Source organism: Gymnogyps californianus, chromosome 10, assembly GCF_018139145.2.
Source record: "Gymnogyps californianus isolate 813 chromosome 10, ASM1813914v2, whole genome shotgun sequence".
Taxonomy (NCBI): domain Eukaryota; kingdom Metazoa; phylum Chordata; class Aves; order Accipitriformes; family Cathartidae; genus Gymnogyps; species Gymnogyps californianus.
Window position 1 is genome coordinate 30,018,636 of NC_059480.1, and position 142,019 is coordinate 30,160,654.

The 142,019-nt window shown below is 41.0% G+C and overlaps 6 protein-coding genes across 11 annotated transcripts; 3 read left to right on the forward strand and 3 right to left on the reverse strand.

Annotated features, from left to right (window-relative positions):
- The first annotated feature begins 3,073 nt into the window (after window positions 1–3,073).
- TM4SF18 (transmembrane 4 L six family member 18) lies at window positions 3,074–9,357 on the forward strand. The gene is made up of 5 exons (XM_050902395.1): window positions 3,074–3,506; window positions 5,129–5,218; window positions 5,883–6,025; window positions 7,568–7,748; window positions 9,005–9,357. Exons 1-5 carry the CDS (start codon window positions 3,330–3,332, stop codon window positions 9,017–9,019), a joined length of 606 nt encoding a protein of 201 aa, XP_050758352.1. The 5' UTR covers window positions 3,074–3,329; the 3' UTR covers window positions 9,020–9,357.
- A 5,097-nt stretch (window positions 9,358–14,454) lies between these two features.
- CP (ceruloplasmin) lies at window positions 14,455–35,467 on the forward strand. Its single transcript, XM_050902691.1, has 21 exons — window positions 14,455–14,459; window positions 15,476–15,534; window positions 15,689–15,794; window positions 18,665–18,909; window positions 20,142–20,354; window positions 20,874–21,047; window positions 21,629–21,883; window positions 23,160–23,325; window positions 24,317–24,456; window positions 25,062–25,202; window positions 25,328–25,539; window positions 26,104–26,254; window positions 28,153–28,365; window positions 28,745–28,952; window positions 30,226–30,365; window positions 30,841–30,969; window positions 31,555–31,661; window positions 32,425–32,641; window positions 33,260–33,399; window positions 33,885–34,047; window positions 35,077–35,467. Exons 1-21 carry the CDS (start codon window positions 14,455–14,457, stop codon window positions 35,145–35,147), a joined length of 3,255 nt encoding a protein of 1,084 aa, XP_050758648.1. The 3' UTR covers window positions 35,148–35,467.
- A 995-nt stretch (window positions 35,468–36,462) lies between these two features.
- On the reverse strand, window positions 36,463–58,419 carry HPS3 (HPS3 biogenesis of lysosomal organelles complex 2 subunit 1). 3 transcript variants are annotated; one of them, XM_050902146.1, is made up of 17 exons: window positions 58,197–58,419; window positions 56,888–57,382; window positions 55,199–55,376; window positions 52,068–52,153; window positions 50,685–50,877; window positions 50,344–50,425; window positions 47,965–48,119; window positions 46,415–46,523; window positions 46,023–46,204; window positions 45,495–45,672; window positions 44,640–44,870; window positions 42,693–42,878; window positions 41,328–41,516; window positions 40,680–40,787; window positions 40,112–40,318; window positions 38,705–38,795; window positions 36,463–37,538 (listed from the first exon to the last, which is right to left on the reverse strand). In XM_050902146.1, exons 1-17 carry the CDS (start codon window positions 58,417–58,419, stop codon window positions 37,411–37,413), a joined length of 3,021 nt encoding a protein of 1,006 aa, XP_050758103.1. In that variant the 3' UTR covers window positions 36,463–37,410. The 3 variants fall into 3 exon arrangements, with proteins under 3 accessions (XP_050758103.1, XP_050758102.1, XP_050758104.1); XM_050902145.1 differs by having other exon boundaries at window positions 55,199–55,385; XM_050902147.1 differs by lacking the exon at window positions 56,888–57,382 and having other exon boundaries at window positions 55,199–55,370.
- A 1,202-nt stretch (window positions 58,420–59,621) lies between these two features.
- LOC127019912 (tubulin alpha-3 chain) lies at window positions 59,622–72,816 on the reverse strand. 3 transcript variants are annotated; one of them, XM_050902212.1, is made up of 5 exons: window positions 72,766–72,816; window positions 62,488–62,710; window positions 61,821–61,969; window positions 60,242–60,922; window positions 59,622–60,013 (listed from the first exon to the last, which is right to left on the reverse strand). In XM_050902212.1, the coding sequence occupies exons 1-5, from the start codon at window positions 72,793–72,795 to the stop codon at window positions 59,708–59,710; spliced, it is 1,389 nt and encodes a 462-aa protein (XP_050758169.1). In that variant the 5' UTR covers window positions 72,796–72,816; the 3' UTR covers window positions 59,622–59,707. The 3 variants fall into 3 exon arrangements, with proteins under 3 accessions (XP_050758169.1, XP_050758171.1, XP_050758172.1); XM_050902214.1 differs by lacking the exon at window positions 72,766–72,816 and adding an exon at window positions 64,201–64,256; XM_050902215.1 differs by lacking the exon at window positions 72,766–72,816 and adding an exon at window positions 63,529–63,543.
- A 417-nt stretch (window positions 72,817–73,233) lies between these two features.
- HLTF (helicase like transcription factor) lies at window positions 73,234–99,680 on the forward strand. 2 transcript variants are annotated; one of them, XR_007766997.1, is made up of 24 exons: window positions 73,234–73,286; window positions 74,654–74,864; window positions 75,460–75,626; window positions 76,057–76,190; window positions 77,195–77,295; window positions 78,036–78,110; window positions 78,313–78,504; window positions 78,628–78,723; window positions 79,757–79,805; window positions 81,545–81,632; window positions 82,348–82,427; window positions 83,315–83,404; window positions 83,627–83,724; window positions 85,071–85,214; window positions 86,017–86,155; window positions 86,909–87,044; window positions 87,331–87,510; window positions 87,970–88,094; window positions 89,413–89,591; window positions 92,598–92,726; window positions 94,154–94,266; window positions 94,565–94,745; window positions 95,857–95,928; window positions 97,683–97,729. XR_007766997.1 is itself a non-coding variant. In XM_050902207.1 (24 exons), exons 1-24 carry the CDS (start codon window positions 73,267–73,269, stop codon window positions 98,624–98,626), a joined length of 2,952 nt encoding a protein of 983 aa, XP_050758164.1. In that variant the 5' UTR covers window positions 73,234–73,266; the 3' UTR covers window positions 98,627–99,680. The 2 variants fall into 2 exon arrangements, 1 of the variants encoding a protein (XP_050758164.1); XM_050902207.1 differs by lacking the exon at window positions 95,857–95,928 and adding an exon at window positions 98,474–99,680 and having other exon boundaries at window positions 77,204–77,295; window positions 97,683–97,763.
- Window positions 99,681–102,362: 2,682 nt separating this feature from the next.
- Window positions 102,363–120,464, reverse strand: GYG1 (glycogenin 1). The gene is made up of 8 exons (XM_050902692.1): window positions 120,339–120,464; window positions 119,494–119,636; window positions 115,709–115,858; window positions 113,639–113,813; window positions 112,496–112,658; window positions 107,525–107,651; window positions 104,105–104,324; window positions 102,363–103,165 (listed from the first exon to the last, which is right to left on the reverse strand). The coding sequence occupies exons 1-8, from the start codon at window positions 120,462–120,464 to the stop codon at window positions 102,995–102,997; spliced, it is 1,275 nt and encodes a 424-aa protein (XP_050758649.1). The 3' UTR covers window positions 102,363–102,994.
- Window positions 120,465–142,019: the final 21,555 nt, after the last annotated feature.

Here is a 142,019-nt window from a genome sequence, read left to right on the forward strand (position 1 = left end):
CAATACGTGGGTCTGGGTCCTGTTTTTTGCCTCACTCAGCAGACCCCCAGGCATAGCAGTGTTCAGAAAACATAGTGCAAATTCAAGTCAGCAGTTACAGACTAATCTGAAATGTTTGACTGCACCAGTTAGCAGACTGCAGGCAGTATTCTCAGTTCCTGTGCAAGAACCCCTGAAGCGTAACTTGTAGCATATTACAGTGAATGTTTTCTCACAAGGTAAAGTAAATCTGAATGATATGCTGCCAACAACGGTGCTGGCAAGGTCAGTATGCTACTGGCAATGGCATTTTTCAAGTGAAAAACAAAATGTGATATGCCATTTATTTCAAAGAAATGCTTTGAAATTGCTCAGTTATTGCTCAGTTTTGGAACCTAGCAGTTAATGTCGTCTTTGGAAACAGGCAAGTCAGTTTCTGGCTTCTGGAGAAAAAGTACTTCCCAGGGGTGTCAGTGCATACTTAGTACTATGTGTAACTAGGATGGTGGTCTTTAAAGGTAGCCAGAAACTTGAGGTATATCTCAGGCTGTCCTCAGAGCCAAGTCGCCCAGTACAAATACATATCTGGAAAAAAAGAAACTAACTGTGAAAATGAAATTGTACACACACATCCACAGCAGCAAAAGAGCTCACAGATGGGAAGAGTTTGTGTTTAGAATCTCAGGAGATCTGCTTCTTGCAATACCATTTATTCATACATAAAAACATAGAAGTAGTTGAGGGCAGTCTTTAATGTCGTTTCTGCTTGTTGTGTTTATCCCTGTCTTGCCCTGCTATGGGAGGGAGGAGAATATATGCGTACACGTGTACACACACAAAATTCCTTGCAGCTGTGCAGTACAGTGTCTTTGTATGTGAAGAAGCACTGTTTGAAAAAGGATCTGCAAGTTTAAGTGTGGAGTGAGAGGAGGAGGAGAAAAAGAGGGTCTCGATGGAATAGGGTATAATTCCCATGCAACTTGCAGATTTTTGCTTTTATGTTTGGATAATTGTTACTTGTCTTTCTGGTACACACAACTAATTAGAGAACTGAAACACTTTTAGAAATTCCAATGGACAGAATGATTAGGCTAGAGTTTAGAATTCAAACTTTAGCTCAGATCCCTGTAGCACTAACGCACAGCATTACTACTCACTGTTTATGTTGTCATTTAAAAAAAGGCCAATTGAATTCCTTTGTTGCCTGATGCATAAGACTGTTTTGGGAGTTTTATCAGTTACATCATGGAGAAGCGGTTGTTTTAGGTTATATTCATTTCAGTTAGCAGAGAAGTCACTCATCCAGAGTAAACATGGCTTTTTCGTAATGTGCTCGGCATCAGCTCATGGATATTGACAGGAACAGGAAAGCAGTTCTTGCAACACTTGGTAAGATATTTGAGAAACTAGTTGCCAGGTTTGCTTAATACTTAGTATAAAATGGTTGTTTCCTGTTCTAGCAGTATAGTGTGCCAGCAAAAAAAACCACCTTGATTTGGTATTTGCAGAGCTCAGTTTAAATACAAAATAAGTCATGATGCGGGCTGCTGTACTGCAGAATGAATGCTGTTTCAGTTGTCATTTTCCAAGTAAGTTTCTTCTAATCAGAACAGATTACTATGGGAAGTAGCAACAAATTTGACCATAAACTAAGTTTCTTGCTAGGAATTTTGGCCTTTGCCTTTAGAAAAAAAGATTTCAACCTATTACATGATCTCTGAGTTTTGTAATAAAAAATCAGTCCTAGGGATGTGATGTGCCTGCCTTTAATTCAGCTGTTTTCTCTGATCTGTAAGGCGCGGTGTTGATGATATGAATTCTGTCCATGCCTGTGAGCCTGCACAGGGAGGTTTGCCACTAATTTCCCTTAGAGGGAGGCCTGAAAAAAGTGTCCATAGTGATTAGGGAGTAAAACAGGAAATATGGGAAGATCCTCAGAGTAAAGTCTAATGACTTCAAAACAAAACCTCCTAGACAAAGAAGAGGAGAGGGAAACAGGAGAGTCACAGCAGAGAATGGGCAGAAAAATGGTGTAATTGCATGAGTACCACCAGTACCACCACCACCCATTCCTTGGGTGATCTCATTCAAAGCAATAGGAAGGAATTAGTTACAACATGCAACCCAAACAGCTTTTATGAGATCATTGAGAAGCCTTATGTGTGCAAAGCCTAAAACAGCTCATGAGGAAACAGAAGGAAAATATGCCATGACATCATTGCTTCTAAAATCAGCCTTCTTGTTTTTGATAGAGCCCCATTTTTTTTGTTCTCTGACTACAACTTTCCTATTGAGTAAACCCTAAGCTCATTCTTGAGTTACTTTTCTGATGACTCACAGGGGCATAGAAAGAAGGCTTGGGTTGTGCTGTGAGCATTCAAACAGCTCTGGCTCTGTGTCACTGGGATGCATGTTTAGTTGCTTAGGGCTTAGGAAATGATGACACATGAAAACAGGGAAATTGTCTGGCTTTAGCTTTGCACAGTGCAAAACAGCCAAAAAACAGCCAAACATTTTGTCCTGTACAAGAAGTCACATGTACTTAGGTCAGATCTGTAGCTATGCATACTCAGCTGTAAGCACAGAATAAACAACTGGAGAAACAGCAGGATTTAATTCGTAAAACAGATGAGCTGCATAATGCTGCGGAAAAGAGTAATTGATTAAAGTGTGACAATAAGTCTGCCTGGCAGCTTCTAACCAGTGTTATTTGGGCTTCTGTACTCTCTGCAAAGTGGCTGAGACTCAGCTTGGCGTTTTTGTGAGGCTGCCCCAAGTTAGCAGCAAGTGTTGGCTCACCCTTAGGGCCGCGGCTGCCAAGCTCTGGTGTTAATTCTCTGTAGTGTGAGGCAATGTGTGGCCTTCTGTACAGAGACTGGACATATTTATCATGTGACAGCCCCCTTCCCCATGTAAGATGACAGAAAAAAATTGAGCTGCAGTAAGGCTGAGCAACCTGCCTCATGTCACAGAATATCTGCATCGTAATCCATGTTCTCGGGAGGAGTGCATTTCTAAGCAGTCACTAGGAAATGAGATTTTTGAAGTTCCTTCCTGAGTCTGAGTTCTAGACATATTTCATTTGGAAGATCACAAAGGAGGATCTTTTAGAAGGGAAACTGCTACTTAAAGACATATGCTTAGAAAGGACAATGAGTTTAGACAGCGATATTCATCTATTGTCCTGCTAACTGTTAAGCACTTTATCTCTGGAATCATACCCCAGTCACCCGGTTCCTGTGAATATGAAATGACTGAATCAAGCTGAGGAGGTCAAAACGCTTTTCATATTTAAAACCTTGTAATCTTTTGTTATCTTAGAAGAGCAAAACTTCTAAAGTTCTTGAGAGATGGCTTTAGAGACCTGTGGAAGCTGTTTGAGTTGTCTGCTGATACCTCTTGCACTTTGGAGTATTGTTGTTAACATCCTACTATACTTCCCTAATGGGAAAGCTTCACATGCTGCCAGTTACCAGGTTCCCAACTACGTGTGGTATTTTGAAGGGATCTGTTTCTCAGGTGTGATGGTAAGTGTTGATTCTATGGATTTTTAACAAATTGCATTCTTCTGCAAGTAATATTGGGTTACTGTGCAGCAACATAATTGTGCTTTTAAAGAGAATATGGATTACTTTGGCAAAAACACTGCAGGCAGAAAAACTTGATGAAACTGAAAAAATGTGAACATACTGAATGACATGCTATGTATACTATTTAATTTCATGTAAGTGATTTTGCAGGGTTGATGATTGTTTTTTTTCTGCTGGCTTTTTGTTTATGTGTAATTTACGCTTGTATTATGGAGGCAGGCACTATGTTGATTTAATCCTCTATGGATGTTGAATTAGAGCTCTTTTACCAAAACAAAAGGAAACAAAAACTAAAAATAACTTCTCATAACTGTTCAGATGTTTTTAAAAGCTGTATGCAGTCCAGTATTTAGAGGACTGGATACAGTTCACAATGCATCAAGTGCCACTGTTGTTAGCCTAAATACAGAAGGTATTGTCTCACTGTGATTGGCGTAGTAGGATTTTCTCCATTACATTTGTAATATGCTCATCTGCAGTAATAAACTAACACAGAGTTGCCCACTGCTCATACTGTTCACAATGTTCATAAAGAACTGTAGCCGCAGGGGCAGAAAGCAGTTAGTTATGTAATGAAAGTGCATGCACACAATCAGTACTTAAAAAGGTCTCATCTGCATAAGTAAGGTGTCTTTATGAAGGTGCGGAACTGGGAGAGTTATTAAAACATGAGACATTCTTCTGAAATTGTGTATTCTTCCTAAGCAGAAGAAAAACCTTGTCTTTTCTAGCGGAGGAAAAAACTGTCAGGCAGAGAGTTTGAACAGAAAAGCATAGCTGAAAATCTGGGAAGTTAACTGCAACAGTGACATTTGTATTTTGAAGCATTTTTAACCTTAGGATTATTACCAATTTATTAAAAATGTATATATTATCCTGTTACAAACAGGGCAGCAGCATGTGAGAGGACAGTGCTGTGATTCAGAAACATTCCCTTTTCATATTTCCCCTTTCAAACCAGTGCCTCTCTGAGTGGCCGTTTGTGGTTCTGGAGTCCAAATCTTATTTATTGAAATGATTCTAGTATCAGGTTTAAATAATCCAATAGTCTGAGAAAAACAGTATGGTTACTTGACAGAGAAAGTAAATGAAAGTCCAGGTGAATTTAACAAAAGCTTGTACTACCGACTTTTTCTAGCATAACTGTGTTGGTAAGGAAGGTGATACCCTGATCCATGTAACTGTGTCAGCCAGAAGCTGTTGAACTGATGTGGTTGTATCAATAAAATATCCTTCTTTTCATTGGTATTGATTCTTTTACTTGTGAGCTTGGTTTTATTCTTTCAGCTTCACTGGTATAGCTGCGCCCACGCTAGTAACGCTTTGCTGTGATAGGAGACACTGAACTCTTGTCTTTCAGGTACATGAAATGAGCACAGTCACAGCCTAATAAAAACAGTGCAGTTCCGTGATGCACCTTGAGTAATTGTGCCTTCCTACGGAGCAGCTTTAAAATCTCAACAGAGCATAACAGATGCAGTCCCTACCTTCCACAGGCGAAGGAGACTTTGGTTTAATATCTGCAGTCATTTCACTGACTTTATAATGTCCCCTTATAGGTCCTTGTGCTGGCAGTAATTCTAATAACACTGGAGTGTAGCGTGTTCTATCGGTGCTGCCAGAGTGAGAGCTGTAACAAAACCTACAGGGTGAGTCTATCTTTTATTTTTGTGCATCTCTCTGGCATTTGTTCTGAGTGCCTTCCTGCTCCCGTGCTTCCAGCACATCCTTCTGCCCTCTCCGCTGCTCTGTTTCCACTTCCTTGCACAGAGAAGGATTCTATGTCGGGTTGAGAGGTCACAGAAAGTGTAGTTCCTTCCTTCTGATGCATAAGCAGGATGAACAAAAAAAAACTCAAAAAAAAGCCTTGTAAAATAAAATAAAATAAAATAAGACTGTAGAAGGCCTGAGAGTTTCAATGAAGTGCCCCAACTAAATAGCTTCATCCCCTTGCTTGTAGTATTCGGAAGTTATCTTTTCCAGTAATGACTCAATATACACTATCTGGAATGCAAACATGTTTAATGCGTCGTCGTGTTCCTCTAGCATTTTGGGAAACAATTTTGCAAAAATGCAAGTTTAAAAAAAAAAAAAATACCCAAACAATATTTAACTGAGAGTTGTGAAACTGTCTTAAACTCTGTCTTAATCTTTATTTTGTATGCGTATGCTTACTATTCTTCTTTCTGAATTTTGAAGATTGGGACAATCAAAAGTGAAATTCAACCCCAAGGAAGTAGCTAGGCAGGCTGAATGACTGTATTTGCTGTGGACACTGTCCCCACACAGTAATACTTTTCTCTCTTACTTCAGAGTTTTATTTCAATTGTGCTAGCCCTGCTTGGAGTTGCTTTCTCTGGATACAGTTGCATCATTTTTACCTTGGGGTTAATCCAAGGCCCCTTCTGCAATTCGTCAGGTGGATGGGATTATATCTTCAAAGACACTGCTGGAGGGTAAGAAACATCAATGTAACTCTTCTGGAAGAAACTGTTCATCAAAACAATAGTCAGACAAATTCTCTCAGAGTTTTACACAAAATGGCACCGTCTCTTGAACACAAGACCTATATTGGCAAGTGAGGTTTTCCACTTCTTGAACGAGCACCAGAATCCTCAAAGAACGGTATTTGCCTCCTTGTAAGGAAAGATTAAATGTAAGAATCTTTGTACTGATCAGACCTGAGGTCCATCTAGCTAAGTGTCCTTTACCTGGTGGTGGTCACAATCATGTGTAGTAAAGAATATAGGACTAGAGTGAGTGTAGATGGATACTTTCTCAGAATGTTCTCTCGAATTCCTCAAGTTTTTGGTTCAAAGATTATAGATGGCATTTTTATATTTAATAACTCAGTACGTTTCTCTAACTCCTAAAGCTCAATGAAGTCTGTGGTTTGATCACTGGTAGTTTTTGCATATAGCTGCTGTATCTCATAAAACACCTAAGTGAGGCAGACAAAGTGTTGTCCATGTCCCGGTCTCCTAGAGGCATGAAAGGTTTGATTCAGATCCGTAACCTGAGGCTGCTTTCACAAGATTTTACATTCTCCCTTTGAAAGATCAAAGTTTTATAAGACTTGAAAATTTCAAGTCGCATAATGCCAAGCTCTTCCAGCTGCATTTGAATGTACTGAGGATTAAATTCATCAGAGGATCACAAACAAGTTCCTTCAGCATTCAACAGCAGTAGTTCCTAAACTATGGCCTTCTCTGACTTAAGTCAGCTTTATTTTAAAACACTGAAGTGCATCCTGCAATCTCTGCTACCTATCACCAGCATTACCATCCCATTTGGAAATACAAAAATGAAAGTTTGAGTTCAACGTAAAGGGCCAAATGCTGAATAATGCACTCCAGATTTGGCTCAAAGCATTTCAGTTATGAATGTTTAGAAAAAAAGCAACTGACACTGAGCAAGTGAGTCTAACAGGTTCTTGCAATTAACCTCCAGGCTATAGCATGTCTCACATTTAAAAGGGCACAAGTCAGTTGTGCACATTATGATCCTCAAGGATGCAAAGCATGGCTCTAGAACAACTGGAAATTGCACACGATGATGCTTACCTCAGCTTTGCCATTTAGGCTGCATGCACTGGTTAGAATTATGGCGTTTGGATGTTCCTGCTCTCTGCACGGTACTGATATCGGCTGGACTTAACCTAAAGCTGAAATTAAATCAATAGAAGGAAAATTCCCATTTTAAACTTGGCTTCTGCCATTTGAAAAAATGGCAGTGTCTTTCTAGCACTTGCATGTCTTAACAGGGAAACTAATGAAGCAGAGGTATTTGAGGAGAATAAGTCTCTTCACTCAGCTGAGTTTGACAAACCTATGCAGGAGTTATGCTGGTGTAGTGGAAGACTAGAGTCTTGGTCCTAAACTTGAAGCATATAAAAGCCCAATAAGGTTTTTCTATATATTATAGGTAAAATAATGTGTATTCAAATTGAATTGCACCCACCACATTTAATTTACTTCACATTGCTGTTTCTCTAATAGGTACCTCACAGATTACCCTGCTTGGTCTCGGTGCACCGAACCTGCTAACATAGTGGAGTGGAACGTCATTTTACTCTCCATTCTGATAGCTCTTAGTGGACTGCAGTTGATCATCTGTTTTCTCAAAGTGGCTGCTGAGTTGAAACGGACACTCTGTGGGACCTATTCTGTTTTTGTCCAGGTAACAAAATATCTGAGGTAATTTCTTCAGCATTTCCAAGTCAGTTTAGCTTCAGCAATTTCTGTCAGCTGAGGACCTACCCTTTTGGTTTATGCATTCTCTATGCTGCTGCATTTTTATTACCAGAGGATACGTACTGATAATAAATCTACTGTGTTTGATTCATCCACTATTTCCTTGTGGTATACAGGGATTGGTGACTGCTCACTCTGACCTTTAAGGTTAGGACTGAGAAGAAAAAAATGTGGCTGGGAATTCGGCACCAATGCTGAGTCCATTACTCCTATGTCAGCAGAGGTTTCTGAGCACCTTTCTTCTAGCATTTGATTTAAAGTCATTCTTATCAATGTGTGGGTTTCACAGCACACAGAAGAAGATGGAAGAGGTAATATGTAGCAGTCGTGACCTAGGCATCAGTTTTTACTATGTTTTCAGTAGGTTATTGAAACAATGACTGAGAGGGCTCTGCCTTGGGCAGAAGAATTAGTTGGAACCCCAGAGCTCAAGTGACTGATGCTGCTAACCTGCGTGCTGGTATGAAGCGGTGTGGTTCAGTGTGGCATTCAGTTTCCCCAGCTTTGGAGGTAGGGTGAAATTAGACATGCTTACCCCTCCCTGTCCTTCTGCACCGGGATCAAGGAGCCCTCACGGGTTTTATGTAGCCAACTATCTCAGTGATGACAGCACGTTTGAGAAAGATTTCTAATTAGGAAAAGCAGCAGCCGCCAAAAGCATGCATGCACACACCCCCCCACATATACACATATGTATATGTACACCTGCACACAGACACACAGAGCAGGGTTAGTTCTGTCATGTAAGTGGGAAAGGTTGAACAGGGAGAGCAGGTAGGATGGCAGTGCCTCTGCAGCATGAAGTCTCCTGACCAGTGCAGGTCGGCCAGGGGAGGGGAACTGCAGGTGCCACGAGGGCCTCGGGCAAGCAGGCGAGGAAGCCCTCCTTGTAGGAATTTACTGTAACAGCAACCTGTGATAAGGTACGGGCCTGAGGGAATTTCTCTCAAAACATTCTGCTCGCCAGTGAAAGAGCCTCATCAGCCTGGGACCCAGCCCAGCTTCCAGTGAAGACAAAAGCAATACTGTCAGCTTGTCCCTGGGCGCAGAGCAGGGTCACCCCTGGAGCTCTGAGTGTGTGTCGGATTTAGATTGGATGTGGATGTTGAACAGTCGAACACCTTCGTATTAACTTGCGTTGAAAAAAAGAGGGCAACTACTTCCTTCCTTTTTTATTTGCAGGCTGGGATTCTCTGAAAATGGCAAGGAAATCTTCACTGCTTCTCCCCCAGCCCCCAGAAAAAGAGAGAAATGGCTTCTCCAGCATTTACGATGGTAGATTTGGGTGCTGCAAAGAAAAATGAAACCCTTGTCTTAAATCTTTGTCTCTCGTGTCTCTCTGTTTTGGATGAAGTTATTTGAACTGTTTGACATCTACATTTTTCTAGTTGTTTTCTAACCTGTCCGGTTGTTCCTGGCAGTGACTCTTCATTTTTTTACTCTCCAGCTTGTTCTGACAATAGGGAGGTTTGAATACCATGGAACTGCTTTTGTATTGAAATAACTTTTTTTAAAATAAACTGCTGTAAAACTGCTATAGAACTGCTTTTACACTCTCCTCTCTTTGTTTAGAACATAGGAATATTTGTCATTCCGAAAGGACCTCATTCAAAGCCCAGTATGTCAGGAGGCGTTGTTCCCTTGAGAATTAGTGCGCTGGATGAAGCCATGATTTCTAAATGAATAAATTTTAGTTACAGACAGACCATGATGGTCACAAAAGGCAGCAGCCTATCCTGCTCGTTCTATCTTGGAAGTTCTTAACTGCACAAAGCAATTACTGAAAAAAGTCTATCAAGCCTTCCTGCGGTAAGGCTTTTAGAAAGGTTTCCAGGCCTGATTGAAAGATTAGATACGCAGCTCTGAAGTCAGCTGTGCTAATTAGTACACGTTAATAGCTGCACTGGCTTTCTTTTTGTTTTATACTCCGAGGCAAACTTTTTTTTTTCATCAAATATTGTGTGACTTGAGGGAATATATGAGGGAACCTTGTGAGCACCCAGTGCTAGCTTATTAATACTCTTCTAAATACCCTGACCTTGCTGCAATGGAAGGCTAACGTTCTTGACAATAATAATCAGATGAAAAAGAATAATCTGCTTTAAATTAGCAACTAAAAATTTTTTGTTATTTCTCAAGGAATTATTATTTCATTCCCAGTGGAAATTCAGGGATTCACAACAAGGTGGACATACGGCTCATTTGCAGCTGCATGGGCAACATTTGGCTGTATTCAGCACTGTGGTTTTGAGAGAATGAACACGCAGAGGAAAGTGAAACTTCAGACTTGCAGTAATGCACGTATCCCTATTACATCAGAACTAGCGCGATTCAGCTGTATCAACATCTAATATTAAACACTGTTAGAACTGCAAACCATACAGTAAGTGGCAGCTGTGGGCAAGATATTTAGAAAAAATAGAGTATATCAGTCATTTAATTCTGTTTCAAGACAATATTGAGATTTTGCCTTGGTATTGCTTTATCAGATTGTTTTGAAAAGCTGATTTCTTCCTGTAGGATTTGAAGAATGCATCTAAAGTTTTAATTGCTTAGTTTCTATTAAGTTGCAAAAAGTAATAAAGAAACTAATGATGTTTAAGAATGGGGGGGGTAGTCTTTTGGCAGATGGTTCAAGGTGGCATGGATGTTCAGAGATGCATGACAAAAAGGCATGATTATAAAATGGGGACTGTTTGCAACTGCACACTTATTTTTCCCTAGGCTTGAATATACATCATATCGTATATCTACTTAAATCATATTCCCACATTCTTACGGATTTGTGGATATTGTTTGCAGACAGAAGAAAAAGAAAGAAAACTTAACAATCAACCCGTACTCCTACCAAACATCTTAGAGAATCTTGCTGATTTCGTGCCTGCAAACCATGGAGCTCTTTATTTTGAAAATGTTAGAAATATTTGAAAAAAAGTCTTGGTTATTTGGATGAAAAATAGTATGTGCGGGGTAGACATTCAAAGCAGAAAACCCCTAGAACTGCTAAATATTCCTGAAGTGAACGGCGCCATTTCACTAAGGAAAGCAAACAACAGGGTATTCTATTCAGACTCCAGCTCAGCCATGGGGAAAATACAGGCTTATCTTTAGGCAAACAGGGTCTATTGAGATAGATTTTGCTATGCTGGATGAGAGCAATGAAATACCTTAAAGTTACACCTGGAAACTCTTAACCCTTTATCTTGCTCCTGTATGTGTCCTTTCCACTTTTCAATAACTTCTGTCTCTGATCATGGGAAGTCTTGAGCTTGGCAGACAGGAGACACAAAGAACAGTATCTAGTTTGACAGCTTTTGCCATGGTGGTATCATCAGTGGCTGTACCTAACCACTGGCAAGGTTTGGATGTCTTTAACTCATCCTTTTTTTTGTGATTGTGTCTTGTGAATCTACATTTTCACTCTACCACAGGCTGGTATCTCCTATTTCAGTGGCTTAAATCAAAGAAAGAGATGTGTAATTTAGTTCTTCTTGAACATATTGATTCTGCAACCCTCTTTATCCATAATCTAAATATTGGCATCTCCATTGCCATAGCCAGACTCAGCTGTGACTTGACAGCTCAGCTTTTAAATGGTGTCCTGGTTTCGGCTGGGATAGAGTTCATTTTCTTCCTAGTAGCTGGCACAGTGCTGGGTTTTGGATTTAGTGTGAGAATGATGTTGATAACAAGCTGATGTTTTAGTTGTTGCTAAGTAGCACTTAAGCCAAGGACTTTTCAGTTTCCCATGCTCTGCCAGCAAGCAGGTGTGCAAGGAGCTGGGAGGGAGCACGGCCGGGGCAGCCGACCCAAACTAGCCAAAGGGCTATTCCATACCATGGAACGTCACACCCAGTATATAAACAGGGGGAAGTTGGCCAGGAGGGGCGGATCGCTGCTGGGGCATCGCTCAGCGGGTGGTGGGCTATGGCATTGTGCATCACTTGTCTTCTCTTGGGTGTTATTTCTCTCTTTTTTTTGTTATATTCCTTTTCATTACTATTATTATTATTGTTATTATATTTTTGTTATTACTATTGTTAGTAGTATATTTTATTTCACTTAGTTATTAAACTGTTCTTATCTCAACCCACGAGTTTTACTTTTTTCCCTGATCCTCCTCCCCATCCCACTGGGAGGGGGAAGGGGCAGCGGCTGCGTGGTGCTGAGTTGCTGGCTGGGGTTAAACCATGACAATTGGTCAGTTTATTAATTTGAAATTGCGGGTAAGAATACTAAAGTCTAAGAGTGGGTTGCATTTACAAATTTAACTTGTTTCACACAGGGCTTTTGGATGTAAGGCAAAGTTAAACTTGATCTAATCAATTTAAGTCCTGATTCGATCCTAAATATGGTGTCTCTAACAAGGTGCTATGAACTGTGCCTGGTAGCAAACCCAAGATTCCTGTAAGGAATATTAACTGACTTGAAATTTAGACATAACCAGTGGCTCTGATGGTGGTGTTTGAGGCAACGTGACCATCTGGCTCTCCAGCCGCAGAATACAGACCTCACCCCGACAACAGCAGAGAGAAGTGGGCCACAGAGCCAGGACAAAGCTCACAGCGTGCTGGCACACAAGAAACCCTTTTTTGAAGAAGTGTTCCTGAACCTGAAGTGCGTGTGCTGCCTGCTGAAACCCAAACATAAAATACCCCGGGGCACACCTGGAAGAAAGTTGCAGATTTGAGTTTATAAACTTCCGTAAGTGAGGAGTTAATGCTGAAATCTAGAAGTAAGAGTTCCAGCATTATTTGTTCCTCACAGCCAATGCATTTTGCCAGAGTATTATGACGCTGTCTGGAACAGGAATGTCATTCATTTAAAACAGTGCAACTGGGAATAGCTGTAGAGACTTGCTTTTGACCACAAATAATTGTAGGCAGAGATTTGTAGTAAAATACTGTGGAGCCCCATCCACTTTTGCATTGTGGGGCATATTATTCCTTGTGTAGGTAAAAGTGAGTCTCACTGAAGTACGATTTTCTGATTGCTAATTCTTCACATGTCGGATGGAGGTCTTTTTCCACACTGAAAAAGAATAGGGTGGCAGAGGACAAATGAAGCCCCCCAGAATTTTAAAGGGTGTTTGCCTGCAAAGGTTTGCCGGAGGTCAGAGCAGCAGCATGGGCAGCAGACTATAAACACATCATTCAGATTTGGGAACTATGAAATTGTGGGGTTTCAATTCAATCTCACTGGGAGCTTTTGTTGAGACTTTTTTTGTCAGAATATTCCATTTTTGGTTTTTTTTTTTTCCTCAAGGAAAATTTTTGAAGTAAAAGATCAGCTCTATATTGTCAACGCAATTTTGAGGACTTGCAGAACAGTCATAGCATTTCAGCATCCTCAGTATGAGAAATGAGGTATTGTGGTTTAAAACTATAAGGGGATATTCATGACACCAAACTGCAGACTCATAATTTAACCCATCAAATTAGGTGCTCAGTCTTTTTAGGCCCTGTCTACCAGAGGAGAGATGTTCCTGCTCTTCAAACACACTCTGAAGATAATAATACAGGTTTGGGAAGCTCAGTCACCTCTGTCAGTTTTTTGAGTTCCTTAAGAGAAAGATAATAGGAGTGTGCTCAGGCACACACATATCTTAAAGTTTGGGTAAGGAGTGATTAAAAGCAGTAATGGAAAAATCTTGCCTGTCAGAAGTTTTTGTTTTATCTTTAAATAAAAACAACATGCAGTTCTTTTGCAAATCAAGAAAGAGTAATTTAGAGGAATCAAGGGACTAAGGCAAAGAAATGCTCATGTTTTTACCCTCAAATAAATGTGGAGATTTCAAGGATACTGCTTGTGTGGTTTTTTCTCTTCCTCAGTCCGATGGAAATTTGAACAAAAATAAACCAAATAGCCCACATATACGTGAACAACTCTGTTACCTGAGTATTAAGGAACAACTTTGAATTTAAGTAGTATAAGAGGAGGCAAACATTTTCTCATTTTTACCTCATTTACAGACGGGCCATATGCAACCTGTTCAAGCTGGTCTTTCCACTGAACCACTGACCTTCATCCATGGCAAAGAAAAAAACCCAAATGCCTACGGGAATCATTTTGAGCATGTGAGGCCAACCTGGGAAACTCCAGAATTTCATCATAGATTCGGTCAGATTTCGAAAACTTGGCTTTGGCCACAGTCATTTAGACAGAAGCAGAATCCTCCATTTAATGCAGATGTGTAGAAGGCTCCAAAAGGAGAGATTATGAACATCAGTATTCTGACAGTGCCTGAAATTTTTTATATGAATAGTGATTAAAATTGGTAATTTATCTGTATGCCACAGTCCTGGTAAATAAGGTTTAGATTTGTATGTCATTCAAGGAAACCTGTCGTACTTTAGTTATGTTCTGAATCCTAGGCTTCTATGCAAAATAATCATAATTTTTCTGACTATTAAGAAAATAGCTTCAAAGAAGACGGTGGTTATTACAGATATTTTTAAGTTGCCATACAATGAAAAATGTCATTTAGAATGAGTGTGACTGTGTCAGTGCTCAGAGTGCAGAAGAGATTTTTTAAGAATTCCCAAGTGGCTGAAGATATATATTTTTTAATAGAAGTCTTTACAATTTGCAAGTTTACAAGTGGCTTTGTATGTCTAAAGCTTCAAACAACCATGACGTAATGGATGTACGCTTGAAAAAAAATGCAATTGCGAACTTTAGTTAGGTGTTTTTTAAATGTCCCATGTTTAAGGTCCAATTTTGTTCTTATTTTTCAATGAGACTAACAGATACAAAATGTTTACGGAACTTGAATAAAGCAAAAGTATAGCCTTTTGCACTGGGTAGTACATTTAGATAATGGTAACAGTTAAGATTATCTGGAGCTTTATACATCTATTATGTTTTTAATCATTGAAGAATGTGGCTTATCCTGTCTGGTGATAGACTAGGAGGAAGATAACATAGGGAGTTCATTTTGTGGAATTTCTGAGCCTCATTTCCATTTGGGCTATACTGAAACTGCTTGGAAATGAGATGCAAACATCCCCCGCCTCCGTCCGTGAACAGCCGGTCCTTTTCATCTCTAGCTATATATGCAACACTGTGCTAAAATTACATTTCCAAGGGAACTGTGGTGGATTAGCAGAGCTTATCCATATATACATCAGTGTGTTAGCTCTGCTTTGATACCAGTGACCTCAGTCCTCCCTTATCTGTCTCTGTCGCACCAGTTTAGTGATTGCTGTGCAGAGGGGAAGAGGCAGCGATCTGTAGATTCAGAACGAGCAAGGGAAATATAGGCAGCAGAAAGTCTGCAGCTGCGGGGCCTGCCTTGTGTTCAGTTATGTCAGTGCAGAAGCAGACACACCAGGGAAAATGGGTGTCATTTAGAGCTTTTCACAGTGCGCTTAAAAAGCTGTGTTCTTGTGCCACATGGCACAGAAATTATCCGCTCAGTAATATACAAGCTATAGAGACAGTCATAAAGAGAGTGAAGAATGTAATTGAGCTTAAGTCTGTAAATCCATTTAAGTCTGCAGTACTTTCAATTCAGCTACAAGATTTACAATCCGATAACAGTCTAAATGGTAATTTGCGTGATAGTAGGTTGGCAGAAACTGAAAAAATTTCTTTGAAGATTATCTGAACTGACGAGTTTACCAGAATTTTTTGTTTACTCTTGACACACAGAGACATTGTGCAACATTTTATTGTGTTCACCAAAGCAAACAAGAACGGGGAGGGGGGAGGTAAGGAGGGTAGGGGGTGGGAGAGACAAGAACATATAAAGGCAAATTGCATGTGCCCGTCCTGTGTTTTTATTTCACATTTTCCACAAGGTTCATGAATGCAAAATGAAGCTATTCTTCCTAAGTTGCTTGCTGGTTTCTTGCTGTTGCCAAGTTGGAGCAGTGAACAGGGAGTACTACATCGGCATTATAGAGACAACGTGGAACTATGCACCTGGCAATACCAATATCGTATCTGGACAGCTTTTTGCAGAAGAAGAGTAAGTAAAACAGTTTACACTGGCTGAGTTTGATTTTACAGCGTTGTCGGCTTTAGACACTAGGGCCAGACTGAAAACCTGGTGAAGGCAGTGGAATGAATCATGTTGGTGTCACTGGATTTTCTGTCAGACATATAAGGGAATTTTGATTTTTTTCTTGGCCTGCTTGAGAATTGCATTCCAATGCTCTGCTAATTAAAAGTGTTGGCATACGTAGGGTTTTTGTGAATTTGTTGCAATGAAATGTTTACTAAGTAGAGACTAGAAAAAGACCCTGAATGTCTAATGATGTTTGATTTTGAATCGCTAAGGTGCCAGTGCTGAACAGAAGACTTTTTCTGTTATGTTTTTAAATGCAGAAGTTTGACAAATTTAAAACTTTCCTATGGGGCACAGGTTTCCGTTTTAGATATTCATTGTTGGCAGTGGTCGTTTTCACTGGTGCAGCAGCGCAGCTGGGTCCTTCCATCCACAGTGGAGGAGCTGGGTTGCTTGTTACAAGGCAAGGAGGATCCTGTGCCGAGTGAGAGCGATAAGTAGGGTGAGGATAAGTATGGTGAGGAGGAGGGGAGCACCCTGAAGATATGAATAATCAATAAAGAAAACTCAGATATAAAAGGCATCAGAGAAATATTTGAGAGAGAAAAAATGTTCCTTCTTTCTATTTTTTTCAGTGTCTTTAAAATGAAATAGGACTATACTAAAATAAAAACAATGAAGAGAGAAATCAGAAATTAGAAAAATCTTGAAAATACAGTTCTCATTTAGTCTGTAGATGAGGGATTCGAAGATTTCCTCTATTGTTTTCTCTAGTGAGAGCCAACAATATCTCAGCCACAATCTGCCACTTCCTCAGGCGTGAGACGAAGCAGTCAACTTTTTCTATTTTTACTCATAAACTGAGTGACGTGTAAGACACTGCCAGTGATTCAGCAGGCTAGTAATTCTGACAAATGTTGGAAGCAGGGCATCTTGTCTGAAAGTTGCAGAGCAGTGTTGTAATACAAGCCACCACTTTCACTCTGTGACAACCTGCAGCATGCTAAATTAATTCCAGTTTTTTGGTGGTTGTATGCCTGCAATGGAGCCGGTCCCTTTTATTGTACTTTTCGTTTTCAGCTTCTCCAATTCTTCTTCTCCTCCTGAACCCTTCAACTATGAGGCTGTGCTTGTACAGAGATTGATATTTATAGAGGCAGGGAAAAGCAGGAGAAAGGAAGAGTGCGGTGTACCTGCTAGAAGGAATACTCTACAATTAAATGGTAGCTGTTTAAACAGTCCAAGAAGAGCCATAACGTATTTGTTTGATTTAATTTGTGGCTAAAAAGCTTCATGCACTCAGACTTCCAGTAACTGAGCCTTTGCAACTAAGTTTATGCTCTCCAAGTTTCACGGAGCTCTGAACTGGCATTTTAATTACACTTCAGATCTGTGGTTGCCAAGGTATAAACAATTCCTTCCCCACATGCTCAAACAATGCTCAGCCTTGTGGGAAATACTTTGCATTTTTGTGCAGTATTATCTTGCTTCACAACATGGCCTGCTGGGAATACGAAACCAAGTTGCCTTGGTTTCTCATCATGTAAGATGAAAAATCAGGAGGCTGCTGAACTTCAGGCAGCATTGCCCTGTCTCCCGGGATTGCCTCCTCCTGGAGTAGGTTTACTTCCACAGCTAGACCTCCTGAAACGGGCAGGGAAATGTGCCGGAGGATTTGTTGTTAAAGAGACTCTAGAGTTGGGGCTAACAGCATCAGCCGATAGTAGCACTACTGGTTTGAACAGCCAGTGCTGGCAGTTTCTCTCGCCATTGTAGTTAGCAAATATAAGCACTTTTTCCACAAAGATAACTCTTCTCAGAGACCAAAATATTTAATGAAAGGTACCTGACCCTCAGCACAGGCAAAGGTTGGCTCCAAAGCTGTTCTCAGCTGATAGCTGTCAGAGACACGTGGTGACCCTCGCCTGCGGCTGGCGGTGCTTGGGCAGCACGTCCACAATAGCTACACGGTTCAGAGGTATGGATACCACGTGTAGGAAATACCATCTCCATCAGTCTCATTTTAGCTCATGGGTTAGCCTGTTGCCTCGCTAACCAAGCTCTCATTTTTAATAGAAGTGTTTCATTAATTGAGAGGAGCAACTGTCCAGTAGTTAAGGCACTTAGTGATTGAGGAGGTCATTGCTAATTCCCTGCTCTCATGTAACCTGTTTGTATATTCTTGGGCTGAATCTGTAAATAGTAGACTTTATTAGGGTAAATCCTCCAAACTCTGAGGCCGTGATTATTCTTCATCTATGACTGGTGAGCAAGCTGAGGGCTTGGTCTCAGCCATTTCAGCACTCCACATGCCCGCCTCCCCCCCCATGCACACACTGGACATTAGCAGCACCTTGTAGTTTCGCTCATGTTCAGACATCTTAAATGTATTTTACAGCTGAAAAGTCTGCTCCTCATTGCAATGGAGCAAGGACTATGCAGTCAACATAATAGCGTGATGATGGAAATTATTATTTTTAACAGGCCATGGAAAATTATACAGCAATTTAAGCACGCAAGTACAAAAGTTTCGAGCAATAAGAACTCTTATTTGCCTTGTCCACATGGTCTCAAATTTGCCCGAAATTGTATCAAATACCCTTATCTTCAGTCTACAAAATAGGTAGAAAAAAATTTTGGTTGGTGCATAATATTTAATCTGTATATGGGTGCCTAACTCTTTATGATGAGACATATTTGCTCCTAAACACAGACACAGTTGTGCACAGCGCTAGAGAGGCCTGGTCTTTATTTGAGACCCTACTATAACACCATTCAAATATGAAATGAGTATCTGACACTACAGATGTGTTTGTGTATTTTCTTTACAGGCAGGCTGGAGTCTTTCTCAAAAGAGGACCACATAGGATAGGAAGCACTTACAAGAAGGCTGTCTACACTCAGTACACCAATAATTTATATGATGTGATAGTTGACAAACCTTCCTGGCTGGGTTTTTTAGGCCCTATCATTAAGGGAGAAGTTGGAGATTCCATTATTATTCACTTGAAAAACTTTGCTTCCAGAAGCTACACACTGCATCCACATGGTGTAAGCTACACAAAGGAAAATGAAGGTAAGCTTGAGTCTGTTCTGTGCCAGAATTTATCAAAAGTTAATCTTTCCTCTGAGTGTAAGTGATATTCTCTCATCAAAGAGAAGACTGGTCAAGTAAATAAAGCTTTAAACCCAGACACAATCAGTTTAAAATAGGAGCTAAGAAGTTTGATAATTTTTTCAAGAGTGAAATACAAAGCCAAAAGTGGAATTCATAAAGAATGCGATTTTAGATCAACATTTCACCTGAAATAAGAGTATTTATGTTTCACGTGAAATAAGGGTATAAAGGCATATAAGAGATGCAGGTATTGAGGATATCTAAAGGAAAAATTGATGCTGTTGTGAAGAAGATATAGTTAACAGTGATAACTTACATTTCCAAATTCTTAACACTAGATTTGTATATAAGATACACAAGAACTTCTTAAAATGGAGAAACAGCTACTGCTTAGTAATAAATAAATGAGATATAAAAGTCTGACACGCTTTAAGATGTATTGTAGGGATGCTATTGGGATTAGTAATGATTTGCCCTTGCAATAGCTGGTCTTGCCACACTCAGGCGCTGGGGGATTTTCTGCACCAGACGGTACCAGAATACGGCTGTTGAAAGTTTTATTCGTGGGCCTTAAAAACAGTGTGTGATTTGTTGAGAATATGATGTTGTCTCAAAAGCAGTCTTTAAAAATTTTTCATTAGAAGAATTTATGAAGTATCAGCCTAACTTCTAATATTTCATGAAGTTTTTCATTGCAACTAATATGTAGCTTGATATGGACACATTCTGTGGGAGCTGAACAGTGTGTTATGTAGCAGTGCATGCACTTTTTGGAACAATGTTTAAATTTCTTTTTTCTGTTGCTCTCATTCCAGCGGCACCTATATTCCTTGACGACGTATGCAATATTTTAGAACAGTTTCCAAGATTAATATTTAACAAATGTTTTACAAATATTTGAATTGTTAACTTTTTAGCAGAAGTACATAGTGCCCTCCTAATAAATTAAGGACTAAACTTAATGTGCCATTAATTGAAGCACTCCCATGGAATTCAAAGGCAAATGAAGAGACTCCTAAAGAGAAGGAAAAGATCTACTCACCTGATTTTAAAGATTTTTTTTTTAGCTGTATTCAGACGTTCAGTCTATGTTACTGCAACATGTAGTCAACTTCAAAGCATGGCAGGTGCTATCTTGACACCATATTGTGAATATGTTGTGTTAATGGTGGCTGTGTGGCATTCTTCAGGTGCTTTTTATCCTGACAACACCAAAGATTTGCAAAAGAGAGATGACGTTGTGGAGCCTGGAGGCCAGTACACTTATACATGGGATGTGACAGAAGATCAAGGTCCAGCTAAGGGAGATGCAGACTGCATAACCCGGGTTTACCACTCCCACATAGATGCTCCAAGAGATGTTGCCTCAGGGCTTGTTGGGCCTTTAATAATTTGCAGGAAAGGTAAGCCATAAATAAATTAATACATATGCAAGGTGATTGATAATGGTTATTGATAAATATCAGTGAAATAATTTACTGGGAGAGGAGAAGATTACAGTTAATCTTGAAATAGCAGCTTTTTGTCTTCTCAATTAGTTGCCTTTCAATAGCATAGGAAGTAGTTTGATTTTTTGTGTGACAGTGAATATAATTTGCAGAATACTTTGTCCACAAATCCATATGAGTGAGATGTGTCCATGCTAGTAATGCAAAAGGATGTGCAAATACTGATATGAGAAACAGATTTACTGTAATCTTATCACATGCAATATTTATTCTTAGTGAAGTTATTTTATAGTATCTATCAAAACCGATTTTTGTTTTCTGAGCATGTCTGTAAGTTTATGTGTACACTCACACTCATGAAAAGTGGCAACATATGAAGTAAAGTGACCAGCCCTACTGGTACTACACTTAAAACTGATGAAAAGATAATATGTCAGTTGCCAGAGACTTTGAATATACCGCTTTCTTTTTCAGATACAATGAATAAGGGCAGTGATAAACAATTTGATGCTGAATTTATCCTCATGTTTTCTGTGATGGATGAAAATCTCAGTTGGTATCTAGAGGATAATATCAGGACATACTGTTCTGAGCCTTCCAAAGTTGACAAAGACGACGAGGACTTCCAGGAAAGCAATAAAATGCACTGTGAGAGAATGTTATATTAATGTTGCAGGTCATTGATATGGCGAAGTAATATTTTTATGTGTTGTCTCTTTTAAAGATGAACTGTAGATAATTCTTTTTTAAGCAGGACTTTTTCTTGGAGGATTAAGAAAGATCCTTTAAAAGAAAAAAAAATTAAAAAGTGATGGCAAGTATTGTACAATCAAACCTCTGGAGTTGTGATATAAAATTTTTAGGGGCCAAGAACCTCTTTGCCAGTATAATTTCCCAGGTGCTCTAAACAAAGTTGTGTTACTTTGTTCTGTTTCTTAGTCCTGAACTCTGTACTATAATGTCGCAGTTTAGAAATACAGTTTTTACTGTTAGTGTCAACAAAGAAGATACCTTTCGCTCTGACATGGATTCCAGAATCATAGCAAGTCATGCAGGCAGTTGTGCAGATGAAATGTGTGTCTGATATTGGCTCACTTTCAAAGGTGCAGATTTATGTTTTGAGCCTCTTTCTATTTTGAAGAATAGAGCAACAGTTGTATGACACCTGCTTTTGAAGAAAAGATCCTAAGTTCTGTGAAGGTAACTGTAATAAATAACGTTTCTTTTAGCAATCAACGGGTACATGTATGGATACCTCCCAAACCTCACAATGTGTGTGGAAGATAAGGTAAAATGGCATCTTTTTGGCATGGGTAATGAAGCTGATATCCATTCAGCCTACTTTCATGGACAGACCTTAATAGAAAGGCATCATCGAGTTGACACCATCAACCTCTTCCCAGCCACATTTATTGATGCTGTCATGATACCGAGGAGTCCTGGGGAATGGCTGCTCAGCTGCCAAGTGAACGACCATATCGAAGGTACAGAATAAGTTCCAGTGATCAGAATTTTTTTTAGCTTGAGCTAACAGTTTACTGAGTCACTTTAGCAGTACTCCTCACCTGGTTATATGCCAGACAATATTCTCCTCTAGGCAACAAAACTCTCATAGTAACCGAAATGCCTAGAAGTGTATTAGATGGGCTTGAGCATGTAGCCATGGAAATCAAGGAAATTCTTGTCTGTAACGGGAATTGTTATCAGTTGGCAGCAATTGGCACAGCTGCACTTTTGCAAGCCTCAGCTTTAGACAAAAAATAGCATGATGTTTGCCTCTCACTGAAGGTAATTAATCACAATTTTCTGTTTGCCAACAAAAAAGTTGGGGCTCATTCCATGTTTGGGCAAGGGGCACAGGACAGGCAGGCTAACTTGCCTAATGACAAAGACATGTTCTGCAAAGTGCATTGGCTAATAAGCAGAGATGATCTGCATTTCTCTTCCCTGTATCTTCCTGTATTTCCAGTGTTTGATAACCATATGAAATACTTAGAAGCTAATTCCACACTTTTCCATGATCTATATCCCACTTCTCCATGATCTATATCCCTATAAGTGAGTTAGAGAAGTAATTTGTCACAAAAGTGGGAAGGAACACAGAACTCAAAATCATTCTCCAAGATTTGAAAATTCTGATATAAAAAGGAGTATGTCTAACCTACAGGTTCAGCTACACAGAGGTTATAAGTTTTGAAATAGCGATCACGTCAAGCAGCATCCTGATGTGGCTGAAGCATCCTGGGCAAGACTTAAATCCTACAAATCAGCCTAATGCATAGCTGTGAAAGGGCTCTCTTTATTATATTATTTGTATCTATCTCCAGCAAGCAGATTTGCTAACAGACCTTTCTCCTAGGGCGCAGAGACCCAGGAGTTTCACAAGTGAGCTGTTGATTAGGTTTAGAGGGAAGATGGTGGGTCTGGTAGCACCGGGCCTTGATGGAAGTGCTGACGGACGGTACTGTTCCCCCCTCCCTCAGCCTCCCCGTAACTGCCATGTCAGCTGCAGCTTTACAGGCGGAACGCACTCCACCACACCTGTCTGCCCACTGTAAATCCATGGTTGTGTTTCTACAGCCTAGCTCAGCTGGTGTGCATTCTTTTACATCGTTCATCTTCCTTTTCAGTTGTGATTTGCATATCCATCAATGGTATGGGAATTCTCCGGGGAAGAGAAGAGCTCTTGGAAGCAGGGAAAGAGAAAACAAAGTGCAGTTCCTTCTCCCTAGTTTCCTCTACCTCCTCATTTTTTTCCAGGTGGTATGCAAGCCCTTTTTAAAGTAGAAGATTGTAGGAAATCCACAACAGATCACAATGAGAGTAAAAAGATAAGACAGTACTTCATTGCTGCTGAAGAGATCATCTGGAATTACGGCCCATCTGCAATGAACCATTTTACAGGACAAGAATTAATCACTGACAGGTAAATGCTTCTATTTAAAGAAGTTTTACTTTCCAAGCAGCATTGATATAAACATGCTGAATAAGGTAAGCCATATGGTAGAACTGACTTCTAAGCAGAATTTCTCATTGTCCTCACCTCTGCTTAAATATTAATGCTAGGATAAGTATCAGACCAAATTAGGTCTATTGTTTTCCTTGTAATCTTACCATAAATTTTGCTGTAATGTTAGTAATTCCACTGGGATGAAGATAAATTGCAATGTCATATGTAGGCAGTGACCTCTGATGATTCGAGATGGTTGATCATTCCGAGTTAGAGAACAAAGCTAGGAATTCATGACCATCTCTCTAGCTGATGAAAATCACGCTGATGGCATCTCAGCTAGCAAACAACTTGCACGAGGTAGCTTTGCCCTTTGCTCTGTGTTTACATATTTAAGACCTGGATCAATTCACTGAATACATTGATTCCTCAGATTTTTCATCTGTGAGTTAAAGAATACTTACCTGCTCTACAAGGGATGAGGCACAGTTCATTGTTTGAATAGTGCTTGTAAAACATTGAAAGGTCCTTTTTTTGAAGAGTAAAAGTGTAGACTAAAAAGTGTAGACTAAATCTTCTCACTTTCTATTTAGATGTTACATATTCTTGGTGTTTGTATCTACTGCTGTTGAATTATTTGTAACTTTTTATTAAAAGAAGAGTAAAATTCAGGTTACAAAATGTTGACTAGAAATCATTGTTGATGAGTCTCTAAGCATGCTGGCTTTATAAGAGCAACACAGCACAGTGTCTTTTTCTTAAAGACAAGTTAGGGAAGGATAATGGATTCCTGCACATCCTTATATGGGACTGCATATAAGTGTGTGGCCAGATCACTGAAGGGAGACCCAAAAGACGAACTCAGCACATCATACCTCAGAAAATAGGGTTGAGGTCCTGACTGCCTTTGTAAAGCTGAGCATTATGACTTGAACTGTTTGCATCTATTGCAATTTCTTTTACACAGTGAATCTCGCATATTTTTTGAACAAAGTGAGACAAGAATTGGTGGCTCTTATAAAAAAGCCATTTACAAAGAATACACAGACGGTTCTTTCACGGAACATAAAAAAAGACTCACAGAGGAAGCACATCTTGGACTGTTAGGTAAGATATCTAAAATTATTTCATGTCAAAGATTCATGAGAGTAAACTGTCACTTCCACGGGCTAGCCAGCAGTGCCCCCCCCACCTCCAAGGGAGGGGCCCTCGGCTCTCCCTGTCTCCTGCAGATGCTGGTGCGTGTGGCTTTCTCCAAGAGACACCCCAGGGTGTAAGAAAGCTCTTGAAGGCAATGCTGTGGTGGTCCCCAACTTGCCTGTGGGAATAGCCACGGTCTCCAAAGGTCAGGCTCTGAATTACAAGGCCAGGCTAGGCAGGTCTAGCCCTATTTATAACCTGCCTGCTTCTGGCATGTCTCTGGGCTGAGTTTGAGGCTGGTGCTAATGCCTGTACGTCCCTTTCCAAAGGGAGGAACTGTCCTGCATGTCACTGGGCCTCCATGGGGAACTGGGAATGCAACAGTCCAGTTGCTGCTGGGCCGCCATGTGATCCAGGCCATGTGCCAGGGACCCGGTCCGTGGCCACACAGGCCCGGGGCAGTTCCCCATGCGATGGGAAAAGCAGCCAGCCATTGATTGCTATAAGCTCGTGGTGATCTGTACATCACCTGATAGGAACATGTTGTGATAAGACCATATGCTCTTTTCTAGGACCTGTTATCAAGGCTGAAGTGGGTGAGAGCATCAGGGTAACCTTCCGAAACAACGCCAGCCGCCCGTTTAGCATTCAGCCCCATGGTGTGAGTTACCGCAAGAGCGACGAGGGGGCATTGTACGGTGCTGCCTCCAGAGGTGCGCATATAGACGGGGATCCTGCGAGCACCGGAGAACAAGCTGTCATACGTGTTGATGTATTAAAGGTGACAAAATAAACAATGTACGTTAGGCATAATTCCTAATGTTGATTTCTATAATAGGTACTGAATCTCCAGCCTCTCATGTGAGTCCTGGTGCTATGTTTACATATGAGTGGAATGTGCCAGAAGATGTGGGCCCCACAGACGAAGATCCAGACTGTTTAACCTGGCTTTATTACTCAGCTGTGGATGCAGTCCGAGACACCAGTTCTGGCCTTGTGGGTCCTCTCCTGGTATGCAGGAAAGGAGCTCTGCTTCCTTCTGGGAAACAGGTCAGTCAAAGAAAAAAAATGGAAGCATTTGCGTCATTGTAGCTGAATCTGCTTTCTCCTCCTGAATTGTGCCCTCAGGGCCTGCCACATTAACGACCATTCAGCACCACCTCCTCTCCACATCACAGTCTCACCCATGTGCTGAGGGGAATACATAACATGAAGAAAGTGAGTTTGTTTTTTGTTTTTTAAAAAAAAAGCAAAATCAGTCTGGCTCCAGATAGACAGACACTGTATTGTGAAACCACCATCGCAGTGAGCAACCACTAGCACGCAAGCCTCAGCTAGGATGAGAATGACTAGAAAGATGTAGAGACTTTAAAGACCAAAACACACATTCATTTCCAGAGGTGGTTCCTGCTGGTAGAAAGGGCGTTAACAGGAGGTATCTAGTCACCAGATACAGCAATTAGAGAGCTTTGAGATTATCAGAAGGAAGTATCAATGTATGCATCTCTCCTACTTTGTGAACTATACTCATATATTTTTATGCACATAGAATTTTTTCCTGACATTTTCTGTTCACTCATTTCTATTTTCCTTTGTGCTATTTCTTCTCAACAGAAAAACGTGAACATGGAATTTTTTCTACTTGCCACAGTATTTGATGAGAATCTGAGCTGGTACTTGGATGACAATGTTTTGATGTTTACACTGAATCCTAATAAAATTGACAAAGATGATGAGGACTTCCAAGAGTCTAACAAAATGCACTGTAAGAAAATTATTAGTTAACCAAATATTCATTTCTACAATAAGGTTTTTACTTCTGTGATCTCTTGTTGGAGACTGGGAAACTGTATAGTGGCAGAGACATTTCATTCCTTTCCATCGAAAGCAAAACCATGTTTGAATGCAATTCAATTATTTCAGCTAAGTGTGGTAGTTCAAAACATAATGCCAGCTGTTCAGTGTCTTGCATGGAGTTGAGCATTTAGCACTGTTATGTACCGCTTTGAGCAGACAGAAGGAGGAATTAGGTCTGTAGCCCATGTGCAACCCCTATGAATGCAACCAGGCAGCAAGAGAAAACTGACCTCTACAGACGATATAGCTGAAAGGAGGATTTTCACAGAATCGCAGGCTGGTTGAGGTTGGAAGGGACCTGTGGAGGTCATCGTCTCCAGCCCCCCTGTTCAAGCAGGGTCACCCACAGCCGGTTGCCCAGGACCATGTCCGGACGGCTTCTGAGTACCTCCGAGGACGGAGACTCCACCACCTCCCTGGGCAGCCTGTGCCCGTGCTCGGTCACCCTCACAGTGACAGCGTGTTTCCTGGTGTTCAGAGGGAACCTCCTGTGTGTCAGCTTGTGCCCATCGCCTCTGGTCCTGTCACTGGGCACCGCTGGAAAGAGCCTGGCTCCGTCCTCTTCGCCCCCTCCCTGCAGGTGTACATATACTTGGGTGAGATCCCCCTGAGCCTTCTCTTGCCCAGGCTGAACCGTCCCAGCTCTCTCAGCCTTTCCTCGTAGGAGAGATGCTTTCTTGTCCCTTCACCATCCTTGTGGCCCTTTGTTGGACTCTCTCCAGTATGTCCATGTCTCTCTTGTACTGGGGAGCCCAGCACTGGACACAGTCCAGGCGTGGCCTCACCAGTGCTGAGCAGAGGGGAAGGATCCCCTCCCTCGACCTGCTGGCAATACTTTGCCTCATGCAGCCCAGGATACCATTCACCTTCTCTGCAGCAAGGGCACGTTGCTGGCTCACGTTCAACTTGGTGTCCACCAGGACCCCCAGGTCCTTTTCTGTCAAGCTGCTTTCCAGCTCGATTTGTCTGAAGCCTTTCTACAACAGCAGCTGCAATCTGACCTTCATAATCTGACCTGCTGGCAACACTCCTCCTAATGCAGCCCAGGATACCGTTTGCCTTCTTTGCGGCAAGGGCACCTTGCTGGCTCATTTTGTCTCTGTGGCTGAGTCTGGATTCCTTTACCAGCACTGTGGCCCCCTTAGAATGAAAATCTTTGCTTCTTTAGTAGGGCAGAGCTGAATTTCACACTGGTAATATTTTGGTACTGTAGAAACGTCTTTCAAGTTTCATGTGAAAGAACATTTTTGTCTTTGGTACCTAGTCCTGCAAATAAGTCCTGATCTTTAAACATATTTGCTTGTGCTTTTTCTTAAATTTTGCCCTCAGGGCCATTCCTACTATTTACGGAGCCTTGCTGTTGAGCATTCGGTGGTACCTGTGAGGCTCAGGCTTTAAAAGTTTTGCACAGGAGTAGCTAGAAAGGATTAGTAACTCAAACTAAAAACACTTCAGATTGTCTCCACTGTGTGGCTGGAGGGTCTTGCAGGGTATCAAGCAGGATGCTTTATGCATCCTGCATACTTGATGGGTATAAAGCAGTGGAAGTTCTAATTGGTCAAGTCAGCTACCTGTGCTTTAGACATTGAAAAGGAGAACAGTTAGAAATTGTTTTTAAACACTGGGTTTTAAAAGTTGTTTTGCTTGAATTGATTCTCTAGTTTCACTGATGTGATATTTTATTATTGATATTTCTGTCAGTCTAAAGCATCACATTACATCCAAGGTGTGTATTATTTGATCTGTATTGCAGAATTAAGTAATGTGTTAATCAAGGTGGGTTTTGCTTCCTCAAATCTTCTACAGCCATTAATGGTTATATGTATGGAAATCAACCTGGTCTTGAGATGTGTAAAGGAAGTGTGGTTTCCTGGCATTTGATGGGCTTGGGGTCAGAAGTCGATGTCCATGGGATATACTTTTCAGAAAACACATTCATAACTAAAGGAACAAGAAGGGATACAGCAAGTCTGTTTCCACATACATTTCTTACAGCTATTATGAAGCCTGATTCTGAAGGTAAATGTCTTGTTTAAAAATCCTGTTACTAGTTTAGAAACTGCTTACCTATGAACATTTTATGCTTAGAGACAAGCTTTAAATAGCTCATGTTTTGATCCTTTGGGTGCTAAAGCTGTGTAAGGCTGTGTCTGAAGGGCAACAAGCTTGTGTTCATAAGACATAAGTTCTTAATGCTAAAGCCTTGATTTTTCTAGCTTCTATGTATGCTGAATTTTATTACTACAAGCAGCCATACTACACAAAGAATTTGGATCTTATATGAGCAATAGCCTGTCTCTCAGTCTCTAAACACTAAATCAACATAGGTGATACAATCTTAAGATCTACTAGTGACAGATTTTTGTCCTCAAGTCTTTGTTTCTTGTACGACCTCTAGGAGTTTTTGAAGTGTCGTGTGTGACAACAGATCACTACACAGGGGGCATGAAACAGAACTACAAAGTGAAACAATGCCATCAGCAGAATGTGGATCTATCGATGTATTTGCATGAAAAGACTTACTATATTGCTGCAGTGGAAGTTGAATGGGACTATTCTCCTAACAGGACATGGGAATTTGAGCGGCATCAATACCATGAGGAAAGGTACTTTGGAATATATGCAAGGGAAAAAATGCAAAAAAGCAAAGGAGCAACTCACTTCTCTGAACCTTTTCCTCGTCCAGGCATTTCTAGACACACTTTCTCTGCATATGTATTTTTAGGGCTCACTTGAATTTGTGGTCCTTTTCCAGTAATGTTGCCATGTAACTGTGAGCCAGACGGCATGATGTTCGTGAAACGGTCCAGCACAAATCTTCTGTGGGGCAGCTGCAGATTTTCATGAATCCTGGATAGTGCATGTGCATTTATTATTTGCTGATGTTGGTACAGTCCTTGATGTGGAATGCTTAAAATGTTCATTAAGTTGTAGATACGATGACTACTTGGTCCTGATATTTGATTACTTACAATATGTAACGTGTCTCTGTCTCATGTTTGTCTATATTCTGAGTAAGGTTCTTTTTTACTCCTCTCAATTTCATTAGTTTACACAAGATAAGTCCATGACCGAATCCATTCACTATGAAGCTTGTTGCCTTGGTGTTTTATTCCCAGTATTTGAATCTCAATGACAGGGAACTGATTGCATCAAATAATTCATGCCAATTAGCAGAAGAGGCTAAACAATGAACTGATGAACTTCTATGTGTTCCACCTGTATAATTTTGTTTGAGGTTAAAGTAGTAGATTGTAACTGCCTATATTTTTTTATTGACTTAATTGTATTTTCTTCTTTTTCCTCAGCTTGATAGCACATTTCCTTGCCCTGCACACCACAGTGGACTCTGTCATAGTTCTAAGCACAAGTCATATGGACTATATATATATATATATATATATGCTGTTATCAGACTTTTTTTCCCCGCTGCCTCCAGCCCCCATGATCTCAGCAGAGAATCAGTCCCTCATGTTTCATTTCAGCAAGGCACTTAAGCTTTACAAGTTTTAGGCTTCATTTCAGATCTACAGAAGTCACTGAGGGCTCTGTTTTTTGGTATGCAAGTTGCTGGATGACTTCTTGCAATTTGAAATATCTGCCAGGCTGAGCACTCAGCATTCTCTCAAATACAATATAGACTTGGTCTATTTATACTGGCTTTTTAACCTCCGAGGTTAAGAGAAACCTCCCAGCTTAACAAGAGTGTTTTCATGCTGAAGATACCAGTGGTCTATGAGATTACTGTTTCACTGAGCTGGATTTTTGTTTGATGGTTAATTGACATACCTGCAAAAGATGTTTTAAAACACATGAAGAAATGTACAACATACTCTTATCTCTGTTTTTCTTCTTTTTTTTTTTTTTTTTTGTTTGCAGCCCTGGCAATCCATTTTTAAATAAAGATGACAAATTCCTTGGCTCAAAATACAGAAAGGTAGTATATCGTGAGTACACTGATGAGACATTCAGTACTCCCAAAAACAGAGCAGAGGAGCAGCAGCACCTGGAAATTCAAGGTATAGTCATCATGAAGTTCAGTTTTGAAACTGGGAAAAATGCAGTGAAACAAAACAAGAAGATACTATTTGAATAATACTGAGTATAGTCCTACCCACACAAAATGCCTAAACTTATATGGAATTGCTACTTTTATTATAGTGCTTTCCTTGCAAGATTACATTGCTTGCTTTACAAGAAAAAAACCCTTCTGGTTTGCTGCCTGATCACAGCTCAGTATTTTCAAAGTCAGCATCCAAACTGCCTTCGAATACACAGTGGGTGCTCGGAACTTTTGAGATTTAGGCCTCTACTTAGATGCCTAACTTCAGCTACTCAAGTTGGCATATCATAGTGAATGACATTACCCATGTATAATTTTTCGTTTAATTATAAGCCGATGTTGTTGTGTATTTGAACACAACAAACCATGTCTCTCTCTCTCTGCTCTGATCTTTTGTAAAACCAAGTTAATCTTTCTTTTCCATCTAACAGGGCCACTGCTTATGTCAAATTGTGGAGATAAAATTATAATAGTTTTTAAGAACTTGGCATCAAGACCTTATTCTATACATGCCCATGGAGTGAAAACAGACAGTTCTGTTGTTGCTGTAACTAACCCAGGTATCAATGCATCCTTGTTTATTTCTAGCAGGTAACATCAAGCCTTCTAGTAAGGTTTAGCAAGCTTTCATTTTAGGATAGCAGGAAAGACTTCATTTTTGTATGTTTGTTTGTTTGTTTTTACCTCAGGTTCTTAAATTTTTGATGCTGATTATGACAAATATTTCTACAATTAAAATGGCCCTGCTAACTATTGCTATGTATCCTAGCCCTTGACAGATCAGTAATTTTTTGACGCAGCGTGCTGCACCTTTCATGAAAGCAAACAGATTTGGCTACATAGGGAGAGCATAGCTTATGCTAGCTATTATTTCAGAAGTTCCTCTGTGATCTTTACAAAAGATACAATTGGTTTTATTAAGTATGGTAAACTGGACAGTGCAGCCACACACAAAAAAAAAACATTGGCAAGAAGAGTTAGGGACCTGCAGAAGGGAAATAACAATAAGCTCGCCAGTGCAGTAACTGGGAAGAGGAAGTTCAAGACAAATGCAAGCTGTAAATGGAGGTAGCACCTGTTTCAGGATGACCTCTTATAGGTCAGCACACAGAGAACCTCTAAAATTCATTATTTATTTAATTCAGGTGAAACAAAAACGTATGTCTGGAAAATCCCAGAGAGATCTAGTTCTGAGAGAGGAGATCCACATTGTATTGCATGGGCATACCATTCAACGGTGGACGTCATTAAGGTATATTATTAATATCAATCTGAAGGGTTTTGTTCATGACTTCAACACGGATATACTTATATCGAAAGGGAGATGAGTTTGAAATTCTTTCTGCTTTCTCTGTCAAGCTGTTCCCCCCATTACCATACCTTTGAATTTAAATGTCCCTTGAATAATGCAAGGAAGTCAGGGCAGAATTTGAGTCACAGCCCTCCATGTTCTTGCTCCCTGGTTCTTCTGCTGTTGGTATAGATCACCTCACTCAGATTTCATTCTTAAAGCTAACACTTTATAGCTTGCTCAATGTGTAATCAGTCATGTGTGGGAAAACTAACATGCAACTGTGGAACGTAAATCCGTCATTTTTGTACAAGCACCCATTAACTTAACATGACTAATAATTTTTAATGGAAATTAATGTATTCTTTCCTTCATGTCTCAGCAAACACAAATAAAAAAGTGTCAAGAAGTATATTTGGAGTGGAAATCAAGCTCAAAACCCTAAAACCTAAAAAGAATTTGGAAAAAAAAGATGAGCAAGAAATTAAAATGGAATAAAAGTTTATTTCTAGCAAGAGATGAAAAAGAGGCAGTTACTCTTCGTATCTTCATTGATCCACGGGTAGCATGTAACAGTGAAGAAACCTTGTTTGTCTGACACTGGCTACCTTTATTCCCAGATACTGACAGCTGTAAAAATAGTAAGAGGATTCATGTCTGGCATTAAATGTGCTTCTGCTTAGTCACATCTTGTAATTATATGATTTTTCATCTGTAATTTCAGGACCTTTACAGTGGATTAATAGGCACACTTGTTGTGTGTCATAGACATTATTTGCTATCATTTCATACTGAAAAGAAAGTTCAGTTTGCTCTTCTTTTTATGGTTTTTGATGAAAATGAGTCGTGGTACTTGGATGAAAACATTAAAACCTATTCTACCAACCCGCACCTTGTTGACAAAGAGGATGAGGAATTCCTTGAAAGTAATAAAATGCATGGTATGTTTCCCAATTTAGTTAATGTAACTTTGGAAACTTTATAAAGTTATGGATTTGAAAGTACTGCATATAAATTTGACTTTCTCATCCCCTCTGAACTTCCAGTTCCAGGGCAGAATGCCTGAAAAATTTCACTCAAACAATCTGAAAACACTGTTAATGCCACTGAATGACTTTTTTTTTTTTAACCTATGAAAAAACGGTCCTACGTTGAAATTTTGAGGAGAAAGAGTAAAAATGAAATACCAAATTTGAAATTTTGATGTCAGCAAACAACTGTTCTGGATAAGTTGGAAAGGCAATGTGCATCCTGAAAGCATGTCCTGGTAAAGCTTACCCCTTACAAAGAGCTGCAGGAAATGCAGATCTTTAAGAACTGCAACATTAGCAATGGTGTACAGCAAAGAACTTTTAACTTTGTCTTACTTTCTAGTTAAATATGGAATATAATCAGGCCCATTCATAATATGCTGTCCAATTGTTTTGATTTTATGTATCATTCAAAGCTGTTACTTGTGCCTGGCATTGACTTTCAAATCTTGTATTCTATTAAAGTTTAGAGAATAACAATACACAAAATCTTATTTGTTTTCTGTCTTGCTCTTTCCCTCTTTTTAGCCATTAACGGAAAGGTGTTTGGAAATCTACATGGTCTGACTATGCATGTGGGAGACAGAGTAAGCTGGTATTTGATGGGAATGGGCAACGAAATAGACATTCACACAGCACACTTCCATGGCCACAGCTTTGAGTATAAGGTAACGGGTCCTTTCCACTCATTTCTTGATGTGTTAAGAATGAGAGGTAGCTCAAATACCAAGGACTGTAATCTCTGGTGAAAAGTCACATTATAATATTAAGCAGGACTTGCAATTTGACCGTAAAGTTTTTATGCCCTAAACCTGTATTTGATCAACATACAAGAGACAGAGAATATCTGCCAGTAGCATTTGCTGACCAGTAACCTCACAAGTTGCTTCAACAAGGTAGCTGCGAATTTTCATGGCTGTGGTAAGACAACAGCTGTAGTTCTCCTTCATTTCCACTTAACTGCTAGTTTATTAATCTTTTAAGCATGAAGTGGATGTCCAAAGTGATGCTTCTGTAGAAATGACATACAGTAGATGTCTTTTCACTCAAATGTGATTAAAGAGTTTGGTGGGAATACGCATAAAAGCTACCTTAAATTACTGACATCTGGTAATGCCACACAGTTTAACCACTGTTTCTTTCTGTTGTGAAGCAAACAGGGGTTTACCGGGCAGATGTCTTTGATCTGTTCCCTGGGACATTTCAAACTGTGGAAATGACGGTGCAGAACCCTGGAACCTGGCTATTACACTGTCACGTTACTGACCACATCCATGCGGGCATGGAAGCAACCTACACAGTGCTCCCAAAGGAAGGTAGGAGCTTATCTATCATGTCAATAATGTTCAGTATGTTTAAAGATGCAGAATGGGGCTCACAGACAGGACAGCGTACTCCAAACCAGTTCAGGCATCCAGCAATATTTTGTGGCTTAATGTTGATGTCTGGAGGCCAGAATGTTGCAAGCCACCTGATCGTGCTTGCCTCAGTGCTGCTGCTCAGAGAACAGAAGTAGCTGAAGGACTGGATGTTAACTGACTATTGCTTCAGCTTCCCATCAATGAAATTAAAATGACAGATTTTTATTTAAAAAGAATTCTTCACAAGACAAGAGTATTTCTGTACCCAAGAAGTGCCAGTAGTGTCAGACTCCCTCTCAATCTTCATTTAAAACAAGAAGAACGGTTGGTAAATAAAGCTGAAGTCATTATCCCTAACAGTTAAAGTACTGAAAAACTAAAATAGTGTTTTCTTTCTAAAGGACATGTTTTAGCTTTACAGACACTATTACCTTGCTTTAGCAATATCACCTGTGAAAAAACTTGTATCTTGAAAAATTTTGAAAGTTCTTGTTTCTACAAATACCATTTTAAAAGCAACGTTTTCCTGTACTCAAAAGACAGAGCATAATAGGTATGCATTAATCGACAGAAAGAGAACAGTAGGATATATAGATATACAAATATATAATGTACATGTGTATCTATACTAAAAACACAGACTGGAATGTTAGACACAATCTAGTTCTATTTTATAAACCATTCTCATTTACAGAATACACTGTGCCAAACTTGCACAGACAATAAAAAGGTTGACTTAAGAGTACACAGAAAGAGATGCAGAAACAGACTTTAACTTGTAGAAGCAGTATGTTGGATTTTTCATAATCAGCCATCTGAAGTGCACTAAAATGTACCCTTCAGTGCATTTTAAAGCTGTTTTTAAATCTAACTCACAATGTCTAGAAGGTACTGGGATCCATTGCTCTCATTTTGGAATCTGTTGTCCATATGCATATTGTTTTGATGAAATGCATGTAACAGAAGTTATTTTCCCCCTTACAGACAAGCAGTCTTTGTTATCAAGATTATTCAATCAGTTCCAGTGTAAAGGTACACCAGGCACACTAGAATGACTAAAACATTTCACCACAGCGATTCTCCAAAGTCTACCTTCAGCAAAGCATTTCTTGAGAAATACTATCTCCTGGACAATTCATCTCCACGTGTGTTTTGGAAGATTTGGTGGCTCATGGCTAACAAAAGGGCCATAGACTAAGACAGCTGAATGGATATGACAACTTATAAGTATCTTTTTCTCTACATAAAAATAGTATCTTGCAAGCTAAACAGACTCTAGGCGATACCTAATGCATGTTATTTAACTGCTGAGGAACATGGAAGAGCCAAATGAAATGTACTTTCCTTTTTTTTTTTTTTAAAGTTTGTAAATGACCCTGTGTAACAGCAAAATTTGTTTTACATATCTGCTGTCACATTTTAGTAGTCAGATATGTTAGTAGTTATTGCTTGGAAAATAGGAATTTGGTTACCACTTTATCCATAGGTTCACACTTAAAATATACATACTATCGTATAATTGAACAGCTAACAAAATAGTTCTATTATTTCCGTTGAATTATTTTGTAATTTTATCCAGTAACATCTTTCAAGATAGTGAATTCAAAAGATGGAATGGCTGAGGGATCATGGTTGCACAATATGTTTTTGGTTTTCTGTTATGAAAATCATTACAAGACAGACAAAGTTATGCTGAAATAAGCCTGATGAAATTCAGACAGTGAAGGGCAAAATTCAGTGACCACTATACCTAAGAGCTTTGCTCTGATGAATCGTAAACAACTCCTGCAGTGCAATCATTTTGCTGTTAGCTATGTGGCGCAGACCTAGGCAAATTAAGCATTTCTTGACAGATGGAAGCAGCAGTATTAGTGCACGACTGATGCTGGTCAAAAATGAAAGCAGTAAGAGCAGGTATCGTCATGCCATCCAGTTGTGTTTTAATACCCAACTCCACGTATGTTAGACCTGTGTCAAACGAGAGGAAAGGATGTATGGGACAGGCAGGCGAAGTAAAACATTTGGGCTTCACAGCTACCAGAACAAAGGAAATTGCTTCTCCATAACAAGCCTAAATCGATTTGGCCTTTTTTAAGGTAGAATTAGTAAATTAGATCATTGATTTCAGCTGTAGCAGGAATGCTACACAGATAAGTTAAACTATTTTTTCTTCTTTTTTTTCCAAATATATTTTATTTGCAATGTAGATGATCTCTTCTGACTGACTTCTACAGGTTTAAGTAATATTACTGCTTCAGTGAAAATGGATTTGATAGTCAATGTCAGCTAATTAGGCCTTTAGATGGTTATGGGATCATGGAGTCATTGTTTTATTTGTGGTAGATTCTCAAAAAAACAAACTGCATTCATAAGAAGGTCATAAACATTGTGCCAGTTTATTATGACTGAATTCCAGCTGAAGGAACAGAAGGATGTTTTCTGCCCAAAAGAAAGACAAACATCAGTACATACATGTGCAAATACCTGAGACACTTACCAAAAAAACTAGAAGAAATAAGAGTTTTCAGCTACATTTGTGGCCTAGCGATAGTTCAAATGCTTGTCTACTACCTGAGTACAACAGGAAAAGAAAGAAAACAAAAACCAGCAAGCAAGCGGTAGTCTGTATCTTCCACTCCCCTTGGGAACACTTCGTTTCTCTTTATGGCCTTTTTTTGTGAATTGCTAAATGAAAACATTTTCAGTGTAACATTTGCATGGGTACGTAATTAAGATGACAGAGCAGCTGACTGGTGTTGCCAGCTGGAATTCAAGGGAATGTCTATGTTGCAAAATGAAGTAAGTGGGGCCCAATTCCACTTGGAAGAGTAAGGCACGCGCTTACACAGACACATGCCTGAGCTTAAACTCCTCCCTAGGTCAGTGATCCAACTAACTAACATAGAATTAAGACTGACTCCCTGCTTTATTTTCAGTGAACATTGTATGTCCAATTGTACGGTACAGTCTGTATTTTCTAGCTGCTCTGGCCATAAGTTCACCCGCATTGAGAAGATGAGTGATCCAGCCTAACAGTTGAATAGCTATGTTTTTACCAGTCAACCACCGTTCAGTTCTACCTTGCAGGAATTCTGGTTTGCTGACCTTTGTCAGAGTGTAATAGTATTACCTTCAAAACAAATGCTTTGCCTCAGACAATAGCTGTCATTCAACAGTTGTCATAAGGTTTCAACTGAGAAACAAAGTGATTTATGTGAGGGGAGTCCCACGGTACCTTATATGTAGTTCTACTGTTTGTTTCATTTACTTTTTTATTCCAGCACGTTCTTTGTATTTGAGGACATAGTAGACTTTGGTTTAGGTCAGCGGCTTCCTCTGGCTGCAGTGAAGAAGATGTGGAAGGAAAAATGCTGCAGTTCCATCCTCTGGTAGAAGACTGAGGAAATCCCTTAGTTCAAGTTCCATTGCAACAACTGATAAAGTTTCTGCTCAGAACATGGGAGAAAATCTTGTTTAGGTATTTTGGTTTTAGAACAAAGAAATGAAAAACATTAACAATGTAATTACTAATTGAAGTAGTCAAATTATCTAAATACTGCAACTGGAATGAAATTTGAGACACACCCATTTCAGAACAAATACAACTATAGGAAATCTCAAAAGTAAACGGAAATTATGTCTCAGATTAAAACCATACCTCTATCTTCACTCGTCAGGTCCACATGTGGCACTAATGCTTATGGAAGTCTGATCTCGTACTTCACATGTTTTGTATCAAATGCAAAGGAAGCTCTAGAAATCTATACTAGTAGCCTAGCTCAGCACTGCATCTGTAAAATGTGATGTTCTGCAAGCAGCTTCTCAGACCAAGCTGTTTAACATTATGTTCTTAACCGATTACAGCACAGCTACTCCATGAGAACGTTTCAAAAGAAAAACTGCTAGCACTAGAAACTAGAACTTTATGATAGAGCATGACAACCTGTGCGGCACAATGCAACCCCATGACGCCGTTCTTCTGCCCTCAGGCATTACATTGGCATTTAAAAAAAAAAAAAATGTGCTTTATTCAATCTTCTTATTCTGTCAAAACAAACACACTGGCCCCTCAGCTATACACAGTATTACTGACTTCCTACGAACATACAGCAATAGGACTAACTACATCAACTACCAGGGTTCGTTTCTCTATGTCTAGTAGTAACACATAGTAGTTTTTTCAGTCTATGACCTAATCATCAATACACACTTAAACACCCACTGGGTTATCAACAGTAGCTTGTTAGCTGTCATTGCTTAGAACCATAGAGTCATTCAACCTAGAAAAAAAAAAAACAATTACTAACTATTAATTCTATTTAGTAATTTTAACGGTGTCTATTCTTTCTATAGAAACAATACAATTCCAACAATTTAACTGTTTTCAACACAAAATGAATGCCATGATTTTTATGTGAGGCAACACACTGTACACTGCAGAATCCTGTGCTAATGACTAGAAAGCCTGCTGAGCTGCATTAGCTTTAACCGTAGAAAAAGGTCCCCTTTTTTTTCCAAATTATCACATCACTAGTCCTTAGCCTCAACAGTATTTAGAATGTTAGATGACGTACAAAGACTTCTGGAGTTAAGCTGCAATCAATTGATTTACCTTTCAGTGATGAAATAAGAACAGGGCAGTCATTTCCAGTAAGTCTGGTTCTCTTGCAAAGTTCAGGAAGCAGCTTGTTCCACCACACAGCCTAATCCACAAAAACCCACAGCAAAAGTGTAAATTAACAAGGACTGCAATTAAGAATATGAAAGACCTGCTAAAATACACTGATCTAAGCTTGGATGTGTACGAATACAGGTAGGTTACGATGAACTCAATAATTAATTTATATAATGCTTTGAAATGCAGTGGTTTTGCACATGTATTTTTCAATTTTCAGTGCAATCTTTTTCTACTGGAACATTTTTACACAATGCCCCCTAGTGCCCCATAGATAAACGTTTACAAGAGAAAAAAATCACATAATTAGCAAGTCAGAAAAGGAAGGTTTTTCCCTCCGAACAGCTCCATGCAAAGTGGATATAGCATTACTATAAGAACACTGCTCTGTCTCCTGACCTAATCTGTCTACTTCCAACAGCTGTAGCAGTGAATTATGTTTTGCATATAATTTTGTTGATAAGAATGGCGAGAAGGGAAGGGATTTCTTTCCTTCTTTTTTAAACGTGGGAACTCTTTTCTTCCACCTGTGTTCAGATTCTGTACTGCAACCTCACATTCAACTCTATAACTAACGTGGAAACAATCAAACTTATTTTCAGATCTGAATAAAAAGCACAAATCTGATTTTGAACAGAGTTCTAGTACATCCATCTGGTAGCGGATCACCTTTGCTGACTCTGGCCAGCAAAACTCTGCACAATTAATTGAGCAGCTGTGATGGGCAATGGAAATAAACTCCTGTACTCCTGGAACACTGGAATAAAATCAGTTGCAAAATTAAAACTGTATAAAGGCCTAAGGGGAAAATGGGACATAAAGAACATAATCTTTCCACTAGTGCACCAGTACCATTCTGATGTCATAAGGTCAGAAAATGTCACTAGAACACAGGAAGAACATATTTAAGTGTGATTTTTATTTGAAGGACCATGTTATCTATTAGTTAGCTTATCACTAAAATTTCACTTTACAAAACACTGTCAAACAATTTAGAACACTGATTAGTGAGAAACTAGCTAGTTTTTAATTTACAGTGGAAAAAGAACATACTACTCTCCCTTTTCTGAGGCACTCTGCCATCTGAAAAGACTATGCTTTAAATTTACTAGAATGAATACAAGAAGTCACAGAAGAAATTGAGGAAAAAAATATTCCATTAAAATTAGTGGGGACTGAGTTATGGAATTTAAATGCCAAGTAAGAGGTTCAACGCAAGCTAAGCTATTTGTCTGAAAGCTGGGCTATTTGATCCATCCAGAGTCATTTCCGTACACAATAGCATTTTAGTTAGGAAAAAAACAAAACAAAAAATACTGAACAACTTCAACGAAAGTAGCTCACCCGACTGTCATCTTTCAGCTCGTGCTGAGCGTATAATACAGCTGCATCAGGACACCTTTTCAGAAGCTGGTCAATGGCTTCCTCGTACTTGCCCAGACGGGTATTGCAGAGAACATGGATGGTGAGGCCGACGTTGCCAGCCTCTGTCAGAGGCTCCAAGACAGGCAGAGCTGAAGCTATATTGATTGACTGACCACACAAAAGAGACTGAAGACAAGAAGAAAAAGTATTGTTTGGCTTTACGACAAACTTTGCAAAAGAATGCTAACCATAACCTAGAACAGAAGCCCTTACTTATCGGAATGATTTTGAAATACTACGTCCTTTAATAAATGTTACTGGAAACTGAGAAAGCAAGTTTAGAGTGGACTGCAAATGTAAATATAATTGTTATCGACATATCTCTTCAGTACTTTTTTCTTCCATCATTTCAATGGGCCTTTTAGTTCAACGTGGATAACCTGGGGGGCAAGGGGGAGGGTAGTCCGCTAGAGAAAGTTATTCATACATACGTGAACATTTGCAGAATGGTCTAAGCTGTAAACAGTAAGATTTAAGGGTTTCATACCTGTAGTTTTGAGATATCTTCATGGTAATCTTTATCAGATGGAGATCCCACTGACATTATGGCAGTTACCCATGGGAAAATCAACCCAAAATGATTACAGGAGTTTATCTATACAAGACAGAATCAAGTTGCAACAAAAGAAATATTTCTGTTAGTGACAATTCCATGTGAAACCTGCCACAAGTGAAGAAAATTTTACTCCCAAATAGCATAATTTAGAATAGCAGCTACTTTTTCTTCTGGTTCATACCGTTTAGTAACAAATAAACTGGAAACTTCTATTTAATTCTGTATTTCAGATTTCCCATTCAGAATCCTTTAAAACCAACCATTCACTCATTTTTCTCATTTAGTCAGCTTTGTAAAATTGCAAACACTCCACCTGACAAACTCTCATTGTTTCGTTTTAGCCCTTATTTCTATCCAGAGCTGAGATTCCTGTTGGAAGTATATGTGCAAACATCCCCAAAGAGCAGGACTCCCCAGAGCCAGCAATACCTATTTGGTAACTGCACACTACCTTATTTGCTTTCAGTCTTGCTTCTTTTAAGAGAGAAGCTGTCCAGAATTAAAATACTAAGGATAGTATTTGGATAGATTTTGGAGGGACAATGCAGTCATAAAACTTCCTCTGAGCGGTATACTTACCAGATCCTCTGTAGTTTTCAATGGCTTTGTCTCAGGAAGGTGGTGCTTTGATATTCTCCAAACATACTGAGAAGTAACCCTCAATAAAAGCTCCTGAAGTATTTCTTCCTGAGAGCACACTACAAGAAGAGCTTCCCAGAAATCCACTAAGAGCTGAGGAATAGTGTTTTCACTGTTACTACACAACATCTAAGAACAAAAATGTTAGAAGACAGCAAGTTAGCACAGACTATGGTACTTATTAGTAGCAGAAGTTAGAAGAGACAGGAGGAACAGTTTTTCACTTTTACTAGAAGCAGAATTTTGGTTCCTTTTTTGTCTTGATGTATTTCTAATGGATGTGATTCTACATAATACAGTGCTAGGCAAAGTAAAAAGTTCATGGAATGATTTTAAGGTAATCAATTCTAAATGACAGGTTTGATTTCTTCTTCAAGATTTACTCCACTGACAGAAATGTCAGCAAGTATTTACAGACTGCTAACTTGGAGGATTCTATATATGCCAATAGCCAAGCAGGTGTCTTCGAAAGAAGAATCTAAAGGCCACGATAAGAGATGCTGTGTAGCTCAGTTCAGTATAACGGTAGGACCCACAAGGGAGATGCTTTAAGGTCTGGTGTGTCAGCAAAAAGGACTTTTACTTGGTTTCCAACTGGCTTTAAACAACAACACTTGCTCTAATCTGAGTTTCATGACTTGGTATTTCTAATACAGGTCTTTCACGTAACGGATAATAGACTGCAACATACCTACACTGAAGAATACATCATTTTAATTCAAACAATGTTATTCATTGTAGAGAAAAGAAAAGAGGTTTGTTTATTCCCAATCTAAATAAAGAAAACTCCAGTGACACCAGAAAAACTATTCTATTTAGCTTTCTTCTCATAAACTGCAGTGACTCACCCTTCTTTCAGACATTTATACAGAACATCAGAATATTATATACCTTCATATTTAAGTCTGATTCTTTAGAACTATGTTTCAATCCTAATGATTTCTTCAAAAGGAGCTTATGGAAGTGATTTATCTAAATTCCATTAAATTTCAGCAGCCTTAGGAAGCCCAATTACTAGGAAGCCACTGAAAGATCTCCGAGATCAGAGTATTCTCCATTCAAATGACAGGGTCAAAACAAAGAACTTAATGGAATTTTTTTTTTTTCTTGATTTAACCAGTATTTCTTTCCAGAAGGTCCAGTTTCTGACTCTGTAGTCATCATGACTGGAATATATCCAACCCTCATCTCCCTCTTTCTGAAGAAATGCTGAAATGTGAGTGAAGGAGTAACCGAGGCTGCTTTGCTTACCCATGACAATACCACTATGAGAAAACTAGAAGCAAAAAATGATCACATGCCAACCTTGAAAAAGGTATCTGCTTCTTCCAGTTCAATTTTATTGTTCTCATGTAAAGCCACAGCGGCAGCCACCAGTAAACCAGGCTGCATCTCCTTCAGGTGAAAAGCAAACTCAGTTGGCATAACAATTCCTTCCTTATGCTGTCGCAAGAGTTTTGGTTGCCCAATGAAGCCACAAGCCAGTATTGTCTACAAACACAGTCAGATATAAATCAGGTAAAGAATTCAATCCACATATGATTCAACTCAGCAAACTCAGTATTTCCTCAGGCAGTGAAGTTTAGACAGATGAAATGAAGGAAAGACAGTCAGGGGAAGGAAATAAATCCTTTCTACAATTTATAGAATAGCTCTCTAGAGACCAAGCTCCAAACCACGTGCCAGAGCAGTGACTCCTGAGCAACAGGCCGTTTGCCTGAACACTGAAACATGCTGTTGAAATCTGGAGTTACTGTGCACATAAGAAAGATAGATTTCACTACAAAATCCAAGACATTCAATACACATGGTGTTCTGACAAATCACTGGCTGAAATTTCAAGACTACTTTGCTAAATTTCAGTAGACTACTTTGCTAAAGTACGATTTTTATTCTGAAAATACCCCTGAAACAATGACCAAAATGTGCTGCACTATGTGCAACAGTAAGTTGCTTCTGGATATCTGAGTGCTTTTGAAGGTAAGCATGACAAGATACTATTTCCACTTTAAAGACAGTGGGGAAATGATGCCTAAGCAGATTAAATGAATTACACAGGAAATATAAGGCAGACCTAGGAGGAAAATTCAGACTTCACCCCGCTATGCATACAAACTATCTTTCCTTTCTTTATCTTTCTGAAAGTGTTATTTTTTTTTCTACTTTGCAACAAAATGCTTTTTAAAGGTGAGGTGCAATAGAATATTTTTTTAATAGGTCAGATTAAAAAGAAAAAAAAAACAACCCAAACCCAACCCCCAGCCACCTCATTCTCTAAATAACATCCATGCAGTAGAATGTGTATGTTTGCTCACAACATGGCAATTTCACTTGACTGTGCTGCAAACGGTTAGAAAGCAGGCAGTGCTGAATATCATTGTTGAAACAGCTCTCCACACTTCCCACCTTGCAATTCAAAAACTGCTAACTTTGAAAGCTCTCCAGGACTTCTCCTACTAAAGCATGATCTCTAACTTTGGAACAGCTATCACTTTATTTTAAAAGTTTTTAGACCTCCAATATCTCACTCTTAGAAAGAGTCTGTATTTCAAGCTCTGTCATCTTTGAATAGTCAACAGTCCTGATCAACCTTAACAAGACGTAATCTACAGACTGGTCTCAGTCTAAAACCACATGTGAACATCTATGGCAGAGACGGCTTCACTAACATTTTTCCCTCATTGATGTGGAATCCTTACTTTGATAGCACTGAATTAGGTTCTGATCTGATCTTAATAAGGGTTAAGTGCTTTGATTCCCCATAAGAAAGATGGGAAATTGTATACAGAAACTTTGTGTGCACCATGGACATTCTGCTTCAAGAGCAATTTTGTAAGGGCTGTTTGCATACAGATGGTGTTTTCATGGGCATATCACATTTTAATTACAGGGAGGGGTGTAAAAATGCTACTATACAACACTGCCATACTGCTGAAGAGCACTGGCTCTGCAGAGCTTGTTACACCCCGGGAAACAGCATTTAATTTATCAAGAATTAACAGCTTCAAAACTTTTGCTTATTTGGTAAGGCTTTGCCAAGACTACTCTACCTGCAGAGTAAACAGTACAGTCCCAGTGTATGCCAGCCCTCGGTTCTACTGTTGCTGCAGACATTCAGTGGAGCCTATACAGCATATCAGGAGGAAGAGGAGTGACTGAAAGTTCCTTTTACTGTAAAATACAACTACAAGCTAAACCTACTCACTTGGGCTTTGTAAAGCATTGATAGCTCATGCTTTCAGCATACTTTACCTCCTTGTAGGACCCCATCTCATGCTCATACATCATCAGGTCTCCCATTTTCAGAGCCATGAAAGCCTTAGTAAGTGTCAGGACCACTGATGGCATAATCTTTTCTACTTTCTGAAGATACTTCACAGCTGTCAAAGGACATACATTTCTCATGCACGGGCTGCAGAGGATATGAGGCAGCTGCACAGGGTCAGCCAGACAGAATATTCTGAGAACTTTATTTGCTGATTCCTATTGAAATAAAAGCCATTTGACAGTTTAGACCTTTCCAGATACACAATCTTCTATGGCATATGAAAGTATTGCGGTTTTGTTTTGTCTTTTTATAAAACAGACAAGTACAGCTTAGCTCTCAAATCACAGTGCCTTTCCTGCGTCTTTCCTCCCTACTGGTAAAAGTAAAGGATCTCTAACCAGCAGTGATTCAGCTTGTATTCTGGGGTGCTAGGAGAATATCCACCACCACAGTGAATTGGTTTTACCAACCTGTACAATTTGGCAATGTTCAAAGAAACAGTTTGTTTTGTTACAGAAATGGGAGATGAAAGACATTTGAGGCAGACCTTTCCTAAAACAGAAGTGTCTCTGTGTGCAAGTGGGAACCAGATCATTAGCAACATGCATCATGATAGCCAAACCCATAATATGTTGCTTGAAAGCAGCCCAAAGCATCATAGCTACTGCTTGCTATTTTGTCAACAAAAACGGGAAAATAAAAACCACGTGAAAAAGAACAACTGTAAAACTAAATAAGCAGCTCAGCATTTTCAAAGGGAATTTAATTAAAATTTGATACACAGTTCTTGAAATCAGAATTAAATCAATAGATTAAGAAAAAAACCACCTTGTTTCTACCTTACTTAATTCTTCATTTAAATCTTCATTAAGAGAGTGAGTTAAGTAAAATATAAATCCTCTCTCATATGTCTGTATTTCATCATCTTCTGAAACTAGCCTCTTTAAAACTTCAGTCATGGATAAACCTGACATTCTGTAGTATGGCAAAGCAAGGTGGTAATCCTTTGTGTCAAACCTGAAGGCAACAGAGAGGAACAAAAAAAAAGAACAAAACAGCTAAGGGCAACATTTTTGCCATCACTGTTTGTAAGAACTAAAATAATACATCAAACAAAGTTGCAGACACGCCAATATCTGCAAATACATAGCTCATATGCAACATAATGTTGTATTCTGTGTTCAATGACAATAAAGACAACCAGATACCGAAGAGATGACTAGATTAAGCTGTTTTCATAGAACGTAAAGATTTATATTATATATGCAATACTAACGTAGAACAGCAAAGAATGATGGATTTTTGTTTTAAGGTTACATTATTGGGAACAAAAGCTCACCTACATCACTCTGACATCTGAAACATACCTGCTATAGCAGTCTCCTAAGAAGGCACAACTTTCTCTGAATGCTCTTAGAAGTTCTTCTTTCTCATCTGATTTAAGGAAACGAGGGTCCATTATAGCTGCTCTGACCAGTAAGTGAGCCTCACTTAGAAGATGGATGCAGCTCTCAGTTTTCACATTTTCGTAAGTTCTGCTATAATCTACCTAGAACAGACACAGGATATCCTCAAGCTGCTGGCAAAAATTAAGAACATACAGCAATAATTCTAATGAGGGCAGCAGCCATTTGAAATAGGATTATGGGCTATTCATGAGAAATACATTACATTATATTCAGTAATGACATGCATCAGAGATTAATTAATAGCACTTATTTTTAGTCACCAAACAACAAAAGCAGGAGTTGGGCAATACCATTTCTCTGTAAAGCTGAATGGTTGAAACAGTGTTTATAATATATAAATTCCAACCAGGCTCTGACTCAGAATTTGTTCTGGATTTGATGCTGTCAGCCTTTCTGGAACTAGAGAGAAGGAAAAGAGTTGAGTTGTCAGTGCCCAAATAAACACTATGCAGCCAAAAAAACCCCCCTCACTTGATAATTTAAATGCATAAATAGGTATGTTTGCAGGCTAGTAAACGCTTGAGAGTTGAGCTGTGAATTTAAGTCATAATGGCTAATAACAGAATGAGGATAGGCACATTCATACACCAGGAACATCATCAAAACTATCTACTACATCTTCTCCCGGGCTTAACACCAGGTAGTATCAGATACTTACAGGAAGCTAAGTAATTCAAATTGGCTAAGATGTTTACTTACTTTCTGTAAGGACTTACTGCATGTTTGCTCCTGCAGCTCTATTAAAGCATTTGCCAAGACATGGCGTAAAAAAATACTTGAATGCTTTTACTCTAACACAATGGCTAGGTCTGTAATGCCCCAAGGATAAAACACTGTAAGAAAACACAGACTCTTTTTGTTCTGGTTTTTTTTTGGTTTTGGTTTTGTTTTAACTGTTCTGGGATATTTACATCTTTATTTTCAAATTATAAGTAGACTAGTATTTGTTCAACTTACGTTCTTTACAGAAGGCAAAAAGCGTATATTCCTCAAATGCCAACTATAATATTTGAAACAACACAACTGGCAGAAGAAACTGTGCTTTATACACAGAAAACTACAGTACTTTGAATTACCATTCTCCTTGATGTGCTTATCCTCATATTCTCCTGAATAACGTCTGTTCTAGGCTTTAAGACATACTGGTTCAAATAACTCTTCAATCAACTACAGCTGTCCCACTTTTGTTAATGAACTTGAACTGACTTTAATAAATGTGATTTCTGAAGAGCTGTTTTAGAATAGCTGTTTAGCTGTTTTATGACAAGCCCTCAAAAAAGAATGGGAATAGCAGTTCTCACGGAAACAGATAAAAAGTCACAAATGCCTCTGGCTACATACATGCTACAAGAGTATCTTGGGCCAAAGTCCGATCTTTCTTTTGTCATGGATTACCGCAGTGATGTTCATAACTTTTCTTGGAAAGAACCCTTAGTCAAATGTAAGACATTTTCATTTTGTGCTACAACACATTTTGTTAGCTTGTAGCTTTGGTACTCCTACATATTTTTGTTTCTCAAGATAAATATTTTTTCTTCTCAGTAGGAGATACGTTCTTAGTAATGTTATTTTAACATTACTTACGAAAGTTAAGTTTTTTACAATCTTGAGTAACTTATTTTGTTGATTCCAAGCATTTGTGAACCTACCCTCATTTCTTCTATGTCAGTTAATACAGCAGAATTGAAAAAAATAAATGCTTGATTTCTGTTCTCATGCACTAACTAGGGAATTATTTCCAAACAGTTTTTCCACAGAAGAACCTCTCTTCAACACCCACAAATTCAGCACTGTACACAGAGCTATAAATACCATCTCCCCAAAAGACACAAATCCTCACAGCATCCTTCTCGTAGGCTTTCTTCTTTCAGTAATATCTTCCGTGTCTGCCTTAGTCAAAAGAATTATATGGTTTTTGAAATGACAGATAGCTCTTGGTCCTATAAAAAGCTGCATTCTTAATGTGCAGACATCCAGTGCAACAGGTGGACAAGCCTATAAAGGAAAGTGATTGTTTTGTAATTTTAGTTAATATGTACTTTGAGTCTAAAAAAAAAAAAAAAAGTAACTTTTGTCCAACAGTCTGACACTAAAAACATTCACTCTCTTTCCTAACTCTGAGTGCTTCACTTAAGCAAGAATAAAAATACTCATAAAACTATGACATAAATCATTTAACAATGGGTTAAAAAAAAAAAATCATTTCACTCTTCAAAGCAACTACACAGTTTTAGCTGTGTGTCTCAAAATAACTGAGCCTGAGGGAGATGCCTGACATGGAAAACTTAATCCCAAGTAGTTTGAATTTGGCCAAGTTTTAAAAGATTGCCTGCCATGGTTACAAAAGTCTTGATTTCAGTTGCTTATAAAAAGCAATCATAGATAGAAGTATTATATTTGCTTGCCTACTGGTACATTACATACCCAGTACTACATCCCTGATTTGTTCAATATGCACCTTTCAGGTAAAACTTACCATATTGTCTATACTGGACTAAAAATGGAAAAATGCCACCTCATTTGCCCAGAAATATTCTAAATTTGCAGCTTTAAGAAGATAAAATACCGTATTTACAAATGAACATACACAGTGAAGCCAGGCAACACAGCATCATATGTGTACCCTGCTTTTTGAAGAAACCTCAAAATTTCTCGTAAAGAGGCAGAGGGCTGCAGCGGAGACCAGGAGGCTCTAAACTGCCCTGGGCTAGTCAGAACCAGAACCAGCCAGCTCTGAAACTGATGTAAAAAAACAGCAGGAAAAATAGTAACAACAAATAATAACCATCATCATCACATTTCAAACTCCACACTGGGGCAGGAACACCCCTGAAGGAATTTAGCCTGTAGGCAACCCACGCCAGTGCAGGAGCACCCCAGAGGGACTGCAGCCCACAGACGACCCGTACCAGGGTCCCTCAGGGACTTCCCTGAGGGACTGCAGCCCACGGACGACCCGTACCAGGGTCCCTCAGGGACTTCCCTGAGGGACTGCAGCCCACGGACGACCCGTACCAGGGTCCCTCAGGGACTTCCCTGAGGGACTGCAGCCCATGGAGGACCCGTACCAGGGTCCCTCAGGGACTTCCCTGAGGGACTGCAGCCCATGGAGGACCCGTACCAGGGTCCCTCAGGGACTTCCCTGAGGGACTGCAGCCCATGGAGGACCCGTACCAGGGTCCCTCAGGGACTTCCCTGAGGGACTGCAGCCCACGGACGACCCGTACCAGGGTCCCTCAGGGACTTCCCTGAGGGACTGCAGCCCATGGAGGACCCATGCCAGCGTGGGTCTGCACCCTGTGGAGGGCAAGCTGCAGTATGGACATCCACGAGGGACTGCAGCCTGCAGACTACCACTATATGCACACCTCCTCAAACCTCCTGTTGAGGCAGGAGGCAGCCTGTTCCCTGACTGGAGGAATTGTGAAGGACTGAATGTAACCCACAGGGAAAACACAGAAAGCCGAGACTGGAGAAGGGACAGGACAGATTGTGTCACGTGTCTGTACTCTTTATCTCAGTACCTCTACGGAGAGCAGAGAATACATGTTTGGCTCTTGAAAATTTTATAATACTTCTACGGTCCTGTGGTTTCTTTATGTCTGCTGCCTACATGCTCAAAAGAATTTTTAAATGCTAACTTAAAATATACTTCAGTCTATCTTTCCTGATATTTTTATTAAGGTATATCCCAATCTTCACAATTCAATAGATTTTTACTGATAAGCAATTTAAGGAAGGGGAAAAGTCTAGACCTCCAAGGATCAAAAGTCCTCCTCCTAAAAAACACGCACTAAGTATCTGGTAGCAGACTTGTTCAAGTGTCTACACTCCTCTTACAAAAACTGTTTTTTCAAGGACATCTGAGAGAGAGAAACATCATCAGCTGCAATAAGGGAAAACTCTGCACCCTTCATTCAGATTTATACAGGAAAGCATGGAATTTAGCTTAAAATATAAGTGATTTTATAGCTTTTGATGTTTTTGAAAACTTTCTACTAATGATCTAGAATCTTAAACGGCAATAATAGGTTGTTTCATTGAGACATTTGTAGACCTTTAAAATACAATATGTCATAGATTGAAGTAAAATATTACTTTTGATTGTTATTTTATTGGTTCAGCCAATAGAAACTAACAGGATTTCAGAATGAAACATAAGGAAACTAAGTGCCATACTACTACCCCCATTCTTTTAGCAAGATAAAGAGAGGTGCACCTTCACTGTCGTATCAATATATGGATCCTCATCACGAGCTGCTGCTGCACTGCATCGCACTGTGAAACACTGCAGGTTCTCACTAGAGGGAAAGTAGAAACCACAACGATGAAGAAAAAAACCGAAGACTTGCAAAAATCCAGTAGCCAAGACTACAGAGAATCAGATCTTTTTCCTTTTTAGAAATGGGTCTTGAAGTCTAAGCAGGAGGGCATGCTGCACTATCACACGAGCCTACCCAGAGAATTCCAGGAGGCTATGAAGGACATATCGGGGTGGGGGGGTGGGAAGCAGCACAGAGAAACGTAGTAATACTATCAGCAAAATCATAAACGTAGTACCTTGTAATGACGTGCAGGAACTGTGGAGTGAGAACTGCCTGCTCTGATTTCTCTGAATATTGGTAAGTAGAAATCAGTTCTACTAACTTCCCAACAGAGTAGAGATATCCAACATGAGGTAAAGAGAAAAAGCAAAAGAGACTCAGTAGTTCTCTCTTGTTCTCAGTTTCCTCATGGGCTGTCACAGAACTTCCTAGATGTAACAATAAGAAAGGCATTTTATATACCTCATAAATCAAAATCTGGCAATTCTTTTGCAAGCCTGATGCCTAAAAGATACTATCAAACCTGCCCAGGTTGCAGACTGGTTTTGTTAGTAGCTAGTGAAGAGAAAAAGAACTACATGAATATCAGTGTGCAGCTCGGATCAGTGCACAGGTCAAAAATTTGTATGTCATGTTATCTCATTTGGAGGCATTTTTAACACAAGTGTGAATGTACCACCGAGTGAAGAAATTCTATAGATGTAACAGCATCTGAGAGTCCTGGCAGATTCATCACAACTAAGCATCCATGGATTGAATGATCAGCCTGATCCTAGACAACTACTTGTGAGCTGGGATGAATGCCCATCCAGAGCTGCAGCTGCAGTGCACCAAAATACAGGTCCTCACTTCAGGGAAAGAAAGGCTGGGAATGGCAGAATTTATCTATCAAACTACTTCAGCAGGTAAAGGCTGATTCTACAGACCCTCTTGTCAAAGACTGTAAATCACAAGAGAACATAAGATAGCTGGACTTAAATGGCAAGTAGCTCATTCTCTTGAGTCAGCTGCAACTTAAATAACGCTTTGCTACTTAGCAGACAGACAACAACCACAAACTGGGTGAGCAGTCAGTAAAGATGATGGATAACATACAGCATTAAATTTTTCCATAGGTCTGTTGGGGCTTGAGCCAGTGTGTATTAGTGAACCCCTAAAATCTGCATTCATCCCTTGCAGTTTTAATTAAAGCCTGGCAGAAAGGTAACCTGTATCTTAATGATTATTAAGGTTTACTACTTTGATTTCCACTGTTGACTAATGAGAGGCAGTCTAGTACCTTATAACACTGAGGATAATTTTATTAATGCAATGTAAAGAGTGACTGTTTTGTGATGTAAAATTAATCAGTAGAGAACTGATAAAAGCTGATTTAGTCTTCCTCTTTTGGTGTGGTAAATTGATATTTTAGTTCAAGGTTTATGCAGAACTTGGAGAAACTTAAAGACTTTTTTTGTTAGTAGAAGCTTAGTTTAAATCATTGAAAAGGGAGGAAAGACCTTAATTTAAAAACAAATCATACAGAAACAGTGTACAAAACAGAATATACAGAGAAGCTCCTTCCTTCCCCAGGTCTCCTGTGACACAGGACATAATGCATCCATGCATATCCATATACCTGTCTGGTATACAGGAAGCAGTTGAACTGAGTGCAACTTGGTCTCTTCACAAAACCCAAAAGGCGACTGTTCAGGTGTAAAACGTCTAGAGAAAAAAATCCAAAAGAATAACATAGGATCTCAGTGAGAAGTTATTACGAGCGACTTTGGACAAGTAAACAGGACTAGCTATAACAGGCATAGCTGATGTTTTAATACTCAACAACAATGTGCCCTGTTACTACTAATGTAATTAGCATGGCAATGCCAAGAAGCATGTGTGTCGTGGTTTAACCCCAGCCAGCAACTCAGCACCACGCAGCCGCCTCCCCCTCCCCCCTCCCAGTGGGATGGGGAGAAGGGAAAAAAAAAAAGGTAAAACTCGTGGGTTAAGAACAGTTTAATAACTAAAGTAAAATAAAATATACTACTAAGAATAATAATACAATAATTGTAATGAAAAGGAATATAACAACAAAAAAAGAGAAATAAAACCCAAGAAAAGACAGGTGATGCACAATGCAATTGCTCATCACCCGCTGACCAATGCCCCAGCAGTGATCCGCCCCTCCCGGCCAACTCCCCCGTTTATATACTGGGCATGACGTTCCATGGTATGGAATAGCCCTTTGGCTAGTTGGGGTCAGCTGTCCTGGCCATGCTCCCTCCCAGCTTCTTGTGCACCTGCTTGCTGGCAGAGCATGGGAAACTGAAAAGTCCTTAATACAAACACTGCTTAGCAACGACTAAAACATCAGCATGTTATCAACCTTACTCTCACACTAAATGCAAAACCCAGCACTGTGCCAGCTACTTAGAAGAAAATTAACTCTATCCCAGCCGAAACCAGGACAACGTGGCACAGCTAGAGACAACTATCTTGAGTTCTTACAACCAAAATCCTTTTTCTTTGCTTGTCTACAAGATGTATATCAAAGTTTGGGATCACTGGAAGACATGTTGCAATTTAGTTGAACCTCAATTTAACCTTTTTTTCCCTCTCTTTTTATTCAGCTGAGCTATATGTAACATGTTGCAATCTCCAATCTTACTTTTCTTCCCTATTATGTCATCCTTTTTCCTGCTTTGCTTTGGAATTCACTGCTGGACTGTGACATCAATTCTTCCTCAGTTTTGGATAAAAGTTTAATGGCTTTGATCACTTACAAAATAAAAAGTATAGTTTCTTAGTGCTTAAGATACTTGGTAAACTCCCTTTGCTAGCTGAAGAAAGGGAGGATATTTTTTTTAGAGGTACTCAAGTATCACTTCAGCTGGAGTTGAAAGATGCAGAATAAATAAACAGAAGACAGTACCTTGATTAAGGTTACACAGACAGGACTGCTGATCAGTCTTGTGTGTAATCCTTTAAAGTAGGCTTCTCTAAACAGTAACAGAATTGGACACAAGCTGCTTCAGAATAAGGTGTGTAAAACTTGGTTTTGCTGGTTCAGCATAACAGTATAAAAACTGTGGGTGGTCAGACACTGGAACAGGTTGCCCAGAGAGGTTGTGGAGCCTCCATCTGTGGAGATACTCAAAACCTGACTAGACAGGGTCCTGAAAAACCTGTTCTAGCTGACCTTGCCTGAGAAGGGAGGGGGTGGGGTACTGGACTAGAAGGTCTCAGGAGGTCCCTTCCAACCTAAATGATTCTGTCATTCTATATGTTGAGAAAAGACCATCCTTTCTGATACATCACAAGAGAAGCTGCCACGCATGCTCTTCACAGCATACAAGGATGTATGACGAAAGCAGACATTAAACATCACTAGATCTGCAAAACCACCAAAGTTCTATTCTATTTTAATTGTAACAACTAGTCACGTTCCCCAAATAAAATGAAACTGAGGATTTGCAAGGCCAAAAGTTGTCCAACTGTGAGATGAGCAGGTTCATTGTGCGCTGGGTGAAGAACTGGCTGGACGGCAGAGCTCAAAGGGTTGTAGTGAATGGGGCTACATCTAGCTGGCAACTGGCCACCAGCGGTGTTCCTCACGGCTCTATCCTAGGGCCAGTGCTGTTCAGTATTTTGATCAATCATCTGGATGCAGGAGCTGAATGCACCATCAGCAAGTTCGCTGACAACACCAAGCTTGGAGGTGCTGTTAACTCTTGAGGGACAAGATCCCTTGCAGAGGGATCTAGATAGACTGGAGCACTAGGCAATCAACGGCATGAAACGGAACAAGTCCAAGTGCCGTACTCTGCACCTAGGACGGAGTAATGCCAGGCACAAGCACAAACTGGGAGAGGAGTGGCTGGAGAGCAGCCCTGCAAAAAGGGACCTGGGGGTGCTGGTCGGCAGCAGGCTCAACGGGAGCCAGCAGCGTGCCCTGGCAGCCAAGAGGGCAAACCACATCCTGGGGGGCATCAAACACAGCATCACCAGCGGGTCAGGAGAGAGGGTTGTCCTGCTGTATTCAGCGCTGGTGTGGCCTCACCTTGAGCGCTGCGTGCAGTTCTGGGCCACACCATTTAAGAAGGATGTTAAGGTACTTGAATGCGCCCAGACGAGGGCAACAAAGCTGGTGAAGGGCTGGAAGGCATGTCCTGTGAGGAGCAGCTGAGGAGCCTGGGTTTGTCTAGTTCGGAGAGAAGGAGGCTGAGGGGCAACCTCATTGCTCTCTGCAGTGTCCTGAGGAGGGGACATGGACAAGGAGGTGCTGATCTCTTTTCCCTGGGATCCAGGGACAGGATGCCTGGGAATGGTTCAAAGTTGCGTCAGGGGAGGATCAGACTTGACCTTAGGAAGCATTCCTTTACTGAGAGGGTGTTCAAACACTGGAACAGGCTTCCTAGAGAGGTGGTCGATGCCCCACGCCTGCCAGTGTTTAAGAGGCATGTGGACAATGCCCTTAACAATATGCTTTAACACTGGGTCAGCCCTGAAGTGGTCACACAGTTGGACTAGATGATTGTTGCAGGCCCCTTCCAACTGCAACGAAATAGAAATATTCTATCCTATTAAAAAATGGGCTTTCTTTGGTATCACATTATTTCCTCAGTGCAAAAAAAAAAACAAAACCACCTTATAAAAACCTCAGAAGTCAAAATACCAGGATTTTTCTTTCAACAAGACGTGAGCCACAGCTCATTATGGTTTCTTGTAGTAAATTAACCCATAAAGGGGAAAATACATTTGCAATACCTGAAAAGCAGATACCGTACTTGGAAGCACTTTGTGTCTTCTGTAGGTAACTCTGTGGATTCCAGTGTGATGGGTATCTCACATAGCTTACTCTCTTCCCCAAGCAGTTCCACTGGCTTCTGACATATGATGAACTCATCCAATTCAAGCTGCAAAGTATGTGTTGAAGGGCCTTCATCTTTTACACCTTAACAATGAAAATGCTATATTAATTGTTCAAACCATTCCATTTAGCAGTAAGAAAATATGACACAATATCAATTAAATACTCCAGTTACAGCTACCTAGCTAGCACTGGCTTCCTCAAGCCATGAGATTTTGCAAACAGCTATGCTAGAAGATGAGAACAATCCTTCATTTAAGTCTCAACAGTCTGAATACCTAAGAGTCAAGATTTCTGAAAGAACAGGTAAACTGTTCATTATAAGGCAAGTCCAAGGCAACCTGTGCTGCAAACGGCTGGCCATCAAAAAATGTTGTCATTTGGCTGGAGAGGTTTTAAGCAGGAAAAGGCAGCTATGATAGAAAGTTGTGTTATCTTAAACTCACGTAAGTTCTGGAAAGCAAATCCTATCAGCATTCAGAAAGTAATTTGAACTTTTCTGTTTAGTTTTTAGTAATAAAAACAACTAGGGGCAGGATGCCATTACCTGAATTAAGATCCATCTTCACTCAATGAAGAACATTCCAGGTTATATTTTCCCTATCTGCCAAGTCTTACTTACCTTTAAACTTTTTCTAGATACAGTTTCCATTTCTAAAAGACCATCCTTTTCTGTTTTAAGTTTCTTCAATTATAAATGGTTTTCCTAAGGTTTTTTGGTGTTCATCTGATACTTTTGGAAAGGTGGGAATTGATTACATATGGACTGATTTGTTGCAATACACAGGAATGAAATCTACTGAGTAAATCTATTTCTGGGATTTCTTGGATTGTAAGGCAAGCCCCTGAATAAGACAAAGGACTGAAAAAGGTGAATTTGCTGACACCTTGTTTATGCAGGTTCTGAGCCTATTAACAGTTACAAAAGTGCATATGCATCGCCACAGAAGCATTCTTAAATGTGTAAGCCAGTATGCATGGTCCATTTCAAGGCTTATGGGATGCTTCTTCCTTTTGGCCTCCCACTTGTCCCTTAGAAGAGACACAGTTATTTGGGCAGTGACACTGACAGAATCATTTTTCTGAACATAGCACACTGAACTACTACTGCTTTGATTTGGTCCATGGTGGCACCCTAAAACAGGGACCTAATTCTATGTCTGCAGAATGATGGCATATTTGTTTTAAGTGTTACCTCCAACTGCAGGTAGTACAACTTTTCATGCACTAGAATATTCAGCTGACAGTCCTAAGATGATCTGGAAAGGGCAATGACCTTGTTTGAGCCTACTTTAATCTAATTTAGATTAGATATTGGGAAGCAATTCTTTACTGTGAGGGTGGTGAGGCACTGGCACAGGCTGCCCAGAGAGGCTGTGGATGTCCCCTCCCTGGCAGTGTTCAAGGCCAGGCTGGATGGCGCTTTGAGCAACCTGGTCTGGTGGAAGGTGTCCCTGCCCGTGGCAGGGGGGTTGGAACAAGATCTTTAAGGTCCCTTCCAACCCAAACCATTCTATGATTCTACTTTGAGAATAACAAGAATCAGTTAGCAGATTTTTGGAAATAAATTTAATTTCTGTACTTACCTCCACCCACAGGCTTTTCTAGTGTACTAACTCTCTGTGCACATTGCTCTGTCCCGTCTGCACTTTGCTGGACCAGTTCCAGTTTCAGGATCAGAACATCCAGCTCTGTTGTTACGGCTATATGTCTGGCACAAAATGCAACTTCAGCAGGAATGAGGTTAGCAATGTGTAAAATTAAGGAGCGTTCAAAGTCTAACACAGTCAAATTCTGGTTTATGACGAGATATTTCAAACAGAACATGACTAGTTTATTTTTGCAGCCCACAAGAAGATCTCCATTTACAGGACAACATGAAACGCACAGCGGAGGATCCGAAAGTGGCATTTCTACAATTGACATCTGTTCTCTTAAGGTCTCACTGTATGACTCTTCCATCTTGTGACCAACCATCCGAACACAAACACGAGAACTCCCTGCAGACATGCATCTCCAGTTCATATACGCTCTTAGGAAAGTTGCTTTGCTTTTTTCTTCAATTGTCACCAGATAGTCTCCTTAAAAGAAAGCAGTGGTACTGATATATCATTAAAGAATAGGTGACAGTTTTTGAGCTCTTCACCTGCTGTAGCACATTACAAAGAACATCCTAAATTCTCAACTCTTACACAGAATTCCCAAAACAGTTTTCAGCAATATTTCTCTAACGAAATCCAAAATGCAAGTTTCTTTGCGGGGTGGAACACACTTCACACACCGTTAAAATAAAAAGGACTTACAGATCTAGGTCCAGACTAACTCCTAAGCGAACCCACTTCATGAGTTGTGATTGCAGACAAGGTGTTCCCCCCCCAATATCCATTAACGAGGAAACGTTTTGTTCCGTAAAGACCAGGGAAAGTCACAGACTCATGAAGAGCTGTGGGACCGGCTGGAGTGACCACCCGCCCTGTGCTCTGAAATCAAAAAAACCGCAAGGGCAGGAGCAGAAACTCCGGCTGGGGCGGAGGAAGACGGCGAAGGAGGCGATGTCCCGGCCACGCACTCCCTACGGGCCCGAGCACCTCCAGCCCCTCACAGCTCTGGCCGCAGCCCGCGCCTCAGCAAGCGCCGGCCCGCGGCAGCCGGCCCGCTCCCACGAGGAGCGCCCGAACCCGCCCTCAGCGCCGAGGCAGCCGCGCTGCGGACGGGCGGCGGGGGAGCGCCAGGCCCTCCTCCCGCCGAGCCGCGACCGCCCCGGCGGAGCCCCAGCGCCTCCGCTCGCCCCGCCACCGCCCGGCGGAGCCCGTAGGCCTCTCCCCGCACGGCAGCCGGACACGTCGCAGCCGCCCCAGCCGAGCACTCCCGGCCCCAGCGGCCAACGACACTGACCTGCCTGGCTGTGCGCCATGCGCAGCACGGGACCCAGCGTGGCGAAGGAGCCCAGGGGCTCGCAGCGGCCCTGCTCGCGCACGGCGAACACCTCTACCCTGCAGCTGGCCGCCGTGCTGGCCACGAACAGCACATCGCGGCCGCAGCAGAAGTGCGCCGGCTCCTGCTTGCAGGGCACTACGCGCTGCGACCCGAACGGGTGCAAGTTGTACAGCTGCACCATGCTCCCCGAGAAGCCCCGCTGCGGCGGCAGAGCGCGCCCGGAGACCGCCTGCGCCTGCGCCCGCGCCCGGCGCCACGGGCCGCCGCCGCCGCCACGTACACTTCCGCGGCGCGCGGCGGCCGCAGCACGGCCCCGAGGTGGGGCTGCTGCCGCCAGCGGCGGTGCGCCCGGCTGCCGCCAGCGGGGACCCGCCGGTCCCCTGGATGCAGAAAGAAAGGCATTCTTGGCTTTACACACAGCAACTCCTTCTTTGGAACCCCGTAAATTGCGCATACACGGTATGCTCTGCAGGTATCAGTCACAAGTACTTCTGAAAATAATTCACTTCTGGGTGTCTTCAGCATACGTAGCCCTTTTTCTCCCTCCTGGTTCTACAGAACATGCAGGGAAGGAAAAAAACCAAAACCCAAACTACAAAAACCCAAACCAAAACGCTGAAGTTTTTTCTCCTTTTCAGGATTCAGGACTAAAAAAAATTAAGATAGCGGGTCGGCCGTTTTTACCCGAGCTGAGTGTCCTACAATTCAACTGTTTCCAAGTGCCCACAAAGCTATATTCATTCAAACATACCATTAAGGACATTAGAATTTTTTTTTACTAGGCCAACGTAAGAATGTAAAAAATGATAATGCTCTTCTAAAGCAGGTAGCAGATCTGCTCTTTTATTTTCCTTTTATTTCAATCAAATGCAGGGGGATGCGCTCGTTGGAAAATTTAACTTTTTTCTCTGCATAACCACCTTTTTTTTTTTTTAAAGCAGCAAGTTTTATGTCGTTAGCAAGTAACCTGGTAAGTGCTAATTCTGTTCAAAAGCGTAATGGCATCTGCCATAACTAGCCAGGTACATTACTTGAGTACAGTATTACTCAGTTAACTAACTTTGAAGGTTTTAACATAAGTCTTCCGTGAAGCCAGCCTTACTGGGAAAATGTCTTTAGGAAAGATTAGGTTCCTTTGTGCTGTGTAGACAGGCTTGGAACAGTAACAGTGGTGTTAGTACTATAACAACCTGGAGTAGAAGCAGTTTCCTGCTCGTGAGAAACCAAAAATCAAAGAGAGTATGGCTCAGAACACATTGGGATCACCAGAAAGCGCACACAATTTCCTCATTTCTTCTACAATTTGCCCATGACTAGATGCTACCAAAACCTGCGATCTCAAATGGTCCTTACTTAATAGCAAAGAAGAAAAAAATAGAAGGTAGAACCTTTAAAACTTTATTTGAAAACAATCAAACAAGTGAACAGGGTTCTGCAATTCTTTGGTTTTTAATACATTTTTCCAGACTTCAGTTTTCTAAATACTCATCTCCTTCTTCAGCCTCTGCTTCTACTGAGTCTACACCGACTTCTTCATAATCTTTCTCAAGGGCAGCCAGATCTTCCCGGGCTTCAGAAAATTCTCCTTCCTCCATTCCTTCCCCAACATACCAATGTACAAAGGCACGCTTAGCATACATGAGATCAAATTTGTGGTCGAGGCGAGCCCACGCTTCAGCAATAGCAGTCGTATTACTCAGCATACACACAGCCCGTTGCACCTTTGCGAGGTCACCACCCGGCACCACAGTGGGAGGCTGGTAGTTAATGCCCACCTTCAAGAAAACAAATGAAAACTTTCCTTCAGTGCTAAGGCTTAAAGACTTCTGTTAACAATCAAAAATCACCATGGTTACGAAAAAATAAAATAGCTTACAGTTATTTTGCACTTCACCGAAATATTTAACAGGGACATTACAGCACTGTAGAACGACTGTTACCTCTGAATACTATACAATTCCTAATAATTCAAACATCGAGCACTTAAAAAGCTACGCACGTACCTTGAACCCAGTGGGGCACCAATCCACAAACTGAATGGTACGTTTAGTCTTGATAGTAGCAATAGCTGCATTGACATCCTTGGGAACAACGTCACCTCTATATAACATACAGCAGGCCATGTATTTGCCATGGCGAGGGTCGCATTTTACCATCTGGTTGGCTGGTTCGAAACAAGCATTGGTGATTTCAGCCACAGATAACTGCTCGTGATACGCCTTCTCAGCGGAGATGACAGGGGCATACGTTACCAGGGGGAAATGGATTCGTGGGTACGGAACAAGGTTAGTTTGAAATTCTGTCAGATCTACATTGAGGGCTCCATCAAAACGCAGTGAAGCTGTGATGGATGAAACAATTTGCCCAATTAATCGGTTTAAATTGGTATACGTAGGACGTTCAATGTCAAGGTTACGACGACAGATATCGTAAATGGCTTCATTATCTACCATGAAGGCACAGTCTGAATGCTCTAAGGTTGTGTGGGTAGTTAGAATTGAATTGTAGGGTTCCACCACAGCAGTGGAAACTTGTGGTGCTGGATAAATCGCAAACTCTAGTTTAGATTTTTTGCCGTAGTCAACAGAGAGCCTTTCCATGAGCAGAGATGCAAACCCTGAACCAGTGCCTCCTCCAAAACTATGAAAGATAAGGAAACCTTGCAGCCCTGTGCACAGATCAGCCTATAATGGGATGGGAAAAAAGTAGGAGAAAAAAAAAGTTACTGATGATTTTGGACAAAGCAGTATTGAAACAATCATTCAAAAGCATTTCTTTCTTGTTAGTTTTAGATTGTTATAATTTAAAAAATAGCATTCTTGAAAGGTGGTCTTCCTTTTTTCTTGCGTGTCTTTTACTCGGAAGTACCACTGCCTCTGCATAACTTTTTCTGAATAGTATTTTAAAATTTAAAAGTTGCTTTATTGTCTTTGATGCCATTTTAATACTACTATAAGCGAGAGCAGCTCTGCACCACTGTGACAAGTTGCTATAAATTACAGCCGGGTTACAGCTTTAGAATCTCTTTATGTTCCCACTCTAGCTTTCAGCAAATATCAATTAGATGTTGAAAACAAGGGTTTTTTTATTTTTGTAATTTTAAGTAGACAATCACTATGTCACTTTGAATCATATCATCCTACGTGAGTTTCTCACAATGCAATGTCAAGATAAAAAAAACTAGAGAAGTAATTAAAATTGCTAAGCATTCAACCAAAACCTGAGGTTCAGGCTACTAGAAATATTTTGCGCGACACATAATGGCATGATTCAAACTGAAAATAGCAAACAAACAAAAAAGTCTAACAGTGTTGTTACACTTGTTTAAGGCTTTTATAATATGTTTCTGAGGTATCCTTAAAATACTTTCAGATAATGGTATTTCAGAGCCTAAAAAAATTTAAGTTTTACTGACTGAATTTTTATTTAACTGGGGGGGAGGAGCAAGGAGATAAAAGTTTTGTTTTAAACAATCAACTATGCACAAAATTCTTAGGGAAAAAACATAGCAAACCATCATTATAGATAGCTATAGAGCTGTATCAATTATTTTAAATACTGACTTGCAGCATGAGTTCTTACCAGTTTGCGAATGCGGTCTAGCACTAGATCAACAATCTCTTTTCCAATGGTATAATGGCCTCTGGCATAATTATTGGCTGCATCTTCTTTCCCAGTAATGAGCTGCTCAGGATGGAATAACTGCCTATATGTGCCTGTACGTACTTCATCTACAAAAAACCAAAATACCACAACATAAATTTGATCTGTTCAGTTCTATGTGTGCTCCCTAGTGACTACACACCAAGCGCACGTCTAAAGAGTGTAGACAGCATCCCTGACTATACGCAGCTTGTCTGACTAGCCTAAGAAGTTGGCACAACTTCAGCCCCTTTGTTTAGGGGAAAACATCAGGCACTCACAAAGCAGTATTTGTACCCGAGAACAGAGAGGTCACTCAGAAAACTACATTACAGGTACAGACAAGATTCCGGATAGCAATTAAACAAAACTCTGGATGCAGTGCAGCAGTCTAGAAAGATTATACAGACTGTAAAAAAGTTCTATTATTTTCCAAATGTTGTTACCTGTAGACTATTATTTCATTTCTTTCAAATAACAATAACCTCAAATGTCAAAATGGCATCCAGACACACATCTTTTAAAATCTATAGTGTTCTGAACAAACAAAAAAGACCGTAGGGAATCTTCACTTTTACACTGAAGATCTTCAATGTTAGGTACATACCAACTACGGTTGGCTCTAGGTCCACAAACACTGCTCTGGGAACATGTTTACCAGCTCCCGTCTCACTGAAGAAAGTGTTAAATGAATCATCTCCACCTCCGATAGTTTTATCGCTAGGCATTTGACCATCAGGCTGGATCCCATGTTCAAGACAATACAATTCCCAACATGCATTGCCGATCTGAACACCGGCCTGACCAACGTGGATGGATATGCATTCACGCTGCAAATTAAAAACAGAACAATGATAATGAGATATGGAGCTACCCGTCTTCTAGATTTTATTTGCATAATAACTAGCTATCTGTGGGCTGCATCTTTCCATGGTCCTTCTCTGCTGCAGTATTCCTTGGTTGCTCCAGTGACAATTTAACTGATCAAATTGTCTGCCGCTGACAAGACTCTACTCACCTTAGCTGATCTGGGCTGACTTTGAGAATATTGGAAGATCTTAAAGACAACATAGTCTCTAAGAACACACAGGGTGAATACAGATTCATCATCCCTTACCATGCTGCACGCATATTAGATCTTTAATATTCTGCCTAGTCTCTTTTTCACCTTCCTTTAGTTTTGTAAGACTTCTTTATATAGTGATGCCTGTAAATGTGGAATTTTCCACATTTCCCCAAATTTCCTTGATTTGTTGCCAAATCACGTACTGGCTAACTGTTGCACAAATCTTTCCTGCACAGGACCACTTAGTATGTTTTCCTTTATAAGCACAGATATCTAGCCCCTGGCAATACACACATATTTGAGTTCCTCTGTGAAATCATCTGAGAGTCCCAATCAGACGTTATCTGCCCGCTTTTAGCCAGCTCCTTTGAGTCTAAGCTACTGTGCCATGTATGTTTAATCTCTCAACACCTCAATTTTGTCTTACACCAGACATGGAAATAAGCTGTTTTTCTAGCTTACTGTTACAGTGCATCTAGGAAAAAGCAGACGTGGAAAAGTAGGGTGTCTGGGCTGCTCTTTCCTGTTTTCTTGATAGCTTCATCAGAACTTGTATCCTCAATTCCATGTTTTAATTCTCACCCCCGTGGTTCTGTCAGAAGTCTTTTGCCAGCGAGACTAACTCTGTGCTTATTTCCACCTCCATCCAGGTGGCACCAAGTTTCCAAAGCCTTCTCGCCGCCTGCCTCCCGCTCCCTGGCGTGTGGCCGCCATGCTGCCCTCGCAGCCGGCGCCAGGGGCTCCCCGCAACCACCGCCGGCCCCGCCCCTCCGCCGCTGCCCAGCACGCGGTGCCGTTGGCTCCCGGCCACACTCCTCTCCTCTGATTGGCTACGCGCAAGCCTCTTCGGCTTTGCGCGCCAAGGCAGCCCAGCGACGGCGGAAGGATCCGGTCGGCTGCCGCCACGCTGTTTCCCGCCGTCTCTCTGCCGCCTGCCTCACGCTTCAGCCTGCCCCTCACCTCTCCGCGCGGGAGGCGCCCGCTACGAACTGGCGTCCGTTGCTTTTCTACACCTCTTGTCTTACTAGCCGCCGGCCAGTTTCTATGCCTCGCCTCCCCCGAACTATTAACTCTTACACTAATCTCTCCCCTCCTCCCCAGTCCTTCTGCCTTACTGCTACCGCGGGGGCTTCACGCAGAGACGGCCTGCAAGTCCTTCCGCAGCACACGCGGCCATAAACTCCCCAGGCTGCCGCAGCAGCAGCTCTCCCAAATGCCCCTCCTCTCCCCGGCCGCGAGGACCCCGTTCCCCACCATGACGCCTCGCTAAGCTGAGGAACTCCGGCTGCGCCACAGCACGTCCACCGCCGCCTGCCCAACAGCACCAACTGGCGACGGCTAACCGCCTCGAGCCCCCCGCCCTCGCGTGCCGGCTCCCCATTGGCTGTTACCCGGGCGGTCTAGAGGCGAACGGAGACCGCTGATTAGCCGAGGGCGCTCTTCTCCCCACGTGGGGCCACATGCGCGCCCGAAAGCGCGCGAGCAGGGGTGTCTCCAGGGGGCGGGGCTTGAGCTGCACTGGGCGCGCGGGTGGGGTGTCAGCTCGCGGCGGTAAAGTGGGGTGTGGGGAGGCGCCTCAGGGTGCGCTGGGGTTACCCGCTGCCGTGAGGGCTGTGGTGAAAGCCCAGCGCGGGCTCGTCGTCAGCAGCTCCGCTCGCACCGGCTCCGGCGGCTGCTGGAGGCGAGTGGTTGGAGGCGGGGAGGGCTGCCAAGCGCTGGCTCGGCTGGGGCATGCTTCGGTCATGGCCGTTCTCGAGGCCGCCAGAAGGCTGCCGCCTGGCAGGGGAATGGCATGAGTGCCTGTGCGCAGCTCCAGACGGGGAGAGGAGACCTCTGACAGCCTGGAAATGCCTTTTAGCAGAAAAAGACCAGCAGCTGGATAGGTGAAGCTGGATGTCCAGAGTTGAAGTGAGAACATGCAGTTGCTTTCTGGAGTAGCAGACATGCCACAGGTGGTTTTTTTCCCTCCCTTTCTGTCCTCTTTCTGCCTCTCCTTTCTGTCAAAACTTACTTCTTTTCCAGTGGTCAACATATCCCCTGTAATGCTCCCCGTGTAGCGTTCCTGCACGGAGGTTTTTCCTGGCGGGTACATGAGGCTGGAGTAGGAGACCAGGTTGGTCCATGAAATGCAGCAAATGCTCTGCATTTTTTTGACTAGCAGCAGAGATTATTTTTCTGTAATGTTAGTTCTGCCTAACAGGCCAACAGAAATCTCACAGAAATCTAGCTAGAAGTCTTCATTTATTTTAATGTACTCCTAGTCAAGATTGGACAGGAAGGCATTGCAATCAAATAAGCCTTTTTTTTTTTCTATTGAGACTTTTTTTTTTTAACTTGGCATAGCTTATTAACAGCCTTGTACAATAGAAATACTCAGTCTAGATTATTATGACAGAGTGAATGAAAGTTGAAGAAAAAACTTCGAGAGCTGCCTGAAAGTTGAAATGGGAAAAGAAATTCCATGTGTTATTATAAATGTCAACTTATTCATATTCTATTCCTGTAAATTGTATCCTTGCTCCGTATTTTAAAAATGCTGTGCTGAGCAAAAGACATTCTTTGTTTCAGGGGTCTGCCCACAAGGCTTGATTTCAGGTTATTTGGGGTAGTTAAGTTCTGTTTCTCTGCAAAATACAAGCTATGTATCTGTGGTTCTAGGAGAAAATAAAACCTTTCAAAAGAAACTACAAAACTCAATAGTGTTTTGTTGGGGTTTTTTTTAAGACTGAAGCTAGCATATTTTTCTATGAGATTTCAGTTGTTCCAATGCAAGTTTTATACAGTTTTTTATATGAGGTTTTCCATAATGTACAACCAATTGCATTTAAAGCTACATCTGAGGGAGCAATTTAAAACTGAAATTAATGCCCAGTTCCTGCTATAATTTTGATTTTTTTTTTTTTAACCTTTTTAGAAAAGCAGTTTATACCTGGGAACTGGTGCAAATATGGCCATATTCTTACTAAACAGATTTTTCCCAGTTGTACTCAAGAATCTAACAATAGGGTTTTTACCATTTTAAATTTCTGTTAGTTTTATAGGGTTGATACTGCTATGGAATATTGAGCTGAAGGAGATCTATGACATGACTTGCTTTCATTTACAGACAGTATTTTGTACATAATTTAAATATATGTATGTTTGTATCTCTGGTTATGTTGTGGATTAGGCTGGTTTATTGCTAAGGTCTTTAATACATAGAGGACTAGGAGTGAGCAAATAAGATAACCTCACACACATATAATCATATCCTAAGTTGAGAGTGGTGTTAGTGGTGAGGTTATATTTAAGTCAGAGATACCAAAGGCTGAAGTACTTCCTTTATTATGGAGCCTTTCAAGCCTGCTGTGTAGAAAAGGCTTGCAAAGACAAATTAATTGTGTACTAAGGATGACCTAGTTTATGGTTGAAATTTGACTTTGGCCTTACAATTAAAGCCCAGGACAGGAGAGTTTTAAAAGGCCCTTTTTGGACCGGCCTCTCAGTGCATGCAGGACAGAAAACAAGCTTTGAAGGGACAATACCTTTAGTTTTCTTTAGACAACATTGTGTTAATGTAATTGAAATATACCAAGGCAATATGTATAAGTTTCTGAAAGTGATAGTGCCCTTAACTTCAGTGTTCCTGTTTTTTCTTGTGCAACTTGCATCTGATAGAGATGTGCTCGGTGTGCATTTGCATCTGGATTGTATGTGTGTTTGTTTGTCTGAATCCTGAAATACACTGGAGTAGTAAAGGTTGACAGACTTTATATTAGAATAAAATTTTATATCCTTATTATATTGGATCTCTAAACCCATTACGGGTCTTCAAATGTTTTGGCTAAGATTTTTTTTCTTTTTTCCCTGCCCCCTCCCCATCCATTTCCTCTTGCACGTCCTTTCACAATTTTTTAAAACTTCTATTTATACATTTTTGTTTTCTTACTATTTTATCTGTAAATTATTCCTATGTTGGTGTAAACCATCAGCCAGTCATTTGCAGCCAATAATAAAGGTCTATTGTTTACTCTCCTGCAGTAAAATGGGACTTCAAGTACAGGCCAAGATGGGATAGGGATTAAAATCGGAGAGGGCAAAAGTGGCCATGACATTATTTTTAGCACGCCATCATTCCTGGGGTATCATTATTTCCAGTGACTTCCTAGCTAGTGACAACACTTACGAGTATATAATTCTTAACTTTTCATCCATATGTCTAATACATTTTAACATAACTTTAGGCAAGATGCTGCTCGGGCCCTTCCTCCTAATCAAAACTATTTAGTATCATTCGATACTAAAGATATCGCTTTAGACGCTGAGCGTCTTGTTTGGAGAAACATAGAATTACTCACAAATAGAGTATGCCTTAATTGGCAGAGAGATTTCAAGAATTATTATCATTCACTAGCAAATATTAGAAATCTAGAGAATTTACAAACAGGAAGACAGTATAAAAATACTATAAACTAGCACATCTAGTAAAGAAGAAGCCACAAATGCAATTACTAAAGCAAGCATTTTTGAAGGTTACACTGGTTTGCAATGAGGAAGTTATACATCTTTCTTGTTAGGCTATTGTCGTGGTTTAACCCCAGCCGGCAGCTAAGCACCACGCAGCCGCTCGCTCACTGCCCCCCCACCCCTGGGATGGGGGAGAGAATCAGGAAAAAAACCTCGTGAGTTGAGATAAAGACAGTTTAATAGGACAGAAAGGAATGAAAAACAATGATAATGATAATAATAATATGACAATAGTAATACTAAAAGAATTAAACCATACAAAGCAAGTGGTGCACAATGCAATTGCTCACCACTCGTTGACCAATGCCCAGTTACTTCCCGAGCCACAATCCACCCCTCCCAGCCAGCTCCCCCAGTTTATATACTGGGCATGACATCCTATGGTGTGGAATATCCCTTTGGCCAGTTTGGGTCAGCTGTCCTGGCTGTGTCCCCTCCCAGCTTCTTGTGCCCCTCCAGCCTTCTTGCTGGCTGGGCATGAGAAGCTGAAAAATCCTTGACTTAGTACAAACACTACTTAGCAACAACTAAAAACATTAGCGTGTTATCAACATTATTTCCTACTAAATCCAAAACACAGCACTATACCAGCTACTAGGAAGAAAATTAACTCTGTCCTAGCTGAAACCAGGACAGCTATAAAATGCAAGTAGATCTGATAGCACTGTGGAGTTCCATTAATCAGTACCTCTTGTTGATTCATCAAACTTTCTTACCATATAGGCTATACTAATAATTAATTAATGACCCTTAAGATCTAATCCTCATTATCTATTCCTTTGTAGTGTAGAATTTTTTACAAGTAAATTGCTACTCCCATTTATTCTCAGCTGCATCAAGATGATAGAGTACAATAGTAATTTACATTTTTTAAAACATATTCCCTCTTACAGTGGAAATTACAGTGATTAAAGTATTGTTAACATTACTAACATTGTTTACATTAATTTATTAATTTCTAGACCTTTCCTTATATTATACTTTTGTAATTGGCAGGCAAAAGAAGGTACTCTGTGCAGTAACTAACAGTATTTCCTGTGTTAAGTATAAAACTGTAAAAAAAAAACCCCAAACCTTCAAACAAACAGAAAAATCCAGACAAAAAAACCCACCCTGCAATGATTTTAGGATATTTACGATAAAGATCATCAATGAATTTCTCCATATAGGTTTTTTTTTTTACTGTTGAGCAAGGAGAACAATGTGATTACCTCTTTTTCATTTTTACCAGAAATAGTAGCTAAAACAGTACTGAAATTAGACTAAAATGGATGCTTTTCATATATTGTTCTTGTTAAACTGTATGAAATCATAGCATTATTTAGAATAAAACAGGCTTTGTAGAGACTACTTCAAATAAGGTTCCACCTAGAATGAATGTACCACACATTTGTGAAGTGAAGCATCTGCTAGCTAACATCAGTCAGTTGCATCTTGTTCCTTTCACCAACAGCAATAGTTTACCTTTTATTTTTCTCAACCCCCCAAACAAAAAACCCTAAACCAGCCAACCAACCACCCACAACAAAAAAACCCAAACCCAAACAAAACCTCAAAGAAAAGCAAATGACAGATTTGCTGTTAACAATAAGAACTGGTAAAAATTAAGATGAAGAAATTGCTATTAATTCATTGAAGCCAGTGGAGTGATGCTTAACTCATGTTAAGCATGAGCCTAACCTAAGCTGATGTGTTTCTAATTGCAGTGCTTTGGGTTTTTCTAAGGTAAATGTAATGGAAAACATGCAAAGATGAACACTGCCACCTTTATAATTTCATAAAAACAGATTAGCTTGTTACCTTGTTTGCTTTTAAGTCCCTCACAAGAAGATGATTTTTTTCTTTCCCTAGGGATGCATGAATATGTTAGGGTCAAATTATTGCTAGGCAAATCTGCTGTGTACTCCTCAAATTCCCGCCCAATGTGACAATAGTTCAAGCTGGTCTGAATCACAGCAGGGACAGAGCCCCTTCTCCATTCCATGTAACTTGTACAGCTTACTGGAGCAACTTGGTTGTGAGTCAGTTGCTCTAGACTCCTCCTGTAAGCAAAGGAGAGACAAGCACCGCCACAGGATGATTTAGACTCTCTGAGCTCTGCCATACTCCCAAGGTACCTACTGTTTTCTCTCATAGTGACCCATAGATCTACTCCACTCTCTGTCTCAAGACTCCAGATACATTCCTTCCTGCATCTTCAGACCATTGGCTTGCTGAGAGTACCAAATTACGGGGATTTACTAATTTTCTTACATTTACTGGTATGTCATTGATGCTGACTTACTGAGCACAGTTCCCTGCTGACAGAGGCAGCTATGTCACAGAATTCCTATTAAAAATTGATCTCAAAGATAACCATTTATTTTGGTCCCATTCCTTCTGGAAGGGTTATCTAGAACCCAACTATTCACGTTAGTATCTTTTCTGTCTATTTCTGGTCTAAATGTATGTATCAGTAGCTACAACCATTTGTGCTTGTGTGAACAATTTTGGTTAGGTTATATAATCCTTTTCCTCTCTCAGTGGTTTGCTCTGTTGATATGTGTATAAAAATTAATCATATCCTATTTCTCAGTCTTTGTCTTAGTACACTGAGTAAGCCAAGCTCTTTTAGGCCTCTCATAATGCACATTTTATTCCTTATCACTGCCTAACTCAAGCTGATCAAATTTAATTCGCATGAACTTTGGTGTTTAGAATTCTGCACAAAGCTATATTCCATGTTTTACTGGCAAAACTTCTGTGGGGCCATTCATTCTACTCTCTGCTGGAAAGAGTTGTGCAGATACATGCCAAGATAGCATTTAAATTTAAACTATAAAATTATCCGTTTACCACTGACTGACTTGACTGTGTTCAACTCTGCCTTCTATCCTTTTATACATATCAACTCCTTTATATACTCTTAGTTACAGAATTTATTGTACATCTTAACCATTCTAGCCATGTACATCTTAACCATTCTAGGTCATGTGAGCTCAGGAAGATTTTTCCCCTTGGCTCTTTGTGGACGTGAATCTTTATTAAAAGGCAGTTCTCCTACACATATAGCAATGACTGTGGCACAGAAGAGAAAAAATAAGCCTATGCAGCATTGCCATCTTATGGTAACGATGGAAAAAATGTTTAGCATCAACATAGGGAGAAATGAGAGGAGGCGTCATTGTAGACCACTCCTTTCACTTTAGGGAATGAGTCTGAGAAAGTAAGTTCTCAAAAATATCAGCTGTAGTATAGGGCCTCTAAGAGGGACCATGTATGCAGCCTTTTTCATGTATTCTTCAAGAGAAATTATGATTAAAAAATATCCCTTAAAAAAATCTGAAAGGACTTGATATTCCATCACTGCCAGATATTTTGTCTGTAGCTACTGAACTCCTGATGCAGAAAATACAGCCCTTTTGAAAACACAGGCAGGACATAAGCCTAACCTTTTATAGGATATGGTGTGTGCTGATCTTTGTGGTCTCGGCCACATTGATCATATCAGATTGGAAAACAACCAGACTGGAATATGCTATTATTTTATAGATGACTAAGTCTGTGTTTCTGGTATATTCAAGAGAAGATAACAAAAATCTTGCAAGCTCTGTATGAAAGAAGAAAAATTACAGGGCGGGGGGGAGTCTAAGGAAACAGTATGGGGAGAGTAAACAGTATAAATGAATGAAGAAAAGCGTTTCTGAAAGGCTTTTGCTATTTAAAATTGTTCCTGTTCAAATGTGTAGCAATCTTGAAGTTATATGTGAAAGGGAGAGAGCAGTGAACTGTGCAAGTCTTAGCATTTCTGACTGCAAGACATTCTCTGTTGTAGGTTTTCATGGAACTGTGGATGTTGGAAGCTCAGTGTTAAGACTCCACTTCCCGGATCTCCTGGCTTGCCCAAGAGTAGGATTCCCTTCATTCTGCCACATGCTTTGCTTAAGAGTTAGGAAGCAAGTGGGAACCAGTCCAGTTTGCAGAAGAGCTGCTGTTGGAAAATTACTGTACATGGACTCTCTTTGTCACTGTTGGTTTTGATGAATGTGCAAGTCCTTGTGGGAGAATGTTCCTTTTTTTTCCTTCCAAAAAAAGTCTAATAAATAGTTTCCTAGGATCCTGTCTTATTATAGTTTTCCTTGTAAGTATATAGCTTTAATTGTGAAAGCTATAATAGTTTTATGGACCTGCAAATTTGCACTGACCAAAACAGGTACATGGACAGATTTTAAACTCCATCTTGAACCACTGAATCTGTGAGAATGTGTCAGTAATTTAATGAAGAACAGGGTCTTGCCTAGAAAACTACATTTCTGTTTGAAAGATCTCTGTATACTGAAGTTAAAATTGGCTTCTAAAAGATGGAATAAGTCAGCCTTAAAACTATCTAGGACCATGGCAATATCTGTATAAATCCGAAGAGGAGAAATTATGTATTCACATAGAAGAAAATTCTGTCAAAGATCAATCTAACAATCTGGGTTTTCTTTTACTGTCTTTGCCTCTGACAAAGTTAGTCTGGCAAATCTATTATAAGTCAACGAATTTATACATCAGATACATTAGATTTTAATGCTGGGACAGTTTGCCCTGATGATAATCTTAATACAAAATTTGTTGGCAAAGTTTTAAGGATAAGTAATTGAAAAGCTGGGATTTGGTTTCTTGTTGTTGTTGTTGTTGTTGTTCGTGGTTTTTTGTTTGGTTGGTTTTTTTACATTAATCTGCACCTTCTGATAAAACTATGTAATTTTCTTTCATCTAGCATCCATGTTTATCCAAGAAGACTGCTGCATAAATCCCTTTTTGACAAGACATTTCTTTCAATCGATACCAGTGGCTGCCTCAGTGACTTTGTGAAAGTATTTCTTTTCAATTATTTAATGGCATGGAATGGCACCCTGGAATGGTGGGTGAAAGGATTCCGTTTTTAACAAAGGAAGCTTTTAAAACTCATCCTCTTTTTTTTTAACAGTAGGCCAATGAAGAAGAAAAATTCTATTTTCCTCATCTGTTGTTGGTCACAGCAAGTTAATCTATTTGACTTAAATTACAGCTCATTCAGTTACAATTTTGGGGAGAAGCTGTAGGAAACTTCAGAGTGGTTTCACTTAAGTGACATGAAAACATTCTTCAAAAGGCTCTATCCTGCAAAGATAAAAATGCTTTTAATTATCACTGACCGCGGCAATGATTGGTGACTTCACACACGGATGCTTCAACGATTCTCAACAACATGCTATTTCTGCATAAGGTAGTCTACCATATGCTTTTATGTTGTTCAGCGTGTTAGAGAGGCTACTTTCTAAATCAGATTCTTACTACAAGACAAACCTTCAGAAAGTCACATTCTGACAACCTCATGCTTTGCCCTTCGCATCCTCTTTCGTTTTCTTGGCATCTTTGCGAACTCGCGAACGTTTTCCTGTCTGTAACGTACGGTTAACCGCACCTGTTGTCTACCACTGTAAACAGATTACTTTAACGCTACCACTTGTCTGGTAAAGCCCCCATGGTGTGCGGCAGGGCCGGGCACCCCGCAGAGAGGGCTGCGGCACCGGCACCTCGGCTCGCCCAGGACCGCGGCGCTCCCGCACCGCCCCCGCCGGCTCCGCGCCGCCGGAAGGCTGCGGGCGGAGGGGGCAGGCGGGCAGGGGCGGGAGAGAGGCGTCCTCTTCCTGCCCGGGGCGTCCTCATTGGCCAGCGTCTGCGAAGTCTCTGGCAGGGATTGGTGGTTGCCGTTGTCGGGTCTGGAGCGCGGGTTCAGGGCCGGGGAGCGGCGGCTGGGGTAGCGCTCGCCGGCGCTTCGCGGGCCGCGGGCGCCCTGCTGCCGCCATGTCGTGGAGGCTGCCCAAGTGAGACGGGGGTGGTGGCGGCGGGCGCCGTGCCGCGCCGGTGCTGATCCGCGTCGCGGCCGGTCCCGCCTGCGCTCGGCCGCTTCGCGCCGTATCCTGCGAGCGGCGGCCGGGGCGGGGGGCGGCGCGGCGCTGGCGGGCGGCGGGGCGAACTGAGGTGGCTAGCGTCGAAACTCTGAGCCTCCGCCGCCCTGTGCCGGTCCTTGTCGGTGCTGGGTGCCGAGGCCGTTCGTGTGGCTTCTGCGTTGTGGCAGGGCTCCCGGAGAGGTCTTCCGCAGCGCGGTGGCAAAATGGCTTCTGGTTAACCCCTCGCTGGCTCATCTGCAATGAGCTCAGAGCAAAGCCTCTTAAACGGATTCTTTTTTCTGTCAGAGGAAATGGAATGCCGATTACACAGTAACTTTAGATACCATTTGCAAAAGAAACAAAAGTTTACTATGCCAAGCTCTGAATCACTAGTATATGGAAACTACTTATTTTAATTCGTGGTACTCTTAAATTAATCCAGCAACCCAGTAGGTTAGTTTTGGGATATACCAAAGGTCGTGATTATTACGTATCAGTTGAAACTTGTACTGAGATTTTATTATTACATATTACTTGATAAAAACAATTGGTAGTATGTTGATCTTCGTTCAAACGTGCATTAAATGCATGGCCAGAGATGTTCCCATCTCTTAGTGTACAATAACGTGAGTTACTAGGTGTATCTCTTCCCCAAAAGGGGAACCTGGCTGACGGAAGTTTGTATTAGAGATACGTAGTGTAATTCCCCGGGTTAGGCTGGAGTAGCTGATTAAAGTCTATTATAAAGTATTAATAATAGATGTGAAGGTGTGAAGGTAAGGTTAATAAATATGTAGGGAACAGTTGGTTTAGCATTTCAACTTTTGTGGATATAGACATGAGGCTATACAGAGTTAATCAGTTACAAACAGGGTTTTTTTAACCTTTTTCTTAGATGAGAAAAGTTGATGTTAGGAAAATACATGGAAATTTTGCTGTGCCGGGTATAATTAGAGATGTAATTAAATCTGGAGAATTCTTAATGTTGCTGACAAAGATAATCCTGTGAGGGAAGGTAGGGCGGAATGCACAAATGCTGTAGTTTAGTCAGTTAAATTGCCAGCTCTTTATTGTAATTGGCTTAAACTAATTTATTTGGTATTTAAAAATGGCAGACAAAGTTTTCTCCTAATATAAAACTTTTTTTGAATGTTTCCAGGTAAATATTATCTGAATAAAGTTGTAAAACTGGGGTTTATAGGTAGCCTTATATATAGGGGTAAAATAGATTACAAGGCAATAATAATCCTATTATTATTATTAAAGTCATTGTCAAATATTTCACTCTCTTCGTTCTGCAGAGATTCTGCAAGAGGATGCTCTCAATATAACATCTGCAGAGGAGAGAGAAACTATTCCCGTTTTTCCTCTTCTGACTTGTACTCCGGTCTTGGGTTGGAAGACTTCCTCTCTGTAGGTGTCACTTCTGCAACAGAGGAGGATACAGACTCAGCTATTTTATATGGAACTTTGAGAGGAAGTGTTGTTGGATTACGATACTACACAGGGATTGTAAGTGCATAATAAATTATAAAGCAGAAGAAAAAGTTGTCAGCTTCAGAAAAAACACGTTTTTGAATTTTAAATTTAAAAAATTCCTAGAACTTTTGACCAACTATAATTTTAATAGGTTTTTTTTTTCCCAACTTGCTGTATTCAACATTCTTCATGGGCAGTACTTAATCTAAAACTTTAATTCAAAATTTAATTAAGGTAGCAAGCTTTCAAATCTGGTTTAGGTATTTGGTAGCTCTGGTCACCCAGATAAGGCAAATGAAAGTGACTGAAAACAGGAAATTAGATAGGTCTTTGAAGTGTTTACATGGACAAGAAGGGATGTTTATTGCCTTACAAAATGTGTTAGCAGTTGAAAGTAGTTCTTGCTCTCAGGAATACTTTAGAAATTGCTGACATCTATCAGGTGGCACTTCTGTAATGCTTTTGGTATTTTGAATAAGTAATAGGTTATTAGACTGACTGAACAGAGTGCTATACCAAATTAATCTTTAAGCTTCACAATATTTAAGTAAATGTATATTAGATATTTCTGCAAATAATTTGCAACTAAATGAATGTACTCTGGCGTTTGTTTGTTTTGCTTTGTTAGGTTAATAACAATGAAATGGTTGCACTTCAGAGGGAGCCCAATAATCCTTATGATAAAAATGCAGTGAAAGTAAATAATGTGAATGGAGAGCAGGTAGGCCATATAAAAAAAGAACTAGCGGCAGCATTGGCAGGCATTATGGACAACAAACTAGCATTAGTTGAAGGGTAAGTGTGAAGATTATGCTTTTGGTTCCATGAATATAAATAATGGAAATGTTTTTTGTTGCTACACTAGCAAATTCTGAAAACTATTTATAAGTGTTCTCTTTTGACAGAAATGACAGCTCTTGGTAATATGATTAAAGCTTCATGTTTTCAGACTCTTTATTCTGTTAACTACTTGCATACAGTTCATTCTTTCCCATATATGATAAAATGTAGAGACACTAGTGAGAGCAAATTCCTTAAAGATTCCTGTGGTGGTTTGTATAAAAGGTTTGTGCAGTATGAGTACTAACACCTATCTGGAACATTATGTGTGTTGATGAAAATAAGCACTTTGGAGTACCTTTTGCTGAAGAAATAACAAGTTTTATTATAAAAAATTAAACCATTAAAATACTACTGCTGTGGGTTTTTTCCTCCTTTTTATCAGGGTTGTCCCTTATGGAGCGAAAAATGCCTTTACCATGCCTGTACAAATGAGCTTTTGGGGAAGAGAAGAAAACAAGGAAGCCGTGCTAGATCAGCTAAAAAGGCACGGATTTAAATTGGCTCCTCCTCTGAAAGGTAAGTCTTGAAGTTTTGGGGTTTTTTCCTTTTTAAAATATTCAGATTGAACTTGCCACTGGTTGGAAGAAATGTTTAAGGGCTTAATCCTTGTCATAGTCTTGTCATTCACAAAATGATTTTTTAACTTAGTTGGGGAATAATGCAGAGCCCACAGCTATTAATTTTAAACTTCATAGGAAGTGTACTTTTGTGACCTATCTTTTATGTTACCTGCCAGCAATTGGAGAGGCATTTGAGCAACCTGTCTTTCTGAGGTTCTATTGCTTGATTCCATAAGTTCCTTAAAAATCCATAATGATTCCCGGCATTTCGCCAGACTCGAAAAAAAATTTTTTTAAGAAACAGTTTAGACCCTTTGATAGGGTGAGGGTCTCTGGGACAGTGCTGCTTTCTAGCAGAGTGCTAGGATGTATATCCTACTAGTGAGGTGTGAGCAAATAGAGATGAGATGTTTCTGAACAAATAAGCTCAGGAGACCTGATGCTTTGCAGAGCCAGCCTTGCACAAAAAGCACCTGTGCTCCTGGAACTAGGCTTTGTTGAAGCAGTGGTAGTCAGGAGTAAGGATGCGTGCAGAAATAAACACTTGGTGAGGCATAGATCTGTTTTACATGGAGCAAGATTTCAGTTTTTATTTTATAGGTTCTATTGCGCATGGTTAACAGAAAAAGAATTTGGAGTAAAAAAAGCATTTTGCGTTATCAGTCATCATACTGTTACCAAGTCAAATTTCATGTAACACAACAATTTCTAAGAAACATGGTTGCCATCTCGAAGGATCCCAACCTATAGCTCATTGCCTGTGAGTCTTGCGAAGCTTTGTGGCAAGCCTTTGTGGCCCATTGAAAGTAAAGGATAAATTGAGGCTGAAAGACAAATGCTGAAAAACACTGTCTTATAGCCCACAGTCTGATCAGCATTGTTACTCATGAGCCAGTGAAGGCTGAGATTGGGAAGTCATCATACCGTTGTGTTTCAAAATACTATCTTTTTAATGGCAAGTAGGTTCAGAAAGTGGTTTTGGATCAAAGTGGATGTCTGGGAGAGCTGGTCCAAGTTACAGCGCTCCGCTTCATGCTGCTGTGCAGTTGACAACTGAACAGGTTTGCATTTCATACTTAAAACACCTGGAAGTTAGAGTTTTAACAGTGGGGACCTTTAACTTTTTCATTAGTAAAACAGTGCTTGTGAAGTGGAAGTCTATTGCCTTTTTTTTTTTTCTTTTCTGAACCACAGATTTGCTTTGAATTCATCTTGAACTTTTGAACTTTTTCATTTTTATACTGTAAGCAGACGTTTTAGCTGTGACAGCCTTGAGTCCTGTGTAATTTTGGGAGGATTTGGTTGTTCAGTAATTTTTTTACATTGTTGTGGTGGTGTGTTTTCTTTTCTCTGTCCTAATGCTGTACCAGATAACAAGTATGTTAAGTTCTCAAATGAAAATAAAATCAGACTTCCAGACTTTATCTTCAGATTTGGCCCAGGGTGATAAGTGAAGGGTTGGGTGGTGGTTTGTTTTTGGTTTTGCTTTTTGTTTGCTCTTCTGAATTAGAGTGAAGTAGTTACTTTAGTGAGTGTTGTACAAGGATGTGAATATATTTAGCCACCCCTTCTCAAGCTCTTGCTTGTATTGGCATGTGTTTGTCTTGGAAAAACTGAACTTAATTTTTATATAGCAGTAGCTAACAAACATATTCCAGCAAATCAGGTCTAAAGTGGTAGACTTATCTATACTGATTACCGTATGACAGGTAATTGTAATTTAATAGAGTCATTGATTATTTAATGAGGTTATTTTTAATTGCAGTAATTTTAATTGCCATTTTTGTGTTCATTTATACAGCTTAAAAGTGAATTTGACAAATTGTTTGAGGATCTGAAGGAAGATGATAAAACTTGTGAAATGGAAGGAGCAGAGGTATTTCTTAAGCTAGAAACCATTTTCTATAAAAATATAAGTACTTAAGCATCTAGATGCATATTTAGCTTTGTCTGGACACAGGAGATGCTTGAATCAGAAAAAAATTTAGTAGATACAAAGCACTTTATAAAAAAAAAAATTTCTTCCAAAAATGGAATGTTAATATGCGAATAGTGCATAATGTATCTCTAATTTGCAGGCTGTTGGTACACTCTTGCTTCCCCATCAGAAGCAGGCTTTAGCTTGGATGGTTTCACGTGAGAACAGTAACGATTTGCCACCATTTTGGGAAGAGAGAAGTAACTTCTATTACAATGTACTTACAAATTTTGCAGAAAAGAAGCGACCTAAAAATGTTCTTGGAGGAATACTGGCTGATGATATGGGACTGGTAATAATACTTACCATGCTTGAAATTTTTTTTATACAAAACGTGTGTGCGTGTTTCTTGATTGGTTGGTCATTTGGTTCGTTTTAATCTGTGGAAAATATGACGTTCTTTTCTGTTACGCAGGGTAAAACGCTTACTACTATTGCATTGATTCTCACAAATTGTCAAGATGGCAAGCCTCTTCCTGTTGAAAAGATCACAAGTAATAAGTTTTATGAGGTGAGATGAAAGGAAAAGATTGTTTTAACAGAGTTAGTATAGCAGTTAATAAAAAAACCTGTGCCTAATAACTTTCTGTACGGTGGACTTTGTATACATTTTGTAGAAAAAGTTATTCAAGGACATCCAATAGGAGGAAGAATAGGGTAGATTAGTTGAAGGTAGGTGGACTACGTTACTTCAGAGTGTATAATTGAGCTGTAGACTATGTTATCTTAGGAGTATACGCTTAAGTATACTCCAAGGAAGAATTTATGACTGCATAAACATTTTCAATGTTAAGTTTTATAAATTCTTAAAGTTTCTTATAAATTTCTCCTATAGGCAAGTTGTGACTGCACAGATAGAAGTGGTGTTTTTTCTGGGGGTGTGCATGCATAGTTCCTGTGTGGTTTGGAGGAAGTGCCTGAAACAACCAAAATAGCAAGCAGAGGGTCTTGGTATAAAGTACATAAATAAATAATTAAATCTTGGCTTATATTTTTGCCAAATACTTGAAGAGAGGAGGGGAAACTACAGTTAGTGAACTAACACCAATGTGCAAACTCTTCTTCGGTAGTGTAGTTCAAGTGCTTTTTGCTTTCGTTATGGCATGATTTTCAAGATGGTGAAATAAACTAAATGCTAGGATTAGGTGATTTATTATGCAATATTCCCTGACAGTATTAAGGCTGGGGGTTTTGTTTCATTTTGCCGTGCTTGTCTAAATTTAACAAAATAATGCTTTGTGTTTGACCTCAGAATGTTAACTGGGAAATATTATTAGTGTGTTTTCTTTCTAGGGCAGCTGTGTAGACTGAGTTGCTCTCCTCTGCCTCTCTACAGTTTCATTTGAACTCTATATGTGGCTACTAAAAAAAAAAAAAAAAATACAGCTTTTTCAGCACCTTTTTAGTGACTGCCTGACTTGCCACTGAGCAAGTCTTTCATGTTTCAGAGCAGTAATTAATCACTGGTCAGATTAGTGTTATAATGTTATTGGCATTTTTTCTAGTTGCTACATTAAAGAATAAAAGTTTCCATTCCTCAATAGGAATCTGGTACTAACAGCATGAACAACGTTGGACGCAGACTATGTAAAGGTGACAGCAAACTATGAAAAGTCCAGTAATGTTTGCATGATAATTAATGTTACTACCTGGGGTACTCTTAGTCTGTGGTCAGTGTTAGTCTTCACAAACTCTTGACAAACTAAGTATCTCAGGGGAGTGTTTAAAGCATGCCTTTAAAGATGCTTCAGTTGACATATGAGAAGATTAAGTGCCTTGTGAGAAAGTTGCACCCTGCCAGGAAAGTTACCACATCCAGGAAATGGATTCTGGGTTCCTTTTGCTTTCCTTTTTCCTTCCTTGTAGATCAAACAGGAGCACTTGTGCATCTGTTGGAATCTGGTTTGTTTAAACAGTAAACGTTAGTAGTTAAATTGTAATTAGGTTCTGTATTAAGTCACTTTTTTTTTAAATATTTTTAAGTAATGAGCAAATGACAAGTATTTAGAAGGATTTTGTCACACTTGTAGTTTTCAGGTTGTATCGGGAGGATTTATAGATGTATATGAAAAATTATACTTGCTGTTTTGTAACTCATCATGCTTTGAAAAGGACCAAAGAAATGTATAGGGCTTGAAGTTTTCTTGCAGTAACTTCCCCTCACTGTCCTCCCATGCGAGGAATTTTAATAGGGATGGCCTAACTGATAGCACAAGAGAAATGAAAGGGACTGATAAGGAGAGAACACATTAATATGAACTGCCTCTGGTGAAAGTTATTTTTATCAGTACTCTGGAAGGGCGAAAATGCAGACTTTCATGGGTTCATTATGAGTGTCACCAGAAAATCAGAACCTTCACCAAAGCTGAAAGGCCTAGCAGCATCCAAGATATTTGTTTTTTTTTTTTTTTCCAGAGCATCAAGCATTTTAACAAGATACTATTTACAGCAGTGAGGGGAGAGCCTGTTTCTACTATTATTTAATCTGAAGTAGTGATGATAATGTCTCTCAAACCCTTACACCCCCCCGCCCCCATTTCTCATTCTGTTGTTCATTAAATTGATACCTATTTCTTGAGTCTTTGCAAGTTTTGCCATCTTCAGGATTGTTTTAAACTTTTTTTAATATTAAAAAAATATATATCTTTAATGAAGTTTAAATCTGGAATTCAAGCATGAATTTACTTACCTGAGTGATACCAAAAATCTTTCTGCAAGCGCTGTTGCTTTCAGTTTTGATATCAACTCTGTCCTAATGTGTTTTCTTTTTTTCATTTGCTTCTGATATACTATTATTGGCAGAGCGCAGAGGTGATGTTTTGTTCACTACCTGAGAGAAGACCTTAAAAAAAACCCCAACAAAATACGCCCCCCGTGACCCCCCCAGAACCGCCCCACACGCACATTTTTTCTGTTAATGTTGCTGTTACTAATTTAGTTTTAGGCAATGTAGAAATCATTAATTAGTAAGGTTTGATCCATAAAAAACCATTACCATTTAGCAGTATTTAAAACTTCTTTATAGAACTTTACCTTTACTGTTAGCAGTACAATGCTTACATTTGTTTTTTCCTCTTTTCTTGACAGTTTTTTTTGACCACCTGCAAATTCAGTACACATTTTATGACTTTGTAAATATTTAAGATTGTTTTAAGAGTATTTTTATTTTTCATTTGTGATCGCAGTATCAGTAGTGCTTGTCCCATGCAGAACTAAAGTTGTTTTAAAGGAAGTTTGTACTTGTTCTTGATCAAGTTATGCTAAAGTTGGTTTGATAACCAAGCTGAAGACTATATATATTTTTCATAAATACCAATTTCTTCTTTACGAAGACTCTAGCAATGTGATGGAGCCTGGTGTTTCTAACGTAAAAAAGTTTGAAACTACTCCGTTGAAATACTCAAGTTGTCTTCCAAAAAGGTAGATAGCTGGAATAATCTTTTTCTTTTTGTTGGTTTGCTACATAGATTTTGAGTAAAAATAAAGTGGTACTTGGTTATGATTAACCTTAGCCTAAAACGTGTTCCTGCTCTCTCCTCACCTTTCAGTATGCTATACTTGTGCTTACATTTATCTTAAGTGTTCTCTATCTGTGTTGCGCTTTGGAATATATTAAAAAAGCATTAACGCATTCTATGTGGCTTGTGTGACTGCATGCTTGGATGTCTCCTTCAGTCGTAAAGATGTCTAGTAACATCAGTGTGCAGCATCTAAAAAACTGGCTGTGAAGTAATCTTTCTTCTAGTATCAATTGGGTTTTTAAGTGGTTAAGAAATACTTTGCAGGCATGCTTCTGACAGAGAGACAGCTTGAGCTGATGAAGTTGGGAAGGTTACTAATGTGTTTGAACCTTCCCGCAATGCTAGCCTCTTCTTACAATTGGTGTGAACTTCAGTGATAATCTGTACCAAGTTTTATGAGTGTCATGCACCCTGCAGCTCTGTGTTCTGTGTTTTCCCTTTTTCTAACCCTTCTAATTTTCAAGGAAAATTTTAAAATCACAGTGGTATCTTACTATATAAAGTTCATTTGCTTTATGCTCTTGAGATTTAATATGTAAATTCAAGCAGCAGTAGAGTTGTGGGTTGGTTTTTTTTTTTTTTTTTTTTTTTCTTTCTTAATGATGGTATCTTAGAGATAAAGCCAAGAAACCCAGATATTCAGGAAGCAGTGACTTGGGAGAGTCTGAAGAACAGCTACTGCAACAAACAGAAAGTAAGTTGCAAGGAATTTTTTTTTTTTTAACTGGTTACTGTGAGACCTAGTGTCTTCTTTTCTGAAGCCAAACTGAAAACGATTTCTAATTAACTGGAAAAGGAATTAACTAAACTACTTAGGGTTTTGGGGGGGCGGTTTATTCAACCAAAACTTTAAGCAGAAAATTTTAGAAACTGCTGAACGGGAAAGCAGTGTTTTAGTCCTAAATGTTGTAGTTTGTTTCCTTAGCTGAACGAGTGGTGGCGTAACAAGCTACGAGCAGGGTCAAACGGATGGTGAAAAACAGAATTGCTAAGATTTTTAGAATTTGATACAGACTTGTTGTCAGGGCACTAGCGTTGGAAAAACATTAAAAAAATTAAGCCCATCTTTTGTGGTGAATACCTCAAATGTGATCATGAGGAGGCAAGAACGTGTCATTTGTTGAACTAAGTATCTTGCATGGAAAAAAAAATGAAGGGCTACAGGTACTCTGGAGTAAGCAGTTAAGTTTAGGTTTAAAGTACTTGGAATGAAACCTATGCTAAACTTTTTTTTTTTTTTTTTTTTAATGACTGGTAAATTGCATTCCTCTGAAGATTCATAACCTGAAACAGATGTATAAGATACTATATTTCTGCACACACGCCTGTCAGAGTTCAAGGAACGTCTGGACGATGCTCTTAGCCATATGGTTTAGTTTTAGGTAGTCCTGCAAGGAGCAGGGAGTTGGACTCGATGATCCTTATGGGTCCCTTCCAACTCGAGATATTCTACATTATTGTATTGGAGAGGAGAAGTAATTTGGTTAACAGGTTTGACTTTTATGAAATGTGTGATAAAAATAAATGCACGCATATGCTCTGCATGATGTGAAAAATCTATGTTTGTCTGGCTTTTTGCAGCAACTTCCTGTGTTATCCAAGAAGATACAGGCTTTGGATCTGTTCTTCTAGCTTCATCTACTTGTTTAAAAAGACAAACAAAGAGAAAAGGTAATGAAGGGATAAACAGATAATACTAATGTTGAGTTTTTTGAAGCTGAAGTATTATACATATTTGACTTAATAAACAAAACTTATGTCTTGTTAAATTGCTTTGATGCTGTTCAGATGAAGAAATTTAGAAAGGACTTCAGGGAACCATAGGTTTCTTGAACTTCTACTTTGCTTTAAAGTGAACTGTTATGCCAGTAAATATGACTTGTGTTCTCTCAGGTACCGCTAGCGTTCAGTCAGTTGAGAAGAAATATTCTGATGATGGCCCCAGAGCAACACTGATTGTATGTCCACTGTCTGTCCTAAGCAATTGGATTGTAAGTGCTAAGCTGTTTCAATGTGTAAATGTGATATATGTTGATTATGATGGTGTAGAAATAGTACTGCCTGTAGTCTCTTGTGCTAGTAAAAGGTCATGGTTTTCCTTTTTTATGAAACAGAGCTGCTTTCACAAGGGAGGTTTATTTGATAGCAATTTAAAAACTGGAGTAGTATTGTAATAAGAGTGCAGTTCCATGAGTAGCGAGCTCACCACTATCAGAAAGAGTGAGCTCACTTTCCATTCCCTGCTTTTGACTAGGCAGATTCACTTTGGTACTTCTGGAACTCATGTGATTTAACTCCTTAAACCAGATGAGGAAGGTGGAGGAGACAGGTCCTCCTTCTTGCATGCTCAGAATAAAATATTATTGTACTTTATTGATAATGCATGTGACATTTCATTTACCAGAGGTGTTCAGTAATTTGGTGATCCTGTTGGTGATTTGTGGGAGTAGGTCTGCTAGGGTGAACAGGCTGAAGGGCCCTTCTAGCTCTGTCTCTGCATTAGTTAAGTTTTTTTGTTTTCATGACATTTTGAGTACAAATATTAAGGGGATATCTTTAACTTTCAAGTTATGTTTTATTTGGAAGTTTTTGCTGTCTGTGGTTAGAACATAAGAAAAGGAAACAATTTAATCTTAGATTGTAAGTAAAACATTAAAGTTGTATAATTGGGAAACATCAAATAGTGAAAAAAAAAAGTACTCTTCATCAATTCAAAACCAAATTAAGTATTTAAAAAGAAAACTTGTGAGTCTGGTGCTTCAGAAATCAAATTGTTGATTTTTATTGGCTGTTGAGATTACTCTGTGCTGAGTGCATCACAGAACAAAAGTAGGGAATATAAACACTGGTTTTAAAATGAATACTTTGACAACTGTGCCGTCATTTATGTTAAAACTTAGGTGGTTAACCCAGTAAGGGGAAGAAGCTGTAAATGAACAGTGAAAGAATAAACAAAGAGAAGATTAAGATTAAGGTAGAAAGTGAAAAAGAACATAAAAGCTCTTCCGTTACAGTTTGGGAGGAACAGTGGATTTTGAAGTGCATATACCATCAGGATGTGAATTAATACTGGCAAGAAGTAGACCTAGAGTTACCAGAATGTGATACTGTGTCTATTATTAATGACTGAGGTGACTACTTCTGGTCCCTCTTCTCACCTGGGTGGAGAGGTAAAAAGAAACCCAAATTCAAATTGCTTTTGTTATGTAAGTGGATGTAGAATGTCACAGAGCTAGAGGAAGTGGTTTTTAGTTAAGGCAACTTACAAGAATATTATTCTAACAATCATGTAGTAACACAGTATCTTTTGGATGACTTCTGACAACTTTTCTTTCAGGACCAATTTGAACAACATATCCACCAAGATTTTCATGTAAATATTTATGTTTATTATGGTTCTGACCGTAGCAAAGACCCATCCGTTCTTTCAGAACAAGACATTGTACTGACAACATACAACATCTTAGCTACTGATTATGGAGTAAGTAAATGAGAAAAAGTGTTCTTTGAAGATCCTTTACTGTTCAAGACGCCCAGTGTTTGGGCTAATCATGGCAGTATATTCAAGTGCTATTCTGGTAGGCAATCAAAAGGTTTTAGCTGTAGTTTTGCTTTACATACTTACGGGTTTGCTGTGGTAACGAAGGGAGTTTTTTATTGATTGTTCCTGTAGAGAAAATTATTTGGCTGCAATTATGACAGCTTAAGGAAGAGACTTTTTAAGGATAGAAAAGGATGGCAAGTATGTAAATCTCCCCAAATTTCAGTGGCACGAGGTTCCCATTTCTGCCTTCCCCTATCAAATTCAAAGAATATGGAGCATATAAAAACACAATTCCATATTCTTGCTGCACATGGGCTGCAACGAAGTAGCTCACTGCATGAGATGTATTTGTAAAGTGATGTTTTCATAGAAATTCCAGCCATTTTAAAAGCCTGAAGATTACATCTTTAATACAGACTTTTAATTTGCTTTCTGATCCATTTTCCATATCTGTGTGTCTTTGAAGCCTTTCTTCTTTTCAGGCTTAGCTTATTTTTGCTGTAGCTCATTCCTCATACTCAAGTATGAGAAGACTGGTAACATTTTCCAGGAATCATTAAATTTAAAAGAAGGAACACCTCATTCTTAGTTTTGCTCTTCTGTGCTGATAAATAAACAAGATGCGAATAAATACTATCCATTATTAATTGTGGAATTGTTATATTAATAGCTTGCTTAATCCAAATTGCAAAAAAGTATTTTAATTTGAGTCAAAGATGAAAAAAATACTGTGTTTCAGAACGGAGGTGACAGCCCTTTACACAAAGTCAAGTGGCTGAGAATTGTATTGGATGAGGGGCACACTATACGAAATCCAAATGCTCAGCAAACTAAAGCTGCCTTAAATCTGGAGGGACACAGAAGATGGGTACTTACAGGTAAAATATTTGACACCAGAGGAAATGCAGTGCAAATCATCTTAGTGTAACGCCATCTTGTGTTTCCCACTTGGTGTTTCCACTTTGGCTTTTTCTGGAGATGGTTAATGTCTGTCTGCGTCAGATTCATTTGGAATGTTTTTAAACTTGTCTTTGAGCAGTGATTTAGGTGTGTTGTCTTTTAGTTGTTTTTTATTTTGTTTGCTTGGTTTTGTGGTTTGGTTTCTTTTTTTTTTTAGTTTTTGTTTTATTAAGTTCATAGAGACAAATTTTAAAATAACTTTTGGTACACAGGTTTGGTGGAAGTGCAGGTAAAAAGGGACCTATATGTGAACTGGCATGTTATGTCTGGTTAGAAGCTCACACTCTTATGTAGTTAGGCGAACCTCAACTTTTTGAAATGTAATAGTCATCCTAAAAACTGCCAGGGACCATGCAAGCATATGGTCCTTAAATGTAATTTAAAGAAGATCATGATGTAACCTGGTGAAGCTAAAATGGAAAGATTAACATCCAAGTCTTCCTAGCGCTGAGAGCTGCAGTTTTCTCACTCATATATATTTAACTGTTTTGTAATATTTTAATTTAAAAAATAATATGTATTATACTTAATGACATGTCAGCTTAGTTATGAGAGACCTTTTCCATGATGCGTGGTTTGGAGAAAGCACAGAACTTTTACTTTGACTAAAAATTCATATTTTTTAGTTTCTTTGCGGTTTTACAGTCTTTTTTTGTTTGTTTTCTGTTTAGGCACTCCTATTCAGAATTCTGTGAAGGATTTGTGGTCACTTATTTCCTTCTTAAAACTGAAACCTTTTACTGATCGAGAGTGGTGGCACAGAACAATTCAACGTCCGGTCACAATGGGAGCTCCAGGAGGACTTGGGTACGAAATGTTCCCAAAGGGTTTGTGAATGAGTATGACTGGCAGTGCTTGGGCAATGTGACAAATTAGTGTTTCACATTTAAAATTGAAATGCATGTGTCATGAGTACTTATTTCAATTTTTAAGTTCAAATTAATAAATATTAAATAATTCAAATTATTTAATTATATTGTACTACTGGGCTTTGATTTTGTACAGAACATGTATTTATGCAATGAACTGGAAAAAAAAACCCCAACAAACCAACCCCAGCTGGGTAATACATTGTCTATATATGTATTTTTAGGCGTTTACAGTCTCTGATTAGGAGTATTACCCTTAGAAGAACTAAAACAAGTAAAGTTAAAGGAAAACCCATTTTGGAGTTACCAGAACGTAAAGTACTTATTCAGCCTGTTACGCTTACAGAGGAAGAGAGGCAAATCTATCAGTCTGTGAAGAAGGAGGGCAGAGATGCTATTAGCAGGTAAGTAGAAGGCTTTCTTAATCCTGAAGGTTGAAGTTTGATATCAGAAACTTGTGTTTCGGAAGTTTTGATTATGTTAGTTCTAGTAGCCAAGTGTGTCAGTTCGTATACCGTAAGCTAATAATTGCAAATTAGCATAGCATCTGTTCAGTTCTGAACAGTGAAGCAGAGAGTATTGCAGAACTGTATATTAGAAGTTCTGTCTTGCGAGAAACAGAAAGGGATAGCAGATAAATAAAGAATGGCCTTAAAATTTTTGTCAGCATGTTAGCATTTCTTCTAGTAGAACGTGGTACTGGTAGCATTTTGTACCTTGTTTCAGAAGAGGATTTGAGAAAATATATTCAAACAGGAAAGTGAAAAATCAGAACGTAATTCTGACAGCTAAACCCAATCACTTGATGTCATCTGTTACTTCAGGCTGTAGCATTTCACACTAACGATAAAACTCTTGTTCAGATTTTTCAGTGAAGGGACTGTACTAGCTCACTATGCTGACATCCTTGGTGTCCTGCTCAGATTGAGGCAGCTTTGTTGTCATCCTCATCTTTGTACAAATACATCTTCTTCTAGTTTTTCAGCTGGTGAGTGAATGCTCTTGGTTCCTGTGTTTCTAAAAACAGGACTTGCACTTCATATTCAAGAACAGAAACACGTTTGTGTGTTTTCCAAGCTTTCTAGCTTCAGCCTTCCTCTTTTCAGCTTGGTTTTTAGCTTTTACCTACTTTTAGCTTTGTTACCTTTAATTTTTTCGTACCATAATATGTTTGAATATGTTTGAGAAGTGGGTAGCCACTTCACTGCTTCTCACCCACTTCTCACACTCAAGTACTTGAGCACATACTCAAATATGAGTGAAAGCAATGAAGTATGAGTAGTTATGAAGGCTAGAAGCAGGAGTTAATAAGCTTTGACAGCCCGTACAGAAATGACTGAAGAGGACCTCTGCAGAGCCAAATGCAGAACGCTTGTTAAAAAGCAGTGTATCTGTTGTTGTAATAATTTACAGAAGTGCTTTTACAGCAAATTTTTTCCTTTGCCTCAGGAGAGAAGATGTAGAGGAGCTTTGGGGAATGGCTTGTAGATTGGTAGCCATGTCAGCAGAACCATTGCCTCTTCAGCAGAATAGGAAACTGTTGACTTTGTTACGGCTGTAAGGAAGGGTGAACACAGAGGACTGAAAGGAGAGTGAAGTTTTATTTTTGACAAGCCGGAACTGTACAGCTGCATAATGTTAAAAATTATATGCATTTCTTTCAGAAGAAAGTATAGTCTGTTTGAAGTACTCTAAATTTGAGAATTCTCAAATTTACTATTTTGAAAAATCCTATTTTGAGATGCCATTGGTATAGGTGTGATTTTTCAGGAAACCGAAAGACCAATGAGATAGCCAGAACCTTTTTTAGAAGGTTGTCATTTATCTTCCTGAAAAATACAGGATGGAGAAATGATTGGATAATTGCTCAATAATGATTTGGAAATTAATTAGTAACTAGTAAGTATGATTTGAATTTCTTTACTTAAAAAATAAAGCAATCTTAACTATAAATAGTGTTATCTCTGTAGTATTGTTACTGTTTGAACAGCTGCCATATGAAAATTGCTTGTTCCCATTAGGCATTGTGTTGCACATGTACTTACCACTGAGCATGCAGTCGAGGTTCTTTGAATTCTAATTACCATTTTTCCAAGTAAGATTACTCCTAATGTATTTTGAAATAGTAGGTTGGAATTTTCTGTAGTATTTGGCAGCTTGTTTTTTTATACATTGTAGGCTGTATCCTCATTGTGTATAAACTGTCTTAATTGCATTTTGATCAATGGAACTGTGTTGATGTGTGCCAGCTCAGAGTGTTTCCTGTATGGAAGTCTCTGTTTTTAAGTATCTTTCTATATTTGCAGATAGTAAAACTCCTGAAGAACTGCATGAGACATTAGTGAATAAAATGAAATTGGTTCTGAGCTCTGGTTCAGATGAAGAATGTGCAGTTTGCTTGGAATCACTGACTCTTCCTGTGATAACACGCTGTGCGCATGTGTATTGTAAGCCATGTATTTTTGAAGTCATCAGACGTGAACAGGTTGGTTGATCTATGGTTACAGTTAATTGTAATAGCTATTCAAAAGCAATGAACTGGTATCACCAGAAGGCCATCTAGCTATTGTTCTTTTAAACCGTAAATGGTGAACAGTGTAAACCTAGTTATCAGCTGGGTTATAAAAACTATTTTCCTGAAGTCAAGCTGTGGAGAGAGTAGCTGTCAAACTGAACAGTGTTAATGTCCATCAGTATTTCCAAAGACGTTTTCCCTAGTTCTCACCTTACTTTGTCCCTAGATTAAAAGTGATGGCATCCAGTGCGGCATTGTATACCTCCCTATGGCTGGATGTCTCTTCACTGCTTGTATGTGATGTGATGCATGTATATATTGTGGTGCTTAAAAGAGACCAAAGCTGCATAGTGGAAGTTGACTGTTGAACTAAAATCATGTCTAGTCTCCTTACTGCAAGCTGATAACCTTCTATGGTGAAATAGCTCTGGACTCTTTCCAGAATAAGCTTGTGGATGAGCATCTTTTGATTGCTTTTTTGAAAAACATAGTATTTATTTTTCTTGTGCACTTCTAAGCTATACTTTTCCTTCTTGCTTGCCCTTTCCTTTCTACGGCAATCTGATAGTGTGGTAGTCTCACCATCTGTATCCAGTGCTGCTGCACTTCGTCTCTGGAACTGTTCTCCCTCCTACTCAGCCACAGTAGAGCTGCAAGTGCCAGGTTAGGCCTAGGTGGTGTTCTTTATGGGAGGCAGCAGGGGACAAATTAGTCCCTGGTTGTGCATAATCAGTCAACCTAACAAGACAAAGGGTAGGAAGTGTTGTCAGGCTGGCATGTAGATTGACTTTGTTTCATTGCCAGACATGCAAGGTTCTGATGCAGATATCCCAGTCGAGAGTTTCTGAGAATTTTGAGGGAAACTAGTGATGTGAAATTATTGTCTAACGAATAAGCACTTGCAGAGGCCTTTTTCCAGTGCAGAGGCTCTTGATGTGTCTGTACCAGAGTCAGTGCCCCTACTCAACCTTCAGGTGTATTTAGGCATGCAGAGAAATAAATCGGGTTATGACGTGATGGAACCTGTATTACTTGACTGTACAGTCAAGTTATTTACTATGCTTTGCCTAGAAACGACCTTGGAATCTGCAGAACTAGGGCCTTTGTCCAATCCAACATTGTTCCATAGATTGCTTTCATAGTAGTGAAGCCTGAACAGAGGTGGGTGTAGATTCTGCTCTTTTGCAGTTGAACTATCGTGAGTTTATAAAGCAGTGAGTGAGTAAGCAAGCCTTTCTTACGTTCAAAATTATTCCTGATTTAAATCGATTCCCAAGGAATTTTTTGCAGCTTCCAGCCAAAAAACTGACAGACTTCTGAATTCCAGAGTCGGGGAATTTACTGTTTCCACATGATAGGTATTTGTCGTAGTGCTGCATCTCAGTTGGGTAGTTCTGTGCTTGAATAGCTACAATGCAACTCTCTCCTACTAAATACCTTGGGAAAGTACTTTACTTACCACCTTAAAAACAAAGCAACAGCTTTGTTTTTAGAGCAAAAACAACAGCTTTGTTGGTTTTTGTTAACATTTTGAGAGTTAACACCTTCTTCATTTCAGTCTTTCATTGAGGCTAGCTTCAGAGTTGTGCAAGTAAGTCCCAATAAAGCTATAAAATCTCTACAGTAATCTAATGTCTTTGTGTATTAACTGCATTCTTGTAAAAGCTTGCCAGATATGCATTAAAACATTCTTTTTTTTCTTCTGGTTGTTGATTGCGAGATACTTTTTGTCACTTTCATATGCTTTCACTGCAAGTCTTTGGTATCTGTTGGCATTATTCAGCTGTGTTTTGGGTTTTCTGTTGTTTTTAATTACAGTATTAAATTGGAGAAGGGATGCAGAAAGATGTGAGCCTTTTATTTAAAAAAAAAAAAAAAAAAAGTCTTTCTGAGCACTGTTAGGATTTTTTTTTCCAGAAAACTTTTTCAGATTTATTAGAATTCATTTATTTTGTCTTGTCATTGGAGGATTTTTGGATTGCTGCCAAATCAGGAATGGTTCATTTGTAACTAGGTTTTGGGGACTGTTATTTCAGATTGGTTTGTGTTAAGATTCTGTCTCTTGAAAGGATATCTTTATTGCTGCAATAAATCCATGTATGCAGACTATGACTGCCAGCCTATTTAATTGGCTAGAGTTTCATTCCAGATTAGCAGCCCCCAGTATTCATCTGCTTTGTGAGGTCTGCTTTGCAGCCTCTGTAAAGGTGCCTCGGTTCTGTGGCCAGATTGCTATATAAACTGAATTAGCTAATTTTAAAGGGCTGCTCTGTTAGGCAAAAGTTTTTCATGTCTGTCATTTTTGCTTCGCAAAGTTGTGTATTTGTATAGTGCACACAGTCTTTTGTTAAATTCTGTGAGCAGTCCTATGGAAATGCTATTGTATAAATTCTAAACTTTGCCTTGTCTAGAGTATGCTTCAGAGAAAAAAGCTTTTGGTGTTAAATTATGTCTCATTTCTCATGTCTGTTGGGGAAAAAGAGAAGATACCCTGTGTCTGGCCCTGACACAGCATATTTCATCAGACTGCTATTATTTCTGTGCAGGCTTTGAAGAAAAAGGGTAAAAGGTCGTTCTTTCTTTGTAACTAAGAACGATCTTGTGTTTGAAAGATGGTTTATATTTCTGATATTTTAAATAGTCTTCTCCCCGTAGCCCAAGTATTTGCTTGCTTTTAAATCTTGAGCTGCTTATTTCAAGTATAAATATGCTTAGAAAGAAGACCACTTTTAAGGCGGGCTGAGTGTTTTTAAAACATGTAGCATTTATGTCACCTAAATGTTCTCACAAATTAAATATTGTGATTGTTATGTCAGAAATGACAAAGCAGTGTGTTACAGGAATGAATGTGCTCCTGGAGGATTTTTTGTATGAACACCAGTAATTTCGTAGAAGGTGCTTTGTAAAGGTGATCTTTAGTACTCACTATAAATAATTTAATACGTTTCTTCTAATGTTATTTGGGCTTTTTCGTAGCCAAATGCCAAATGCCCTCTCTGTAGGAGTGAGCTTCGAGTAGAGCACTTGGTGGAATGTCCCCTAGAAGAGGAAACAGACTCCAGTAATGGAAAGAAATCTGATCAGAAGTGGATACCCAGTTCAAAGGTACATTCCATTGTGTTTTACTTGGCTTTCATTATGCTTTTGTAGAGCACTCTCTAGAATTTTTATGTAGATATGCTGAACGTACTTTACATATGCATAACATACTTTAAATAATAATCTAAAAGTCTGCACAGTGTGTCTAGCCAGGACAGGAGAAAATGCATAATAAAATGTCATCACAAACAAATTTTGCAGCAGGGAAACAAGACAAAAGGAGCACCAGTTGTAATTTGATGCTGGTCATTGTGCAGTACATAGGTGTGTATTAATTAAATAAAACTTTCAGTAAAAGAGCTGTTGCTTTGCCTTTTGTTTCTGTTTCTGAAGATAGAGTAGTTCTATAACCACTGAAACTATTCAGCTCTTAATTTACTTTTGGAAACTAAAAATCTAAATAAATCCTTCTTTCTTAAAACTTGTCTAAAGAACATATATTCTGCTCTAGAGGGGAAAACTAAATGGGCATCCTATGTTCAATGTAACACTTGTCAGATAAACTAGTGAGATAGTTTTATTTTACTTCACAGACCTGTTTCTCGAGTTCTGCCACATCATTTTTTGCCTCACCTTCATTGTGCATTTGCTGCCAGAAAGTAAATCTTCCTGCTTGTACTTTGACCTTTTTGAGATTGCTTTTCTGAAACATTAAATTTTTAATTTTAATTTGTAGTGAAGTTATTGTTCTTTCAAAAGTTGGTTATAAATTTATTCCCTGAAAATCTTTCTGTGGAGACCTAAGAACTAATTTAGGACATTGTGGTCTAGAATAAATTAAGATTATTTATTTATTTATTTAACCTGGTGCAGTTATTTGCATTCTTTAGTTACTGGTTCTTTACCTCATCATAGCTAAACCTTACATGAGAAAACTGGCAATGTTCTTCTGCCTCAGATCCAATTCCTTGCTCCTTTTGTTCTCATGTTGGTCCCAAGAGTGCTTCTGGTGCCTCCTTATCCGCTGTCATACCTAGCCAAGGGTCTTGCATAGCTTATTTGCCTGAATATTCCTGGGGGAAGCCTTTCTCGCTTCTTGAGTATTGCTACGGTAAAGCACTTGCCTTGTGGCTGTCCCTTGCTTACACGTTACTTCTCAGAGTTCCAGTACTCTGTTCCTTTTTTCCATATGCCCTGGATGTAGGGGACTTGTTGACTCCTGACAGTGGGAAGTATGTGGGGAAAACGGGTTTGTGAATCCTCTTCCCCAGAGCACCATCAATCACACTGTAGTTTGTGACCATTAAAAGCGCTCAACCCTTAGTTTCCTCTGGAAACTAAAAGAAACCCTATCCACAGAATTAAAGATGAGTTCTTTTCAAAGGTAGTACTGAACAGTGATGTCTCAATTGATGTGAACTTTATCAGAGTACCTGTAGGAGTGGAATCTAACCAAGGCAGAATAAGCTGCATAAGTCTTCATTTGATTTCAGATAAATGCTCTCATGCATGCTTTGATAGAACTACGGAGGGATAATCCAACTGCTAAATGTCTGGTTGTTTCTCAGTTCACAACTTTCCTGTCACTGATAGAAAATCCCTTGAAGTAAGTAGAACTACTGTAATTTTTAATAAACACGTGCTTTTACAGTGTCTTAGAAAGATCTCTCAAAGAGTATAGATCCTTTTGATTTTTAGAACTTCAGAAGAGGAACAAATTACTTAAATACTTTGTTCAGTGGAATAAAGCCGTGAATCTCATTCTTGTTATTTTTAATGTATCACCTGTTAAATGCAGAATTTTAAATACGCGTTTCAAAGTAGAGGTCAGGATTTTAATGTATTTATTTCCTGTTGTCACAGAAAATGGATTGTTAAATTGAACATTTTTACTGTCTCTTCAGGGAATCAGGGTTTGCCTTTACTCGTTTGGATGGGTCAATGGCACAGAAGAAAAGAGTAGAAGCAATTCAGTGTTTCCAAAGCAGCCAAGCAGGATCCCCAACTGTAATGCTTTTGTCTCTGAAAGCGGGTGGAGTTGGATTAAATCTGACAGCGGCTTCCCGAGTGTTTTTAATGGATCCTGTGAGTAATGGGTTGTTCATAATGATCTGGCTTAATCTAGGTGACGCTCCCTTGATGTTTTCCTAAGAGGTAGAAGGGAAGTCCCTCTGAGAATGAACACACTGATGAGTATCTGTTAAAGGGCAAATAGGGCTTTTCTTCATTTGTTTCCCTGCATGTTTTTGTTTTAACACAGTATTTTTGTGCTATCCATTTATTTACTGTGAATGGAAAGAATTCTAGTAGTACTGTTAACAAAGTGGTGTCACACCTTACCTACGGTGTAGCATTCGATATCTGTTCCTTCTTTTTTTCTTTCTCTTTCTTTCTGATACTTTTGAATGTGGTTTTCTGTTGGTTCTATTTAACTTCAAAAGCCATAAAGTGGAATTTCAGGAACAGTATATTTTTTTCTGTGTTATAATGCAGTGCTTCTCTGCTCTAGTCTCTTCTGTTATTTTTGTGAATTTATTTATAAATAAAGACCTTAGTCTGAGGTTACTTTTTGTGGTTGTAGGAGACTGAGAAAGATGGTGATATCTAAGTTTAGGAATTTTTTTCCTTTCATTAAAGCACTCAGGAATGCAAAACTACTTGTAAGGAATAAAAACGTAAATTACATTTATTGATAGCAAAATGGTATTCTTAACAGAATTGGTTCGTGTCTTGTTGTGTCATTATACAAAATGGAAGTTTTTCTGTTCACTTCCTCCCTTCCCCACTATTTACTCCTCTGCTCTGATGTCCTAGTTTTTTGGCAGTTGGAAACTGAGACAAAGTCTGAGACAAATTCTGCAGTTTGTGCACTTGAAAACAAAACTAAAGTAAATGGAAATAATAGTATAGCTTTGGACTTGGGCATCTGGTAACACCAGTAGTAAAGAAAAAGTACTAGCTTGGGCATCAGGTTAGTGATAATAACAGCATGAAGACAAAAGCTATTTACTTAATAAACTAAAGGAATTAAATATGAGTGAGAGTATGGAGAAGTTGCCTTGGAAAAAGGTTTTTCATGAATTGCGATATGTCTTCACAAGTATTGTTTCTGTATGTGTTGCATTGAATAGTTCGGTTGGAAGGGACCTACACCACCATATAGTCCAACTGCCTTTTTTTTTTTTTTTTTTTTAAGAAAGTTCTCTGAATAAGAAAACTTGTGGAAAGTCCAAGAGAATTTTCATTTTCTGTGAAGACAATTAATGAGGTACAATGCATACACTGTCCTGCAGCAAGCAGTTATAAGAAAATAAGCTAAGCATTGTTAACACTGAGTCATCTACAGTATACAGTTATACCTCACAAACCAGAGCCAAATATAACTGCAGCCTTTATACACCATTGAACAACTTCTCCTCATCATGCTGGTAACCATCCCGTGATGGTAACCATCCCAAGTGGCAGTGGTTGACTGCTTGTATTTGATGAAGGGGCAGTGGGACCACATGATCCTTTATGATCTCACTTCGGAATGTTCAGTGCTGAATGAGATTCGGTCATGCATTAGCATTCCTTGAAGTGAATTAGCAGCAATAATAGGATTTAAGAACCAGAAATACCTCTGGAGCCGGTGGAGTAACCAGTTTTTCTACTCAAATTCTGTGGATTTGTTGTAGAACTGTAGCTTAGAGGTCTGCATTCTTTTTTTTAATTGTTTGTTTAAATACGATTGTATCTGCTGAATTCTCACCTCTAGGAAGAAAGACGAACCTTTAATGTGAGAGTATCACAAGTATACAGATGTTTCTCTGAGGCTCAAGTTTCTTCATATTTTCCCATGTAAAATACAGTATCCTTTGTATGAGAGATTGCAGAAAGGCATAGAGGTATTGCAATTCAGTTTTCCTTTGCTGGACTGATGAGAGAAGAGTGAGAGTAGTACGCTTTGGTCCTCCTCGACTACAGCAAAGATAGAATGGCACATGCTTGTGTATGTTTGGGCTAGGTCTTTCCTCAAGACATCATCTTGTTTGTACAGTCAGATTAGTATTAGAACAGTTTGCTGTACATAGCTTGCCAGGAATGTTCATCTTGCAGTAACAGATGTATCATTTGTTGCACTTCTGCTCACTACCTTAGATTGGAGAAACAAGACTTGTTTGGCTTTTACCTTGCAGCTTGATGTCTTAAGTGTGTTTAGGCATCAGAGCTTCTTAGAATCTAAAATTAATTTTTTGTGCTAGCCTAGTGCTGTTTTTTTCCCCCCTTCTATAGAAAGGAGTCATTAAGAAGAGTTCCTAGGTAACTTTCAGTATGTGGGTGACATGGCAAGGTGAGCCCATTGCACGAGACTTGCTTATCACAGACAGAACATTATTACGTTTTAGGTAGATTTAAATATCTGTTCTGTGAGAACTGGTAGTGCTATACCTTTAGATAGAAAAAACATGCTGGAAAAATGCAGAGCACAGACTTGGCATTTCACAAATCCTTATATTTAGTGTTATATCCTAAGCATAAGTAGGAACAGCTACACTACCATTTTGTGTTCAGTAAGTTTCTTGTTTACCTAACTTGATGATTATTGCATATACTAATGGAAGTATACATGGGCTTTCTTAACAGACAGGGGCCTTAGTCTGCTGATAAATAACTGCCTGTGTTCAGCTGGTTTAGGTCGTGCTATTAGGAAAAGGGTACTGAGGCAGTTAGTATATGCAGTGTTTACTCCAGAATTAAAATGATAACGAGATTGTTTTGATGGCTTCTGGACTCCTGACAAACTTAGTTTTTAAAGCATTTACCTGAAGTTCCTGCTTGTTATGAATACATAACCAGAAGTTCTCAAAGCTTTCTCTATAGCAGGATACTTAGAGTGAGACATTAGGTTGGGAGTAATTAATCTGCAAGCAATATTTGTTCAAGAGGTGATGGTACAATAGCTTCTTAGTGATTCCATGTGCATCTTACTATGTATTTTAAAGGGAGGTTATTTAACTTGTTCATTGCTGCTACTGATAGGCTTGGAATCCCGCTGCAGAAGACCAGTGTTTTGACAGGTGTCACAGGCTGGGTCAGAAGCATAATGTTGTTATTACTAAGGTGAGTTGAGAGATCATCTGAACAGTTTTCTGGTTATGAATAAATAGATTATTTTCCAAAAAGCTTTACTGTATTTTTAAAAGAATTGTGACATCATATGTCTCACCAGTAAACTTAAATTGTGGTGTGATTTTTGAAGTGTGGGCTTTGGATTGTAAGATTTTATTAAATGTAACCTATTTCCTGTGAAATAGTAATTTTAGAAATTAGATGTCCCTGTTGAGCTATTTGGAGTGACTAAGATGGGGTAGTATTGCTGTTGCCTAGCCTGGGTATTACAGTTTATTGTCTTGAAGGTATGTAGAACGCTTTTGCTTTTGTCATAGCCGCTTGTTCAGCTGCGGAAGAGCAGCTGGTCTGTCTCATTAATACCCTGTCACAAATATATTACTTGGCAAATTGAAGACACGTTCTCTTCTAATATAAGTAGCAAAGAAGAGAGAGGTATTCATCCAGTAAGTGTTTAAAAAAAAAAAAAAGGGGGCAAAAAAATTAAAATGCCAAACCTCTTCCTCCAACTGCTTTAAAACCCTTCCCTTTTGTGTTTTCTTTACAAAACAATAGCGAAATAATGTAACTGTGCTTTAGGCTACTCAGCTTGTTAACTTTTTTCCCCCAAAGTAGCTAAATTTCTCATCCTAAACTTTTAATTAAAAAAAAAAAAAAAAAAAAAATCCCTTCATTTCAATGGGGCTTTTTTTCTATTTCAGTTCATTGTGAAGGATTCAGTGGAAGAAAATATGCTGAAAATTCAGAACAAGAAGAGGGAACTTGCAGCAGGAGCCTTTGCCACCAAAAAGCCTTCAGCAAGTGAAGTAAAACAAACCAAAATTAATGAAATTAAGGCTCTAATTGATTTATAGCTTGAAACTGTGGTATTTTGAGTAAATAATATATTTAATATTTTAGTTAATACTGCTCTTCAAGTTACTAACTTTTAGTTTTGCTGTCTTTGTGGTCACAACATAAATGCTTCAAATGCATTATAAAAACTAATTTTCTCCTAAATGTTAATTTAGAAACGCAGAAACTTGTTTTGCACCCCTGAAATCTTTCCAGTGTTCATTTCTTCAAAATGTTGCTTATTATGTACAACGCTTAAGAATACATAAAAATCCCTCAAAACAGAAATGCGTATTCATGCATTCTAACTTGCAAGACGTTAATCTCTTTCTAGAGGTGAAAAGGTAACAAAAGGTAAATAATGTGTGTTTTGTCCTTCAGACAAAAGCCTTAACAAATGAATTAGCTTCACGTTTCAATCTCAGTGTTTCCTGATAACTAAACAGATCATCTGGATTGTTTGTTTCAGAATAGGTGGTCAGTGATCACTTCATAAGGAATTCTTACTTTTGCAGACTATGTTCAAAGATGGTATTTAATTGAAAATTTTAAAATATATTTTTACTATTTCTGAATAATACACGGGTGCAGCAGAGTTCCTCTGCTGATTACTTCCCAGGAGCTAGTAAAAATGAAGTACCTAAATTTGTAAAAGACTTTCTTTTAATATTTTACTTCCCTTAAACAGAATTCCACTGATTTTTGTAAAAGTAAAGGTTTTGCGATTTGGATAAAATGCTAGAATCATAGGCTTGTATTGATAACACGCTTTCTAATAATTTCAGTACACGCTTTGAACAATATGACTGTGCTATATGCAAAGTAGAATATGACCCACTCACTTGTCAGTGAATCAGTTAGCCCTTGCAAAATAAATTAAACAAAACAAATTATTTTAGTAGCTGACAGCTTTCTAACAGTTTTCTTGCACTGCGAAGTGCTTTTCCAGTCCCATACATATGTCTTAATGGAATGCTGATCTGCATGCATCTTGATTTATAGAGGAAGAATTTGGTAAACTACTCATGTTCATGTACTGCAAAGTAATAAATAGACTGAAGAATCTCCGTTGAATATTAGTTGAATATTCCTGTCTGTTCCTTCTATCTCTTGCCTTTTGATTCTGGTCTTCTATTATGTGTTTTCTTAACACTACGCTGCCTTCCCTGTAACGCTCAGAGTTCGAATTGGAGGCAGAGATTGCTATGTTTAGGTCCTGTTTAGATTCTATGTTTAGATTCAGGAAGTGTATTTGGCAGCAGAGAAATGGAATCTGATTTGCTTCTAATGCCTTTCACCTTTTCTTATGTCTTAGAATACCAGCCAGCTGATTATAAGATGAATTGCAAACATAGGAAATGGAAAAGGACTGAGAAATAAAGGGAAGGTGTCTGATATTTGGAGAAACAGTGAGCCAATGGAGGGAGTGAGAAAGGAATTCAAAATACGTAACCTAACAAGCTGATGCAGTTTTTTGGGAGCCAGCATCTTAGCTATGGAGAGAAGTGTTTTAAGTCTGTTAGAGAAAGAATTAAAAAGACCATGAATGAGGGAAGACAGCGTGAACCCCAGTAACTGGTTGTCACTGGAAAGTTGACAAAAGAACAAGAAAACAGAGCTACACCTGATTGAAAACTTTTTTTTCATAGTTTATGTAAGTTAAACTTTCTTTAGATTTTTGTGGTTCAGATTCTGATGTTTAGAAATAAGCTGGAGAAGTAATTCCTGATTATGAATGAGAGATTTGGCTTTGTGTCATTCTTTCCATTTTCCAAGTTAAAATTTCATGAGGAAGAGACCCATTTCAATGGCTAGTCAAGCTACATCATTACTTGTGTTAAAATATGCTGACATTTTGCAGAGAGGCTGAGTTGTGATTATGAAAACAATTACTAGTATCATTTTTCCTCTACTAGGTGATGGTTTCCATGTTCCAAAGCCAAATAAAAACTTACTGGAGTTAGTACTAAGCTGTATGGCTAGTTAAGGTCTCTCCCAAGAAAGCCATTAATGTATCTGAGAGAACAGTTAAAGGTTAAAGCTGAGAGCAGAAAGTCCTGTCTGATTTGATGAAGCTGTTCAGTTACTCGGGTGGTTAAAAACTGCAGTGTTCTGGTTGTTTGGGGCTTCTTTTTGTTTTTCATGATCTCTAAGTAGTCTTTGGGTATTGGTATTCTCTTTCTTGGAGTTCTAATCGTATGTTCTGTGGCATGTTCTAGAAATGAGCTTTTGGAATTATTAACTTAACGTTTTTAATTCCAAAGACTTAGTAGTCTATCATTCTGGGGGTTGTTTTACCCCCTACATAAAATAAAGATGTAAATGGAAAAAAAAATGCTTCTAAACTTTTAAGAGTTGCTCTGAGTTGTCACCATCTAAGGAACACCTTAGATTATATGCTTTTTAAAGTCAAATGGAGTTCCAATACTTGAGTTGCGACCTAAGCAGGGCTATGATTCTTTTGAGTAACGATGTTTTGAGTATAGTGCTTTAATTCAGTTACTGCTTTGAGTACCTACAGTTTAGAGCAGAAAATTGTTTGATGTACCAAGTGATACTATTAAGAGGGATAAAAAGGGATCTCTCTCTTTCTGCAAATGCTGCCTGCAGTATTGATGAAGGAAATAGTGGCAGATAATGACATAAAGGTCATTTTATTGAAAATAAGCTGCACAGAGTTTGGTATAGGTGTCATACCTTTCACTTTCCTGAGGCTGTGGGTAAACACTGGACCACAGTATGAGTCACAGAGGCTAGGACAGAATGGTTTTATAGGTTTTCTTTCTTTACTAACTATATTTGTTAACCCAAAACATGCAGGTTTTCATCTTATTCAGCATCTCTCCTTATCTTCTTGTGTTAACGTAACAAAACTTACATGCTAAACCAAATTTTCAGATTGGTATAGTCTCATGCTTTTACACTTTCAGTTCTCTCCAACTAAGCTTAAAAAGAAGGAACATGCCTATTCTTTAGTACGAATACAGACAAGGGGAGCAAAACTAAGACTGTTTAGCTGTCTTCAAAAGAGTATTTTACCATTTTCCATAGAGTATTTTGTGAGCACGCAGAACTCCAGTATTTGTACTTGTTGGATAAAGTATACTTTTGTCACTACAGATTGTAACTACTAATCCCTCCTGCTTTCACACAACTTCAAATTTATCTGTTAAAAAAACCCAACACAGCAAAAGAAAAACCCACACAGGAAAGGACTAGTTACAACTGGGAGTTCAGATGCTATGTACTTTTAAATAGCTACAAGCTACTTTGGTTTGGACCTCATCTTTAGCATTTTTGCTGAATGGTGACCAAGGAATCTTAGAGCAATTAAGTAGTGAAAACAAGTTAAAAAACCCTAACTCTCATACCTTGATTATATCTTCTGCTTTACCAGCAAACAGTGAGAGCTTGTTGATTGTTTATTTTACATTAGGGATGATGTTTCTTTAGTCACCAAAAGAAAGATTCCTTCTTCCCAAGCTCCATGTTGCTTATGAGTAGCTTCAGCAGGTGCTTCCTCCACTGCCCTGTCCTATACTTAGGGCAGGCTTATAAGGGGATTAGCCCTAAACCATTCCCTGGCAAATGACTATATACTCTGTAAATAATTACAGAACTAAAAGCTGGACATTTGCTAATGACACCTAGAGTAGCGTTAGCAAAGCTTAAGGGTTATACCTGTTGAATATTTTAGTTAGACTGCTTCAGAGCTCCCTCTTTCTTAATTGCTCAAGAGTTTAGGGAAGCCAGAAATGCATGACAACTTTTTATTTTTGTATCAAGTGCAACATTGCAAGTGACAGATAAAACTCAAGTTTACTAGTCCCATAGTATACAGAACTGAAAAATGCATTCTGCCATGCTGTAGGCACTGTGCGTAAGAACCTGGTCAAAACTTCAGTGCAATTGTGACTGGAAGAGCAAAGCAGTGCTATTACTGTTACATCTGTATGTATCCCAGTGTCATTAATACATTTATGGTAAAGCAGAATGGCTACCACTCTAGTGTATGAGCAATCCCATGAATTAGATTTTACATCTAAAACAGCAAGCAAAGGAATCAATGCTAATCACCTTAATGAGGTGAGGTAACAAACCCAGTTTCAAGGAATATGTTGAGCCAATTGATCACAACAGAAGAAAATTTAAGCTGAAAATACCTGGTTTTATCTAGTAGGGGGAATTGGAAATTGGGCAGTTATAGGTGGCTCAAGGAATTCTGCTTCCTAGCTTTTGCTCAGTCTTCATCTGTAGCACTGCAGAGGCCTTCAGCCAAGAAGTTTTTCATCAAGCTACTAGCAAGTGTAACTGACCACCATCTACACCTTTCTAGCTGTTAGTTCTGGAACAAGTCCTTGCATCACCACTGTTTGAGACAGGCATTTCTACTGAAGGTAGGTATCCAGTTTCTTCTTGATGTTGTCAAAGGAATCCACTCCCATATAGTCAGCTTGGCCCTGTTCCCACCGTTCCTTGCGTTCTTCTGAAGATACAGTTGGTAATACTGGTGATGGTGCTGATATTGATATGTGGGACACTGCCTCTGTAACCTCTGCCTAAAAGGAAAAGCAGAGTAAAAATACAGAAATACTTTGCATAGCTAAAGTGAGCAACAGGCCATAGAATGGGACAATGAAGTAGATGTTCTCATGCGCAGCAGCAAGCATTGCCAATGGGCAGGGATTGTGCAGCTTTCCTAGCAAAATAACAAAGCAGAGTTACAGAAGTTAGCAGGGAGAAAAGAGAAGGAAAAAAAAAAAAAGTAAAGTTTAAGTTCTTCATACCTCTCTACAGAAGCCACAAGAGAAAGCCAGAGTATAGACCAAGCCCGATAGCTGCAAATAGTTCATTAGAAAGATGTAAGATTAACAAGAGAAAGCACATTTTAAGAGATTAGTAACTTTGGTCTTAGAAAGGTTGAGAACTTAAACTAGTCCATGTACTAAGCTAAGACTATAAAGACTGCAGTCAGATGCAAGCTACTAAACTGTGAATGAGAACTAGAGTTAGAAGCATTGCTTTGGCTTTGATAAGTATTGGGATTCATCACTGCCAGTCTACATAAGTATTCATTCTCTAGTTATCCTAGGCTTACCTAGATTTGTTTCACCATGCAAGATCTGTATGTACATATTGCATGCTGAACTGAGGTTCTTCTGCGTGAGAACCTTATTAGCTGTGACACATTAAGAGTTCGGGCCCTTCTCTGTATATATGAAAGAAGTTACTACAGCATAATTTCTGGTGCACCATTAGCTACTTATATGGTTTGGTTTAGGCAAGCAGACAGCTACGTTCAAGACCACTATAGCATGCTTCTCTTCTGTGGTATTATTTATTCCAAGCTTAAAAGAACAAAACCAAAAAACCCTGCATCTCACAAACTAAACCACACCCATGCTTTGAGTTGGACAGTGGGAAGGGAAATCAGTGGAATGGTAAAGAACCTGTCATCCATACTCGGGGAGTTTGTACAAGAATATTAAAGCACGTACCATGTTTACACCTGTAGTACTTTCTTTAACAATTCCCTGCTGTTCTAGTAATGGTAAAACATTAGCTGTATAGGTATCCCACCACATGTTGAGGAATTCTGGGTGAACTATTTTAGGGTCGTCCATGTTGCCTTTTATGCTTTTTGTTCTGGAGTCATATTTATAGTTCCATGGCTTTGTGCTTCCCAGGAAATGCACCACTTTAGTATTTGCACCAAACCTGTTGGACAGAAAAAGTTAGAACCCACAGCTTGTGCAGGTGTCTAGAAAACAAGAGTTTTGACTGGCAGACATAATTTTTTTTTTTAACCTGCAGTTTCTGTAGGTGTCCAGAAAACAGAAATACGAATATACTTAGGAGGCTAAACACTAAATGATCAAACTGCCAATGCCTACTGGGACTGAAAGCATCACTATACAACAGAAAAAATGCAAATGGAATTCTACATTACACTAGTCAGAATACAGCCAAAACCTAATGGTCTGGGCTATTTAAGTACTTACAGCCAACTCAAGTCTTTAGGTAGAGTGATGTCCATAGCTCAGGAGAGAGCAGTCTCAAGCAGCCGTTGCAATCGGAACTGGTTTTAAAAGTGAAAAAGATTCTACTCCAAAGTCAGTGATCCAGATAGTTAGGCATTACAAGCATTATGTAGAGCAGGGTCAGTGTTAGAGTCACCCTTTCAGTTTACAGCCCTACAGAAAAGGATCATTGGAAGGCCCTGCTGCAGGAAGGCTCTGTCCCTGCAAAATAATAGCTTTGTATAACCTAGGCATTTCAGAGGACTTCTGATCTTGGTGCAGCAGGGTCTTGCTAGACAACCAACCATTATTTTCTAAATAACCTTAGTTTAGCCATAGATGGGTTTTGTGGTGGTGGTGGTTTTTTTGTTTGTTTCTTTTTAAAACTATTTTAACTCCATCTTCGATATAGACTTCTAGCTTTGTCTCAAATGTTACCAGTATGTTCTTTTGCATTAAGAGTGTAGGTGAGATGCACCCCTTTTGAAGTAAAGAACTTAACACAAAAAGAGACAGCATTCATTCCATTTTTCTATGGTTCCAGAACCAGAGTTCAGCTTGAGTCAGTTTTGTGAACAAGCAATACCAGTCTCTCTAGTAACAGCGAATGTCTCACGTATAGTTCAGTTTATGTCACATGTTAGGATTTCTTCTCAACATAATATGATTAAAATGGATAATAGTGCCAAACTAGTTTGTCTAACATTTTGTTAAGCACACCCTGGTCATTTTGACCAGGACTCAGATGTTTAAGGAGCTTTACATATGGAGACAATGCAGGTGTGTTTCAAAAACTTCAGAATATTCAAAACAAGGCAGCATGCATTTGGGTGGGGTTTTTTGTACTGTCGTAAGATCCTTGACTGTATTTCAATATTCATGTTCAATGTTTTGAACACAACTGATCTGCAGAATGAAAACCTATGCATGTGTGTCAAGTATTAGCACTGATTGCGAGACAAAAAATCTGTCTTCAAGAGGTCAGTTCCTGGGCTTTAACACTAAACTCCATATGTCAAGATTTGGCATAAGAGGACTACCTTAGTTTTATTAGCTGTCACAGCACTACTTAACAGCCTGAGTTTTCTTCATCTTAGGCTGGTGCTGTTCTGAGGAAACTTGTCATTGTTTAAAAATTAAGGCTATTTAAGCTAGAGAACGCCTAAGAAGTGTTATGTTACACTTGGTGCAAATGGAGAAGTGTATTCTTAGTATTCTGTCCACTTAAGACCTGTACAACAGTTGACAGATGCCAAGCTTCTACCATTTTTTCAGTACCTGCTTTCTAGATACTTTCTAGATTTGTAATACTTTCTTTTGACATTTAAGCTCAACTGTTAGGAAGCTTTATGTCCACACTGGCCTCAGCAACTAATCTGTCTTTCCCCATCTCCCAGAAAAGTCCTTCATCAATGTTTTGAAGTTAGAGAGCATTTGTCATGAATTGGCATTTTCCTTTGGAAAAAGGATTACTGAGACTGCTGTGAAATCTAGTCTCGCTGTACAAAGCTGCGAAAAACTTAGCTATTGATGTCAGTAGGTTTAAATTTCACTTTATTCCAACTGCTGATTATCAGGAGTGTAGCTGCTGATCTAACCCAGGGAAATTGTTCCACCTATTGAGCAGGGCATTCTACTTAAAAGGGCTGCACTTCCAGCATTCTACTTTTGAAGGTCTGCTGAATTCAGTTAGGCAATTGATTCAATCAGTTAAATGGAATTTTTGTCAGGAGCCCCCAAATGCAATTAGTCGTTTGTGGCAACAAGGTCATTTGTAAATTTAAGGTCATGTGACTAACAACCAGCCAGCCATGGAAAGAGGACATACTTTACAATAGATGTTAGCTTATCAAATGCTATCCAACTACTTAGTCATTCCTAGGCTTGCATGTATTTCTTTAAATAAGCGTTCCACTTTTAGCATGACAGGATTTCAGATGGTATTCTGATCACAAGACATAGTTTGATCTTGAGCCAGCAACAGTCCTGCTTATGCTAGCTGCTGCTTCAGACACTAGTAACCTGATGTCATTCAGAGATCAGATTGTTTTTATGCAATTGGTACTTTCCCACCCCACCCCAACTTTTGCAGCTCTTAATGAATAAGAGTTTCTGTGTAACATTTCAGCTTCCCATGCTTCCCTCCCTTCGTCCTGTGTTTATTTTAACACTCTGAGTGTTAAACACTCTGCCACTGACATATGGTTTACTCACATGCCAAATCTGATACTGCTAGCTAGGGAGGATACAGTTGTTTTCCTTACACAGGAAACATGTATGGTGGCTGGCTGTAGTCTTTGTTCCATCTTGCTATTACTTAAGGAACTGCCTGAGATCTAGAAAGACTGTTGGGAGAGAATTCTAGCTTTTTAAAAGTCTTTGTTCACTATGTTTATTTGAATGGCATAGGTTGATTAGATGAACTGTAACTACTGGTTGTTAAATACCCTAAGTAATTTGAGTGAGGAAAGGGCAAGTTATCTAGGTGGGAACAATATCGCCAGTGACATGCTGAAGTTCAGCTGAAGCTGATTCAAGAGCTACTGCCTTTGGTTAGAACTGTAACAGACAGTATCCCATACTGGAGGAGTGGTTCTTCCTTTTGCAAGTGACCTGTCAAATGTGCTCAACTCTAAATCAGCTTCAGTGTTACCACCAGGGATGAGTGGTTTAAGCTACAGATTCAGCTTTCTCTCTGCATTTATCATGAGATGATTCATGTAACTAGTATTAATTCAACTTTTTTTTCCTTAAAGAAAGGAAACTATTATACCTTCTTTTAGTGACAATAATGGTCTCCCTTTAGAAAAACTGTAAGTTCACATTGTGCCTGTTCATTCTGTTACAATAAATTAGTTTATATAAGCTCTGAAAGTCTTCTTAGAATTTTGAACTTACGCTTTAAATGCTGGAAGGTAGGAATATACAGAAGTGCTGCTCAAATTATAAATAAATGGTAGATGTTTGCTTATGTCTGTTGTTGCCCAGCTGCTGAAGAAGGTGTTTAATAACCCCTGATCTGCACCTGAAAGAGAAAGCATTAATGGGCTACAAGCATCAGATAGCTGTTTTAGGATCTTTTTCAATCACTTCACTAATTAAGAGTTGGTAATGCAGTTGTCATGTCCAGTAGGAGTTTGGCACAGAGCACTAGAGTTCTGTTTGTGAACAACCCTGTAAACCTTGCAGCCTTTGAAAATCCAAAAAATGCAGAGAATGAAAAAAATAGTATATGTGGGGTTACTTTTGCTAAAAGATAGTAAGCTGCTCAAACCCTGCCGTTCAGTTCCTTTTACAGCTTAAGTTCAAGCTATGTAAGGCAGCAAAAAAACAGGACTTGACAATTGAGTACTGTTCAGCTTCAGGAAAGCTGTAGCTCGGAAGATCAAGTGCCAACAATTAGTTTTATTACTTATGCTTACAGATGCATGACCAACATCTCAATGCCAGAGTTAGGGTATCAGTGGTCTGTTAGACCTGCAGTCCTGGATGCACCTACTTACACTGTGATCTGATAAGGAAAGCACATTCGGTCTTGGTGACAACTCTAGTAAAACTTCATCAAATCCCTTAACTAGCAATAGGTGTTCTGAGTTCTGTACTAAAAAGCTGCTGACTAACTCCTAAGTGAGGATAACAATCTACATTATGGCCAGACCTACTGTGTTGGCAGGGGTCACCTCTTAGCTTGCAAGTAGAGGTTGTAGCGAGGTCAGATGAGTCTGAAGTTGTTTGGTATGTCAGTGTGTTGGGTTTGTGTGGTGGGGGTTTGCATAGCAGGGCAGGGGCTACAGGGGTGGCTCCTGTCAGAAGCTGCTAGAAGCTTCCCCAGCTCTAAGTGGGACCCACTGCTGGCCAAGGCCGAGCCCAGCAGCAATGGTGGTAGCATATTTAAGAAGGGGAAACAAGACTGCTGAAGAAAAGACCTGCAGCTGAGAGAGGAGTGGGATGTGAGAGAAACAGACAGCAGGCTGTCCCCCTGCAGCCCATGGAGGGTTAACAGCGGAGCAGAGATTCCCCTGCAGCCCGTGGAGGGTTAACAGCAGAGTAGAGATTCCCCTGCAGCCCATGGAGGTTAACAGCAGAGAGAGATTCCCTGCATGGCAGAGACCCTGCAGCCCGTGGAGGTTAACAGCAGAGCAGAGATTGCCCTGCAGCCCGTGGAGGACCCCACGCTGGAGCAGGTGGCTGGGCCCAGAGAGGGCCGTGACTCTGTGGGAAAGCCCATGCTGGAGCAGTTTGTGGAGGACTGCAGCCCATGCAAAGGACTCATGTTGGAGAAGCTTGTGGAGGGCTGACTCCCGTGGGAGGGACCCCACAGTGGAGCCAGGGAAGAGTGTGAGGAGTCCTCCTCCTCCCGAGGAGGAAGGAGCAGCAGAAACAACGTGTGATGAACTGACCACAACCCCTGTTCCAGTCCCCCTGCGCCGCTGGGGGGGAAGGAGGTAGAGGAATCGGGAGCAAAGCTGAGCCTGGGAAGAAGGGAGGGGTGAAGGTGGTTTTTTAAGATACAGTTCTATTTCTCATTATCCTACTCTGATTTGATTGGTAACAAATTAAATTGATTCCCCCCCCCAGCTGAGTCTGTTTTGCCTGTGACCATAATTGGTGAGTGATTCCTCCCTGTCCTGGTCACAACTCAGGAGCCTTTCCTTGTATTTTCTCCTCCCCGTCCTGCCAGGGGGGAGGAGTGAGCAACCAGCTGCATGGTGCTTTTTTTGCCAGCTGGGCCTAAACCATGACAGTCAGTAGTAGAGTAGCTTTAAAAAAAAAAAAAAGCCTCTGGCCCAAAGCAGACTAGTTTATAAGCAGCTACTGAGAAGTAAAAACTACTTATTTACATTCATTCTTTATTGCAGTGAATATACTTAGTCTTTAAGTGCTAATAGTTCCTCTTATGAAGGAGTTTGAAGGGAATCCTTCAACTTCCATTTGCTGTCTTCCCTTCACCTGTAACTGCATTCACAAGTAGCATTGCTAAAGAGTAGGTACATGGATAGCTTAGAAAAAAGAGACAATGTTTTATTTTAATCTTTAATTTTCTAAAGCACTCAGTCTCTGCTGACTCAGTAAAGGTTTTTTTTTTTTTTAATTGACCTATGATTAGATTTAGGCCAGTACTAAGGTTTACACCCTCACTGCTCTTTGAGCAGAATTTGCTTTTTGCAACTGAAGTATCTAGACACTGGGCATAAACTGAGATGTACAGACAGTACACTGACAAATATAAATTCTAAGTATCCTGTTACAGCTGTCAGCATACATGCAGATTGCAGAGTGAGGAATTGCCTAGAGACTCAGTCCAGTAATTTCCAGCCTCTGACTTGCCTCTCAAGCCATAAAGGAAGGAAAGCACTGTTGAAGTAGTTATGCCCATCACAAGAGAACAGAGTCAAAGAAACCAGACAAGTCCCCTGGTCTTTACTCAGCTATGTTTCATTTTAACTGCTGACTTAATGCTGTGTTAAGAATGTGTATGTTAACAGTAAGATCATCTAAAAGAGAAGAAAGTCTGGGATGCCCTCTCAGAACAGATAGCTCATAACTGAAAGGGAAGCAACAGTGTATTTACTTATTCTACAGGACTTTCACTCGGACTGTTTTACATACTCAGCTTTTTTCAGATTGCATGCATTTGTGCAAAAGCAGCCACTGAAAGCAGTGTTTAGCTGTCCCAGTTCAGACTTTAACAGTAGTCTTGTTGTATAAACTGGACCTTAGACATAAGGGAAAAGAATCAGGCAGTAGTTACATTAGCTACATATCTACAGATACAGTCTTGCAGCATTGTATCTTTATATGTAAAAGCAACCATTTTAGATCCCAGGCTGAAGAGCCAGAGGATTGCTGAAGCAATAGCAACGTTGTTAAGGTGTCATACTACCAGATTTCTTTTAAAACCAAACTTTTTTTTCCCCTCCACTACTTTTAGATGGTATCTAGAATTATTGCATGACATATTCCTCATTCATTATCTAGAAAGGTGAAGTTAAAATAGACAAAGTAGTTGTCTACATAAGTAGCCATCACTCTGCCATTCCTGGACAACAGCATTACATAGGAGGTATCTGTCTGCTGTTATAAACATGAAATACTCTGGAAAGTCTTGCATTGCCTAGTTACTACTACTGCAGATGGGGTGCTTAGAGCTTGACTTCAATTATGCATAGCTTGGTAGATTGTTGAGTTTGCATCCCTGTGTCCTTTTAAGGGCAGTGACCCTTCACAGGTGTTTCTCTTATAAAAGTTTCCTAGGAACTTTTATTACTGTCTAGATCAATTTAAGTTTAAGTCCCCTTTCTCCCCACAAAGTTCATGAGCTCAGCAGCAGTTTATGCAGGTAGTATGGCTCTGTGGTCTCATTACTCGGATCAGTGCTACCATTTAATAAAAACTGAATAAATTTTAAAGCTGAAGTACAAATTACAGTTCTAGAAATTTGGTACCTAAACCATTAACCTACCATTTTTGCTGTTAAGAGCTGCAACAATTGCTTCATGTTTAGGACATTGAGGAAGTTTCACCATTGTGTGGCTTTAGCTTTCAAGTCAGAAAGTCTGTTGTGGAAGCAGTTCTATTTTGAAGGACAGCAGCCTTAGACCTAGAAGATGGGGTCTGCTCGCAGTTGAGCCCAAAGCTCAGGAGACAATCACCAAGTCTCAGATGTTCCTGGAGCTACTCAGTCAGTTTGCACAAAGATGGGGGTTTGTTTGGGGTTTTTTGTTTGTTTGGTTTTGGGTGGGGTTTTTTAAATGCAAAAATTCAGTACTGTGCTACAGCTTTTGCCATAGCTGGCAATCAGTTTACACCCAACATTTGAGAGCGCTCCCAGAGCTACCAACTGCTACCTTGTCAGTAGCAAGGTACAGACAGACTCTTCATTACATTGCAGTACTCATTTTCACTAGAGTTTATTCATACGGTAGCATTAAGGATCCAACTGCAACTAATGTTCTTTAGGAGGCCACACAGTAACAGGGATTATTCTGCAGACTAGGAGTAACATCTAGAATTTTTGCTTTTACAAAGTACTGAAAGGTAAGTCAACAGGCTGGCTAATTACCTTCCATTAAGAGTTCATTTTATGGTCTTATTTATGTAGTTTTCTGTAGCTTTTTCAGTTAGACCTTGTTTTGTACCACAGTAGTTACATAATGAAATTTAGTGACGGGAGGCAGTGATATTCAGAAACCTTTAACTAGAGCAGTCTTCAAGCAACATGTGCATTTACTGCAATGGTAATAGATTTAGGAGACTTACAGGACAGCAGAACTTGGCTTCTCAAGCTTAGATCTGGCACAGTGGCTGATCCCAAGTGACCTATAGTGGGAAGCAGCCAAGGCTACGTGCACTCGGTATTGGGGAAAGAGATGGTCACCACCCTATAATGACAGGAAGCTATCACATAGCATATGAAGAGATAGTTGCATCTTCAAATGTTTGTTTCTGTGAAGCTGCACTCAAGTTGATCAGTACTATTTTTTCCACAGCAACTTGAGTTAGCATAGAACATTGAAGCCTGGAGTGTTAGGAATGCATGAAGCATAGTACTGCAGTTTTGTCTGCTAATGCATGCACTGTACTTGCTACATCTTAAGATTTCTTGTTACATGATTCTACATTGCTAATGCTTACAGCTGCTAGTTTGGAGGCCAAACTCTTAGGTTTATTTCATGAAGTCTGAAAAAAGTAGTTTTACTACATATTGTAATGATAGCCTCTATTGTGAGAAGGATATAATTTGTGTAGTTACATTGAGTTCAGAATTTTGTCATACAGAGTCCCCATGACACGTATGTCATTACTGAGCCACCCAACCACTATTACCATTTTGGTCTAACTTATATTGAAATACAAATTAATACATACCATCAAAGCTGCCTTTCTCTGTGGCAAACTGTAACAGCTGATTGTACGTTTCAATGGAAGGTCGGTAAACAAAAACTCCAGAATTAAAACAGTCAGGCCAGCCTGGATCTGGTGCCGCAGACAGCTCTTCTCTCTCAAAAAGCTCATCGATATTTGACAAAACCTAGTTGTAAAGAGGGTAAAAAAAAAAATTGTTTTCTGGTTTTCAGGTTAGGAATTGGGGTATCATGCTTTAATGGATTTTGACATCCACCTTAAGACATGAAAGAAAGTTCTCATATCAATGCTCTTGTCTTATGGAAGACAGTACTTTATGGAGATAGTCCCCACAGACCACATTACAATTAATTTAGATTAAAAAAGGCACATATATTTTTAGAGTTACTAGTCCAAATAGCAAAAAGGCCTTGTCATGGTTTAACCCCAGCCAGCACCTCAGCACCACGCAACTGCTTCCCCCTCCCCAGTGGGAATGGGAGGAGGGTCAGGGGAAAAAAAAAAAAAAAAAGAAAAAGGCAAAACTCATGGGTTGAGATAAGAACAGTTTAATAACTAAAGTAAAATAAAATATACTACTAACTAAGAATAATAATATAATAAGAAATGTAATGAAAAGGAATTTAACAAAAAAAAAATAAAACCCAAGAAAAAGACAAGTGATGCACAATGCAGTTGCTCACCACCCGCTGACCAATGCCCAAACAGCAATCCACCCCTCCTGGCCAACTCTCCCCCCCAGTTTATATACTGGGCATGACGTTCCATGGTATGGAATACCCCTTTGGCTAGTTGGGGTCAGCTGCCCTGGCCATGCTCCCTCCCAGCTTCTTGTACACCTGCTTGCTGGCAGAGCATGGGAAATTGAAAAAATCCTTAAGATAAGCGCTACTTAGCAACAACTAAAACATCAGAGTGTTATCAACATCATTCTCACACTAAATCCAAAACACAGCACTGTGCCAGGTACTAAGAAGAGAATTAACTGTATCCCAGCCAAAACCAGGACAGCCTCTATTGCCCCTCCTCTTAAAAAAGACCAACCTCCCCTCCCCCTGCAAAAAACCCCAAGAACAACCCACAGAAAGAAATCCAACAACCCCCATACCAGGTCGTTAAGAGGTAGCATGAGACATGACCACTTACCATTGTGTCTGCATCCATGAAAACACATTTTGAAAACTGCGTCAGTTCCCAGCAGTGAAGCTTTGTTAGTGTGACACCCAGCTCAGGTCTTTTCATTAACGCCAAGTGTGCTGAATCCCCACTATCCAAGACATTTACCAATATGACTTCATCAAAGACTTTTTCCAGCACTCTCCTAGGGAAAGAGTCAATTGCCAAGATTTAGTTCTATTGTTATTCCAGCACCAGACCATGTGACAGATTCCATAAAGGGAAACAGAATCACAGGGAACCTGACAGTGTTTCTTACGCCATCAGTAAGCGCTGACTGCACGTGTTGGAATGCACAAGTATACCTGTCTGCCTCAAGGTTTCTAGTTTGTAATGGGCACATTTTGGGGAACAAAGAAGTTTGGGTTTTTATTCCACAAACAGGGCTTTAGTTGGCATTGCTACCAAGTCCAGTAGGTCACAGCTATATGTAGTACAAACTTTCCACACAGCTTTTTTTCAGCCAGACTCTGATTTTTGACAAGTTAACAGTCTACTTTGAGCAGGCGATTACGAAAGGGGAAGATGTTAGAGTAGCTTCAGCAGGACAGTAGCTGAATCCTAAGCAGTTGAAACGGAAGTTTATGCAATAGTTATGACAACACTCTTCTGGATTTATGACTGTTAGGGACATCTGACTAGACCCAGTTGCTAAAACCTTCTTTATCCTATAAAGTTTTAAAGACTCACTCAATCACAGCTGTGGGTACAACAGTGTTTTGACCCAGTATCAATGTTCACCTAAGGGTGACAAACTTTCAGACAGTGTAGTGAAATTGTGGCAGATATCCAACCTTTGCTTTACCATCAGTAAAGCATTACCATTAGTTCAAGAGAGGTTAAGGAGTTCATGCTGCTTAAAATATGAAGCATCTGTAAAGTCTCACTGTTCTACAGTGTATCTTGAATGCTCAGCAACTATCAGTACAATTAGAGCCACAGAGCTTGTACATGAGTTTTAGAACTCTGCCTTGCAAGGCTGTCTTTATACTGACAGTTTGTTATGGAGAGTTGCTTCTGAACTTAAGGCATACCTTGTTAGTGGATACAGAGTGAGAAATGCAAGTTCCAGTTACACCACTAGGTAGGTAGGTATCACTGGTCTAAGGGCATAGTACTAGCTGGCTTGCACTAGCACATAAGCACATTTGTGATTCATCTTAAAAGAGCACACTCACCTAATAGGCTAGAATGGATGTTCCTATATGTAACATCTTTATATTGATAAGGCCGTTTAGCTGCCAAGAGACTCTAGGGAGAGTCACTCCATTTATGGAGCCACTTCTCTACTGTCTCTATAAATTGAGACATCTTTTCAGAAGAACTTCCCCATGTAGAGAATCTTGACCTATCATCTGTAGTTCATGTAGCTATTAAGTTAATTGGTTTTTTAGCCTCCTCTTACATGTGGAAAGAGCACCCAGTCCGCTCCATACCGAGACTATTCTAGAGAGGCTGTAGGAAGCAGTTGCCTGTTAATTTCATTTGTTGTACTGTGGTGGCCTCGTTAGATGCCTCTGTTGATCTGCTGATTTTACATACTTGGTGCTACTTTAGTTCTGGTCATTTTCTTCTCATGATAAAATTTGATTTGAAGGGTCTGCTAGATTTCAAGAGAGCTTGTGTTACATTATCTCAATCGGGAATGCTTCTGCAAGACAAATAAATACCACTCCCCTACTCCCACCTCCACGTGCATACACACAGCGCTAATGAACACACAGCCAATACCGTATTGTTGGACAGTTCTAAGTAGGACTAAGAGCGAGCAAAGATCCAGTTGAAATACCAATATCAAGTCACAGTTTAGTGCTCTAACTAGAGAGTATTTGTTAACTCATCATATGGAAGAAAAAAAAACCAAACAGTTTCATGTTTGAAGAACTTACAGAATTCCAGATAGTATAAGTTGAATTCCACTAAGCTTAGCTGTTAAGCTTCCAGAGTTTTGGAAGGTTACTATTAAGGAATTTAACTTCCATTTTTCAACCTTCACATCAGCAGGAACTGTGGCAGTTTGAAGTATATAAGTGACCTTACCTCATAAGATCTGAGACCTGAGGAGTTATGAGTGCAGTCAGCTTCCTTGTTGTTCTGTACTGTTGCAAGGATGAACCAAGTACCAGTGCTCCTTTCACATAGGAGTCATTTGTGGCTAGAGTCACAAAAGACTGGTCTGGAAGAAATGAACTTGGTCAAGTTAGCATGATCCACTACTTTATTCTGAGACAGATATACTAGAAACCTAGTATTGTTAGGCAATCATGCTGTGAGACCTCTAAGATGTGCCCTTTAACTCTGCGTATTGGGCCTACCTACACGGCTGAATGAAGCAGATCATACTTGCGTAGCTATGCTTGCTATTAGTAACTCGACACATGGCAAAATGCAGTAGAAAAACCAAAATCAAGACTGTTGCAAGAGAAAACCAGTTCCAGTTTGCCCACAGGTTAAATAAGTCATGCCAAATGTTAGAGACAATCCAAAAGGACTAAAGAGCCTTATTTTGGCCATTAATATACTATTTTTAAGCTAAAAGTCTTGGGAGTCAGTCAGCTTGCATTTGGTCTAAAGTTATAACAGTAGAGTTTTGTAGAGTTACTCTAGGTTCAGCTCTCAACCCTGAAGCTAGGGCAGCATAAAACTTAGATTTCATTTTCAAATGAAAGTAAGCATTGAATTAGATCTTGGACAACAGTATTAAGTTTTGCTAGCTCAGGGTTTTGCAGATGAGTTGTTCTGCAACCCATGGTTGCAGCTCTATTGCAAGATTTAAATGGTAAGTAACCAGTAATATGATAAGCAATTTAAGACTTGCAGCAAGTTTTTGCTCTTCAAGCAAAAAGAGCTAAGGTTGGATTGTCACTACAAAGTATAATCTTCTGCTCCAGCTGTGTCTTAAAAATAGATTAAGATGGATCAGTTTACCATATACTGCTTATTGAGCCCATATAATACAAGCTTTGCATTCTTTCAGTTGTCATGTTGTTTTAAACTGCCAGGGTGGGACTGACAAAAGCAAACAAGTAACTTCTAAACTTCTTCAGTTCCCTGTTAACTATCATCATGTAATACTCCCTTCCAAGCTACAGCACTTTATAAAGAAGTGTGCTCTTTTATACCAAACCATTTTTGACCCCATCAACAAAATAGTTTCTTCCTAAGAATTTCAAGAGTAGATTTTCACATTCAAATTTATTTTAGCAACTGTGATTTCTTTTCTTTACACAAGCTGTTAACTAGGTTAGATCAGGATTGAGAGTGAGGGTTCTGGACACTTGAAGACTTACTATCAAGTCTAGTAGTAAGATTAAAATACTGACTGCTGTACTTTCAGAGAGATTGTTGTTTGGTACAACTCCTCAGCCCATGAGACAGTCATCATCAAAATCTTTTTAACTTAATACCATCTTAACAGTTGACGACAGAAAGTCATGTACCATAATTGTCTATAAGCTCTGCAAACCTGGTTTGCAAGCTCTACAGACCAGCTACAAAACCTTCTATTTTGCTTAGCAGCAAAACCAGCTAGTCCCAAGGGATTTAGATTATAGTGGTCAATTACAAAGTTCAAAAAAGCTTCTACAATGCCGGGAATAAAGTTTTTTTTTTTTGTTCAATTCACTTTAGCTACCAATTTATAATAGCTCATATAATTCAACAAATCTACAGAACAATTTTGTGTTTCTTTGAAGCTTTACAAATGGCAAGTGTGTAGCGTTTTAAGTGGTGTGAATGTCCTCCTAATAGGGCAGCATTTTTCATTATTTAATTGGCATGTTACTCCTCAACTACTCAATACATAGAAGTCTGCCACTCTGTGCTGACAGACAGCCCACTAAAAATCCAGCGTAGACAAAGTGGGATTGTGCCCAACGTTCATCTGAATGTTTTGGGTTTTTTTTCCCAGCAGTGTAAGATTAATTCTTAAAGTGACCTTGCCACTGAAAGACTAGTCTTTTTCATTGAACTGTTAGCAGGTATACTTCTGCCGTGTCTCCTGATCTCACTGAGACTGAGTATTCACACACAAAGGTCTTAGACAAATAAAGCCCATTTAACGATGGAGTAAAGGCTAAAAAGCCCCCCGTTACATCCCCACTGCAGTAGGAAACATGACTGCTTGACAGGAGGAGGATGCTGGCAACTTGTAGAGCATCCAAGTCAGTACAGCTTTCCAAAGTTTCGAATAAACTATGTTCTATTTCATACCTTCTCTAAAGTACATTCAGACATGTTATGTATAAGTCCATACAACAATTTGGGCAAGACCAGTTGCTGCTTAATATGGAAGTTACATCTGCAAGAGACCAGTCCATTCTACCTAAACCACAAGTATTTCAGTTGTGTGGGTCTCCCTTCCCATCCTCTCCCCCTTCTCCGTTCTCTGTACACATTTCCTCCACAGTAGGTTATGTTCACACAGCAGTCACTGTTACGCCTGAAACATACTGAACTATTAATAATAGTGTGGCTGCAAAAACAGAGAGAATGCGAGACAGTTGCATAGCTTCATAATTGATTTATCCAGGCAAAACCGAGCTACTTCAGAGACATCTTTGGCTGCCCAGTTCACAGGCTACAGTATCTGTACGCAAGAGTCTTTGCGCTAGCCCTTACACACCTAAGAGCATCCTGGAAGTCTGAGCTAGGAACAATCTTTCATTTGACAGCATCCAGGAGGGGACTGGAGTGCTCACCCCAGATGTTTTAAAACTTCCCCCGGAAGCATTGTCATAGGCATAGCCAGAGTTCACAGGTGTTTGCCTATTCCCCTGTTCTCTGAGTTAGGTACTAGTACATCTGATTTTTCAGTACAGGATTCTTAAAGAGACAGGAGCATCTAATCAAGACGTGCATCGGGAGGCAGAGCACCAGACTTGCTGCAGCCTTCCAGATCTGAAAGTGAAACCGACTCCGCAGACACCTTCAGGTAAAATAAGAATTGGGGGAAAAAAGTCCGGACGAAAAAAGCCAGGCATACTTGGAGAGGTGGTAAGGCATTGCTCATTGCGAAGTATCACGATGCACAGAAGTTGCAGGCGCTCTTTAGCCTTTCAGCAGAGGGCCGGGTTTCCTCCTGGGAGCCGCTGCGGCCCCACAGTGGCCGCTCCGGACCCTCCTGCTCTCCGCCACCCTGGCCGCATCCCTCCCGTCAGGGGACAGAGCCCGGGGCCAGGTACCGAGGCGGGCGGCGTGGAGCGAGGCTGAACCGCGAGCGTCCCCTAGAACCGCACGGAGCCGCCCGGCGGGACGCCTTCAGCCCCCCCCCCAGCCCCCCCGCCCGCGGCACCGGCTCGCCGCGTCCTCGCGGCGGCCGCCCGCCCCGGGAGCTCGCCGCTGGCAGGGACCGCCACCTAAAAATAGGCGCGGCCGCGGCCCGCCCCGCTCCCGCGCCGCGGCCGGAACGCGGCCGGGCGGCGACCGGCGGCTCCGCGCGCGCGGCCCGCGCCGCCGGCGGCCCTCGCGAGTGGCGGCGCGCGTGCCGGGCCGTCGGCGGGGAGGTGTGGCCGCGCTCACTGACCTGCCATGGCGCCGGCTCCGCGGAACGGCTGAGGCGAAGGCGGCGGCCGCGCTCCTGGGCTGCGCCGAGGCCGCCCCTTATATAGGGGCGGGGCCACGCGCCGTACGTCTTTGGCCGGCGGCGGAGGCCCCGCCCTAAGGAATCCCCGCGTCGCCGCGGGGCGGGGTCTCCGCCATGGTGTCCCGCGGCGGTGGCACGTCATCCCTCCTTCGGCCGCGGGTGGGCCCGCGCGGGGGGCGCGGGGCTCGGCGGGGGCGGGGCCTGGGACCGGGACCGGGACGGCGCCGTGAGGGCCTCTTACCCCGGCGGGCGCCGCCGAGGCCAAGCGGAGCGTGGCGGCATGCCGCCGTGCGGGCGGAGGGTGGGAGCCCTTGTCGGGATGCTGTGGCTCGGGCCGGCGGTGCCGGCGGCACGGGAGAGCGTCGCTCTGGTGGTCGCCGAGCCCTGCAGGAAGAAGGAGTAAAAGCACGCCTGGCCCAGAGCCGCCTGCAGCTGCGGGCAGCGCGTTTACCGTGCATGCACGTGCCAGACGCCCCCAGTCCCGCCGCCGCGCGAGGGTAGCGTGGCCGCCGGTCAGCCATCCTTGGTGCTGCCACAAAATGGCAGCTGAGGATGGTCGCCATGAGGAGCGCCTTGGGCCGGCCGCAGGCAGCTGCACGCACGGTTGGGATCGCCGTCAGGCGTTGAAATGCAGCTGTTGGCACCTGCAGCATTAGGGGTGGTTGTGTGGTGGTCGCTGCAGGGGGCTGCGGGGTGGCAGGAGGGGCCCTGGAAAAGGTGCGAGGCAAGCGCTTTCATTTGAGGGCTGACACCGTCATGCCTCTGTTAAGATAGCATAACTGGTGCTGTTGGCAATACTTGGCACCTCTGGGGAGTGTGTGTCAGCAGGTGAGATGAGGACATACACCCATACTTAGATATTTTCTTTATGGCTCGATTTCAGTCCTTGAAGAAATTTAAGCTGTACCTTTTCAGGAATATAGGAAGGGTGCTAATAGGTTTCTTGTGCTCTTCTTTATCACCCTTGCAAGCATTATGAGTATTAAGACTCTAGTACAGGTCCTTTGTTACTCACATGACTCTCCACCTGCTAGTCAAAACTAAGCAATTAAAGATGATGACAAATAGTGAACGGTATAGATATACAAGATATCCTAACTGCAGCCACCACAGAATCGCAGGCTGGTTGAGGTTGGGAGGGACCTCTGGAAGTCGTCTGGTCCAGCCCCCCTGTTCAAGCAGGGTCACCCACAGCCGGTTGCCCAGGACCATGTCCGGACGGCTTCTGAGTACCTCCGAGGACGGAGACTCCACCACCTCCCTGGGCAGCCTGTGCCCGTGCTCGGTCACCCTCACAGTGACAGAGTGTTTCCTGGTGTTCAGAGGGAACCTCCTGTGTGTCAGCTTGTGCCCATCGCCTCTGGTCCTGTCACTGGGCACCGCTGGAAAGAGCCTGGCTCCGTCCTCTTCGCCCCCTCCCTGCAGGTGTACATATACTTGGGTGAGATCCCTCTGAGCCTTCTCTTGCCCAGGCTGAACAGTCCCAGCTCTCTCAGCCTTTCCTCGTAGGAGAGATGCTTTCTTGTCCCTTCACCATCCTTGTGGCCCTTTGTTGGACTCTCTCCAGTATGTCCATGTCTCTCTTGTACTGGGGAGCCCAGCACTGGACACAGTCCTCCAGGCGTGGCCTCACCAGTGCTGAGCAGAAGGGAAGGATCCCCTCCCTCGACCTGCTGGCAATACTTTGCCTCATGCAGCCCAGGACACCATTCACCTTCTCTGCAGCAAGGGCACGTTGCTGGCTCACGTTCAACTTGGTGTTTACCAGGACCCCTTCTCTGCAATCCATTATCTTCCTCAAGACAATGACCAATACCTGCTTTTTCACCAGAATAAACTGCGGAAAGTCTGTTAGGAAGGGGATTCCTTTCTAACCTGAAATGGCAAATGGGTTTTGTCATGAAAGGGTTTAAAAACTAAACAAACCCTCAAATGCAAACTGATGAACAAAGAACATTCCACGTCCAAATTTCCCCAATATGGGAAATTATGTTTGAGCTGAGACAATTTTTGCAGACCTGTTTTAAAATCAAATTGAAAATATCAAAATCAGGGAAGTGCTCCTTGACCAACAACAAAAAAAAGTTTTAGAGCATACCAGTAATTTATAAAACATCACGTGCATAAAAATGCGTGAATCATAATTATAGGCAATGCTGATAATGTTGTATGTGAGCAGCGATTACTAATATTTTATGGTCTGTGGTCCTTTTTCAGGTGTCTATGGCTTTGACAGACTTTCTCTGTGATGGTGTTGGGCATGGTTTGTGTCTGTCTCAGATGAAAGTTTTGAGAAATTTTTAGCCAGCACATTTCAGCTGCGTCTAGCTTGTTGCTTTGCCAAGTTTTTGAGAGAAAACAATAGACTAGCCACTGTTGGTGATTGCCCTCCCCCCTCTCCCCCCACCCCCCACCCCCCCCCGGCTCCTTTGTATTGTGTTAGAGTGGAGCAAAAGAGCATCATTCCTTCTGGTTCCCATGTTAAAAAAAAAAATCAAAACAAAACCCCTAGGTTTGTCAGTGTTAAGCTTGAAAGTGTGACAGAGAAATGCTCCCTCCACGCCTATGCACACACCTGTTTGCACATGCTTGTTTGAGATTTTTCAGATGTTCATGGTTGAACAGGCTGTAAATTCTATTGTTCCTTTGTGTGGCTGGATTGCACATACATCCGTGCCGCTGTACTGACTGGTTAGTTACACTCATTTCCCCACAGTCTGGAGGGGAAAAGTCACAGGAAGAACCTGAGAGATAATCATTGGCTTCCAGTTCAAATGGAAGAAAAGATCATGTGACATGAGGATAGAAGGAAAAAAGCCGGAAAAAAAAAAGAGAGGAATGCTTGGGACAAGCTCTCACGAGATGAGGGCTAAGATGGGAAAGCACCTGAGCGTAGGACAAGCTGAGCAAAAAAAAAGCTTGGCCTCAGTTTTGATGGAAGAGGATAAATTTAAGACTAGGTGAAAGGTAAGCACAGGAGGATGGGAACTAGCCAGGGAAACCGTGTTACTTGTCAGCACACCATAGGACTTGATAAAAATCGTCTGAGGAGGAAGAAGGAATAGATTTTCCTGGATAAAGAGACAGACAGCATTCAGAAAGAATGGACAAAGTGCTGCATAGCAGCTCATTAGGTGAATACTGGCACACTGAACGAGGTGCAAATCCTATGGAAAATGAGCCTGTGATCATGCAATTAAAAAATTACATCACAATGCATGTCACAGAAGTCAAATTACCATTGCACATTATAGAACTTCCTACTTTTAATGACTGAGTAATAGTGTTATTTTAGTAGGAGCTTGTCTATAACTTAAGTAAAAAGACATTTCAAAACACCAAATACTAAGAAGTAGCTTTGAAATATATTTAGGATTTACACAGCAGTAACAGAAACTGCTACCCCTGGACTGTCTTAAGTGTTAACTTCTCAAGCACTTAATTAGCCATTTACACTTAAGCTATATAATAGTTTTGCAAATGTGCACAGTGAGTCCAAACATTAAATGAATAAAACATTGTAGGGAAAGTTTCAGAATAAAATATTATTTCTGCCTCTGCAAAATCTGGAGAAAAAAAGAAAAGCGGTCGACTCCATGCATTCAGTCCAAGTTTATAGTACTGGAATTCAGTTTTTACAACACTGCAACTGAAATGGTAATCTGTGTGGTTAGGCAAGAGAATTCCACAGTGTGAAGTGCATAGCTGGATATATAAAAAGAATATAGCCCGATTCAAGACTGTACTGAGAGGTTTGATTCCATTTTTGTCCTGCCATCTCTGTCTTGCCCTGTCATAAACTTCCCTGATGACAAAAGCTGTTCTGGGTCATCCCCTCTGCTTTTTGAAGCCCTTCGCACCTTGACCTTACTGTGAAGCTAGACTGGACATTTATTATTTGAGAACTTAGAACAGTCTGCATAGAATTTTAAAATTTCGCACAAATTTTTCCTGGTGCTAGGAGTTGAATGTAATGTAACTTACTCCAATAGGACTGAAAAGGCTTTGGTGTTTCTATTTGAATAATCAAAATATTATGCTGTCACTCCAGCTTATTTCAACCTTTCACATTCTCCTTTCCTAATGGGCACTCTCTTTGCCTGTCCCAGAGCCAGTTATAGTTTTGGCCTTGTTTCCTTCAAAAAAAATCCACCTGTTACATAAATGTGATAGTCTTCTGAAAAGCTAGGCTCTATCTTGTAAATTGTGCATTTTCTTGGTGTGTATTACTTAACACATGGCAGTAAGCACGTTTTAGCGGATTAAGGAATTCTTACAATTTCTTCTAGCTAACATGATAAAATAAACACTCTTATAAGCAGTGAAACAAGTAGGTCTCAGTTTCTTTTGATTTATATCATCTTTTGGTTTGATTCTCAGTGGTCTATAATGCAAGCTACAGTAGAAGCTTTTATCCTGGTTGCATGAATAACCTGGCATCTATTAAGAAGTAAATTGATGCTGAACCTTTTTTCTCTTTGAAGAAATAGTTACCTCTGTCGTGGTTTAACCCCAGCCGGCAGCTAAGCACCACGCAGCCGCTCGCTCACTGCCCCCCACCCCTGGGATGGGGGAGAGAATCAGGAAAAAAACCTCGTGAGTTGAGATAAAGACAGTTTAATAGGACAGAAAGGAATGAAAAACAATGATAATGATAATAATAATATGACAATAGTAATACTAAAAGAATTAAACTATACAAAGCAAGTGGTGCACAATGCAATTGCTCACCACTTGTTGACCGATGCCCAGTTAGTTCCCGAGCCACAATCCGCCCCTCCCAGCCAGCTCCCCCAGTTTATATACTGGGCATGATGTCATATGGTATGGAATATCCCTTTGGCCAGTTTGGGTCAGCTGTCCTGGCTGTGTCCCCTCCCAGCTTCTTGTGCCCCTCCAGCCTTCTTGCTGGCTGGGCATGAAAAGCTGAAAAATCCTTGACTTAGTATAAACACTACTTAGCAACAACTGAAAACATCAGTGTGTTATCAACATTATTTTCCTACTAAATCCAAAACACAGCACTATACCAGCTACTAGGAAGAAAATTAACTCTGTCCTAGCCGAAACCAGGACAATCTTTCATCAGTCTTTACAAAACTGTTAAAAAGTAGTAATGCTGAGACCTCTCTCTGCTTTCTTAGACTTAATGAAAAGGCTTAATGTAATTGGAGAACACAGAACCATGTACAAATGATTACTCCTTCAGCAAATAGGCTAAACAAGGCACACGTAAGTGTGTTTTTCTCCTAACCTGCCCTCCGCTCCATCTCTGTCTGCTCCCCTTTGCTAGTGATTCTTCTGGGATGGGAGGCCACAAGATCTACTGATTAGGACATGTGGCTGGGAGCGGAAAGCAGGGTTTTGTCACCAGTTCCACTCTTCATTTGCCATGACACTAGGGGCAGGTAATGCAGCTGTGTATTGTTTCCCTTTTTTTCTCTCTTTACCACTTGACTAAAAACATTAAGTCCGTCTCTTGCTCTGTATTTGTACAGGGGAGTACCAGTCATGTATCCAAGCTGTAGGTGCTTCTGCCTCAGTTGGTAACAGTCAGTCTTACAGTTTCTTACTTGCACAGATGTGCTGACCAGAATCTTAAACTCTCCCAAAATAGAAGACTTTTAATACCTCATCTTAACATGCATTTCATTCCTTACTACAGGAAGCGCTAAAACTCTTAATACTTGCACCAAACAAACTAGCAGATGATAAAATTCCTGGAGATGCAAAGTTCTCAAGATGCAGAGATTCTAGCAGGGATTTGGCAAGAAGCAGTGGTAATACTTCCACCAAGTTACTCAGACTTACAGCAATGCTGTAGTTCCATGCTAGAGTTGTGCTCAATTTCAAGCTAGTACTTCCTCCAGTTTAGGCCATGTAATTAACTTTAGTCTTATGTGAAAATAAAAAAAAAATTCAGGATGATATACTGGGAATGACATTTCTGATTAACATTAAGTGAATTCAGTTACTCCCTTTTGGAAAACCTTAGTATCATTAAGTTCAGATGCTTCAACTCCTTTCATAGCTAAAGAAGTATAATAGCATCAATATTAGAATAGAATAGAACAGAATAGTTCAGTTGGAAGGGACCTACAACGATCATTTAGTCCAACTGTGTGACCACTTCAGGGCTGACCCAGTGTTAAAGCATATTGTTAAGGGCATTGTCCACATGCCTCTTAAACACTGGCAGGCGTGGGGCATCGACCACCTCTCTAGGAAGCCTGTTCCAGTGTTTGAACACCCTCTCAGCAAAGAAATGCTTCCTAAGGTCAAGTCTGATCCTCCCCTGACGCAACTTTGAACCATTCCCAGGCGTCCTGTCCCTGGATCCCAGGGAGAAGAGATCAGCACCTCCTTGTCCATGTCCCCTCCTCAGGACACTGCAGAGAGCAATGAGGTTGCCCCTCAGCCTCCTTCTCTCCGAACTAGACAAACCCAGAGTCCTTGTCTAGGACTAGAATGTTACTGGAGAAGTGATACATTAACAATATGCTCAGCAATTATAGTTGTCAAAAACCTATATAAGCATTAATCCCACATCTGTGAGCAGTTAACTATTACCACATCCATTTTTACTGAAAAAGATTATAGGGCTCATTTAGATGAGGAAGATAGTTGGCAGTTTATGCTAGCATAAAGCGACTGCAGTGTTGCTTGGGAGGTCATTTTAATTGAGCTCAAAGGAATTGTTTCAGCATGACACCATCAGTTCAGGCAACACTGGTCTTTCTTACACGACTTCCTCAGGACTGCACAGAATATGAGCAATACAAATCTGTGGTGTAACGGCTTCAGCACCCGACCTCTCTGACAAGGTCTTGTACTCATCAGAGCAGAATGATGTGAGCCTAGAGGTACACATTCCTGAGTTCTTGACTTAAGTGTGCCAGTGTGCTCGAGGGCTAATTGGTAAGGTCTTCCTTAAGTGGAGTTTTATCTTAGGATGTTCAGATTTGCACAAGAAAAAGGTCATTAGTCAAGCTTACAAGATGTTGATCGGAAGTCCTTGTTATCAAAGCCATCACAGCACAAAACAGTCTGTAGGTGTTAAACCCCACCTCTCTGCTAAAAGCAGTGTTGTACATGCTGAAGGACGGAGGTCTTGTCACAGCGCTGGAAAATACTTGCTGGACACAAACAGAAATCTATCTGGTGAACAGTTAACGGAGTGCTAACTGAGTCAGCCTTACGAATTCCTCATTTACACTGATTGTGTGCTGTAGTGCTGTAAATTCCACTTAAGAGATGGATGATTGTTTTTCTGTTGAAAGTCTGCAGAAAACAACTTCTTGCTGTGTCATATTTACAGCATCCGTGTTGGCTGTACTGGGTATGTTTGCTATCTCAGGTGTATCATTCCAAGTAAATATCCCCATGTTACAACGTTGATCCTTAAGTTTACTTTCCATCATAGTTACAATAGCTGTCAAGTGTAGCTACCTTGCAGTATATGCCATAAGAAGTGGGTTTCTTAAAAATGTTTTGGGGCTATATTAGGAAGCTGGGCATAATTAGTTTGACAATGCCTTCTCTTATGAATTGCTCCCTGTATATCAGGCATGGCCCGATGATTTTCTAGCTGCATAGTTCACACAGACCATAGCATTATTTATCCTGTGCAAACTTTAAAACAACATCTCATGCTTTTCTCACTGTACAGTCTGGTTATTTTTTCATTGTCTTTTATCAGGATTTTCATCAATGTTTCCCCACAGCTTCCAGATTGTTCACAATGCAGATGCAGCAGTTCTGTTCACTGGGCTGGGCAACAGCAATCACGTTACCCATGCCCTGCATTCTTTACATTAGTTGTTTATAGGAAGACAAATTTAATTATAGCTAGTACTAATTGGGACGGACGGACACTTGGTTGTTTGTTTTAAAAGCCACGATTGACAAAATAAGAAGGCCTAAGCTCCATTTGCTTCTTTCTGATGCTTTTGCTAGTGACTGTTTATATTTTGATGCAGCCTATTGCCTATGAAGATCAGTTTGTTACAGCAGTTTACACTGATATAGCTGTTGTGGCTGGCACTTAAGATCTAAAGCAGGTGGGTTTGAGTGGGTTTTGAACCTTAGAGTTTTTCAGTGCTATTTTTGTGGCTGTATTTTTATTTTCCATAAATACGTAAAACATTTAGAAGCCCTGCAATGCTTCTGACTATAACATCTTATGAAGTGAACTCCACTGGTTAACTTCAACATTTTGTCAGTGCTAAGTATAGGCTACAGATCCTTCCCATTCTGTGTTCCCCAGTATCTTCTGGAGAAGCCCTGCTTAAAGTGATGGTTTTAGTGTTTCAGGAAAAGTTTAAGGCATCTTTTTTTGTTATTTGAGGGGTCCTATATGTTCTTCTAATAACCAGTATTTACAAGGGATGTTCTGAATATTTTAGATCGCATAGGGATGACTGCTATGAAGTTTCTGGATTTTATTGCTGTGTTCTCTGCTACAAGAGGCATAAAAATTTTGTAGGTAGGAATTCCCAGCCATTATTTTTCATCTAAATGTATATTTTATAGCTTTTATAAAACCTATAGTACAGAATTATTTCTGACAATGATTCTTGCTTAAAAAAAAAATAAAAACACCCCACTTGTACATAAGTGGAAAATTGTTTTATTTAAATGTTTAATGGCTATAATGGTCCAGCTGAGAGATCATAGGATTTAGCCTGCAGTTACTAAGCACTTAACATTGATATGGCTTATGTTCAGGAGGCCCATTTGGATAAAGCACAGTATCACTTATGTGATTATATGTTGAGGAAATGTGTTTCATTTAGGAAAAGGTACAGCAAAGAGTAAACCTCTCTGTGAAGCCAGTAACAATTATGAAAAGCATAGTAATTTTGGTTCCAGCATCTCCTTCAGCCCTGGCACATTTAATGTCTGTAGCTTCACTTAAATTAATGTGCTTTTTCCTTCTAGCATTTTAGGTATATTTAGAGCCACTGATAGGCTTCAAATATTATATGGAAATCTTTAATGAGACCCTTTTGTGACTACTTGTATTAGAGAGGACAGGACAGAGTTTTGTTCTGGAGTAATAGAATGAAGGAGAGCGCGCTGCATTTTCCTAATGATTACTATTTATACACTGCTTTTCCATTTTGCATTGCTTCTTAACTGAACTTGGAGAGTTAAGACAGATCAAAGCTGTGCACTGGTCCAGATAAGAAGTGAAAAAAGATCAAGAAGTGAGACAGCAGCAGGAATAGCGATTTGGAGCATCTGTGATAGGAGAAAGGATTGGGAGATGTCAAATAATTGGTAGGAGAGCTCTTACACACTGCAGCGTCATGCTGGAGAATGTGGTCATTAAACTATAAAGATGATAAACGGAGATGCACAGGACCAGAAGCTATAGATTACAGTGGGCTTCTTTAAATTTTTAATCTAGCTTTTTAAAAGCTGCTCATAGTAAGCAACTCTGATAGGGAAATCTGTATAATGCTTGTCTTGTAACTGCTCATCACATCTTTCAAAGAGCTCAGCATCCAAATATACCTTCAGAGCTAATCATGGTTGGTACGAAGAGAGTTTTAGTGGTGGTTGCAGGGTAACGGGGACTGAGCTGTGGAATTCCACTTACTTAAATATGACATCTGTGATGGTGAAACATGACCACGGACAATAGAGCAGGACATAAGAAACAGAATTTGTAGGTAGAGGTCTTTTACTAGATCAGCTGAGTTAGTAGGAGAAAGTAGACAAGCTTTTGGACACATGAGCCCTTCTTTAGTCTCAAATAAAACCGTGGACTCAATAGCCTTACTGGGTTTATGGCATATCATAATATACCTCCTCATTAACCTCTCTGTTCCGTAGGCAAAAAACTGCCTGTTTCTCTTCCCTAACATTGTCTTCTCTCTTATCTCCTTAATAACTTCTCTTTTACTTCAAAGCTGTCAGCTATCTTGTCTTTCAGAGACGATCTAACTGATTTGCACCTATCTAATCTCTGAGCAATTGCTGTCTAGTTGTATTTAGCTCAGCTAATTTTATTTAGGTCTGCCACATCTATTTTGGACCTGTTGAAGGCCTCTGAGTGTTCAAAAGCTTGTCTGTTTTTTTACAGCTATGGCAACTAGTTTAATGCAGTATAATACCTCTGTCTGCAAATCTAATGATTATTTTTTGAGGGATGAGAAAATGAATGAAGAAAAACTTGAACGCATACTGGACCCACCAGACTGAAAACAGCAGTGACAGGAGTTTTAGTCATTTAAGAACTATTAAATTTTACCTTTGTCTACAAGCCTTGCAATTGTACTGGTTACCATATAAGGAAGCAGTCCAGAAATGCTGATCTTCATAATCCCTAATATAGGTATGTCTTACTCTGAACATTGTGAACGCAAAAACGTTTCCAGGGTCATGTAACATTTGTGACAGCTCTTGGTATCAGTTTCTGGTTTAAGTGCATTTCTCACCCTTTTCTTGTCTCCTTAGGCATATTCATTGATACTTAGACCTCTGGCTGTACTCTGGTGAGCTTAGTGGGGCAGAAACTTGTATTTGTTGCCTTCCAGCATGCAGTCTTCTGAAATGTGCTGGGATATAGCAGGAGTAATTAGTGCAACTTCTACAGCTTTGCTTTCTCTCCTTTGCAACAACAAGGTTATTGACCATCCCAGCTTTTCTAAAGCTAAGTACTGTTTATTCAGTCACACCATTTATAGGAGTAACCCTCACAACAAACTCTTATCCCATCCAACCAGGCAGGCTCTCAGTATTTGTACAGATCATGTGGTACCACCTCCTGGCACCACTAGGTGACCCTAGTTCAGTTCTCGAGTAGACTATGAATAAACCTGGACAAGCAAACGTGCATGCTCATGTGAGGGCCACCACTGAGGTGGTTCCCAGCCCTTCTTTGTTGCCAGACCTTTAGTATCGGATCAAACCAGTAAAATGATACCCGCCATCCCCCATTCACCCCTTGGGGTGAATCTTTAAAGGGCATAAGTCATGCACGTTTCCAATATTGTTTTTCCTCTATCTGCTTTTCCCAACTTTCTGTTGGGACTCCACTGCAGGACTTCTAGTTCTTTGAAAATACATTTCACATGGCTGAGTTTGCTATGAATACATTGAGTGACAAAGACTTAATGGTAAATGTGTCCTTTATAACATCAAAACAGAAGTGTTTGAATATTTTCTGCCTTCTCAGCATCTGTTATGTTGCTACGTTGCAGTCTTTGAATGACCCAGGATGTTAGGACATTGCAACAGGAATATTTTTATTCTTGGTTTCAAGGTTGCCCCAGTTGTAATGATAGAGAGACATAAATCTCGCTCTACCTTTTGCCCTCACAGTGCCAGCTGAAACTGTCTATTCAGATTTCTCAGAGTTCCTTTTCAGCAAAGACAGAGAACATACAGCAGATAATAGTTTCTGTAGGCTGTGGCCTAGCTCCCTGACTTATTTTGTTATGGAAGGGAAGAGAGTGGCCAGGCCAAACAATGATGAAGCTCAGCTGAACTGAATGGGCCTGAGACTCACTTGGTTGCTGGGCTTGCAGTAGAGTAAAAAACAATTTCTCTGCATCTATATAGTGAGTGGGAATGCAGGAAAAGCTGTAAAGGAGAGGGAAATGGTTAAGAGAAAGAAAAACATGAGGTAGGCCTGGGAAAAGGAGAGGATTTATGGAAACTGAGGAGAGGCTGCAGAGGGCGTAGCATAAATAAGTGATATTGAAAGAGAAGAAAGGCTGAAAAGAATGTCAGCTCTAAGGAGTTTTCAGAATTAGAAGAGACCTGTAAGAATAAAAATAATGTTTCTTCCAGGGTTCTTGGTGATGAGATGACAATGATGTAGTGAAGAGGAGAGAGACAAAATCAAGGACTTTGGCTGGGACACCAAGTGAGATGAATTTTAAAAAGGCTTCAGTGCTGAGGCTAAGACAAGAGGGAAGCTAAAGAATTGTATGGGAGAGAAGTCTGAAGACAGGCTGGAGTGCTTTGTTAGGTAGGGATATTTGGCAGTATCTCCTGAAACCATTGCCCAGAAAGACTTGTGGAAAATAAGAGGGGTGCTAGCCAAGCTTCTTTACAGCAAGACCTCCCTAGGAAACCAGGGGATTGTGATACGTAAGAGTGAGATACAGTCAGCAGTTTCACTGGGCCTGGCATACAGCTACTAATGCTGCAGGATACTTTCCATCCCACTTTGGTTCAATTAGATCTTTTCTGCTACTCCTCTGTTCACTTTCCAGTAAAGGAATGGAATTAGCTGGAACAATTCTTGGTGGGTCTATGTGCAGCATATGTTTCATTGTCTTACATTGTACTTGCATTTAGTATGATGATAAAAACCTCAATACTTAGATAACATTACTCTCGTGTTACTAATGGCTGAAATAGCAAGAAACAAGTATGCATCTTATCTGGCTGTCAATAATTTTTAAAAAATCTGAAAATTCAGCTTAAATTTTCATAAGTGTTCATTTTCCCAGCCAAGCTATGGGTCTGAAAACTGACATACACAGACATAGTCACTTCTGAAATTGTACTTTTACTGAGGACTGAAACTTTCCTTTTTCATTTTGGTGGAGAGCCTATCCTGTATCAAAAACAGTGCTGCCTGCAGAACAGTAAGACTTCAGGAAAGAAGTGCTTTCAAGCCACGCCGTATTTACCCACGTGGTATAAAATGTACCCCATAGGGAAGGGCAATTCCTGTCCATCAGTGTGAAGGAGGAGGAGATCCAAATCTGGACAAAGCATTTAACCACTCCAGAACTTCTTCAGCCATTGCTCCTTGTAGGAACTGAAACATTTGCTTTAAGAGATTTAGAATTTGACTCTTCTCTTCCACTTTAATCCATGTGTCTTGGATTTGGTGTATAATGTTGACAGGTTTCATTAGCTGGGTTCAGATGATATGTGTTGTCAAAGCTCCATTCGTATTGAAGCCCATATATGATTTTGGTACTGGGCCTGTACAGTCAGTCTCTCCTCATAAATACTTCTCATTTGATGAGCAAAGATTTGAGTGCAACTATATTTAAGAATGGATGGGGAAAGCACTGTTAATGAAGATGAATTATCTTTGGAGCCCTTCTTTCTGTGTTGCCGTGTGAAGTTTTTGTCAAAAAAAGATATTCATTTTGCCTTCAGCATTCAGTTGTTCTTGCTTTTCTTTTAAATACTGACCACTGTAAATTGTTTATTGTGCAAGATTTGGTTAAAGTGTCTGATACAACTTAAGAATGTTAGATTTGCAAAGTACTGTGCAGAAGAGGAACTGTGCTAAAACCGCATGCTGTTCTGTATTTTCAGTCTTGACTTTCTCTTGCCTGCTATACAGATTTGGGGAAAAAACATAGCTCTTAAAGTAACATATTCCTCAGCCTTCTCTTCATGGTTAATGCAGTTATTTAAGTTGCACGTGCTATATTCAGACTGGCAAGTAGAAGACAGAGGAGGCTGCCTTAATCCTCAAGGAATTTCATATAAGACAGAAAAAAAGAAGACTGAGGTCTCAGTTTACCTCACGGTGCCCGGGAACGTGCTCTCCTCCTTGATTTGCGGCCGGTGCATGTGCGGTGCCTGGGAGCGGCATGGCAGAGGGCAGGGCCTCCTTCCCCGTGGCAGGGGCAGGTGAGGGTCGGGGACACCGGTCGGGTGAGCGAGACCTTTGGCGGTCGCAGGCTGGGGCTTCTGCCCGCTGTGGCTGCCTGGAAGCAGAGGTGCGGGCTGGGGGGTCTTGGCCCAGGGCCACTCGGTGCCGGGGCGTGCAGGGCAGGGGCTGCTGCGGCTCTGACGTTCCCATCCCTTGTCCTGACTTTAAGGCCCCGGTTCCTCCCCAGCACCCGGCAGGGTGTGCAGTCGGCCCCGTGGACACGGGCAGCCGGGAGCTGTGGGGAGGAAGGCAGGCCCTGGGGCGGGATGGTGACGTGGCGCTCTGGGGCGCCGACGGTCCTGCTGTTGGCAGGCCTGCCTGAGGGTGCTGGTAAGTGACAGGACGATTTAAAATCAGCTGGTGGTTTTCAATGGCACTGCCTCTGGATGTTGGACCGTGGAGCTGAGGGGACCGAAAATATTATGGTAATTGTCTCTAATGGAGATGAGTTAGTGCTCGTGGTGATGCAGGTAGGTTCGGTGGAAGTGCAGCTTACTGCGACCCTATGGATTGATTCTTGCGTATGGTGGCTCAAATCAGACCTATAAACAGCATCTGTAACACACTCCTGATGCGTATCCTTCTGTTCTGCTACACTTCCAAAGGAAGTGGAAACTTTAAAAGCTGTAGGCAAAAATTCCTCAGTTTCTTTTCACTGTTTTCCTGCTTCTAGGTGCTGTGGTGTGTATTGCTCAAAACTGAGGGTTCAGTCACATTCTGTCAATTGTTTAGAGTCCATTGTTTACAGTTTCTCACTCAGGGGTTACGGTTTATGACTTTATTCTGTGGAACTCTGTATCTATCAGTCAGGGCTTACAGTTTACTTATTAACAGATCAGGGCGCGGGATTTAAAATCTAACCTCATCCATAAGTTGTAAAGCACCAACAATCATTTGGGTTCCAAGATATGTAGTTTAACACTTGAAGTTCAGGGTTTACTGCTTACTGTTAAACGAAAAAGTCCAAATCCTTAGATAATAAATTCTAAGCCCTGAACCCTGAACAGTAGGCTGTGAACCATTTTGGGGGGTTCGTATCTTTCCCCTGGTGCTAGCCAGCATTCAGCTCTGTGGTCTCATCTGAGGCAATGAGCAGGAGGTAGCTAGGCAAGTGTTTGAAGAAGTGGATCTGCTTGCGCATGCCTGAATTGAAAGAGGGTTGTGGCATGGTTATGCCAAAAATGTGGACACAGGAAGTTCCTGAAAGGTTAACCTGCAGTGACTACTTAGTCTGGTTTCTTTCTTGCAGTAAACCCAAATGTTGTGGTAGTCTTCAAAATGGGGGTGGAGGGGCAGTGTTTGTAGCTTGTGTGTTCTCTTTTATCTTGTTTGTGTGTATTAGATTAGTGTTTATGTTTGTATACTAAATTTGGTTTCTTGTGCTTTTCTGCAGGGCTTTCAGTTTTTGCATTGCTTTATGCTTTCATAGGATGATGCCTTTTGCTATGTCTGTCAGCAAGCAGCAGATCACAAATTATTGTCACAATGGATACCAAGGCAGTGGAGCTGATATATGCTGCAGAGTGCCTGCTAGCCTTGAGCACTAGGCATTGGTGCGTACGGCTTGCTTGGCTGGACTCGGAGAGGTTTTCTGCAGCTGCAGAGTTCTTTCTCCATCCCTCTGTCCAGCTCCCTGTCCCTCTGTTTGTATCCCTCTGCCTGACCATCCTTCCCACCAACTCTAGCCGTCTGTCCAGCTTGCTCGCCGCCCTTCTTTTCCTGTCCCAGTCGCTCTGTCCTGCTCGTTGTCTCTTCTCTTGTCCATCAGTCTCTGCAGCCCCCGTTGACATTTTTCGCGCCGTCCTGCCAGCAGTCCACCTCACGCATGCGCAGTGCCGCCGCCGCCCGCTCACCTGCCCTCCGCTAGTCACAACCCGGTGCTGCAGGTGGAGGCACGCATGCGCACTGCCGCCGTCGTGCTCACTGTTGCCACCAGTTGATCGATATCGAGTACTGCAGCTGTGGGGGGGACACGCATGCGCAGTTCCGGCACCGCCTCACGGTTGCTTACCGTTGACCACAACTCACTGCAGTGCGGGGGGGGGGGGGGGCGGTGTACGCATGCGCAGTGCCGCCGCGGTGCTCACTGCTGCCCTCGGCTGAGCCCGGCACAGTGCTGCAGCCTGCTTTCTGACGCATGCGCAGTGCCGCCGTCTTCACCGCGGCCTCCGGCGGACCAGAACGCGGTAGTGCCGCTCCCGTCGTACTCCCTGCTGCCCTCCCCCGGGCACAGCCCGGTAATGCAGCGCGGGGGCCCCTGCGCGCGCAGCGCCGCCGCCCGGCTCTCTGCTGCCCTCGGCGGATCACAACCGAGTCCTGCAGCTCGCCGCCGGCGCAGCGCCCGCCATGTTCCGCAGGTAGCGAGCGGGAGCACCGGCTGTCTTCGCAGCTCCTTCCTGCCGCCCACCTCGGCAGCGGGCTCTCTTGGCTTCTTGGTGCTCCCCAGTTGTCGCGGATCGGGCAGTCGACGCTGCTCCGCAGCGCTCGCACGCCTGTACAGCGGCACCCGCTGCTCGTTGACGCACCGCGGTGCAGTGGTGTACACGGCGGGCTGCAGTGTGCATGTGTGAGCCGGCCGCGCTGGGAGCGCTGCGGGGGACGTGCGACAATGAGCGGGACTGGTGCGGCACTGCACCGTGAGCGCCAGGGGTGGGGGACAGAGAACAGGAGCGGTGCCGTGCCATGCTGTGAGCACTTCTCACCGCCTCTGCCTTGCCTCCCCACCGCCCACAGCGTTGGCAGCCGGTGCACGCACGGTGCCTGCAACCAGCGTGATGGTGGCATGCAGGCCTCAAGGGTTGGGACTGCTCGGTGCTGAGTGCCTGGGGACACCTCTGAGGCGAGCGAGACCCATCAGTGGCTGCGGCCTTGGGGATGCCTCATTGAGGGTCTCAGCCCAGCCATGCTCAGCCCCAGGGTGCATGAGGCAGAGCGTGCCGGGAGCGCGGGAGAGATTATCCCTTTGCTTCAGGGGCCCTGTTCCTCCCTCACAGCAGGTGGTGCATGTCTTCTGTCCTGTGGATGCTGACAGCTGGGAGCTGTGGGGAGGCAGGCAGGCCCTGGAGCAGGATGGTGGAGCAGCGGTTCCCTCGGGGGGGGCAGGGTGGTCCTGCTGTGGCAGTCCTACCCATTAGGTACATAAGTGCATCCTCAAGTTAGTAACCTGAGAATTGGGGGAAGCAGGAAGATAGGCTGAAAGAAAGACACCCCCAGGCACCCTGAGGCCTCCCCACCTGTAGGTACAGACTGTGGGTGCTTACCCAACTAATGAAAATTTCCACTGAGCCTCCCTGAGCCCTGCTTGCTCCATACAGTTGCCCCAAAGCCATGGGACTCCCCAGTCCTGTGTGTGCCAGTGGGTCACACGTTGCTTCCGCTGTCTGCCCAGGCACCCAAAAGCAACCAGACAGCCACGTGCATCACCCATACACACTCAGCACCCCTCTGGGACAGAACCCCCACTCTGATGTGCAACCTGATCGGCTGTTAGGACAGGTGCCTGTGGTAGGGCAGTCTGGAGCTGCCATCGTCGTCTCTACTCCGTGTCAGTGCAGTCTGCCATTACAGCATCATTCCCAGTGCATAGGCAGGGTTGTCTCCCAGTGCAGCTTGAATCATGCTTGTGACACTGGCATCAAGCCCTGTTTCGTGATGGATCTGTCTTTACGCAAACCGGTGTCTTCCTTGCATCAGCCTCTTTCTGCTCCTCTTCTGCCTGTGCACAGCAGAAACCTGGACCTGACTCTGCTTTCTGGCACGCTGTTCTGTCACTAGGATTTCCTAGCAAGGTCTGTTTGACTTGGGCCACTTGTGTTGTCTCTTAAGCAGTGTGAGCAAAGCAAAACCCTGCTTCTGTCACTTTCTTGGTTAGAGTCTGTTTCCTGCTAGCTGAGTCTCTCCAGTGTTTAGAGTTTTTAAAGGCCATGGGTTTTTTATCCTGTCTTTGCTGAATGCTGCTTTCTGAGCAGTCTGAAGATGACCTAAAATGTTGGGTGCTATCGGTGTTGTGTGCCTGTGTTTTCTGTGGGAGAAGGGCTAGGGCTGTGCTAAGTGAAGAAGCATAGGTTGTGTGTGGAAGATGGAGGGCTGGAGAGGTGGCACAGGACTGGCTGGCTTCCTTGCTCTCAGGGTGGATGAGAGGAGTGTTTCTGGTGACAGCTCACTGGCTGTGTAGCGCTGTTGGGCACAGTGGTGGTGGTCACTTTGGAGTCTGAAATCTTTGCTTTCCTTCTTCTGCCTGTGGTGAATGAGAGGGTGGCTAGGTCAGTGGGGACTGCTTATTTCTCCTTTCTGTTTGACCTGTGTATATTTTTATTCCACGCAAGACAGACGCTTCCAACATTGCAGTGTCTGTGCTGCATTTGCCCTGAGGAGTACCATCTGCCATAGGCTGGAATTAACTGGGTGCCTGAGCAAGCCTGATCATCTGTGAGGACTGCTATGGCATCCTGGTGATGAAGCAGAGCCAGAGAACATGGCTGAAGCAGCACAGAGGGTCAGCTGTAATTGTGGGAGCAATTACAGGCCTTGAATTTGGGATAGTTCTGGAAGGGCTGTGCAGTTGTTTGGCCTCTCGGTAACAACTGTTCTGGCCTTTTGCAGGTGCTGAAGCATAGTCTGGCGGCTGAAGGAGCATCACAGATCGGAGCTCTGCGGGATCTGCGGCCAGACACAAAGGACGAGCTCTGACTCGCAGCGTGGGCACAGCTAAGTCCCGGGGCTGCATTGTAGGTGAGGGAGGCTGGGTGAGCGGAAGGTGGTTGTGCCCTAGGGGACGAGACAGACTGTGTGGCAGCCTGGGTGCTGCTGGGTGGAGGGAGCTGGAAGTTGCGTCTGGGAGGCTGAAGTCTGGGCATTTGGTGAGTGATGCGCAGGCCCGGCAACGGGCATTTGCTTGATGTGCTGAGTGGTTAGGTACTTTGGACTACAGATGTTCATCATGTGAGTAATAGGCTAAAAAACCCAGCCTGTTTTACATAATAAAAAGTATTTTCCCAGCTGCAGTGTTTTATGCTTGTTCTGGCAACTCTGTGAGGCATTTTCTGGTCAGTCTTTAGTGGGATTTACTGGACAGAGGAAAATGCTTTTGGGGTGGTGTTAGTGACTGCAGGAATGGTATTACCAGTTGTCACAAACGCTTCTCTCTCTCAGCAGGTACCACTTCCCTTAAGGAGAGGCTGGTTGGTGGTTACAGGTGTCACTGGCTCTGGATATTTGCCCACAGAGCTGAGAGGACCACAAATATTAAGTTAATTGTCTGTAATGGAGATTTAGTGCTCGCTGTGTTGCAGGTGGGTTCAGTGGAAGTGCAGCTTAGTACAGTGGATCGATCTGTGGATTGATTCTTACATATGGTCACTTATGGATGGTGGCTGAAACCAAGCCTATAAACACAATTGCAAAATGTTTCTGGTGTGTGTGTATTCCCATTCTGCTGCCCTTCCAAATAAAGGGGAAACTTGTAAAGCTACAGGCAAAAATTCTCATCTTCTTTTTACTTTTCTCTTTACCGTTTTCCTGCTCACATGTTCTTTGGCATTTCTTGCTTAAAACCGAGTGCTCAGAGTTTTTCACTTATGTTTTATTGTTTAGAGTTTGTGGTTTTCAGTAGTTTCTCATTCAGGGGTTATGGTTTATTACTTTATTTTGTGGGGCTCTGTATTTATCAGGGTTTACTGTTTACTCATTTATTGATCAGGGTGCCATATGTAAAAATCTAATCCATAAGCCCTAAATCCCCAATGACCGCTTGGGTTCTGAGATTTGTAGTTTATCACTTTAGGGCTTACTGTGTGAAATGGAAAAGTCTAAGTCCCCAGATAATAAACTGTAAACCCTGAACCCTAAACAGTAGGCCATGAACCCTTCTCTGGGGTTTGTAACCATCATGCACCAGGGCTAATGTTCATTGTGATTCCACTAAGAAAGGCACTCAGACTCTGTAAATTATTGATCAAAATTCCGTTTTATGAAGCTAACACTAGCAGGAAAAAGAGCATAGTATAATCTTATGTTCCTTCAGATGCTGGGAACATCACATTGTGCAGAATCAGAGAGACCTCCAATCGAGGCACAGCGCACAGTGCAGCTCCTGTCTGTGGGGAGGTTCTGTAGACATCTCGGTCTTTAGAGCTCTTACAGCATTTTCTCGTAAGAAAATAATTCTGTTCATCCTTTTACTGTCAAGCAAGAGAGCGTTCACTTGAGAACCTGCTGCTTCAGTGTGAAATAAAGACAAATATGTGTAATCACCAGTGCCAAGTAGGAACTGCCTACAGGCTCCTTTGTCACAATTAGTCAGCTGAGTTTATCCTGTAACAAAGAAGTATGTGCAGCACAACACATGCCCGAAGGCCAAGCTATACATGCAGCATAGCACAGCAGGGGCATATGCTTTCTCAGGTTAACTGTTATGTCGATCACTAACTCCTCAACTGTACATTAGCCTTCTGGTTAGGATCACTACAGTGACCTTCCCCTGTGCCACCCTGCATTCCCCTCTGTGCTCTCAGATCTGAGCTCTCGGTTTGATACTGTGCAAGCATGACACACTGCCACTGCTCAGATGGTGGACGAGTTGAGAGCTGCCAGAAGTTTCTTGCAGGGCTCTAGTCTAGGTGTAAGGCAAAAGCACAGACAGGTGAGATCAGGGTTTTTCCTCGAATAACAGAACTGAGTCCTATCCTTGAAGCAAAAAGCAGGCTGACAGTTACACCTCTTGTTGAACTTCATGAGGTTCATGTCAGCTCATTTCTCTAGCCTGTCGAGGTCCCTCTGGATGGCAGCATGATACTCTGGCTTATCAGCCACTCCTCCCAGTTTTGTGTCATCTGCAAACTTGCTGAGGGTACTCTGCCTCATCATCACTGCTTTTTGGTGTGCTTCAGGGTTATATGTTTTTCTTCCCATGTGCACCAGGGCTCTCCCTTTGCCTTGTGCTCCCAGCGTCTGTTTGCCCTTGTCATCTCCTGATTTTTTCTGTTTGCCCTTGTGTGCTGGTTTTGGCTGCGATAGAGTAATTTTCTTCATAGTAGCTAGTATAGGGCTATGTTTTGGATTTGTGCTAAAAACAGTGTTGATGACACAGGGATGTTTGCATTATTGCTGAGCAGTGCTTACACAGTCAAGGCCTTTTCTGCTTCTCACCCCATCCCATCAGCAAGCAGGCTGGGGGTGCACAAGGAGTTGGGAGGGGACACAGCCGGGGCAGCTGACCCCAACTGCCCAAAGGGACATTCCATACCATAGGACGTCACGCTCAGCATATAAAGCTGGGGGAAGAAGAAGGAAGGGGGGGACGTTCGGAGTGATGGCATTTGTCTTCCCAAGTCACCGTTACATGTGATGGAGCCCTGCTTTCCCGGAGATGGCTGAACACCTGCCTGCCGATGGGAAGCAGTGAATGAATTCCTTGTTTTGCTCTGCTGGCGTGCAGCCTTTGCTCTCCCTATTAAGCTGCCGCGGTACCGGCGGGCGCTGGGCGCGCAAAGCGCGGCACTGCAGCGCCGGTGCCGCCCCGGGGCGAGCGCCGCCCGCCGGGCGCTCGCTGCTGCTGCCGCCCGGTGGCCGCAGCGCGGTACTGCAGCCCGGCGTTCGCGCGCCGGGTCTGGCCCCTCCGGCGCGCCGTCGGCAGCCGGAGCATGCGCGGTTCCCGGGAGCAGCATGGCGGCGCGCCGGGCTTCGGTCCCGGCGCCGGGTGAGGGCCGGGGCCACCGGTGAGGTGAGCGAGCCGCTTTGGTGGGTGCAGGGGTGTCTCCTGCCCGCTGGCGGCGGGACGGGAAGCTTCAGACTGCCCGCTGCGGCAGGCTCCCGGTGTGCTGGAGGCGAGCCGGGACAGGGCAGCCCCAGGGAGTTACCCGGGAGCTGATAGAAGGGAAGAGGGGAAGGAGGCGGGCACCCCCCCAAGCGCAGACGCCGGGCGCCTCCCCAACTCGCCAGAGCTCCCCCTGAGCCTCCCCCGGCCCCGCTCGCCCCACGCAGCTGCCCCCAGCTCCAGCGCTTCCCCTGAAGCCTGTCCCGTAGCCCCAGGCTGCCCCCAAGCCCTGTCGTGAAGGCAGCAAGCTGGGCCTTGAATGCGCTTGATTCCCCCTTAACGCAGGTGCCATTAGCAGCAGTGCGGGGAAGAAGCGGTGTCTCCAGAAGCCCCTGCAGAAAGAGGGGGGTCAGGGGTGGGCTATGGTAGTAACGGTCGCTGCTTCTCCTTTCCCTCTCCCAGAGGCTGCGGTTGTGCGTTCCTCCCCTGGGGATGCCGTTTACTGCACCCGCCTCAGGTTTGTGGGGATTGTCTCTGCCTGGCCTCGCACTCCTTGTGGTATGGGGGCGAAGAGGGACAGGCGGAGCACTTACTGGCTGTGGACAGGAGCTGCCATGGCTGAAGCTGGAGAGGCCAGAGAAAGGTAAAGAAAAAGAAATCGAAGGCCATCCAGCTAGCAGCTGCCTCCCGCTACAGGCAAGAGAGAACCTGCCTCTGCAGGTGAGGAAGGATCCCTCTTCGTAGTCTGCGGCAGGCCAGGCTGTCAACGTGCACCGCAGGGTCTGTATGCATTACCAACAGCACGGTACGGCCGCGTAGTGCACGAGCGAATGAGGCTACATGTCTAGAAAGCCTCGTCTCATAAGAGCTGTGAGACACCTACGTGTTCCCTTAGGTGGAGGACAGCCAAGCGACCCGAGTTACAGAAGAGGAAGGGAGGAGAGAAGGAGAAAGAAATGTCTGAACTGGCAAATTTTCCCGGCAGCAGTGAGAGCTGCAGTGAGTCCTGGGCCCTTGGGGCCCTGTCGCCCCTCTTGTGTGTCCCGGTCACTCCCTGCCCCTCCCCTGGCCCCCTCTCTTTCCCACGAATTTTTGTTTTTTGCTCCCATGTACCTCTCCTCTCTATTCTTGTGTCCTGCACCCTCTCCCTCTTTTTTCACCCTCTGTCTCTGTCCTGCAGCCCATCACTGTTTTTTCCTTTTCCATCTTTTTGTCCTGATCTGCATCTGTCTCTTTTTTTCCTCACAATTTCTCTAGCCTGTTCCCTGGCGTTCTTTTCCTCTCTGCGCCCGTACATGCTGCTCTGTGTCCCTGCCTTCTTATCTCTGTTCCTCCTTCCTTCTCTTTCTCTATGCCCTTTTGTCTTGCTCACTGT

Bases quoted from the DNA above. Each gene is read 5' to 3' on its own strand.
- TM4SF18 (XM_050902395.1), top strand. From the start codon at position 3,330: ATGGCTTTAGAGACCTGTGGAAGCTGTTTGAGTTGTCTGCTGATACCT. The intron at 3,507-5,128 runs GTAAGTGTTGAT...GTCCCCTTATAG, and splicing joins TCTGTTTCTCAGGTGTGATG to GTCCTTGTGCTGGCAGTAAT. The intron at 6,026-7,567 runs GTAAGAAACATC...TTTCTCTAATAG, and splicing joins TTCAAAGACACTGCTGGAGG to GTACCTCACAGATTACCCTG.
- GYG1 (XM_050902692.1), bottom strand. From the start codon at position 120,464: ATGGTCCTGGGCAACCGGCTGTGGGTGACCCTGCTTGAACAGGGGGGC. The intron at 107,652-112,495 runs GTATGTATTAAT...TTTCTCTTTCAG, and splicing joins AGAGAAAGGCAGCTTTGATG to GTGCAGATCAGGGGTTATTA. The intron at 104,325-107,524 runs GTAAGTTCAAAA...TCTGTCCAACAG, and splicing joins TACCTTCCAGCATTTAAAGC to GTTTGGTGCAAATACTAAAG.
- LOC127019912 (XM_050902212.1), bottom strand. From the start codon at position 72,795: ATGAGGTTGTCAGAATGTGACTTTCTGAAG. The intron at 62,711-72,765 runs GTTTGTCTTGTA...TTTAATTTGCAG, and splicing joins CAGAATGTGACTTTCTGAAG to CGTGAATGCATATCCATCCA. The intron at 60,923-61,820 runs GTAAGAACTCAT...ATCCCATTATAG, and splicing joins TAGACCGCATTCGCAAACTG to GCTGATCTGTGCACAGGGCT.
- HPS3 (XM_050902145.1), bottom strand. From the start codon at position 58,419: ATGGTGCAGCTGTACAACTTGCACCCGTTCGGGTCGCAGCGCGTAGTG. The intron at 48,120-50,343 runs GTGCACCTCTCT...TTTCCTTTATAG, and splicing joins ATATTGATACGACAGTGAAG to GCTTGTCCACCTGTTGCACT. The intron at 37,539-38,704 runs GTAAATCAATTG...TGTTCTGAGCAG, and splicing joins TCTTATTTCATCACTGAAAG to AAACTTTATCAGTTGTTGCA.
- CP (XM_050902691.1), top strand. The intron at 15,535-15,688 runs GTAAGGAGGGTA...GCTGTTGCCAAG, and splicing joins CAAGAACGGGGAGGGGGGAG to TTGGAGCAGTGAACAGGGAG. The intron at 28,953-30,225 runs GTACTTTGGAAT...TTTTGTTTGCAG, and splicing joins CATCAATACCATGAGGAAAG to CCCTGGCAATCCATTTTTAA.
- HLTF (XM_050902207.1), top strand. From the start codon at position 73,267: ATGTCGTGGAGGCTGCCCAA. The intron at 83,725-85,070 runs GTAAGTGCTAAG...CTTTTCTTTCAG, and splicing joins CTGTCCTAAGCAATTGGATT to GACCAATTTGAACAACATAT. The intron at 86,156-86,908 runs GTAAAATATTTG...TTTTCTGTTTAG, and splicing joins CAGAAGATGGGTACTTACAG to GCACTCCTATTCAGAATTCT.